The 142,262-nt window shown below is 36.8% G+C and overlaps 13 protein-coding genes and 1 long non-coding RNA gene across 20 annotated transcripts; 6 read left to right on the top strand and 8 right to left on the bottom strand.

The window, feature by feature from the left end:
* The first annotated feature begins 34,392 nt into the window (after positions 1–34,392).
* Positions 34,393–40,605, top strand: LOC110738383. 2 transcript variants are annotated; one of them, XM_021918764.1, is made up of 8 exons: positions 34,393–34,680; positions 36,028–36,315; positions 36,742–36,801; positions 36,909–37,118; positions 38,619–38,716; positions 38,809–38,906; positions 39,743–39,867; positions 39,962–40,605. In XM_021918764.1, exons 1-8 carry the CDS (start codon positions 34,480–34,482, stop codon positions 40,097–40,099), a joined length of 1,218 nt encoding a protein of 405 aa, XP_021774456.1. In that variant the 5' UTR covers positions 34,393–34,479; the 3' UTR covers positions 40,100–40,605. The 2 variants fall into 2 exon arrangements, with proteins under 2 accessions (XP_021774456.1, XP_021774457.1); XM_021918765.1 differs by having other exon boundaries at positions 34,394–34,680; positions 36,031–36,315.
* A 527-nt stretch (positions 40,606–41,132) lies between these two features.
* Positions 41,133–47,640, bottom strand: LOC110738382 (phosphatidylinositol 4-phosphate 5-kinase 6-like). The gene is made up of 8 exons (XM_021918763.1): positions 44,787–47,640; positions 44,384–44,551; positions 43,716–43,881; positions 43,236–43,352; positions 42,952–43,145; positions 42,649–42,752; positions 42,226–42,310; positions 41,133–42,108 (listed from the first exon to the last, which is right to left on the bottom strand). The coding sequence occupies exons 1-8, from the start codon at positions 45,905–45,907 to the stop codon at positions 41,820–41,822; spliced, it is 2,244 nt and encodes a 747-aa protein (XP_021774455.1). The 5' UTR covers positions 45,908–47,640; the 3' UTR covers positions 41,133–41,819.
* A 1,471-nt stretch (positions 47,641–49,111) lies between these two features.
* LOC110738380 (NAD(P)H:quinone oxidoreductase-like) lies at positions 49,112–51,650 on the top strand. Its single transcript, XM_021918762.1, has 3 exons — positions 49,112–49,568; positions 49,688–49,882; positions 50,672–51,650. Exons 1-3 carry the CDS (start codon positions 49,472–49,474, stop codon positions 50,974–50,976), a joined length of 597 nt encoding a protein of 198 aa, XP_021774454.1. The 5' UTR covers positions 49,112–49,471; the 3' UTR covers positions 50,977–51,650.
* A 19-nt stretch (positions 51,651–51,669) lies between these two features.
* Positions 51,670–55,375, bottom strand: LOC110738379. Of its 2 annotated transcripts, XM_021918760.1 has the most exons (3): positions 55,137–55,375; positions 53,341–54,733; positions 51,670–53,242 (listed from the first exon to the last, which is right to left on the bottom strand). In XM_021918760.1, exon 3 carries the CDS (start codon positions 52,633–52,635, stop codon positions 51,823–51,825), a length of 813 nt encoding a protein of 270 aa, XP_021774452.1. In that variant the 5' UTR covers positions 52,636–53,242; positions 53,341–54,733; positions 55,137–55,375; the 3' UTR covers positions 51,670–51,822. The 2 variants fall into 2 exon arrangements, with proteins under 2 accessions (XP_021774452.1, XP_021774453.1); XM_021918761.1 differs by having other exon boundaries at positions 51,670–54,733.
* Positions 55,376–56,402: 1,027 nt separating this feature from the next.
* LOC110738378 (NADPH:quinone oxidoreductase) lies at positions 56,403–61,263 on the top strand. The gene is made up of 3 exons (XM_021918759.1): positions 56,403–56,603; positions 56,695–56,886; positions 60,717–61,263. Exons 1-3 carry the CDS (start codon positions 56,504–56,506, stop codon positions 61,019–61,021), a joined length of 597 nt encoding a protein of 198 aa, XP_021774451.1. The 5' UTR covers positions 56,403–56,503; the 3' UTR covers positions 61,022–61,263.
* Positions 61,264–61,629: 366 nt separating this feature from the next.
* Positions 61,630–68,178, top strand: LOC110738377 (hydroxyproline O-arabinosyltransferase 3-like). Of its 2 annotated transcripts, none has more exons than XM_021918757.1 (9): positions 61,630–62,007; positions 62,399–63,055; positions 65,213–65,280; positions 65,352–65,553; positions 65,749–65,846; positions 65,940–66,009; positions 66,155–66,226; positions 66,431–66,544; positions 67,580–68,178. In XM_021918757.1, the coding sequence occupies exons 2-9, from the start codon at positions 62,636–62,638 to the stop codon at positions 67,724–67,726; spliced, it is 1,191 nt and encodes a 396-aa protein (XP_021774449.1). In that variant the 5' UTR covers positions 61,630–62,007; positions 62,399–62,635; the 3' UTR covers positions 67,727–68,178. The 2 variants fall into 2 exon arrangements, with proteins under 2 accessions (XP_021774449.1, XP_021774450.1); XM_021918758.1 differs by having other exon boundaries at positions 61,633–62,007; positions 67,552–68,178.
* Positions 68,179–72,915: 4,737 nt separating this feature from the next.
* Positions 72,916–78,844, bottom strand: LOC110738376. The gene is made up of 3 exons (XR_002514605.1): positions 78,622–78,844; positions 73,504–73,612; positions 72,916–73,109 (listed from the first exon to the last, which is right to left on the bottom strand). It is a non-coding gene; the product is annotated as an uncharacterized LOC110738376 (long non-coding RNA).
* A 7,825-nt stretch (positions 78,845–86,669) lies between these two features.
* LOC110738375 (aspartyl protease AED3-like) lies at positions 86,670–91,535 on the top strand. Its single transcript, XM_021918756.1, has 3 exons — positions 86,670–87,412; positions 88,813–89,287; positions 90,777–91,535. The coding sequence occupies exons 1-3, from the start codon at positions 86,930–86,932 to the stop codon at positions 91,130–91,132; spliced, it is 1,314 nt and encodes a 437-aa protein (XP_021774448.1). The 5' UTR covers positions 86,670–86,929; the 3' UTR covers positions 91,133–91,535.
* Positions 91,092–95,072, bottom strand: LOC110738374. 2 transcript variants are annotated; one of them, XM_021918754.1, is made up of 3 exons: positions 93,365–95,072; positions 92,970–93,087; positions 91,092–91,185 (listed from the first exon to the last, which is right to left on the bottom strand). In XM_021918754.1, the coding sequence occupies exon 1, from the start codon at positions 94,968–94,970 to the stop codon at positions 93,435–93,437; it is 1,536 nt and encodes a 511-aa protein (XP_021774446.1). In that variant the 5' UTR covers positions 94,971–95,072; the 3' UTR covers positions 91,092–91,185; positions 92,970–93,087; positions 93,365–93,434. The 2 variants fall into 2 exon arrangements, with proteins under 2 accessions (XP_021774446.1, XP_021774445.1); XM_021918753.1 differs by lacking the exon at positions 91,092–91,185 and having other exon boundaries at positions 92,590–93,087.
* Positions 95,073–96,678: 1,606 nt separating this feature from the next.
* On the bottom strand, positions 96,679–103,129 carry LOC110738373 (putative disease resistance protein At3g14460). Of its 2 annotated transcripts, none has more exons than XM_021918751.1 (3): positions 100,218–100,333; positions 98,780–100,123; positions 96,679–98,700 (listed from the first exon to the last, which is right to left on the bottom strand). In XM_021918751.1, exon 3 carries the CDS (start codon positions 98,696–98,698, stop codon positions 96,761–96,763), a length of 1,938 nt encoding a protein of 645 aa, XP_021774443.1. In that variant the 5' UTR covers positions 98,699–98,700; positions 98,780–100,123; positions 100,218–100,333; the 3' UTR covers positions 96,679–96,760. The 2 variants fall into 2 exon arrangements, with proteins under 2 accessions (XP_021774443.1, XP_021774444.1); XM_021918752.1 differs by lacking the exon at positions 96,679–98,700 and adding an exon at positions 101,461–103,129 and having other exon boundaries at positions 99,681–100,123; positions 100,218–100,338.
* A 5,117-nt stretch (positions 103,130–108,246) lies between these two features.
* On the bottom strand, positions 108,247–116,508 carry LOC110738370 (probable ADP-ribosylation factor GTPase-activating protein AGD11). 2 transcript variants are annotated; one of them, XM_021918749.1, is made up of 10 exons: positions 115,758–116,508; positions 115,493–115,620; positions 114,050–114,406; positions 113,183–113,273; positions 112,828–112,903; positions 111,966–112,129; positions 110,321–110,588; positions 109,380–109,496; positions 109,189–109,284; positions 108,247–108,873 (listed from the first exon to the last, which is right to left on the bottom strand). In XM_021918749.1, the coding sequence occupies exons 2-10, from the start codon at positions 115,587–115,589 to the stop codon at positions 108,592–108,594; spliced, it is 1,548 nt and encodes a 515-aa protein (XP_021774441.1). In that variant the 5' UTR covers positions 115,590–115,620; positions 115,758–116,508; the 3' UTR covers positions 108,247–108,591. The 2 variants fall into 2 exon arrangements, with proteins under 2 accessions (XP_021774441.1, XP_021774442.1); XM_021918750.1 differs by lacking the exon at positions 115,758–116,508 and having other exon boundaries at positions 115,493–115,717.
* A 5,792-nt stretch (positions 116,509–122,300) lies between these two features.
* Positions 122,301–126,446, top strand: LOC110738368 (uridine 5'-monophosphate synthase-like). The gene is made up of 7 exons (XM_021918747.1): positions 122,301–122,912; positions 123,391–123,730; positions 124,533–124,616; positions 125,043–125,125; positions 125,220–125,307; positions 125,397–125,651; positions 125,992–126,446. The coding sequence occupies exons 1-7, from the start codon at positions 122,443–122,445 to the stop codon at positions 126,118–126,120; spliced, it is 1,449 nt and encodes a 482-aa protein (XP_021774439.1). The 5' UTR covers positions 122,301–122,442; the 3' UTR covers positions 126,121–126,446.
* A 1,908-nt stretch (positions 126,447–128,354) lies between these two features.
* LOC110738369 (E3 ubiquitin-protein ligase SINAT5-like) lies at positions 128,355–133,081 on the bottom strand. Its single transcript, XM_021918748.1, has 5 exons — positions 132,614–133,081; positions 131,715–131,791; positions 131,076–131,305; positions 129,578–129,964; positions 128,355–128,930 (listed from the first exon to the last, which is right to left on the bottom strand). The coding sequence occupies exons 3-5, from the start codon at positions 131,283–131,285 to the stop codon at positions 128,610–128,612; spliced, it is 918 nt and encodes a 305-aa protein (XP_021774440.1). The 5' UTR covers positions 131,286–131,305; positions 131,715–131,791; positions 132,614–133,081; the 3' UTR covers positions 128,355–128,609.
* A 7,188-nt stretch (positions 133,082–140,269) lies between these two features.
* On the bottom strand, positions 140,270–141,004 carry LOC110738313 (protein MAIN-LIKE 1-like). Its single transcript, XM_021918677.1, has one exon. It carries the CDS (start codon positions 141,002–141,004, stop codon positions 140,270–140,272), a length of 735 nt encoding a protein of 244 aa, XP_021774369.1.
* Positions 141,005–142,262: the final 1,258 nt, after the last annotated feature.

The following is a 142,262-nucleotide window of genomic DNA, read 5'->3' as shown; positions in this document are numbered from 1 at the left end:
CCTAACTTTAGTTCTACAGAGTTTAATAAATGCCAAGTTTGTGTAGAAGCTAAACACCCAAAGAAACCTTTTAATAAAACTGTTGATAGGTCTTCTTCTTTACTAGAGTTAATTCATACAGACTTAGGCGACTTTAAGAAAAGTGTTCCGGGGAGGGAAACACTACTATATCACTTTTGTTGATGATTTTTCCCGTTTTACCAAGGTTTATTTGTTAAGCACCAAAGATGAGGCCGAAGGTAAATTTTTAATTTATAAAGCTGAAGTTGAAAATCAGTTAGACCTTAGAATAAAAAGGGTCAGATCAGACCGAGGAGGGGAATATGATGGAAATCTCCTTAAGAAATTTTCTGAAGAAAATGGGATTATTCATGAAACCTCGGCCCCCTATACCCCTGAACAAAATGGAATAACTGAAAGGAAAAACAGGACCTTAAAGGAAATGATGAATGCTATGCTAATAAGTTCTGATATGCCTACTAACATGTGGGGGGAAGCTCTTCTTTCTGCTTGTCATGTTTTAAACCGTGTTCCTCATAAAAAACTAGACAAGACTCCTTATGAATTATGGAAAGGTTACAAACCTAACCTTAATTTTCTCAAAGTGTGGGGGTGTCTCGGGAAAATCGGTTTGCCTGATTTTCAAAAGTCTAAAATTGGTCCTAAAGCTGTTAATGGTATTTTTATTGGTTATGCTTCTAACAGTGCTGCTTACAGGTTAATTCTTAAAGATGGTTCTGGATTTGGACCTATAAGGGAATCCAGAGATGTTGAGTTTTTTGAACATATTTTTCCTATGAAAATGCATGATTATCCATCTTTACCTGTTGCATCATCTTCTAACATTACAACATGACTTTGCATCTTCTAGTAAACCTGTGGAACTTAGAAAGAGTAAGAGAGCTAGGGTTGAGAAAAGCTTTAGTCTTGACTTTGTTACAACCTTTCTAGCTGAACAAGTTATTATAGATGAGCAATTTGTAAATGTTTTTGTGCTAGAAGATGACCCTAGAACCTACAAAGAGGCCATGAGTTCCATTTATTCTAGTTTTTGGTTAGAGGCCATAAATAGTGAAATAGAATCCATTATGAGCAATAACACTTGGATCTTGACTGACCTTCCTAGGGGATCTAAGCCTTTAAGTAGCAAGTGGGTGTTTAAAAAGAAACTAAAGCCCGATGGTTCAATAGACAAATACAAAGCAAGACTAGTAGTTTGTGGAAACCACCAAAAGAAGGGGCTAGATTTCTTTGATACTTACTCTCCTATTACTAAAGTTGCCACCATTAGAGTACTTATAGATCTTGCTTCTATTCATAATCTTGTTATGCATCAAATGGATGTAAAAACTGCTTATCTTAATGGTGATTTGCAAGAAGAAATATATATGAGGCAACCTGAAGGATGTGTAGTACCAGGACAGGAAAGCAAGGTATGCAGCTTGTTAGATCATTATATGTTCTAAAACAGGCACCAAAATAGTGGTATGAAAAGTTTAATCAAACCATTATCTCTAATGGCTTTCAGGTAAATGATTCTGATGCGTGTGTTTATTCAAAATCTGATGAGTATGGTTGTGTTATAATATGTCTTTATGTGGATGATATGCTTATCTTTGGATCCAATATAGATATAGTTAATACAACAAAAACTTTTCTAAGCTCCTGTTTTGATATGAAAGATTTAAGAGAAGCTGATGTAATACTTGGCATAAAAATTACTAGGACTTCATATGGGTTGTGTCTAAATCAATCACACTACATTGAGAAAATTTTAAAGAAATTTAATCAATTTGAGTGTTCACCTGTTAAAACCCCATATGATCCTAGTATACATTTGAAAAAGAACAGAGGTAACAGTGTTTCTCAAGAAGAATATGCCAAGATTATCGGAAGTGTTATGTTTTTAATGAACTATACGAGGCTTGATATAGCATATGCTGTTAGTAGATTGAGTAGATACACCCATAATCCTAATCGTGAACACTAGGGGTGCTTTGATTAGATTATTGAAATATTTGAAAGGAACAATCAATTGGGGTCTACATTACCAAAGGACACCTCGTGTCTTAGAAGGGTACTGCGACGCCAATTGGGTGTCCGATAATGATGAAATTCAATCTACTAGTGGATAGTCTTTACTCTTGGAAGTGGTGCTATATCATGGAAATCTTCTAAGCAAACTTGAATTGCTAAATCTACAATGGAATATGAGTTTATTGCTTTAGAACTTGCAGGACAAGAAGCTGAGTGGCTAAGAGGGCTGCTTGCAGACATTCCATTGTGGGGGAAGCCTACTCCGTCAGTCTCCATGCACTGTGACTCTCAAGCAGCCATAGGTGCTGCAAAGAACCAATCCTACAATGGGAAGAGGAGACACATTCGCTTGAGACATAGAATAGTTAGAGATTTGATCAGAAATAATGTGATATCACTTGAGTTTGTAAAATCTGAGAGGAATATTGCAGATCCTCTCACCAAATGCCTTTGTAGAAAAATGGTGCTGGAAATTAAACAGCTCAAGGAATGGGTTTAAAGCCTATTGAGGAGTGATTTGTGATGGATACCCAACTTAGTTTTTTCTAAGTTCAAAAGGGTCAAACTAAGTCACAAATAACTCGTGTTACATACTACTACCATTCCTAATTAATAAAGTGTTGTAGTATTTCTTTTAATTTTGATTTAAGGATGAGCCTTAGCTCTTAATAAGTTCATAGCCTTTAAGGTGGTTTGTGATGAGACAAACTTGATGAAATTACCTATGTGAATGTGGGGAATTTGTCCTACCCCTATGAGGTCATTTAGGCTTGTGATCTCTAGAGCATTCATGAAAACCCAGGATATTGTGATGGACAAATCTTTTGTTATTTGCGAGAGCTTAATTTATTTTGAGATACAGTCAAGTGTGCAAGTGTATTCATACAAACCCCATTTGAGGTTCAAGGTTTTTCCACCTTAAATGAATGTAGGATATACTTGTAAACACTGGTTGTCAATTCAATTCCACAAGACATTGATACTTGAGAGACTTACATCTCCAATGCCAAATTGTCATCCTGCACTCATGTCATATCCTTTTCTTTTGAATCATGTGGGGGATTGTTGGAAATATTGTTGTTTCCTTGGTTGCTTCAAAATAAAATAGCAAAGTCCCACATTGGTGAGGTAAAGAGGTTTTACCTCCTTTATATATCTCAACACTCTTGTTTATACTTGAGTAACTTGTGTGGGCTAGATATGGGTATACCCTCGCGCACCGCCGCCGCCGCCCGGCCCGGTTCGTGTTCATGACACGTGCGCGGGTGTGGGTGTGGGTGTGGCGCGTATTTTACACATGATTCTAAATTTTTTAGCAAACGATCACAATATCATCGTCGATATTGTAACCGTTATTACGAAGATTCGGTCAAAAATATAATCCATAATTGTCTCCTTGATTTACTCCATCAAACCTTTACCTTTGACTGAATATTAAAACGTTCCCATTGATTACTCCATCAGACCGTTATCTTTGGAACGTTCCCATGGATTACGTCCTCCATTCGGTTTAAATTTTCGGCCCTTTCATTTTATCGAGGACACAGTTCGGGTGAAGTCGTGTAACCGAAAAAGCCTCATTGATATTATTTCTCTCTCTACAAAAATTCAAACACGTTTCTGGCATTGTATTTTTTGAGTTCTCAATTCATCCTTACGAAGTACACAGTTCGGGTGAAGTCGTGTAACCCTGGGGGTCGATTGTCGTGAGTCTGTGTGTACGAGTGCAGGGAAAATTCGACTTTAGAGCAGTGATTTTTGTCACGCCACGACAATATTCTTCGGTTTTTGAGATAAGTTTATTTCGTAATTAGCCTTATATTACAACATAGATAAGTTCAAATAAGTTCAGTTAAGTTAAGATAAGTTCAAATAAGTTCAGTTAAGTTAAGATAAGTTCATTAAGTTCAGTTAAGTAAAAATCAGGTGAATATAAATACCGTTATATGTAACTTTCTAACAATGTATTAGGTTGCAAACATTGATCCTTTGAACAACATTAGGACAGCAATGAAAGGATTTTACCAATGTGAGAAAGATCATGGATTCTATTTGAATCCCTCACACTCAATGATGCACTTGATGCCTAAGGCGGCTCATTTGTTTGTCTTGACTTTTCTGTCGATCTCCTATGATTTAGAGCATATCGCAGGGGCCTAGTCAACATACCTAATAATTTGAGCTGTTTTGATAAGCTACTTCTCAGAGGTGTTTTTCGAGAGTCTGTGGTGGATGTTTATGGAAAGTATACAACTGCGAGATTCACCCTCTAGCACATGCATGCTGCATCATGCCGTATCCAGTGGCGGATTCAGAATTCGGATTAAGCGGGTTCAAGAAAGTCAAAGTCAAATTAAATTAAAAAGTCAAATAATTAATTGGTATAGATCTATGGTAAAAAATTATTAAAAACTACTTATTACAACAATACTTAATCAATTTTCTAAAATTCAACAACTACTATTGTTTTTTTTTTTCTTACAAAACTCACCTTAATCGGTAGATTGTTAACTCATGTATTGAAAATCTACAATTAGAAATTAAAAGGTAAAATAAATCAATCAAATTAAAATCAAGAGTACTTCGTATCATATAAGGGGGAATTGAAATGGTTAGATAAAGTCATAAAAATGCTAATGAGAAAAATTGTGTCAGATTGTGTATTTATTGATTTGATGTAGAGGGTTAAATTTATGAAAAACTAGAGACATATATGAATTATTTTATTACTCCTAGTTTCCTAAGGTTTTTTTATTTTTAGAAAAAATTACTTTAAATAATTCAACATTTTCCCCATTCTCTAAAAATAAACCAACCTTTGGATTATTTCAAAATATCCAACCTTTATAACCCATCTTCCTATATCAACACAACAGGTTACAAACCCGGTATAACTGGTTGCCTTGCCTACGTGTCATTTTCTTTCTCCATGAAAACCTCCTTCATCTTTCACTACCACCTCCTTCACTAACACCTTACCTCCATGACCACTTACCCACCAACAACATCACTACAACCCAAAATAACTGCCATAAAACCGGCCCCTAACCCACCTCCATTTCCATCTCCCCCACCACAAACCCAGCCAAAATCCCCACGCACCTTCATTTTCGTCACCCTCGAACGCTTTAACCACCAGCAACACCAAAATCAGCGACCGCGTACTCCCTTTAGCCACTACCCCACTACAAACTACTACACCCACCCACCAAAACCACGAACCCCAAACCATCCATGGCCACCATTAAAACAACCACCATGCCACCTTCTCTTGTGTACTCTCTGCTCACTCTCTCCCACTCTCCTTTTTTTTTTTTTTAATTCGAAGCTAATTATTCAAGTACTTAGAAATGTTGTATGTAATTATGCATTTTTTTTTATTGAATTAATCCATTAATTTTAATTTGTTGAATTTGGATCTTTCAAAATTATTTTTCACCTGATTTTGAATTAATGTTTGTTTGGTTGAATTCAGAATTAATTTGTGGTGATGAGGAGTGGGGGAAAGTAGTTCTAGTAATGGCTATGGTGGTTCGTTGTGGCAGTATTTTAGAGGTGGTGGGCTATTGTTGTGGGTGTTGTTGACGTTAGTGGTGCTCGGTGGTATTCTCGTGGGTTGTGGTGCTGCAAATTTGCGTGGGGGATGTTGTTGTATGTAGTTTGGTGTTGGGGTGGTGGTTTGGTCATGGGGGTGGAGCTTTGTGTGGTGGTAATGGAGGAAGATGGTGGAATGGAGGAGAAATAAAGGGATGGCCGGTTGTTTAGGTAACTGTTCATTTGGGTTCATTATGGGAAGAAGGGGTATAAAGGTTGGATTATTCTGGAATAATCCAAAGATTGGTTTATTTTGGGAGAATGGGGCAAAAATTGGATTATTTAAAGTAATTTTTCCTTATTTTTATCATTTGTGGGCTTTGACAGTTTACACAACTTTTAATCAATTAACCAGTACTTTTCCTTTTGTTTTTTGTTTGATATGCGGTGTATACTCTGAATAGTGGGTTCAATCTCCAAAATAATTAGTTATTTTTTTCTTCACCAATAACAAATTGACACTTGCACAATTTTTTTTTTAGAAATTCAAGTGGGGTCAATTGACCTCCACTCTACTAATTGAACCAGCCAATGATTGCAGTCAATCATTCGTGGAAATCACCAGTCAAAGGTATGAATTATGTGATTCTTTATGTGTTATGCTTATAAATCCTGATTATGTGCAAACGAATATGATTCGTGAAATTATGTAAAATAGTATCTAGGTTCCTATAGTGGTATCAGTTAGCCTCTTGCATTTATGCATATTGATCATAGTTATTTGATGACCACAATTTTAATTCAACTAAGAGAGAGAATAATTTAATTATGGGTCAATTATTATTTTCAATGGTGATTTAACATATAGAATCGTTAAATATGATTTAATTTGCTCAAATTTTTGCCTAAAATTGGACCGAAAATAGCCCTAGTTGGTTCGAAAATTTCGACCTCCCAAACCCTAGTTTCGAAAAATTCAAAACCCTAAACCCCTAAATTCAATTTTGGTGTTTCTGTTTTATTAATTCGAATGTTTGATATTTCATGAATGTAATTAAATTGATTTTAGGTATAACTTATATGAATTTTGCACAATCTATAATTTAATTTAAGAGTTAAATTAAATTGAAATTGCATGAAGAACCCTAATTTTAAAATTGAAATGAGAATTTAATTTTAATTGGGTGAATTAGCATAAAATTTTTGTTTTAATTCATCAATAACCATATTATTTTTTACAAATGTTGTTAATTAAATTAAATTGGAAACAAAAAAAAATACAAGTAATATTTTGTGGTTGATTTTGTACGTAGACCCCAGTTTTAACCAAAAGACAAATACATCATTAGCATGTGAGTAACTTTTGCACATCCGATGTACAGTACTTTGGGGTGACTTTTATCAAATTTAGGGTCACTTTTACAATTTTTTGGGTAACTTTTATCAATAAAGCATAGATACTTCGTAACTTTTATTTATGTCAAGGTAACTTTTATTTATATTAGGATAACTTTTGCTCCGTTTAGAGTAATTTTATAACGGATGTACAATATTTATTATACATTCGATTTATTTAAAAGTTTGTCTTAGCATGTACTCATAGTTCTTCATCAGCACATGAGATCAAATCTCGTCTATATTTAAAAGACTTAGAGCTATATGTTGCGTATTGTGTACTCCTTGTATCACAGATTTTTTTTCCAAAGTAAGCCTAGTTACAAAACTATTTTGTAAAGTAGAGTCGTGGCCAAAATATTTACCAAACTAAGCTTCAGAGGTAAAACGCTGACCAAACAAAGTGTGAAATGCTGACTCAGTCACCGTTTCTTGGGTATTATGTTCCAGACATCGAATTCGCAAGTTGCTTCATTCTCACTTCACTCAAATTCTCTCACTCTCACACACACACTCTCTCTCACTATCAGTAGAAGACCCATACACTTTCACACTCAACCACCGCACTCAACGCTGCCGTTGCCGCTGGTCGTCGTTGCTGCTACCGCAAGTCGCTGTTGTTTCTGCCCCTCTCTCTCTCTCTCACTCACTCGATTTTGTGGTAAACCCTAAATTCATATTAGTGTAATGTTGATAATTGCTCTTAATTGTGGTTAATTGTTGTAAATTGTATCAAATTGTTGCTAATTATTAATGAAAATGTGGTACATTGTAGATATTATTGATGGTAATGTGGTACATTGTTGATGAAATTCTTGATGGTAATGTGGTACATTTATGTGAAATTTAAGGGCATTATGTTTATAATATTAGTGTGGTTTAAAATGTGATAATTTATCTATAGATTATTGGTGAACAACTAATATGGCTCTTGTCAACTTTTTTTTTACCTCACTCTAGATTTCAATTATCCTAAAATGTGTTTTGGTTGTTATGTAGAATATGGCTGCACAAAATGTAGTTTTGTTATGTCGGTGGGGAGGTGAAATTCTGTTTGTTGGACCAAATGTCGTGTACAATGGAGGAAATATGGAACCACTAACACTTGAACCGGACAAGACTTTCAATGATGTGATGAACGAGGTTCATAGTACTATTGCTTCAAACCCAATGAATGTTCAACTGAACATTAAAATGAGGTTTGAGACTGCCAATAGGGTTCAAGTGTTACCTGTTTCTACGGATAAACATTTGAAAACTTTGAGCAGCGTCGTTGCAATGAAGGGTGTTCCCACTGAGATATATGTAGAAATGGTGCCTACATGTACCCAACAAAGTACTCATCCAGACAAACAAGCTACATATATTTTCGGTTACAACACAGAGTCCTTGCAAATGCCTTCACACGACATTCCAACAAATGAATATGGGATGGGATCTTTGAGTAGAATGCTGCACGGCGATCAATTTCACATGCCGTTTAGTTCTCATATAGCTTCAACTATGCAAGATGTTGTTCAAGCATCACCGTCTCAACCTATGCTAAATCATCTTGAAAATCTTGAAAATATTGTGAATAACGAATTGTCTGTGTATGATGTGTATGCGGAAACAAATGATAAGGCCAAGAGCGGAGAGGAGGAAGATAGACTTGACAACATGGATGTTAAACCTGCACACATGGAAGTTGGTGAGGCCATGGTTAGAACTCCCATACCTTGGTTCAGTCAGATAAACGAGAACTATGAAGTTGATCAGTATTGGGCCGAATCGCGTAGCCATACAATGTTTGATCCCGGGGGAGAATTTGAGAAGGGCATGGTTTTTGAAAGTAAGAAAATGCTTCAAAAAATGGTGAAGATGTATTCTATACAGAGGAATCAATTCTATACCACAGTGACCTCGAATAAGAATGTCCTTCATCTGCGGTGCAAGAAGAATTGTGGTTGGTCGCTACGGGGCACTAAAACAAGTGAGCACTCGCGTGGTTTTACCCTAGTCACATACAAAGGCCCACACCGGGAGAACTTTGTCACTGGAGTACTATCTACTAATCACCCACACTTGGATTCGTCCATAATATGTGAGTATGTGAAGTCCTTTGTGCAGAAAGATCCGTGCTTGAAAGTTGAATTCATACAGGATCTCATCTCCAAGCAATTTTATTTCGAAGTTTCGTATCGAAGAGCATGGTATGCCAAGGAGAAAGCTATTGCTGAAATACATGGGGGTTGGGAGAGTTCTTACGGCAGACTTCCGCACTTCATGCAAGCACTCCAATAGTCAAACTCGAGAACCGTTGTTGTATGGAAACACAAAGCTCTGGTGGACGGTTTTTACTACAGCAACATGGAAGTGTTTGGACGAGTGTTTTGGGCCTTCGGCCCTTGTATTGATGGGTTTTAAACATTGTATGCCTGTTATATGTATCGATGGGACGTACTTATACGGGAAGTATAAAGGAACACTGTTGGTTGCTACGAGTGTGGATTGATAACTTGTTATTTGGCATGATTTTAGGGTACTTTTGAACCTTGTTTTCGTTATTAATCGACATCAAAGTTCATTTTTTATCCTATTTTTATGCAAATTTTGTACCATCCATGCTTCACCGGTTGTTTGTGTTTTTGATGTAATGTAGCTATTTTTAGCACTATGGACATGATCAAGCATGAGTGAGAAAGGATAAGGGCAAGCTTGGTTGATAGAGCCATGGAGGAAGAAGGAGGAATGCCTTAAAGGGAAATGAAAAGCTTTTGGAGAACCTTGAAAGGTCGTTTGCATAAGCATCAACTTCAACCAACCATAACATTTTATCTTATCAACCTTTTGAAGCGATTCAAATTGGAGATTAAAGTTCGTCTCAAGAGCTTTCCAACGACTGGTCACAAGTCCATTTCCGACAAGAAACGTAGAAGTTACAGCTTCCCAAAGTTAAGCAGTCTAGGCAGGGCATCCTGCACGGACGTGCAAGATGATAGCACGTCCGTGCAAGTATGCACGTTCGTGCCAAAAGCTGCACGTCCGTGCAGACCTTGGCAGAAGCTTCTGCCTCCATTTTGGCCCTCATGCACATCCGTGCCAAACTTGGCACGGCCGTGCTTAGCCTTGCACGTCCGTGCAGACCTGCAGTCGAACTCCTTCCTTGTTTTCTCCGTCCTTTTTATTTGGGGGTCATATAAATACCCCTTTAGAGCTCATTTGTATAGGGATGCAATTTTTTTTAGAGCTTTCCTCTTAGTTTGTAGTCTTAGAACATTAAATTCTCAAATCATTAGTTAGTTCTCAATTATTAGCTTGGAATTATTCAAATTCTATCATTGAAAAAGACAAAATCCACCATTGTTGCTCACCTTGAAGCTTCATAGTAACCACTTCTTACTCATCTTTTCTACTTCTCTTTACTTTGTTGTTAATTATTTTCTAGTTCTTGCATGTTTTGGATTGTTAATTAGCTTAATCCTTAGTTTGAATTTGTTCATGAATTGCTTGAAATCTTTAATTGCTTTAACCCCCATGGATTGTGAGTAGTCTAAATTCTAGGGTTTGGGCAAAACCCTCAATGTAGTCACTAATTACTTGTTGCATGTGCTAATTTGGTTGTTGTGGGATGTTAATTAGTTGAGCTTAAGTGGTTTAATTGCTTAGTTCTTGTATATGGCCATTGCTAGAACTATTTATCCAAGCTTTCTCAACGAAGGATCGAGAGATGAACTTGAGTTAGCTCCCTTATGCTTGATTGACCCGAAATGCCATGAGAATAGGGATTACCGGTCAAGGGAATGTTTATGTCATCGTGATTATGCTTTAACACTTGTTTTATGCTATGTAACCACGAGAGTAGGTTGTATTCATGATTCAAGTAATCCCTCTAGCTTGAGAGAGTAGTTGGGTGCTTTAGATGACTTCCCCTAATTTATCCCATTAATTTACCTTGATTGTTGCATGCTAATTGTGATTTGTGATGAAGTTGAGTGGTATAACCCAAGCCCTAGATTCCTCTAAATATTGTTAACCTCCTCTTAGCTTAGTTGAATTGTGTTAGAAGAAGTTACTCAAAACCAACCCAATTTAGAATTCGTTTAGCTTATTTAAACGGTAGTACTCGGTGGTTGATTCAACGCCTCCCTTGGGTTCGACCCTTTCTTACCCTTACTATTGTTAGTGAGACCAAGATAGGAATTATTATCTTTGGTAGGCTCGACGACGGCTTATCATGGATGCAAGCTTCCAAGTATTTCCGCCAGCATTTGCGTTGGTTGAACACTTCCAGTTGGTCTTGGTTTCTTGGCTGCATTCAGGTTCATGTCACGCAACGACATGGCCTCTGTGTTATATCTGATCGACATTGTTTCGGGGTTTTCTGATGTCCTGCGGGAGAGTTACAATTCCGAGACTGGAACCGGACGCCTGTACCTGCAAAACAAATGGATGCTCCGGATGATTGGAGATCCGCCTCCAACGGTCAAGTTATTACTTGATTAAGGAGTAATTAATGCGGAAAATAAGGTAATTTAGTCTCTCTATGTGAGAGCGTTTAATGTGTGTAATCCCGTTTAATGAGGATTAATGAAGGTATTTATAACCTTGGGAAGCGTGCCACTCTCTAGGTTTAGGTTAAACCTAGGGCTGACTAGGCCTCCAACAAGGATTGGGCCTTGTTGGCTGATTTTCCCATGTGTCATGGGAAGGACACGTGTCGCGTCGCAGCTGGTCCATGGTGGACGAATATATGGTTGACACATGGCAGGCTCCTATTGGCCCATGTGGCGGAACCTGATTGGTCCACTTGTCAGATGGTGATTGGTGGATAAAAATCCCCTAATCATTTGCCCCTCACAGGTGGCACATGACTGGTCACGTGTTACCTGTGACAGGTGTCGGACCGTAACAGGCGATGGCCTGCTATAGGTGTCACTTGGTGAAAGGCCGAGAGATTTTCCCGCCCAAAATTTTGAATTTGGGAGTGACCCTTCGCCTTCTCATTTTGCCTATATAAGGGTGTGTTGACTTCAGTCTTTTTCACACTTGAGAACTTTTGAAGAGAACATTCGGACCCTTGAACTTGCTCTGACATTCCGGACACTTTCTGCCTACCGCCTGCTCTGACAAACCGGCTACTCAGAATTTTCAGAACTTCGTTAACTTCACTCGTTCAGGTAACCGTCGGTTCTCTCACTCTTTTAACTTTTCTTAGATTTTTCCTTTTTGAAATGGCACCACGGAAGCACACGACACGACCTAGGTTAGTGATCAGCCGGTCACCGGGGACGGCTGAATCAAGGACTAGGAGTGCCGCCTGCCCTTTTCCGAACCAATCTTTGCCCTTTATACAAAGTCCGACTGTCTCTGTGTCTATGCAGAACATAATGGCCAGAACAAAAAGAACTGTTAGGATCACAAACTCAGACGGCTCCTCCTACCAATTGCCGATTAGTGAGACATCTGACCAGGCGCCAGATGCTGAAGTGAACCAAGGCGGCTTGACCGCCGACAGCTCTAAGGGAGGGGTCAAGGTGGTCCCTTCCCATTTTACAGTTGACATGTCTACATTTTCTCCCATTCCTATTGAAGGAGAGGAGGCGGGCCCCTCTGGGAGAGGAGAGGAGTCGTCCTCTTCGGACTCTTCAGAGGACGAGTCCGAGTCTAGTTCTTCTGGTTATGCTTCTCTAGACACAGAAGAGAAAAACAACCGCCTACAAGAGGCGAGGCTTTCTCACGCAGTTGAGAAGGGGGACAATTGGGCGGAGCCGTCCGCCTCCTATAGAGAGCAAAATACCCCTTACTACTGTACTGTCCCAAAAGGCCGGATCAAGGCCATGCAAGAGAAAGTGGGGAGCTTTATTGCGAACCACACAATGGGCCCCGACTTTTTAGTTTTTGTGCCAGACCCGGAGGACACAGTCGTCTGGCTGGCTGGTACTAGTTATGATAGCGCCTGCTTTGGCTGCTACGAGGCGGCCATCAGGGCTGGGCTGCGCTTCCCACTACATCCGGCTGTTCAGCGGATCTTGGATGGGTATGAGTTGGGGTTATGGCAGTTAGCCCCAAACTCCTGGTTCAACGTTCTCGGCTATGTGGTCGGGTGAGAACTGCACGGGGTGGAGCCAAACTTCGAGGCTTTCGCCCACATGAACTACCTCAGCCGGACCCCTAAGGCAGGCGGTACCGGCTGGTATCAATTGACGAGCCACCGTGGCTACCTCATGACAAGAGGTAAAGAAAACAAGTGGAAGGATTGGAGAAGCACCTTCCTCATCATTGAGAGTTCAGACACGGAGCTGAACCAGCGCTTCAACAGATGGAACAGGGACCCGCTTCTTCTTGCAGGCGGTCGCAGCATGCCGCCTGTTCCCTCAAAAGCTAAGAAAGAGATCCTGGATAAAGGACTCTTTAAAGTAGAGGCGAGGGTCGACTCTACTACAGGGGTGCGAGAGCAAGTACCCCTGCACTGCGTCCTGAGCTTCAAATGGCTCTATGACGAGTACTTTTTGGCCTCCTGTGGCGTCAGCAGTCGGTGCCCAAGAGGTAGCCGGCCTGTCGAATACTCTCTTTTGCTATGCATTACTATTATGACTTTTTATTAACTTTGGTATTTGTTCTTGCAGCGCGCCATGAGCAAGATTACCGCCTCAAAAACTACGGCTGCTATGTTGCGTGCTTCTATCATGCAACAGTCCTCTGCCGACTCCCCTAACAAGGAGGCGCCCTTGGTGAGTTCCTAGCCTTTCACCCTTTCCCTTTTTTTGAAGTTGGGTTTATACAGATACTGACCGAGTGCTCTCTCTTCCTTCTTTTTTTTTTATTTTTTTTTAGCAGGGCACACCAAGAACTTCCTCCTCCCAACAGCCGGACTCCAAGACCCGGAGGACGACTGTTGCGAGCTCTCCTGGCACTGCCAGGAAAAATGCGGCGGGTGAGAAACAGTCGTCCACTCCTTCTCAAACTCTGAACAGGCCGCCTAGAAGTATGGAACTGTCCGTATGCATTCGGACTTACTTCCTTTTTACTATATCTAACATGCTTGTATATGCTTGATGCAGCTGGCCCTCAGGAACCGGACCTGGTCGAGGTGGCCAAGTCCATGATCAAAGCCGTCCCTCCGGCTGAGAGAGAGGCGGTCAGGGGTGTCGGCACCCTTGACCTAGACGGAATTGCAGGGCTCCTTGCTGAGGTACACTTAGCATATTTTTGTGATAAGGCAATGTTTCCTTTTACTCAGTCCCTGCTCCGAGTGAACGGCCTCCGTAAGCTGCTTGATAGGAAGAAAAAAGAGGTAAAGGCTGCTAAAGCTATGGCCGCCTCTGACTGTGATAAGGCAATGTTTCAAATTGCCCAAAATGAGATTTTGACAACTGATATTCTTTATTATCAGGCGCGGGCTACTTCTGCTATCCGGACTCAGTTGGAGGCGGCCCAGAAGAGGAACAATGAGCTGGAGGCGACCATCAACAATCTCAAGGCCGAGCTGAAACCTCTTCGCCAAAAAATGTCCTCATACGACACCTTGGAGAAATCCTTGGAGAGCGTTAAGGAGGGCTTGGCGACTCAGGAGAAGAGCCTGACTAAGGAGCTCTCGGCAAAGGCCGAGCAGGAAAAGAAGGAGCTGGTCCGAGAGATGATGGAAGACTCGGCTCAAATCCAGCGCCTGACCTGGGGCCGCCTCTTCCCCAACGCCGACTTTGCCTCATGGGAAAAAACGTACCGCCAGTGTTCCGAGAAATATAATCAAGAGATCCTGGCGGTTGCTGAGGACGAGGCATTAGAGGATGAGGATCCGATAGAAGTCATTGTGCCGATTGGGGTGGGTGCATCGAAAAAGGATGCAGCTGAGGCCGAGTCAAGCAAGAAGAAGGCTGACCAGGCGACAGCTGCTATTATTGAAGATCTGCCCCCATCTTAAGCTTGTCTTCTTTTTCTTCGGCCTGCGTGCCGTTTGTTTTTCCTTACCCGGCCAGGGGGCCGGGGTTCTGAATACTTTGTCGGTCTTAAGGGCCGGCTTCTTTTTGTATCTTTACTCGGCCAAGGGGTCGGGGCTTTGAATATTTATGCCGGTCTTTATAGCCGGCTGTTAATATAACTTAGGCGACCATTATTTCAGGTCGCCTTTTTTTTGCCAAAAGTGTTTCGAATTTGTGCTTTTATTTTGCAAAGTATCGAAACTCATGATATTCAGTTGCACACCATATCGACTGTTTTTCATGGCCGATAGTTGTAGACAGGTAAAATGTGGACACACTGCCTATACCCCTGGACGACTGGTCGTCTATTTCCAGGCTAGGCGATCAATCGGCCATTTATCCAACTGTCTGACTCATTTTGAAGACTGGATCCCCTTTAGGCAGGCGGTCCCGTCATTTTTAGTATTAACCAAGTAGGAAGGTGGTTTCCTAGTTGCCATGGTTTTAAGCGAGAGAAACTAGGCGGTCTAGGCCGGCTAGTCCCTGCTGTGTTAACTTAGTAAGAACAGGCGATATATGAACACCTTTTAGTTTCATACCAAGTTTTAAGTAGTGACTAAGTAAGCCTGATTGTTACTTAGTCGCCGAATGACTGAGTAGTAGAGGTTTCAAGCGGTGGGTACCGATTGTTCCCCTTTATTTGCCAATGCTTGTTGGCTATTAACTCATAAGGTATCGACTGTTCTTATCCCAAGTAGTTCAGTCGGTTAATTGACACGGATGGTTACTGCAAACAATTGTTGGACCTGATTAGTCGGTTAAGTGAGAGGTATCCTTGTCTGAGAAGCGGCTATGTGGTTGTCTTGGTTAGACAGTCGTATAGGTTCCGTGTAATGATTTTATAGAACAATGTTCCACCCAAAAGGGAGCTGCTCTCTGCGACGAATTTCATCCGGATGGATGCCGCCGGACGCCTGCTATGATGTTGGGACAGGTCGAATTAGTTTAATATTTGGATCAGTTGGCCTGGCGCCTGGTCTGATCATTTCGGCCATGAGCCTTTGATAGTTCTTGGTGAACTGTGTTATGGGAGAGTAGCCGGTTGTATGGAACAAGTGGCATGCCCCTCTTAAGTAAAAATAAAAAATGGAGAGTAGTCGACTGTTTGTCAGTAGGCATGCCCCTCTTAGTACAAAATTGATGAAACAGCAAACTTTTATTAAGTAGCTCTCGGCTATTTACATAATTCAAAAATAATACTTCTTTAAATTATCTACATTCCAGGTTCGAGGCAACGGTTGGCCGTCTGGTATTTCCAGACGGTAGGTACCGTCCCTGACCTCTTCATAAATTTGGTAGGGTCCTTCCCAGTTGGGAGTTAATTTGCCAGACTTATTAGCCCTACCGACTGCTTCCATTTTTCTTAGTACAAAGTCCCCCACTTTTAGTGGACGCCTGTGTACTTTTTTGTTGTATGATCTGGTCATTCTCAGGCGGTAAATTTCATGACGCAAGACTGCATTGCCTCTCCTTTCTGGGAGTGAGTCCAAGGCAAGGCACATGGATTCCCAGTTCGCCTCTTCGTCGTATAACATAACTCGAAGAGTCGGCTCGTAGTGCTCAATTGGAAGAACAGCTTCCGCACCATAGGTTAGGAGGAATGGAGTCTCTCCAGTCGCACCTTTTTCAGTCGTTCTAATGGCCCAAAGAACATGTGGTAGTTCATTTGCCCATAGGCCGCCTGCTCGTTCAATCTTCTTCTTAAGACCGTCTAAGATGATTTTATTAAAGGCTTCTACTTGGCCGTTTGCTTGTGGACGGCCGACTGATGCAAAGTAATGTGATATACCTTGGTCACCCAACCAGCTTTTGAGAACAGGCGTCTCAAATTGAGGACCATTATCAAAAACCATAGACATCCCCGAACCGAGTGATGATATTTTTCCAGATGAATGAAATTACATCCTTCGTCTTGATTCCTTTTACACCCTCCGCCTCCACCCATTTAGTGAAGTAGTCGACTGCCATAATTATGTACTTCCTACCGCCTGTTGCAGGCGTATAGGGACCCAGAATATCCATGCCCCACTTAGCAAACGGTAGTGGGCTATGAATGGTAATGAGGTCGGTAGCTGGACGGTGAATTAGCTTGCCAAACTTTTGACACTTGTCACATTTTTTCACCATCTCCATTGCATCTGCTCCCAAAGTAGGCCAAAAGTAGCCCTGCCGCCTTGTCCGTTGGGCAAGCGACCTGCCGTCTATATGGGAAGCGCAATAACTAGAGTGAAGATCGTCTAGTATCTCTCGCCCCTTTTCTGGAGTAACACACTTCAAGTAGGGTTGGAGATACCCTCTTTTGTGAAGTTCTCCCTTTATCATTTCAAAATTGGCTGCTAGTTTTTTCAATGCAGCCGCCTGGTGATGATCATCCGGCAAGGTGTCGTCTGTCAGATATGCCCTGATTGGATCCATCCAGGTTGAACTTCTATCTAGGATTCCAATGGGGTCTTCCTCGATGCTTCTTTTCTCCATTACTTCCCAGAAAACAGTTCGTGGAGTATCACAGGAGGCCGAGGATGCTAATTTTGAAAGAGCATCCGCCTGGTTGTTTTCTGATCTCGGCACTTGAGTCAGATGAAAATCTTCAAGGGATCCAACTGCTTGTCGTACTGCCTATAAATACTTGATCATTGCCGGATGGGTCGCTTCGTATTCACCATTGTACTGACTCACTATCAATTGTGAATCAGAACAGGCGTCTATCTTTCTTGCCCCTGCCACCTTGCACATGCGAATTCCGGCTAGTAGAGCTTCATATTCTGCCTCATTGTTTGAGGCTTGAAAATTAAAACGTAGAGCATACTCGTACCTATCGCCCTCTGGCGACTGACATATGACGCCTGCTCCACAACCATTTGAAGTAGAGCTCCCGTCCATATATACCTTCCAGACTTGGTCTGGAACTTGAGAGTCAGGGGGACGAGTCATTTCAACAATAAAATCAGCAAAGGCTTGCCCCTTCACTTCTTTTCTAGGCTCGAATGTGACTTCGAGACTCTGAATTTCTATGGCCCATTTGATCATCCGGCCTGACGACTCCATGGTGGTCAGTGGCCGCTTGATAGGTTGATCTGTATACACGACGACTGCATGTTCCAAAAAGTATGGCTTCAATTTTTTGACGGCCATGAAGAGTGCGAGTCCAAATTTCTCCACTAACGGATACCTCAACTCGGCATTTTTCAGTACATGACTGACAAAGTAGACCGGAAGCTGGCAGCCGTCTTTTTCAGCAAGAAGGACAGCACTTAAAGCATGATCTAAGACGGCCAGATACATGTAAAGTACTTCTTTAGGCAAAGGACTAACTAGCCTCGGCAAGGAATGTAAATGCACTTTCAATTTTTGGAAGGCCGCCTCAGCATCCGGCCCCCATTCAAACCTTGCCTTCTTCTTAATGGCCTGGAAAAAGTATAGGCATTTGTCGCCTGATCGGCTTAGAAATCTTCCCAAGGCCGCCAGACAACCTGTTAACTTCTGAACCTCTCGGATGGTGCGAGGCAACTGCATGTCGATGACCGCTTGCACTTTCTCAGGGTTCGCCTCTATTCCTCTCTGATTGATAAGGAATCCGAGAAATTTACCAAACTCAACTCCAAATACACATTTCTTGGGATTGAGCATGACATGGTGCCGCCTGAGTGTGGCGAAAGTTTCTCGGAGGTCCGACAGATGATCTATCTGAAGCTTAGACTTAACAATCATATCATCAATGTATTCCTCGACGTTCCTCCCAATCTGATCAAAGAACACAGTATTTATCATTCGCTGGAAGGTGGCCGAGGCATTCTTCAGACCAAACGGCATGACCGTGTAACAGTATAACCCTTGATCAGTGACGAAGGCCGTCTTCTCCTGGCCTTTCTTCCATACAGGAATTTGATGAAAGCCAGAGTAGACGTCCATAAAGCTCATCAAAGCATGGCCGGCTGTTGAGTCAACCAGATTATCAATTTTAGGAAGAGGGTAACTGTCTTTGGGGCAAGCCTTGTTAAGGTCCGTGTAGTCCATAGACATTCGCCAGGTGCCATTCGGCTTTTTAACAAGAACTACATTTGCAACCCAGTCTGGGAAGTAACATTGCCGAATGAACCCTGCATCAAGTAATTTCTTAACTTCGGCGGCTGCCGCCTGACTTCTTTCTTCGCCATGGTTCCGCTTTTTCTGCCTTACCGGCTTCTTTTTCGGATCCACGACCAGCTTGTGTACCGCCAGGTCAGGACTGATGCCTGGCATTTCATGGACTTTGAATGCAAAGATGTCTTTGTATTCTTTCAAAAGTTGATGAAAGTCATCACCCAGAACTCTCAGAGCAGTCGTCCTAACCTTGACTGTTCGGTCAGGGCGCGAGTCGTCTACGATCAGGTCCGTATGCTCACCAGCCGGCTGAGGGCGGAATTCATCTGACCGCTCCTCTGACAATGATTGCTATTTTTTCTCTTTTCTTGCGGCCCCCATCTGGGCAGCCTTTCTTTTCTTGCCGCCTGCTTCTTGAACTGGCGCACTCTCCTTGACATTGTCAAGGTCTGTTTTTCCACCACTTGACCCAGCAGCCATGACAGTGGGCTTGATATCCGAGAGATAGCACTCTCGGGCCATCTTCTGATCTTCCCTTAGGGAGCCGACAGTTCCATCATCCCTCTCAAATTTGAGCAACATAAAAGACGGGATTATAACAACCCTGGAATTATTCAGGGTTGGTCGTCCCAGAATCATGTTGTAGGCCGAGAGTTCCTCAACTACCAGGAACCGGACCACCATGTGTCGACCTTCCCCTTTTTCACCCAGGCGGATGGGTAGATCCACTCGTCCTACTGGGTGGACGACTCCTCATCCAAACCCTACTAGAGGGTGGGATACCGGATGTATGCAATCAGTCTGGTATTTGAGCTTTGACAGACATTTGCTACTGATAAGATCTGAGGAGCTGCCGGTATCTATGAGGATTCGGCCAACTCTCTGGTTGGCCACTTTACATTCAATAACAATAGGGTCGTCATGCGGCCCCCTTACCCCTCCTAAATCTTCTTCAGTGATGACAATTTCAGGAAATGAATATTTAGAGGGTCGTTCTTGGTGAACAGAATTGACGTCTAGCCGCCTGATATTGTCCTTGTTGCCCCTGATAGTGGGACCGCCTTCTGAGAAGCCGCCTGCAATGGTGTAGACGACTGCATCATCTGTATCAGAGCTGTCGACCTGTTGATTCTTTTTGGCTGACTGCTTTTTCGAGGAAATGTTCCCCTTAGATTTCTTGATATAAGAGTCAAGGTCACCTTGCTCAGCCAGGCGGTCCAGATACCGCATGAGACTGATGCATTCGTTGGTTTCATGACCAACATCTTCATGATAATCACAGAATTTTCCTTGGTTCCGATTGCTCGCAGAACCCTTCATGGGGGCCAGCTTCTCAATTGAGATCCGTCCCTTGATTTCTTTCGGGATAGCTTGGCTATCCTTGTTAAACGCATACTCTGGGAGTATGGTTTGAATTCTTTCTTCTTCTTCTGGGCCGGCTGTTTAGATGAATCAGCCGCCCATACCTCTTTTCTCTTCTTCTCATCTCTGTTAGACGACTGCTTCTGTCGCCCTTCTTTCTTGTCAGACCTTCTTCCGTCCGACTGCTTTCCTGTACTACAAAGATCAGTCGCCTGTATATAGGCTTCTGCTTCAATCAAGGCTTCTTGAAGAGTCGCCACCCTCTTTCGAACCAAATCAAATTTGAAGGTCGACCCATCCTTAAGACCTCTGAAAAAGTCAGTATAGGCCACCTCATCCGGTAGCCCTTGAATCTATATCCTCATCAGGTTAAACCGCCTGATGTAAGAACGAAGCCCCTCCTTCTTGCCCTGCTGAATCATCCCTAAATCAAGGGTTGTCTTCTTCGCATGTATATTCATAGCAAAATTGGAGGTGAATAAGTAAGCAAGCGTCCTGAAGTTATTCACGCAACTAGCCGGCAGGTTGCCGAACCATTGTTGTGTGATTCCTTTAAGAGTCGTTGGGAAACACTTGCACCAAGTGGGATCATCCAACCCTTGTAGGTACATCAGGTTGGTGAACGCCATCTAATGGTCTTCTGGGTTAGTAGTGCCGTCATAGGCGCCTACTAACACATTCTTAACTTTTGCCGGCTGAGCGGCCTCAGCAATTTCCTTGGAGAAAGCCGACGGCTTTTCTCCAAGTCTAAGCAACCGTAGCTGTGACAAGCGCACTTTAGGGCGCGCTTTAGAGCATATTTTAGGATGATTTTGGATGTATTTGGGGCCGCTTTGGCCGATTATTACCTTGTTATGCTTACGTTCCCCATATTACGTGCTTCACGGGTTTTCGGTTTGTTTTTGATGTGTTTTCAGGTAATATCAACCGAGTTTAATCGGATCCCGAGCCCTTGATGCGTAACCGAGCTAGCCTTGACCGGAGTCCGAGGAGTTAAGGAAGTTCAAGTGCCGTGCATTGATTACATAGCACAGGCAGCACGACCGTGTTACCATAGGCACACCCGTGCTGGCCTATAAGCAAGAAACCCCAGGCAAGGCAGCACGGTCGTGCAAGCCAATAGCACGGCCGTGTCAGTATCCACGCACCCGCACGGCCGTGCAGGCCATTAGCACGGCCGTGCCAGATGTTGCCCGTGCCCGTGTCAGCTTCAGTATGAGCCCCGTGCTAGAGCATATTCAGCACGGCCGTGTCATTTTTAGCACGGCCGTGCCAGGAAGCTGCACGACCGTGCCATATATAGCACGGCCGTGCCAACTTGAAGAAGAAACCCGGTTTACTTACTGACAAGCTAGCACGGCCGTGCCAAATACAGCATGGCCGTGCTGATCCAGGGTTAACTGCGCGCTTGACTTCTCCGAATTAGAAGACGTATATAAGGCCCGATTTTAAGAGGATTAAAAGACAGTTTTTAGAGATAGTTTTGAGAGCTTTTGTAGAGAGTTATTGGAGAACGTTCTTAGTATTAGAGATTCATTAGTTTTCTTAGAGAATTTCCTAGTGATTTTAGTTTTCTTGGATTGATTTGAAGCAAGATTTGCGAAGGTTCTTTGTATTATTCATTGACGACGGATATCAAAGTTCTGAACTTTTCCATTGATTCGCATCAATACAATTGGTATTATTCATTCTTGTTTATTAATCAAGCTTTATTATTCCTTAATCAGAATTCATGTTTATATCTATTATGCTTTTGGAATTCATTATTGCTTTGATTATGAATATGTGTGAGTAGTCTCCTAGCTAGGGTTTCGGGATGAAACCCAGCCTAGGTAATCTATGTAATTGAGGATTGATTTTGATAAACGGATTGTGATTAAATTGATTATATGCGATTGCATGTTAATTCATTATAATAGGAGTAGCTAACCTAGAATCTTGAATTTGATTGCATGATATCCTTGATTTGAACAAGAGATTGTGAATTGAGTATTTCATTATTGAATGTGGTTTGATTATGTATCGAGTAATGTTAAGTGCATGAGAAATCCAAGCTTAGTATTGCCCGTTGTCTTCCTATCACATGATATTGATCAGACATATAGTCTTTGCATATCCCGTTTGTCTCTGTGATTCCTTGTTGCGTAGTTACCGATGGTTTGGTGAATTCCCGTTCTCCCTAGTGTCTTAGTTTATTGATTTATTCCATCTTATTAGTAGTATTTTAGAACACCATTTTCCATTGATTTCGAACTAGCTTAGGTTTAAGATTGATTTGCAATTACTCTCGTTCCTCGTGGACCGAACCTTTATTTGCCATTGTACTTGGTTATAGGGTGTTCGTATAAGTATTGTTTGATTGAGAGTTAGATTGTAGCGACCGATTTAACCCCTGTCAAAATGGCGCCGTTGCCGGGGATTGGTGTTTGTTAATTGCTTTTTGATTTCTTGAGTCTAGTTCATCGTAAAAATCACAAAAAGATTTTTCCCTTTTGGCTACACTTGTAGCCCTGCTATTTAATTGGTTTGGTTAGTGTGTATGCGCAGGTCTAAACAGAGAGAATTAATACCCTTCGATCCAGAAATCGAAAGAACTTTGAAGAGCAATCGTAAATCTCGATTGACGTCATCAAACTCTCAAGGAAAGGAACACAACACACAACAGGTTCCAATGGCAGACATACCGCGCCAACCCAATCGGCCAGCACCACGACCCCTTAAGGAGTTGGGAACTCCTGGGGCGTATAGAGCTTCAAGTGGGATTGCTCCACCCACTACTGAGGCCAATGATTTCGAGATCCGGCCGGCTATGATCACCCTCATCGAGAGAAGGCAGTTTAGTGGTGCCAAGCATGAGAGCCCTTTGGCTCATTTGAACGAATTTGAGAAGTACTGCAATACCATCAAGGTTAATGGGGTGAATCAAGAGTTCGTGAGATTGAAGCTTTTCCCCTTTTCACTTATTGGGAGAGCTCTCAAATGGTTAGAAAAGGAGGTGAAGCCGAACTCCCTACACACTTGGGATGATGTCACGACAGCATTCTTGGGAAGATTTTACTCCCAAAAGAAGACGGCCGATGCTAGAGCTTTGATCTAGGGATTTAGGCAAAGGAGTGGGGAGTCAGTCTACGAAGCCTGGGAAAGGTACAAGGAGTATCAAAGAGAGTGCCCACACCACGGAATCCCAACATATCAAGTTTTACAGATTTTCTATGGAGGATTGAGTCCTCAAGGGAAGACCAGTTTGGATGCGGGAGCAGGTGGCCCCATTATGAACAAAACCGAAGAAGAAGTCATTGATATCATAGAAGATGTGGTACGACACCACATGGATTGGCAAGATGGAGAGCGAGAGGCCATGAGCAAGAGTGGAGGAGCGGTCTATTCGGTAGACCATCTTAATGCAATCGGGAATTTGACATCGCAAATTGTAAATCTAGGTAAGGAAATGTCAATTATCAAAGAGAAGCTCAACGATCCACCGCATCAAAATCTTCCATCCTATTCTAAGGGAGAAGGTATGCACTCTAACTCTAATAATATGCCTGCTGGATGTATATTCTGTGAAAACTGTGGGTCTTATGACCATGATACCTCTGCCTGTAACGTAGACTCCCAATTTCAATCCAACTATAATGATGGTAATGAGTGTGATAATGAACAAGTCAATGCCTTGTCTTATGATAATAGACCTAGGAATGACAATAACAGATATTTACCACCTAATCAAAGAGGGAACAATTATAATCAACAAGGTAATAATTCTGACTACCAACAGCAAAACCAGTGGGGAAACAAGAACCAAAGGGACCGAAATCCCCAAGGGTCCTATAATCAACATGGTAATTTTGGTAATCAGAATAATTACCAACAAAATGCAGGTAATGAAGGTAATCAAGGGCAATACAATCAGAACATGAATGCCAATAACAGGGGAAATTGGAATAACAATGGTAACAAGAACAACTTCCAAAATCAAAATCCCCAACAGTCTAATGCGCGTGGCTCCCGAGCCTCTAATGACAACTACAATGCTCAAGGACCATCGCAAAGGACTAGTTTGGAGGAGATGATGGAAGCACAGACCAAAATGTTCAACACTTTCATGGCCACCAGTGACAAAAAGTTTAATGAAGTGATGACACATAATAAAATGCTTGAAACCCAGATTTCTCAGTTGGCTAGTGCTATAAAGGATGGGGTTGGAGTGTCAAAACTCCCACCTCAAGGTATTGACCCTAAAAACTCTGTAAATGCTATCACCACTAGGAGTGGAAAGACATTGAGGGGGAGCGATGAAGTAGTACCCCCTAGGAGTCAATCTGTGACTACACCTACCACTGATACTGTTATAGAGAGTGAGGAGGAGAGGACCGGAGAGAATGATAAAACTGTAGAGGTCTTAAATGAAAAGAAAGTAACACAAGTCAAAGAGCCCAATCTATTGCAAAAACTTCCTTACCCCCATAAGTTTGTGAGACATAAGTTGGATGTTCAATTCGGTAAGTTTTTAGATACTTTGAAGCAAATTCACCTTTCCATACCATTCACCGACGCTATAAAACAAATGCCTAACTATGCTAGGTTTTTGAAAGATATTTTGAGTGGCAGGAGGAATTGTGATGGGGTGGAAACTGTTAACCTCACCGCGAATTGTAGTGCAATCATTATGAACAAGATGCCTCCCAAATTGGGAGACCCAGGTAATTTCTCAATCCCTTGTGCTATTAATAAAATGAAAATTGATAATGCATTATGTGATCTTGGGGCTAGTGTTAGTCTTATGCCATATTCAGTATATCAAAGATTAGGGGTAGGAGAACTTCTTCCTACCAACATTACCCTACAGTTAGCTGATCGTTCGATCAAATTTCCTAAGGGTAAGGTAGAAGATGTTCCCCTACGAGTTGGGAAATTTGTGATACCTGTGGATTTTGTAGTTTTGGAAATGGATGAAGATAATCATATACCTATTATTCTTGGGCGACCTTTCCTAGCTACCTCTGGTGCTCTCATTGATGTGAAGAGTGCCAAGATTTCTTTAAAGGTAGGAGAGGAGGTCCTTGAATTTGATCTGAACAAAAGCATGCAATATCCTTTGTCTACTTCCGAAAACTGCATGATGATTGACACTATTGATTCGATTGTCTCTAGTATGCATACACTATTGCTTTCTACTAACCATGATCTTGAGCCAAGTGATACCGATGAGAGCATGTACATAGAGGAGCAAATGCTAGAGGAAGATGATGGTGATAACGGTTTCAAGGAAATTACAACCATGTATGCACTTGCTGAGGCCACCACAAAAGAGGTAAACGAGGCCCCTAAAATAGAATTGAAACCTCTACCATTACATCTAAGGTACGAATTTCTTGGCCCTGATTCAACTTATCCTGTCATTGTGAATTCTTCTTTAGATGCGGATCAAACTCGGAAGTTGTGTGATGTATTGAGAGAGCATCAAAGTGCCATAGGTTATACTATTGATAACCTCAAGGGTATTAGCCCCGCTATATGTATGCATCACATAACTCTCGAGGATGGTGCGAGGCCTTCTATTGAGAGGCAGAGGAAACTCAATCCTCAAATGGGGGAGGTGGTGAAGAAAGAGATCACCAAACTTCTTGATGCAGGTATCATCTTCCCCATTTCAAGCTCTAGATGGGTTTCCCCTGTGCATGTTGTCCCTAAGAAGGGGGGAATGACTGTAGTTGAGAATGAGAATGGTGAGCTTATCTCCACTGCAATGGCAAGTATTGATTATGGGTAACCTGTAATCCATGTGTTGCGTCAAGCTAATGACGTTAAAGAAGCGCTTCCGGGAGGCAACCCCAGACCCAGTCAATGAGGTACTTTTCTCTTTCCCTTTTTGCCTTCTAGGTAGTCTCTCGATGCCTGACATTGAGGACAATGTTTATACTAGCTTGGGGGGGGGTGAATGGTTTCCTTGTTGATTTTCCCTTGTTTTTCTTCATATTCCTATAAAAAAATAAAAAAAAAACGAGTTTCTTTTGGTTTCTTTTTTGGTTTGTTTCTATCTAACCTGTGCAGATATGAAGACTCATGGAGGTAGCATTAGGAGCTTCGCCGCATCTCATGTTGTCTTAGTGTGTTTTCAAGAAGCATTTGGTGAAATCTTTCCCTTTTTCCTTTAGTTTTTTTTTTGTTTTTGTGTGCAATATAGGAAAAGCTTCTGTTATGAGAATGTGTAGTCTAGTTTATATGATTTGCCTCATAGTCTTTTCCTATATTTTTGGATCGTGATAAACTTGTCTAATTGCATAAACTTTTGGAATAATGCTCATATTTGGATTCGAAACGTGAATGAATGTGTGTGGAATATCTATTTCTACTTAAGCCAGTAATGAATGCACAGTTTGAGTCTATTGTTGATCAATGTAGACGAGTCTAGGCGAAGGTAGTTGGTTAGAACACTTTTGTCATGTGAAACTCTATGCCTTTGGGCTGTGGTAAGATGGAGTCGCTTCCCATTTGTGGATTTGATCCCCTTAATTGGTAGTTGCTTTGTTTTTTAGATCCCGTGAGGTTTATTTGTTCTAGCCTTCATCATTCTTGTTGAGTGGCATATTTGGATCCTTGATTACGCATTTTTCGATCTTTGTGTTGACTAGTAGCTCCCGAGACCGACTTGACACTTTTAAGGGAGGAAGAGGGCACCTTTTTCATTTTTCTTATTTTGTTCCTTTTGTTTTGTTACAAATTAATTTTCTTTTTACATCATCTTACTTGCTAACCATGTTGAGCCTTTAATTCCATTCTTGGTTACCCATGTTACAAACCCGATGGCCGATGTTTTACCAACCCTTAGTTGTGAAGCGTTTACCTCGCAAGGTTTGTTTGAGCTTATTGTGTATAAATCAAGAATAATGATCGATAGTTGGTTTGAGCAAGTTTGAAAGTGAGCTTAATTGTAAAGATGTAATATGAAAATTTGTTTTTTAAAAAGAAAAAGGAAAAGAAAATCAAAATAAAAAAATAAAAAAAAAAGGAGAAAAGCCGTCCGAATTGTGAAAAAAGGCAAGGACACATAAATAAAGTTTTGAAGTTTGAAAGAGGTCATTTGAGTGTGTATTATATGGATAATTCGGGATGTGTAAGAATGTGAATCAATGAGATTGTGGAAAGTGAATTACATCTTTTGAACTATTGTTTTTGAGAATTGTGATTCTTGCGCTTCATTTAGGAATTAACCCCACTTTTTAAAATTGTTTTCACCTACCTTACCCATTGCCAATACATTACAACCCTTTTAAGACCCTTAGACTTTAGAGGTGTTCGGTTCTCAAACGGTGGAGGGAGATACCTTTCAACCCTATGGAAAGATTATGCGTAATCGAGATGTCGGGATACCTTTGTTATTTCCTCAAAATATCACTTTTTCCGGTTCCTTCGAGGAATCACAAGGGGCCAATTAGGGTGGTGATTTGAAGCAAAAGGGGAGGACGTGGCCGGTTTGGTTGGGTTTAGAGGGAAGCATGACTTCTTTGTTCTCTATGCTTGGAATAGGTTTTGTTTGCATTTTGATCAACAATACCTTGGATTGTGTGTCTCGTTGCTTGTTTGAGTGAGTTTTCATTCCGTGCATGGTTGTTCTAAGTAGGATCCATTGACTTCATTCCGTGCTAAATTGGATTTATATGTAATGGCAATAGTTTATTTGATCATGTGTGTGTGTGTATCCCTTGGTTTTTGCTCGAGGACTAGCAAAAGTGTAGCTTGGGGGGTTTTGACAAGCGCACTTTAGGGCGCGCTTTAGAGCATATTTTAGGATGATTTTGGATGTATTTGGGGCCGCTTTGGCCGATTATTACCTTGTTATGCTTACGTTCCCCATATTACGTGCTTCACGGGTTTTCGGTTTGTTTTTGATGTGTTTTCAGGTAATATCAACCGAGTTTAATCGGATCCCGAGCCCTTGATGCGTAACCGAGCTAGCCTTGACCGGAGTCCGAGGAGTTAAGGAAGTTCAAGTGCCGTGCATTGATTACATAGCACAGGCAGCACGACCATGTTACCATAGGCACACCCGTGCTGGCCTATAAGCAAGCAACCCCAGGCAAGGCAGCACGGCCGTGCAAGCCAATAGCACGGCCGTGTCAGTATCCACGCACCCGCACGGCCGTGCAGGCCATTAGCACGGCCGTGCCAGATGTTGCCCGTGCCCGTGTCAGCTTCAGTATGAGCCCCGTGCTAGAGCATATTCAGCACGGCCGTGTCATTTTTAGCACAGCCGTGCCAGGAAGCTGCACGGCCGTGCCATATATAGCACGGTCGTGCCAACTTGAAGAAGAAACCCGGTTTACTTACTGACAAGCTAGCACGGCCGTGCCAAATACAGCACGGCCGTGCTGATCCAGGGTTAACTGCGCGCTTGACTTCTCCGAATTAGAAGACGTATATAAGGCCCGATTTTAAGAGGATTAAAAGACAGTTTTTAGAGATAGTTTTGAGAGCTTTTGTAGAGAGTTATTGGAGAACGTTCTTAGTATTAGAGATTCATTAGTTTTCTTAGAGAATTTCCTAGTGATTTTAGTTTTCTTGGATTGATTTGAAGCAAGATTTGCGAAGGTTCTTTGTATTATTCATTGACGACGGATATCAAAGTTCTGAACTTTTCCATTGATTCGCATCAATACAATTGGTATTATTCATTCTTGTTTATTAATCAAGCTTTATTATTCCTTAATCAGAATTCATGTTTATATCTATTATGCTTTTGGAATTCATTATTGCTTTGATTATGAATATGTGTGAGTAGTCTCCTAGCTAGGGTTTCGGGATGAAACCCAGCCTAGGTAATCTATGTAATTGAGGATTGATTTTGATAAACGGATTGTGATTAAATTGATTATATGCGATTGCATGTTAATTCATTATAATAGGAGTAGCTAACCTAGAATCTTGAATTTGATTGCATGATATCCTTGATTTGAACAAGAGATTGTGAATTGAGTATTTCATTATTGAATGTGGTTTGATTATGTATCGAGTAATGTTAAGTGCATGAGAAATCCAAGCTTAGTATTGCCCGTTGTCTTCCTATCACATGATATTGATCAGACATATAGTCTTTGCATATCCCGTTTGTCTCTGTGATTCCTTGTTGCGTAGTTACCGATGGTTTGGTGAATTCCCGTTCTCCCTAGTGTCTTAGTTTATTGATTTATTCCATCTTATTAGTAGTATTTTAGAACACCATTTTCCATTGATTTCGAACTAGCTTAGGTTTAAGATTGATTTGCAATTACTCTCGTTCCTCGTGGACCGAACCTTTATTTGCCATTGTACTTGGTTATAGGGTGTTCGTATAAGTATTGTTTGATTGAGAGTTAGATTGTAGCGACCGATTTAACCCCTGTCAAGCTGCCAGTCCAAAGGTTGGACAGTTTTTGCCGTATGTCCTCCAAACGGAGGAGGCTGCCAAAAGTATTGTTGTTGCGGTACAAATGGTAAGTTTGGTACCGCCTGGTCACTATGAAAATCAGACCGACGGGAGGTACCGCCTGTCTGACTCTCATGGTTTGACTGAGTATACCTCATAGAGGTATTACGCAGACTATCTTTAAAATCGGAAGTAGAGGCCGACTCTGACAGTCAGTCGTTCTTCTTCTGCTCTAGCAATAGCCGAGCGTCAGTGTATGTTTTCTTCGACCCATTCGCCTGTATATGACGAACGGGCTTCCGCTTTCCTGGATTAGGAAAGCGGTACTTTGCGAAATCAAGTACAAGCGGCTCCCACTTCCTAGAGTTAGGATGAGGGGTCGCCTCTCGTCCTTGAACAGGCTTCTTCTTCTCTGAAGAGGAAGGCTTCTTAGCCAACTGCTCCTTGGCCAGAGAAGGCGTCCTTTTGTTGATCAGTTCTTGGATCTCTCCCTTGAAGCCCCTCATGAAGGTCATGAGTTCGTTCCTTGTAATGGGAGCAGACCCGTCAGCCGGCTGCTGCTGAACAGGCGGGGCGCCGACTGGATTACTGATTCCAGTTTGTGGATCTTCCCGTTCTCTCCTCTCGGTATGACGGGTGCGCCGGGCCCTTAGGGTCCCGTCTGAAGCTGTATGTGCTTCAACTTCAAACTCTTCTTCGGTATCATGATCCGACTGAACTTGAGGGTCGTCCAGGGAACGCCTCTCTTCAGGAGTCGATACAGACGTGGATGCCATCTCAAAAGTACTCTCCCCACAAACGGCGCCAAAATGTTTCGGGGTTTTCTGATGTCCTACGGGAGAGTTACAATTCCAAGACTGGAACCGGACGCCTGTACCTGCAAAACAAACGGATGCTCCGGATGATTGGAGATCCGCCTCCAACGGTCAAGTTAGTACTTGATTAAGGAGTAATTAATGCGGAAAATAAGGTAATTTAGTCTCTCTAGGTGAGAGTGTTTAATGTGCGTAATCCCGTTTAATGAGGATTAATAAAGGTATTTATAACCTTGGGAAGCGTGCCACTCTCTAGGTTAAGGTTAAACCTAGGGCTGACTGGGCCTCCAACAAGGATTGGGCCTTGTTGGCTGATTTTCCCATGTGTCATGGGAAGGACACGTGTCGCGTCGCAGCTGGTCCATGGTGGACGAATATATGGTTGACACGTGGCAGGCTTCTATTGGCCCATGTGGCGGAACCTGATTGGTCCACTTGTTAGATGGTGATTGGTGGATAAAAATCCCCTAATCAGACATGATGTGATCATTGCAGCAATTAATGATCCTAAAGTTGGATTTAACGAGCTGCGAGCCTATCACGGGTTTTGTGTTCGCCACATGGCTTCTAATTTGAAGACTCGCGTGCGAAGCAACGACATGAGAGATATGTTCAATGCTACTACGTACCAAAGGCAAGAAAGCAAACTGCAAGCTGATCTGAGTTCGATCGGTCATCCATGTATCAAGACCATAGAGTATATTGTCCAAGTGTCGTTTCCTATGTGGTCTTTGTTTCACGACGCTGGTCGCAGATATGGGATATGTACTACAAACTTCTCTGAAACACTTAACAAAGTGTTGAAGTAAGCTCGATTTCTACCGATCATGTCCCTTGTCGAGTTACTTTCCACAGAGTTAACAGGTATTTCACTTTAAGAAGGGAATCTTCTGAGGCTAGGTCTGAACAGGGACTAGCGTACCCCCCCCCCCCAAGGTCACTGCCAATGTGAAGAAGAACACCGCAAAAGCAAGATACCCCAGAGTGGATGCGTATAACTGTCGACTACATATATATCAAGTTACAACCAAAAGGGGAGAGCGAATTGGTAGAAAAGGAGGTCATAAACATACTATTAACTTTCAGTTGAGAACGTGTACATGAAACAAACCACGGATATTCCACCTCCCATGTTCTCATGTTCTAGCAGTTTGTGCGAAGTATTCAATATCAGAGCAGCCATGGGTGGACCGTGTGCTGCAATCGGAAGCCTATACGAACACATATGTACCACAGTTCTGGCATGTCCCTTGTGAGACGACCTAGGTAGAGTTCAGCGACCCTAAACTCATTTCGAACGGCAGCATGGTACGAGGAAAAGGTCGACCAAAGTCAAAGCGCATACGCAATGAAATGGATGAGACTATCCGCCCCCAAGCAAATGCAGCCGCTGTCACCAGCAGGGTCACAACCTATTTACTGTCTGTGCACTAACCTATTTACCGGTATTACTTTTGATGTGTTATTGCAAGTGACATGGGATTCGTATGTAGCTGACTTAGTTGATGCCATGCCTGCACATCTGCTGGATCATCAGGCAGAGTGGCGTGCCAAGACCCCCATCATCTGTTTCGAGGTTGTGGAGAGTCACCTACCCGACCGAGTCATGTGACAGTTTGGACTACGCCAGCTTGTCCCCCGACAGTGTGACACTAGTATTCGCCTGCACGACATTGACCGTCGGGGAAAGGGGGAGACAAACTGGTTAGTGGAGCATAGGCTTTACATTGACCTATGGCAACGACGGTTGGAGTTCATCGTCGCCGGTGATCCGATGCAAGGCGTTATGGATCCTCACGATCCATCCATGGTCTGGTACAGGCAGATTACACGGCGTTTCATCAACCCCAGCTACACGCCACCATCCACGCATTACCATCCAGCCTTTGACGTCATTAGCGGATATGTGAGTTTAGTTAATTTACTTTTTTTCATCCATTTTTAAATTTCTATATCATACAACTGACTGATCGATGATTACTGCAGGTGACAGATATGGTGGCAATGGTTGATGCACTATCAGGCACCCTTGCAGACGGACCCACCAGAGCCTAGGTCGAGCGGGTGCGAGATATGGGCGTGGCTACCTTGCAAAGATATGGTCACAACTATCTCGTCCCCCCGCGGGACAGTCATGGAGGCCACTCCATCCATTCACAGTTCGAGGCCGACCAGAGTAGCGGTGGAGGTGATCCTACGTCACCCATAGTCGCAGAGGATTACCTCATCCACAGTTCTGCGCCCACACCTACTCAGGAGGACCCGTCGTCCAGCCAGCAGACTCCGCCACCCCCCCTCCCCCGAGACCCATTTACCACCATTACTCATTACAAGCAACGTCATGTTAGACAGAGGGACGACAGACATGATAGAGAATCGTTACCTCGAATAGACGAGTCTGGATAGTATTATCTTATTTATTTGCTATAATCGGATTTTATAGTCTGTTGTATACAACACTTACATTATTAACATAATAAATGTTTTTTTGAATGAATTTATGTGTGGTTTGAAGTTTAATTTCCTTGTTTGTCCAAATCGGATTTATGTCAGTCAAAATAGATCATTCTAGGCCGATATATATCAAACACAAAACATTTGGGCTCTATAATGAGAAACGGGGTAGAAGCGAAGGCCAGTCGTGGTTAATGTGGTGGTTCATGGTGGTTGTAGTGCTGTTGGGGTGGTTTGAAGTGGCTAAGGGTGAAAAGTGGCGGGAGGTGGTGGTTGGTGGTGGTCAATGGTGGGGAGGTTGTCGGGGATCGTGAATGACGGTGGGGATGGTGGTTGAGGTAGGGGTTGGGGTTGGTGGTGGGGGTGGTGTTGGAGGGTGATGGCGGAGGGCGGTGGCTGAATGAGTGGTGGAGGGTGGTGGCTGAATGAGGGTTAAGGGCTGAATTTGGAGTGAGGAGGCTGCTGGTTGTTGGCTGCTGCAGCCAAGCAGGAAAAACGCTGTCCCAGGCGACATTTTATGTTCTGAATAAAAACGCTGCTTCAGTCAGCTTTTTTGTGTATTTGAATTTTTTTTTTAATTTAACATTTTAAATATCAGAAATTACAAAATTAAAAAAAAAAAAAAACAAGTCAACATGTGAAACGCTGTCCCAAACAGCGTTTTACAAATTGATTTTTTTTTTAAAAAGACCAGAGTATAAAACGCTATCCGAGACAGCGTTTTACCTTGGAAGCTTAGTTTAGTAAATAGTTTGGGCACGCGTCTACTTTACAAAATAGTTTTGTAATTAGGCTCACTTTGGTAAATCGTCCTTGTATCACGGAGCAAATAAAAGAGAACTGAGGGAGTACTTCCTACACTTAAATATCTTGAAAATCATGACTTAAGTGATGATAAAATAAATCTAATATATATATACTCCCTCCGTTAACGATTAATTGCAACACTCCTTTTATCACGCATTTTAAGGGAGATATTATACTAGGTAAACGGATAAATTAAATCACAAAATTTTACCACCGATAAGAAGAAAGGGATAAGTTGCTACGGTTAAAATTTCATAGCTTAATTAATTCGTTTACCTAATTTAATCAACTCATCGAAAAGCGTGATAAAAGGAGTGTTGCAATTAATCGTTAACGAAGGGAGTATAAATAAAGTAGGCAGTTTTGGAGAGCATTTGGAGCGCCGCGTAAAAAATGGAGAACATTCGGAGCGCCACGTAAGAAATATACTTATTTCGACCAATAAGAAAAATATGTATATTATTTTTGAATTAAAAAATTATGTCGTCACCTGGATAAAAGTAACGAATTAGATTTGATATATCTAAAAAAAATCTATCTATTGAAATCAATGAATCCACTTTGATGTGTAGCAGTAATTAGCTTCAAACATTCGCTGACCTTGCTTGCGCCTTGCAGAATAGCAGCCATGGATTGTACTTCTTCTCCTTGGATTTCTGGAACCTTCACTCTCTCTCCTCCTAGACTCCCTCAACTTCACTCTTCTTCATCTTCTTCTTCATCTTCTGGCTTTCGATTATTCTGCCGCTCTCAATTCTCTGCAAAAGACCTCAAATTCGTCCTCCATCATGCTCTTCATTCTTCCGGAACTGACATCTCTCATGCTCAGGTATCTCTCTTGTTCATTTCCTTAATTACTTCGTAAATTTCATTTTGATTTGTTGCATTTTTGTTTTGGATTGAAAATTGGTGAAATTTTTGGATGAATTTCAGTTTTTTGATGATTGATTATTGGAGATGTTATTAATTACTATTAATTATATGAACAGGCGATATGATCATATGATTAACTAATGGAATGTTTGTATGATCACAATTATCTTCTTCGTTCTGAAAACAGGTTTATCTGATTTAATTTTGTTTTTAATTTTGTTTGTATTGATTTATATTTCTGGTTTGTTGATTTTTGATCATTGAACTCTAGTTGTTAGTCAGGATTATTATACTGTATAAGTGTTGCGGGCCGCTAAAAGTGTTACATTAGCCAGCTTTAAAATGCGGATAGGTGGATATATGGAAGCATACAATTGACTTAGGATGTGGTCTTGTTTAGGTTGGATGGAAACGGAAATAGAAACAAATGCGAGCATTAATACCATATGGAGTATGGACAAATTTCATAAATTTGAAGCAAACGCATTCAACATAGGCATGATATGTTCTTTGAATATGCTCTCTCCATCGCAAATTAATTACTATGGAGTAACTTTTATTGACCAGAACATCTTTAATTTACTTTATAATTATTAAAATTATAAAACCATTGTATTTTGAAATGTTGAAACAAATTTTACAGGATCTCATATGGTAATATTTGGTATTGAAAAAATGTAGTCAAAGTTCATTTGAATTGAGTGAGGTTCAAAATAAACATATTACAAAAAATCAATTTGTGAATTGTGACACTCTTATCATCAAATAGGATACTAGTTAAAAAAATTTGATTCTAAATCACAACTTTTCATCAAAGCATTACCATACAATAACCATTTTGAGGTGTATGGACGTCTATTAGGTGTGTTGGTATCGGATACATGCTAAATATGGGACACAACTTCTTTTTAAATTTCTCATCTCTCATCAATGCGTGCAATAATTATACTATACAATAGGTGGGTAGCAATTTCAAAAATTGAATCATGCCGAAAGATGTTTCATATATTACTTGATTATTTTCAGTTTTGTTAGGTGTCCTAAGTGTTCTATCATTCTAGGAATGTGCAGTTTATTTGGAAGTTGTATTTCTTAAGGAGGGCCAAACCTATTTATGAATGCAGAAATTCTTATATCTGTAAGAAGTTCCAATAATTCTCATATCAAAATTATTTTACTTTGCCAACAAGCAATTTGTGTTGAGTAGCTCGTGTGTGATTTTCAATGTAGTACTCTATTACGGCTGTTTTCTTACTGATTTGTTCCTCATGAAATTTCTGTTGATTGGTGCATTGTGTTTAAGCAGGTTGCAAGGGATGGCTTTAATTCACAGATTCGGAATTTATCTGAGATTGAGAGAGAAACTAGCATTTGTATTAATAGATGTGTTGACCTGGGTAAAACAGCTCTATATATTGCTGCAGAAGATGACTCCCTCATGTCTCACTCATCTGTACCTCTTCCAGTTGATGCTTTTGTGGAGAGATTGGATAACCTTTCTACAAGCTATTGTCCTCATTATCGTTCTTCGCTATCTTCATCACCAGAGGATCTCTTGGATAGTTTAGAGAGGTACCTGTACATCACAAAGGTATATTTCTGCATTGACTTTCAGATCATGTAGAATCATTGGACATATCATAATTATCAACAATGCCTAAGTGTGGATAGTTATAGAATGTGTAAATGAATAATAAAACATAGTGATTTATCACATCATTTGAGATGATGTGTGTTCCTCAAAAGTAGTCTCTTTGCTAGTGCTGATGGTTACTGGTACTGGTATGGTGGCATTTGTGGTGACCTCCCTAGGCATTGAGATATAAGTCATAGGACTCACACTATGTGGTGATTGTGGTAGATGTATATAGCCAGATAAGTTTGTCCAACTTTTATTAGTGATGCACTGTAGTTTAATCAGAAGCTTTTATTTTGTTCTTTTTTTTTTTTAAAAAAAAAATACTTGCTGCTGTTGTTGCTAATTTTTTTTTTAAACTAACCTGAGCTTTCTTGATAGGGTTTTCGGAGAACCACTGCAGGTTCTAACCCTTCAACAAAAGACTATTATCTTCACTCGGTATGGCATGATGACTTTTTTTACGTAGTATTTTTTTTTACATTTTAACTCCTTCACATTACTGTTAAGGTGAGCTTCTAGATGTTTTGTTGCTAACTTGCAAACAGGTTCTAGCACAGCGTTGTGGATCTGTTGCTATCCTATCTCTGATTTATTCAGAGGTCCTCAAAATGCTCCAACTTTGGGGTGTAATTGATTTTGATGTTGAAATTTATCACCCACATGATTTCTCAAGTCTCCCTAGAGCCTATAATAAGAAGAAAGGCAAAGAATCTGATCAAAAACACATAATGACATCAGAATCCTTGTTGGTGGAGGTAAGCTTTGTTGGCATCACATTTTGAGTTCTGATCCTTCTTGTTGCTGATAATACATGTGTGTAATTTGTGGTTAGCAACTAGCTATTATACCTGTTTGTCACTTTTGAGTATAATGTTGGCACATTTGCAGATGTGCTGCTCAGCCAAGCATTTTGTAGTAGCATAGGTCAATTGCATGCTAACTTATACTCCCTCCATCCCATTATATAGTGCTCATTTCCATTTTCATTGTCAAAGTTTAAAAATTTTGACCAAAAAATTCTCATTAATGTAACAAAAAAATATAGGCATGCATGTGAGATGTTGTTAGATTCGTCTCAATGTATAGCTTTACAATATCAACTTTTTATAATTTTTGTTAATATGTAATTTAAGATATTGATGGTCAAAGGTGCGTCTTGAAGACTGTGGAAAATAAAATAGGCACTATATTTTGGGACAGAGGGATTGTAATGATTACGTATTGTTAGAGTCAATTCAGTTTCTTGAGCAGTTATGCATATGATATGGACGAGTAAAGTCAAATGTGTTCAGTGAACCATTGTCTCCTGTATCTTCAGTTAAGCTCCTCCTAGGGCAAGCTTTTGGATTGGAGGTACTGAATTAAGGAAATAACTGAACACAAAATGAAGAGAATGGAGATGGGTACAGGTGAATAGCTGATGGTAGATGAGACATTATATTAGGTAGGTACTGAATTTTGGGGATACTCATCATTACTATACCTGCCTATCACCACCTTCAGTCCTTCACCATTCTTCCTCTTTTCTATTTTGCCTCCTATTACCCCCTAATTCATTACCTCCAATCCAATCATCACTAAGTGACCGAGAACTGTAAAGTAATTTAGAGAAGGATTAAATTGAGAAGTTGAGACTTAAAGAGAAAAGTTCAGAAAATATTCTTGAAAAGAAGTTGTAGTATATGGCAGTTTGGAGAAGAATTAGCCAATTGTTTGATAAAGATTTTTGCTGGCAGTTATATGAATGATAAATCTATGTACTTCTTGAAATAGTGAAACACTATCCATTTGGGTTTCGGAATTTATGAAACATATTTTATTAGTTTGTAGTTTTTTTTTTTTTTTTTTTTTTTTTTTTTTTTTTTTTCCCTTCAAAATCTATCTATGTACTCATCACATGGACTTCTGATCTCATATTAATATCTCTTCTCTCTTCGCATAGATCTCCTTGATACACGTGCCAGATTATTATGCGGCACTTTTTTTGGTTACAAAGGAGATAATATAAGAAATGTGTAAGGTGGAATAATGAGTGGATCATTGATATTGGACTAAGGAGGAGATTGGTGACTTGAGAGTTAGATTAGGGGTGTTGTGCTTCATTTTAGTTGGATCTGTTTCTTGATTCTTGGTTTCCTTGTGTTAAAATTGAGGAATGATCCGTGGGATAAAGAATAAAATATTGCAAGTAATTGAAGTTTGTCTTAGAGAACTGTGGAACTGCTTAGTTAGCATATTTGTTGTGCTTGTTGCAGATCTTGAGAGATTTGAAGAATACTTATTGGCCATTTCAGCAGAATCAAACAGAGAGTTTGTTTATAAGGGCAGCAATTGCTGCTAATTGCGTAAACAGGTTGAGGCTAACGGTCAATTATGAACTTCTCCTGCTGTGATGTCTATTTGATATTTTCTGAGTTAATGAAAATTTCATTTTGCTAATATCAGTGGCTTTGAACATGCATCTGCAAAGGCTGCCCAACATAGGCTAGATCGTGGAGTTTGGACTAGTGTGCTTTTTGGGGACATGAGGCGTGCATTATCTGGTATGCCATGCACATAGAAGCTATTAGAATGTTTTATAAACATGTCACTCATTTACACTCAGTGTTCAATCCCCAATTTTGATTTAATGATTTAATTGTTTTGATTTTTGAGAATCTGACGAAACTTTGGTTTCAACTACCTTAATTATGTCAAAAATCTTTGATAATTACCACCACCATTGACCTTATCTTAGCCACCGCGACCACTGGTCTTCAGCATTATTTGCCTCCCACCCTTTACTGGCATAGTCGTCCTTTCCTCACCTCACTCAATACCCACGGCTTCCCTAGTCCTCACCTCTTACTCCCCTTTAAGTCCTTACAAATTTACTACTCTGATTTCCCCTCTTCTTAGTTCTTACTTCACCTTAATTATTTTGTTTCATCTTTTGGCCCTTGATAGTTTAAGTAATGTGGCCCATTGTCAAACTTTTTGAATTTCTTCTTATTATTGATGTGAAATATAGCCAATTCAGTGGCATTAGTAAAAAGAAACTAACAGATGCAAAATATTCTTGTTTTGAAGTATATGTATCAACGTGCAAAACATGATTTAGTTGCCAACTTTCCATAAACTCTACGGAATCTGACAATAAAGTGGTGAAAAGTTCATGATCATAACTTTTAAAATATATACTCACGGACTTGGAATATGAAGGCATAATGATATAAAAATATAGTACACACTGACAACATATATTTCTATCCATATTTTTTCTCACTGGTTATAGATTGCAAGTATTGTGCTTTTGTTTTGATTCAATAATTCTTTTCTTATTTATGATAATTGAAGCATAATGCAACTAACACCTTCCCCCCATGCTTGGGGCTTTCAGCGTGTGAACGTCTAATTCTCTTAGAAGCCAATGCTGAGGAGTTGAGAGACTATGCTGTTCTTCTGTACCACTGTAGCTACTATGAGGAGGCATTGCAGTACCTGAAGTTCTACAACGAAGTAAAGGTACTATTTTACCTAATATGCGTTTTCAAAAGTTTAACCGATGTATCTTTCTGCATGCAATAATTAGTAAACATGTGATTCTTCCATCATGCAGCAAAAATCAGGTTCACTGAACCCAGCTGAAGATGATGCTGTTGAAAAGCTCATTGTTCGACTTAACCTCATTATGATGGAAGAAGGGTGGAAGAGACCCTCAGCAAGTTTCTTTCGTAACAATTCCGAGCCATGGTAGCTTATCTGATACCGATTTTATTCCTCTGATCAATCAAATAGCTAATTTCAGACAGCCACTTGGAAATCAAGACTACAAAATACTTGGTGAATGAATTTGTTGAGTCTTAAAGTGGCAACGAGCTTCAACTTCTATGGGAGATGGGAAAAAATTTGCACTAACTGGAGCTTAAACATAGAAGGTAAATCTGAGCTTGTCTTGATGAATGTATCTGGACTGATTCATCTGTCGCATTTTGTTGGCTGTTGAGAGTATTCTGCTTCTTTGTAAATGTATGCATATGTTTACCCGGGGTGGAGGTTGATAATTGTATAAAGTAGGCACTGTTTGTTATTCTCATTTTACATTTTTCACATGCAATGTATATACCATCATATCAACACCTCCCATATAATATGTACATAACACTTGTGCCTTGTATTTTCCCCTTAACATGACATTTGTATAGTATTTGGAACTCTTGAAAGATTGATAACTACTAACTAGCATTCTGATGCCATTGTTTCTCATGCTATCTGGTTTCAGACTTTCAGTTTTTATAAAAACTCATTTTATACATAAGGTAGTTTTGCTTATGTGTGGAAGCTTTGTTCTCATATTCATGACTACTAGTCCGTGCGCCCTTTTCCCCTTAAAGAAATTTCAACTACGTTATTAAGGAAATGGAAAACATCACTGGCCTAGTTGTTTTCTGTCTTTTCTTCTTTCTTCTCTGTATGTGGATCTCAATCTTTCACCATCAGAATTCTGTCGAGGATTCAACTTTTTCTGGCCATTCATCTTTATTTTATTACAATATTGTTTAGTGGCTCAATATTTTTATATACACTTTTAGTACTAGTACTAGTATACTAGTATGTTGTTTTGGTTGATTTCAATGATTCTGTCACAAATCTTCAGTGAGAATTTTTATACTTTAAGAAAAATGGTAAAGGTAGACCTGAGGTATTTTTATAAGAACGTAATAGTTGAATTATTAAACAATAAAAATCACGTTTCTTTTAATTATTCCTAGATTTGAAGGTGGGGCAGGATTATGTGAAACTTATAGGTTGTGTTTGTCGTTTTGGTGTTTTAGGTGTTTTGAACACCTTGTATTGTTCTTTACTGTTTTGGTTGATTGGATGCGTGATTTTGCCATGAATTCATTTTCCATGTAATGGGAGAGCATTATGATAAGATTAGCAGTCATATGGCAAATTCGACTTAGAATGTGCTCCTAATTATATCTAACCACAAAATACAAGCTATAACCACAAAGAAAACTGTAAGAATATCGTTTCCCTGTTAGATAAATTATACTACCAAAAAGTTTACCTCAATGAATTCTGTACAATTACCAACTAGTAAATTTGACCCCCAAGTTCTTCATTTTTCTGGGACCAAAAGAAAAAATAAAATGAAATTTTGAGTTGTAAGAAGAATCAGCCTAACCAATCTGTTTATCTTTCGAGTTTTAGGAGATGTAATTTACAGTTAAATAATCTTTGAGGAGCAGCTTCTATTTTTCCTTTTTTTTTGGTTAAATCTATACCTTTTTTTCACTAAAACAATTTGTCATGGGAATGAGTCCTAAAGTGTTGTTCTTGCCGAATGCTGCCTGGCTGCCTGCTCTGATTGCCAGAATTGCCTGCTTAAATTCTGATACAATGAAAATCCTGGCTGTAAAACGAGCATCTGGCTGAAAACTGAAATTTTGTGGAATGAATGTTGATCTCCATTACCCATCTTCTGCAAATACCTTGTAAATGAAATCTCGGAAACGTTTTGAGTACTGCCTAGGATCAACAGCAGAAATAGAAGTGGAATCATATTGGAAAGCCTTATATGCATGCTCTAGCTTTTTGCTGATATCGTAGTCTTGTAGAATGTCAATTATTCCAAAGAAGATGATAACATCATAGCACTCTCCTGTTGGTTCTACTACCTGAAATTCACCATCTTCTGATTTTCGTATTGTCAATTCTGCTCGTGCTGGCATGTTGATCCCTAATCGAATCGATGCCCACCTGCAAGAAAAACACCAATACCAAATTGAATGTGAACTAGTATAAAGCAGTAAATCAATAAATTTCTCAACAATTGAGAAGATCTAAAACATTATACAACATTGGATAAGAGCTTACTGGTTAGGATCAAAAACTAGTTTATCTGTTTCGTTTACTTTAGAAAGCCGAGGCGCTATCAGGTCACTATTACTTTCTCCTTTTCCTGCATCAAAAAAGTTTTACACATACTTAAACTTCTTAATAACCTTATGGCAAAGAACCGAAAGAAGCCAAAGATCTGAATCTAGATATAAATGTTATAAAAATAAAAATAAAAAAACATTCCCTTGATGCAACATTATCATCTATCCAAAACCCCTGTTCATGTATGTTCCTCCTCCCAGGCTAGTGGATTTCTCTTAGAACATATCCAATTTACAATTCTTATCTTTGTAAGAATTGTATGAAATTATGAAAACAAAATTTATAAATGGGAAAATAACTATATTAGTGACAAGAAAAGAAAGAAATAGAATCATAGGATTGTATCTAAAATTTCACCTTCTGAAGTTTTTGCACAAGAATCTCGAAAGTGTAAACCAACTAAAAGACTATAATCCATAATCCTCTCCTGCTCGAGGAAGTCGCAGTCCCTGTCTACTTGCCTGCATAAAGAAATTTCCAAAATTATTCAAAGATTATTAAGAAAACACAAAGGAAATATCATAATACAATAATACATGCAACTTTTTAGACTAAGTTCTCTTTAGGCATATTGAAGCATTAAAATTTACAAGAAGTCAAAAAGTTTTGACTAATCAACTGTTTCTGGTTTCAGCAAAAAGAAAACAAATTAATAATCACCTGCAGAACTCTTGGAACCAAAACCTCTGTAATCGGAAGATATAATTAAGATCTAAATCTTTGAGGGTGGTGGTTGGGTCAATTTCTGACTCGGGTTTATCTGTTGTACGCCCATGCGAAGAGCCTTTCAAATCAAACCGCCGGTGAATGGCATAGTCAGTACAAAAGAGGTTTCCCATTATAACAAATCGAACCTGTTCCATCAATTGCAAAACTATGAGTAGAAATAGCAGATAGTACATAAGATTTACTGAAAGTACAGTCTGTGGCTTATTCAGTCTCACTTTCTTCTGTGTTGCTCCTGTCAACTTCACACAGTGAAGACCATAAAACCTGGTTACTAAAGTGTCTTCAAAAGTGCGAACATGGTTATAATAAGCTCGAAGCATCCTAAGGAGCACCTGCATAAGGGTCAAAATATGTTAAAGTAGGCCTTTTAATCTATTTGCACAAATAGAAACACCACTTAGCATGGTGACCACTAGCGCATGTGAGACATGTAGGGCACATGAAGGTAGTGTATGCTATGCACATACCGGCAGAGGAGCACCATTGATTGTGCTCCTGCCTCCCGGTTGCACGATATAAGAATGGCTTATCAGTGAAAACATTGTCAGCTAATTGAGTAAGCAGCCTAAAATACACGCTAGGTAGATAGAAAAATGTTTTAGCTTTTTACGAATTATGCATCATATCGGGCTATTTGAGAGTAACAAATTAGATTAACAGATAAAATTTAACTAATGTGAAGCAGAGAAACTCACTTTTACTTCGGATTTCTTCATCGTCTTAATCATATACTTGTCATCGTGGGTTAAGTAAAAGAAGCTTCCACTTTTTCCCGGAGATGAAAGCTCCCGAAGGGCATCATTGCCACAAATTGATAACATATAGTCAGCTGCATCCACTTTGAACAGTGTCCTTAGGGTCCTGAGCAGAAATATGATCAGAACTTAAGATTACGATTGATTAATAATTTAAAAGTCATTCGTTTAAAATTATCACTTGTTAGTGACATTTAAATTTCCTCCCAAGTACAAACCAATAAAGCAGAAAAGTTGTTTTGCAGATGATAAAAACTTCTACAGATGAGTAGGAACTCCTCAATACAAAAATTATTCAGCTAAGGCTCCTAGAGGTTCCCATGTTACTCATTGGCCTTGCCAGCCAGTCGGCCACCCATCATGCCCCTGACAACCTTTGCAAGACATGGCCAAACACGACCTCGTCCTACTTGGGAGGCTCCTTCTGGGTCATGCCTCAAGAGGGCCAAGCACCTGGCTTGCATAGTTGCATGGTTTGGTACGTATTTACATTCTACATGCTTTGATTGAATCAATACAAGCTATAAAAATCCTCAAAGATGCTTTCATTGCTTTGTATACCAGAAAAGATACTGAAGAATCCAAAGTACCTACATTACAAGGCTAACCTGAAAACCAAAGGACAGTAATCCTTCCATTTGAAATCACAAGATGGATGGGGAGGAGTGTGCTTGGAACCTTCTGGTGGGAATTTCGTCCAAACTTTTTCCTTGGGATCAAAAGCCGAAGACTTCAGGTCACGCTTTATTGGTGGCCCAGGTCTTCCCACAGAATGTCTGCACAAAGATACCCAAGGCTGTTAGCTAATGATCAACTAGCGAACACTATGTTTTCACCTGTAACTGCAGTCTGCATACAACAGATATTCTCGACTCTGTAACAATCTGCAGTACAGAGGTATGTGTTCTTACACAGCAACTAAATCAAAATAGATCACTGAGAAGCAAAGTAGGGTATGAACAGATATATATTTATTGACAGAAGCTTGAAAAAAAAAAAAACTGTACTAACCTTATTCCTAGCTGCAAGCTGAGCATCAACTCATAATTTTTATGCCCCCTACAGATAGTCTCGCCTTGCTTCTTGATTGTCTTAGGGAGTAGAATAGGTCGAAAGTTCCGTGGCATGGAATTTTCCAAACGCTCTCCAGTTCTCCTATTCAAACCATTAGGAGAACTATCTTGATCATATTCCCAACCTGCTTTCGAGGCCCTACTATCAACCAACTTCCTCGTTGTCTTTCCATTGAAACTAGGCCAGTTGACTACCTTCTGTGATGGAAACATGGTAATCTCCTCTCCTGGGTAAATCTTGCATTCATTCATATCAACATTAAACAAATCTTGAGGATCCCATTCACCTTCTCCAGTATCGGATGCATTACTTGCCGCGTAATAGGTGACACTTTGCTCACTAGGTTCAATACTCCAAACACCAACATAACAACTTCCATTTTCCCATTTGTAAGTACCTTCCCCCTTAGGATACCCTTCCTCCCAACACCCTTCAAAAACATTCCCATTAGCAAAATTTAAAGTACCATTACCATGAAAAACTCCATTTTTCCATTGACCTACATAACAATTCCCATTCACCCATTGATATTTCCCTTGACCTTCTTGCATTCCCTTTATCCATTCCCCTTCATAGTAATCTCCATTTGCAAAGTGTTCGGAACCTTTCCCGTGTTTCGTATTCATTGACCAAAATCCTTTGTATGAATTCTCATTTGCACTAGTATAAGTTCCTATTCCATCCATATAACCTCTTTTGAATTCCCCTTCATAGGTTGCTCCTGAAGGCCAAGTGAACCTACCCTTACCCATTGCTTTACCTTTTTGCCATTCTCCTACATACATACAACCATCATTCCACAAATACTTTCCATTACCATGGGGGAGGTTATCAATCCACTGCCCTGTATAGAAATCCCCATTGGTGAACACCGTCTCAGCTCGGTACGCCTCCCCGGGCCCGGCTCTTGACCCGGGTCCTGTGGCGGCGAGGTCTTCGTCGTCCACGTGGGCAACAGACATTGATGCAAAGATGCTGTTGGTTTTTGTTCTTCTTGCTGCTACTGCGGTTGATTTCTTTACCTTGAACTTGAAGATACCAGCAAAATCTTTGCTCATTATCTTCCTTTTTCCTCTTCCTACCTAATCTCAGCTCATTCCTTAATCCCCTGTTTTCTCTTCTCCCTTTCCATCATCTAATCTCCATCCTTCATTAAATAATTTCCTCAAAAAAATTCTAAGAAAAAATAAAACTGCAATCTTTTTTCCCCTTCTTTTTGCCTCTTAATCATAACAACTCACATTGTCTCAAAGATTGAAACTTTGACATACCCACATAACTGAATCATCAAAATATTCAAAAAAGATTGGAACTTTGATATAAATTAATGATTTTAAGACATGGGGTTGAATATTCTGGTGTGAAAAATGCAATATGATGTTTGTTGTCAAAAAAAAATGTGAAAAAATGGAGCCAATGGCCGGCTCTGTATTTTCTATGTCTATTTTTGTGGGATTTTTTTAATTTATTTTTACTTATTAATTATTTTATTTAATTTATTTTACTCTTCTCTCTCTCTCCTATCCTCTGATAATTTCTGTGTTTGGACCAAAGGATTGAACAAAACCCATCTAAATGTCTCCGAAATCTGCTCCTAAAACTGCTAACATACCAAACAGTTGGAAGAGATGTTTGCATGTAAGAAATTTAATGGTGCCAGTTGTAGACTTTGCTGTGCATTTCCCATTTTTAGTCTTCCAAATCCTCAATCCTTTATGACTATTTGGCATCATTTTATTTCATTTTTTGTTACATATTATCCCTCCTAATTTTAACATAATTCTTCAATTAATTTTTTGTATTATTCCTGTTTTCACCTACATTTTGACCTGCATTTTAAGTCATCTTGGTTTGATTAACTGCTCTTTATGACTCCATTGTGTTGGACGGATGACGTTATTATAACTTAAATATTTGGATGTACCTATAACATGATAAATAAGCGCATCTAAAATTGTCTTACTCGCTGATCTTTTTCTACTAAAAACTCATTTAGCATTATGAGTTAAAGAGCGATAAAAATAGCTTTGAATGTACCGTACCTACTTTTAGGTACATGGCATCTGGGTGTATCAGCTTACAAATTACAACTATGCTTTCAAGACTTGTTCATGATCAAGATATATTGTACTTTAGAATACGGCCTGCATGATATATAGAGGTTGTTTGAGGTCAACGCATAATTTATAAATATATTTTGGCTATAAACATATTATTTTAACAGTTTAAGAGATTTTATAATATTATACTAACCCAAATTATTGTACAGTGAATCAGTGATATGGTGTTGCATTTTATGTCGTTGTCTTTGATCTCAATGAACCAAAAATATAAATAAATCATTCTTCTCGAATTGTTGGTTTTAGATTTATATATACTCCAACAGCTTGAGTCCCATACAATACAATTTTTCCAAACTTTATAAATACCATGATTTGTTGGTTTGACAATTTTTATTGAAAAAAATGTTTTTCAATGATATAAAATAGCTTAATTCATTTGTGTAGGCAATATAGCAATTGATTTGTTTGTATTAATTAAACTTTTAAAGATGGTTATGGGTTGTACTTAGTGTCAGGCTTGCGTTCCTTGGTAGGATCAACCCATCGCTAAGCCCACTTGTTACTAACATCTGCATTTGAATCAAAACTTGAAACCAAAATATGTATCCAAATTATTGAATTGAAGGTTTATTGAATCTACACATAATCCAATTTCTAAATAGGTTTTACTAAATTGTACCTCATCTTTTTTTTAAAAAAAAAAACTTAAAACACTTTTGTTTTCACATTTGTCAATACATAAAATATTTTATTAAGCATGTGTAAAAATCATAAAAATTAATTTAATTTTTTAAAAAAATGTACGTATTAAGACGAATCTAACAAAATCTCATATGACTACGTTTTACTTTAATCATAAATCACGGAACGTAACTGAAATAGATTATTTTAAATAGAACTATTAAGAAAAAGAGAGAGTAACAATAATTGTTTTTGTTATTATATGGAGTGTTACCAATAGTATTAGTAATATGGTAATTGTAATGTTTGTAGTTTTATTATAATCATCCTTACAAGTTACAATTTAGTTAGTTTGTAAAATAAGCTTTATGATCTTATCACAATTTTTTATTTAATCTAATATGATATAAATGTATTACTTCATACAATTTTATGTTTGATGAGATCTAAACTTATTTGATGTATCTAATCTTATACTCCATATGAAGTTATATTTCTACTCTATAATATGATTTGATCTAAACTTTGTTTTTTATAATATAATCTGAAACTAGTAATTGGGCTCGGGTGATGCCGTGGGTCATTACATTTTTCTTGTTATTAAATTTGTTATATATATATTAATATTTTGTATCATAAAATAACATAAAATATCACATATCTTGGCGGTGAGACGTTTAGTTCTAAAATTAGAGGTTGCATGTGTGGAGAACTTTTTTTTTTTTTTTTTTTAATATAAGTGCATGACATGCAATGAGAAACATATGAAAGGGAGAACCATGTGGCGTTGAGAGGGTGACATAGAGTAATAAGATGTTGAGTAATTGATGTGGCATAATGAAGGAGTATACGTGACACATAGACTTTCTTAAAAACGCATTTATATGCTACATTCACTGCCCCTTAATTTTTGCTCCACTTTTCTTTTTGGATTGTCCTTTTTATTTTGCTCCATACTATATACTTCCTTCGTTTTAGTGATATTGCAATAACTACACTTTTGCACTATTCATCATGCTTTTTTGACCACAAATTATGATTAATACGTAAAGTAAAATATAGTCATCTGAGGTCTTGTTAAATTCGTCTCGTTTTCACAATATCAACTTTTTATAATTTTTACTCTTATATAATTATAGACATTTAACATATAAAATGTGCTTTGGGATGCGTAATTTCATCCTTATTGCAATATTTGTGGAACAGAGGAAGTATATAACCATTATTATTCTATTACACGCAATATTTTGAACCCACCATTATTATCTCTCATTAAATTTATACAATACTCCATATAAAATTAATAAGGTGAACGACGCCTATGGGGCAAAATATATGGATTTTTTATATACACGTGCACCATGCGTCCATCTAATACCCCTGTGCATTGTGCATCCAACTAACCCAATACTAGTTTTTGCTCTTCATTTGATGATTAAATAAAAAAAAAACAATCATTTACTCCAAAAATAAGGATATAATACTCATGATTACATTATACATTCGGGTGTATATAATAATATCTCACAAAAATAAGAAACATGGGAGTAATTTATATGAAAGTTCAAGAAATAATAATATTAATAATAAATAATAAATAAAGAAAAAGAAAAAGAGCACCACAAATTGAAAAGCCACATCATCGCATAGGTCAGCAAAATAGAAAAGGATCCTCGGACTTTATCTGACCATTGGATTGACAATCATATTGGCCAATTAAATTTGGTTACGACATTTAATTCTAATATTTCCCTCCCTTATATAAAGCCATGTGACACACCATGAATCTACACAATAAGATGTACGACTTCAACTTGAACAAAGAATAACCTATCAAATAAATCAGTACCTAAAGAAAAAAAAAACAGTAGAGAGAAAATGGGAAGTGAAATGGAAGAGAAATCAGTGATTAAGGTCGTTGCTCTTTGTGGCTCTCTTCGTAAAGCTTCTGCCAATCGGGGCATCATCCGTGCAGGTATAATGTTTTTTTATTGCGCTATATAATATATTTATTCGTTCCTTTTTGTTCTTTCTATTTGAAATCTTAGACGACGAAAGTATATTGAATATGATGTTATTGTGATGATTTTACAGCAATGAAGATGTGCTCAGAGTCAGCAATACAAGGAATGGAAATGGAAGAAATAGACATATCGAAATTGCCAATGTTGAATGTTGACCTTGAGGTGAATGGCACTTACCCACCATTGGTTGAAGAGTTTAGAAGCAAGATTCGTGAAGCTGATGCTGTGTTTTTTGCTACTCCTGATTATAATTACTCTGTCACACGTAAGTATTATTTCTTTCACTTTCTTATTTAACTTGATGTTTCAAGTGTTTTTGGCTTAGTTTATGCTTTGCGAATGTTAAGCTAGATTATTTGGTAGATAGTAAATCGATCCTATATTATCACTTTGTATTAACTAATTAACTATACCGGTTAATTGAACTTAGATTGTGTATTAATATTAATTAGCTAGACTGCAAGTGATTTGCTTACAATTAGAATAGTCAATAACTGACCCAATTCGAAATCACCTAAATTGACTAACCAAATAGAAAATTTTCAAGATTCGAGCCACTCAACTTAGACATGACCCAACACTCCCCACTCAACCCAATCATGTCATCTAATTTGAAGTTGTAGTACTACGCAGTAAATTGTTTTGTAAAGAACCAAGTAAGATCCTTGATCCAAACAAAATGACTCATCAACCAAATATGAAGTTAATCAAACCAAACCAAACTCAATCCAAATAACTTATTTAATGCATAAACATGACCAAGTTTATTTTGCCTTTTTTCTTATTTTTGGGGAAATTTCCTGTTTTTCATAGTGAGAAATGTCATAAAGGTATTTTCGTGAATAAATCAACAAACTTTTTCATTATTGTGAGCTCCACAATTGAATAAAGTTGAATAAAGTTGTTGGTTTATTTACAAAAATGTCATGTAAGAAACAAATTTTTGTCCATCAATGAATGTATTTATGCATTATACTTCACTAAACGAATACGAGTACAAATTTATAATTATAGTAAAGTAACTAATTTATGTTCAACCTTTGTATTCTACCAGCAATTATTAAAAATGCACTAGATTGGGCATCAAGACCACCAAACGCTTGGGCGGACAAGCCAGCAGCAGTAGCCAGTATACAAGCCAGTAGCAGAAGTGGGCAATATCATCTTCGCCAAATCGGAGTTTTCCTTGACATTCATTTCATCAACAAGCCTGAATTCTTTGTGAATTCTGTTTTACCTCCTAAGAAATTTGATGATAATGGTGACTTGATTGATGAAGATCTCAGGCAAAGGTTGCTGGAAATGCTCCTTGCATTGAAGGCATTTACACTCCGCCTTATCAAAGGCAAATCTCAATAGCGTTTTAGAAGATTTCAAATGGGTCGTTCTGATCAAGTTTAGTTCAATTCGGCTTGAGTTAGAGATTGTTTGAAGATAACCAAGTTTACTTTCAGTTACCTTATTATGGTTAATGAATCAGTATCGATCTAATTCTGCTTAATTAAGATTGTTGGCATGCTGCTTGGGCTGGAATGAAGCTGCTTCTTTGCTGGTTATGAGCTGGGTCAGGGCTGTGTTGCTGCTATGGGGTTCTGGGTGGTGCTGATGGTTGGCAGGAAGCTGCTGCTGTCTGCTGCTGGCTTGCAGGTTGCTGGAGCTTTAGCTGCTGTTGGTCTGGCCTGCTGCTGCTGCCCATCTCTTTGCTTTGATGGTGTTTTGCTAAGTTTTTTTTTTTTGATGTCTCTTGCCATTCTGGCTTTGTATGGGTTTTTTTTGTCCTAGCCCCCTAGGGAACCCTTCCTAGAAGGTGGCCTTGGGTGAGACTAGGGAAGCCCGGTTTTGGTTAGTAGCTTCGGTCTCCCATGGTCTGTTCCTGGAAGGTGGCTTGGGTTCCGTTGCTACTAGGTGTTTGTGTTGCCTTTAGTCTGTTGGTATTTTTGGTGTTTTGGCCAAAGGGCTTTGTTATATTTCTTCGTGCTACTGCTTCTTTGGGCAGTAACCCCTTTTTTGGAAATAATATTTACTATTTACCAAAAAAAAAAAAAAAAAAAAACGTGATAATTGGATCGTTTAGTACAGTCAATTTTTACAGGTGAAGTAATTTCATGTTATATTTATTGTTGTAATTGTTGAATTTGCAAGAATAATTATCTTACTTATTTTACATGTTTCAATTAAATGTCACTTTTATTTTAAACAATATTTTTAACATTTACAATCAACAATAATCAAGTACATAACTATCACCTTCTTAAAAACCTTCTTCGCTGCAAGTCCTTTATTCCTTGAACCCTTTGGCCTTCCATGACCCTTCTTCATAGGGACTGTGTCTGGAACTGCAGCTTCACAATCCCCATTTAAACCGCCATCATCTGAGTGTGGAATTTCCTTAGAGGGAGTACAGTTTTTCACGGTTGAGTTGGTCCATTCAGCAACATCCTCTGGTTGACTACAAGGGAGAGTTTGCTTCTTCCCATTTCGCTTCTTAAACCCAACTTTAGCTCCTTTAGCTTTATTCCTCAAACCCTTTGGCCTTCCGCAACCCTTCTTCTTAGGCACCGGGTTTTTAACTGCAGCATTGCATTGCTCATTTAAACCAGTCTCTTTATGTGGATTATCCTTTGAAGGAGAAGCCTTTTTCACAGATGAGTTGTTGCAGTTATTATCTGAACTCAAGTCAATTGTTTCAGCACCATCTCCAGGATTAGTACATGGGATAGTTTGGTCTAGCTTCCGCTTACTACACTTGTGAACCTCGGTTTTAAGGTTCTCAAGACAATTCAACACCATTCCCACTGTCGGATCATCGACCATTGCAACCTCTTCACAAATGGGCTTAAACACGTTCATGAGGATATTATGCCTTTTCACCTCCAACGTCTTGTTGGGATCATGGTAAAAAACCTTCACGCATGTATCCTTCCTCATTATGTCCTTACGCCACCGGTTTAAGATGTAACATTGAGGGATGTTCGCAACATGATTCAAGTCAAGAATCCTAATCGACTGTCGACACATACCACTTTTGTTTCCGGGTTGTACGTCGCTGAATAAAACCTTCGCCGATCAGCCAACACTTCTTCACTTTTGCCTTCGGGAACAACCCAAACCCGGTCTTCCAGCACATATTGTATTAGATTATTTGATATTATGTTCTCATCCCGAGGATAACAGTACATAATTCGCCCACATACATTTTGTTTGCACCTCTTGGAACTTGGTGTCGGTGTACAGTTTCTAGAAAAGCTTTCCACCGCGAAATCACTCACAACCCTTCTGATGTACTTTGAACATTTTGCATCGGCTTCTATCTCAGCTCGAACCCGCTTCTCCATAGCCTTAGAATACTTCAGAGGAAATTCATGCAATTTTGTATGTCGATTGACAAATCCATCGAAAAAACTATTAATACTCTCAAATTGTTAGGTTGTCTTCATGCCGGCCCAATTGCATTCTTTCATGAAAGCCGAAACCCACATATGTCGTTCCTTATATAGGCTAATAAGCCACTCATTTTTTTTCCAGCTTATACATGCCAACTAGGGCACACCACCGACTCTCAAACTCTTGGATTGTAAAGCTCTTTTAGACAATGGCCTTCAACTTGCTCTTGAATTCTTGGTATCTATCAAATAAATGCATTGGTTAAAATTATTGAAAACATCACATCACTAACAACATATTACTTAACAGGTACCACCAATGGAAACAAAAGTTCCTAACCTGTCACATTTACAAGTTTTTCAGGAATCTTTCTCATTATGTGCCAAATGCACCATCGGTGTCGTGTATTAGGCATGACCTCCTCTAGTGGCCTACGCTTGGAAGCAGCTTGATCTGTGAGGATTGCTTTAGGTGCTACATAATTCATACACTCCAACCACTGCCTAAACACCCACCTATAGGTTTCACTATCCTCGTGGGATACCAAAGCACAACCTAGCAGAAGTGACTGCCCATGGTGATTAACACCCACAAAGTTGACAAATGGAAGATCATACTCATTTGTCAAATACGTTGTATCAAAGCACACAACACATCTTTTAACCTTCCACCCACAACACATCTTTTAACCTTCCATCCTTATCCAAACGTTGTAAATGGAAAAAAATTTGATTCCCTGCTTGCATTTGTTGAAAGTATGCTATCATTGCGGTTGAATCACCTCCTGCCATTTTTAACCTTTTGCTCTTATACACCTTATGCTGTAGATCTTTAACGGTAAATGACCACGTATCACACCCATCAATCTCGGTGCCAAGGCAGCCATGAATTTGGGACACAAGAACACCTTCATAAAAAAAATTCAACAACTTCCTCCTAACTATTGATGTAAAGCTCTTCATTCAATACTCTTTCACAAGCTTCACATCCTCAAGATTTGGTGTATGCCTTGAATTTTCTAACTCAACTCTCCTTATTACCCATTACCCAGCACAATAAACCCTAGCTTTACATTCACACTTCTTAGAATGTCTTTTACTGCGACTCAATTCATCCTCGCTCACCACACCACCTACTACACCTCCTAAACCACTCATCCCCATCTCCTTTGCCCTTTTCTTGGCTTCCCTTTGTGCCCTCATATCAGATCTCTCATAACACTCACACCTCCATGTTGTAGAAATCTGATTTTCCCTTTTTTCTTGGAAAGCATCCCCTGTACCCTACTAACACCAAAACCCTATTGCTCAGCATACTCTTAGTAATATGCTTCGACGTCTTGCCAACTCTTAAAGATCATGCCAATCTTAGGTGCTTCAACATAACTCACTACACTCACACGATTATTAGCCACAAAAGTTTGTACTGTATCAACAGTTTTTATTGGGGATAAACAACGCACTACTTGGTCATTTACTAGAGTGAGATTACCAACAACAAAGGGTACAATTACACCAGTTTTATCTTCACAAGGAGGTTCGACACCAGCCTCTATCTCATGCTCTATCTCATCCTCTATCTCAAATATCTCCTCCATACACCTTACCCCACTACCCTTGTCTTGCATCCCAATAGAAGCAGGCGGAGAGACCTGACAATCCGCCATCTTCTAATTAAGATTTTAATTTAGGTCTATATACCACCAACTTCACGCCAAAACAACCCAGCAAATCTGCACATAACAAAATCAATGCAGGCACAGTTAAAATTACGCTTCCATAACAAGAACAACTTCCTATTTTTTGAATTTTTGTGTAGCTTAATTATCTGCTTCACACTAATGCACTAGCTCTCCCGTTTTATACAAGTAGAACTGGATGGTAATAATCAAGGTACACAAACAACAACGTATTTTAAACATCAACCGTGGCTATAGATTTAGCGATGAACAGACAACATTAATAAATTCCCATCCATACAATTAAGACCACAATTTCCACACCCGATCTTTTCGTACATAGAAAATATAAGGCAGATCAAACAAGATTACAAAAACGTTCACACAATCAACAATAATGAGGATCTACATACAACATCAGCATAATTGAAACGAAATTTGGAACAGATTATCTTACCTGACTAGAGTGCACGGACAATCACCACCTCTTCACGCTATTCCCCAATTCCCATCGATTTGTACTTCGAGAGGGTTGTCATTGATCTTCCTACTGCTTCCCTAGCAATGTAATCCGAGCTCCGACTAAGTAAACCTAACAAAATGGAAGACCAAGTATTATTATATTTCATTTAACTGTCGGGTAACGGCGAGTAGATAGCCTCAAAACTCCGTCAATGAACAGAGTTTTGAAATACGTCAATAAAATTAAGGACACTGCGAGCATGTCCAACGTCCTAACCACTTCACATCTAACGTGTACATTTTCCTGTTTGCAGTATTTACCAAATTACCACAAGATGAACGAAACATGTTCATCATAAAGATGAATGGGGGTAGCCTCTTATTTATTTATTGAACAAAAAGGAAAAAAAAAAAACGTAAAAGTGCTTCAATTCTGTAAGATGTAGGAAGTGCTTCTCGGTTCTCACATTACTATGCCTTTTTACGGTGAAGTGTCAATTAGGGTCACTAGATCGGGCTAGTTAGGTTTAGTCAGGTCAAGGCTAGTTCGGGTCTGATATATGCTACTCTGTAATTAGTAAATCACAAAACCCATACAAGTCTGAATTGGTTCACTTTCGAGTTAGGACTATTAGATCGATTGGGTAAATTTTATTTCACAATCATACGTAGGGATGCCAGTGGGGCAGGTCAAATAGGAGACCCGCTCCATCCCCGTCCCAACGGGCGGGGATGAGTCTTGGTTTGGCGGATGATGGGGATAAAAACCATACCCGCCATAGGTGATGGGGCGGGGGTGGATTTTAGGTTGTACCCGCCCCATTCCCACATCCATACATTTTTAAAAACAAAATTATATACTTTTATACTATTTTATAAAAAAAATTATGTAAAATAATAGTAAATATAATACTTTGTAATACACTTATATTATAAACAAAAAAAAGTATGTAATATTAACAATAATTTTTTTCCTTTTGCAATCTCTATTAATTATGAAAGATTGTGTATTTGGGAGGTGGGGATTAGGTGAGGGTGGATATCCAATTGGGGGTTAGGGCGGGGATGATTTTGGAATTGTACCCGTCGGGGTGGGGATGAGAATGAATTTTAGACCCACCGCGGGGATAGGGATGGGATGGGAATGGGTATGAAAATTTTAGATGAGGATGGGGTTGGGAAGGCCAAAATTCGCCCCGTCTCGCCCCATTAACATCCCTAGTATTCATACGGTGATACAGCCGACAGAGTATATGTATACCAGATGTCCAGATTACATAGGGCGTCGGTCCAAGTGCCTAACTAATCTCTCCAGTCTCCACTACTAAAGCAAACAAACAAATTTTTGATAATCTCATAAAAATGGAGGCGGCAGCAGCAGCAGTGAAACCAGTAATCAATGTCGCCGCCATTTGCGGGTCCCTTCGTAAAGCTTCCTACAACAGAGGCCTCCTCCGAGCAGGTACTCTCTCTTTCTCTCTCCTCCTCAGTCAAATTCTAAAACCCACAAATTCTAATGCTGTTAAATTATTTTCAATTTTGAATGAATTCAGCAATGAAGATAAGTTCAGAATCAATACAAACAATGAAAATCAATCACATCGATATTTCGCCATTGCCGATGATTAACACTGATCTCGAGGTCGACGGTACTTATCCTCCCGTCGTTGATGCATTTCGCCAGAAAATTCTCGAAGCTGATTGTGTTCTCTTCGCTTCTCCTGAGTATAATTACTCTGTCTCTCGTATGATATCTTTTCTCTCTTTTTTTTTTTTTTTTTTTTTAAATTCGTTTTGATAATTATTGCAATTTTACCATTTTTTTTTTCTTTTGTGTTATATCATTAATTGGTGCTTGATTATCCTGTAGTAGTGTAGATTGTTTGGCAAAATTTCGGTTTGTTAATTTGTAAGAATATATGTTAATATTTTGTTTTTAATTTTTTTTTTTGCTAAATTGCAAGTGTGGGACAATTTTATTTTACTTGCATTTCGAAATAAAAGAAAAACTTATGCTACTGTTGGAGAAATTTGTATTGCATCAAATTTTATTAGATGGTAATGTCAATGACCTTTGTTAAAAGTCTGGGAAGGTGGTACTAGAATCCAAGATCTAGGATCGAATCGTGTGATCGTGTCTATACTATTGCCTGAATTGCACATAATTGTTTTCCAAAATGATTGTTATTTTTATGTGAATTTGATTTTTTTTTTTTTTGGTTAGTTTCATAAAACATGCTTTTGGGAATGAAATTGTATATTCTAGTTATGGTCTAATGTAGACCTGGCATGCTTCAAAAAAAAAAAAAAATTGTAGACCTGGCAAATGGATCATTTCGGGTCAGGTATGGGTCGGGTCGGGTCAAGTTCGGGTCAAAAAGTTATTGGGTCAAGTCGGGTTGGGTCATTTCGGGTTTCGGGTTGACTGATGATCGGGTCGGGTCGGGTATCGGGTCAACACTTCGGGTCGGGTCAATTTTCGGGTGCAAATTTCCGGTCAACTTCGAGTCGGGTCATATTCGGGTCGATGTATTGGGTTAAATTCAACTCTGTATATATATTTATTTATTTATTGACGAGAAACTCACTATATTTATTAAGGCTACTTTTTTTTTGGAATATAGTAATTGTTAGACTTTATTGACCTTTTTTGGTGTTTAGATTGAGTATCAATTTCAGGATCTCTTGAAACTAAGAGGGATTTTATTAATGTTATTTTCTATTTCGGTTTGATGAGGTCAAATCGTTAGCTTTAATAGATTATGGTCATTTCAGGTATAAGGTAATCTTAGTTCGGGTCACTTTAGGTTTCGAGTCTATTTGAGTCAATTAATTCAAGTTAAAGGTCGGCTCACTTTGGGTATCAGGTTGGGTCAAGTTCGGGTCACTTCGGGTCTCGGGTCAACTTCGGGTCGGGTCATTTCGGGTCGGGTTGTTTCGGGGTCAAGGTTGGTTCAATTCCACTTCGGGTCGGGTATGGGTCGGGTCGGGTAGATTTCGGGTTTCATATCACTATTTTCGGGTCGATTTCGGGTCATGGGTCGGGTCATTCGGGTCGGGTCATCAGGTCTGGGTCAGGATTGCCAGGTCTAGTCTAATGCAGTGTTGCTTTGGAATTTCTTTAGTTGATTGGTGATCAATTAATGTAATTTGTAATGCTTTTTTTTTTTTTTTTTTTTTTTTTTTTTGTATCAATAATACCAATACAAGTGCATAAAGTTGCCTGGTCTTTTAAGGTTTTTTTTTTTTTTTTTCCAATTGGTTTAGGAATATCAGCATTATTTAATCAGCTGGTGGCAAGGTCTATTGTGACGCACTGATGCTTACTTTCTCCCAATGATTTTGGATTATACGTGTCACTTTCGCTTTGCTGTTTTAATTTCCCGAATCCTTTATTTAGTCCAGTTTACCATTTCAAGCGACAACAGCCAATGGGTTAAGATAATAGTCCAATAATTAGAAATCTAAACTTTGATTATTCTTGATAGTGGTCAAGTTTGTTAAGTTGTCCATTCAGTAAGTGCAAAAAGTTTGGGGATTATTAGTGATGCCATAAGATTATGAATATATTATCTAGTGAAGTACGGAGTATAAGTTTGGATCGAGATATTTGAGTTAGAATTCAACACTCCACTACTGATTCTTTTAACAAAATGAAATGCATGTTAACTTGTCGGCGGCTTATGCTTTGACAACACAGTAATCTGATATTTAGGATTTTTAAATATTTGTGCTACAACGTGTGAGCTCTAGTTCTCTTGCTTTTCTTGGTCAGCAAGTACTTTATTACTCCGTATAAGATTTCATCTTTTAAATAATAATACACTAGAATACGTAAAATGTGACTATAATATTGTGACTTCTTTCAAAATAAAAAAAAAATACTCAGTACTATAGTGACTTGGGAAAGTAAAAATGAGTAGTAGTACATCATTGATTAATTATGCCTCGTCATTTGGTGTTTCCAAAAAAATGTACCCTGTATGTAATAGAGGATGGAGTACCTGAACTTATGTAGGTCAGTAGGTGTCACCATGATAAAGAGCTTATTTGTGTCCTGTATATGATCCAATTGTCTTTTGCTCTGCTCTGCAAATTGCAAAATTGAACACCCTTATTTCTGCAGATGGGTAATTGCTTTACCAGTTAGAGGTCTTAGACAGCCTAGGATACATTTGGAATAGCCTTTTATACTAAGCATTAAAGAATGGCTAAATTCTTTGGGCATCTTGGTCATGTAACATGATTTTAGGTACTGGAAAATTCTTTCTGCAAGTTGTTTGGGGTAAAAGCGTTGCTAGCTAAATGTAATTCCTCAAGATTTTCCGAGAGTCCCAATTCAGAAGGGAATGTGCCATTTAACAAATTAGAATTCAAATATAAGGTGATCAACCCTTTAAGTTGATCTAATGAAGATGGGATGTCACCAGTGAAGCTGTTAGCAGTAAGGTCAAGGTGTTGGCGAATTGGAGGAAGCTCATCTATGTTAACTGGCAATTTTCCAACCAAGATTAGGGAAAGGTCTGAAGTTAGAAGCTTGGTGCAATTGTTTAGAATTGTGGGGAAGTTACCTTGTATATTATTATTTCCAAGATCAAGGAGAGTGAGATTCTTGAGATCACAAATGGACGATGGGATTGTACCTTCGATTTATTGGCTATTGAGGGAGATTCCGGTGACTGTAACACCACCAGTACAATTGATTCTAGGCCATTGACAAAAGTGGGTGGTGGAATTCCGTGACATTGGTGGTTGATTGCTCCATTGGTGTTTGATTTGAAATAGGATTTCTTCATACAAATGGTACATGTACATGACCTCTAAGTTTATTTCTTCATACAAATGGTACATGTACTGTGGTATCTGACCAAGCACTCCACCACACTATAGAAGTTTCTAGTTTTTTTGCCCTTTTGGCAGAGTTGTTGAAACTTTATTTGCTAGTGTTAATAAGCATATAATTAACTTCCATGCCAGTTCTTTCATGGTTGAACAAATTAATATCTGTAGAGCTTTTAAGTAATAAATTCATACTTCTTTTGTCCTGTGATAGATGCCCAACTGATGCCGTAAAACTTCCCAAAACAAAGTCATAGCTTTTTGTATATAGAGGCATCTTGCTCTAAGTTCCATCCTTGACTCAAATATTCCTTCTGGGTGAGATTCTTGTTTTGTCATCATTATTTAGTGGATTACACTTTCCAACCTTCTCTATGCATAATTATGTCAACTACATGAACTACCCACATCTTTTATCCATCCCAGTATCCCATCTATGAATATTTTTTCACAAGGGACAAAGGGAAGGGATTAAAGTATCTAATCCCGCTCCCCTTCCCTCTCCAACACCTCCAGATTCCAGAACATAAAAAGAATAAATGGCCAAGCTCTAATCAACTGGCAGGCTATCATCATCTTGCTGAATTTCTCCCTGCTCTACTGCTAATTACTTGGAATTAATCGATAATCTTTGAATCCTGGTTTTGGGTCTTTTGGCCAGCTCTGTCCTAATGTCACTCCAATTTTCTCTTGGACTCTTGGTTGATGCTGAATTTTTGCTGTATTATGTTGTCAGCTCCTTTGAAGAATGCAATAGATTGGGCATCTAGGCCACCAAATGTTTGGGCGGATAAGGCTGCTGCAATCATAAGTACCGGAGGAGGCTTTGGTGGGGGCCGAGCCCAGTATCATCTACGGCAAATTGGAGTTTATCTTGATCTTCATTTCATCAACAAGCCAGAATTTTTCTTGAATGCATTCCAATCTCCTGCCAAGTTTGACAGTGAGGGTAACTTAATTGATGCAGATGCTGAAAAAAGGATAAAGGAAGTTCTTTTAGCACTGCAAGCATTCACATTACGGTTCAAAGGCAAATGCTGAACATCAATTGCAATATATCTATTCATATAAAGTACTTGTATATGACTGAATTCATTTGAAAGGTATTGTGATGAACTGATGATATGTTTTAATATGAGAATGAAACTAATTATTTGATGCACTTATGAGTGCCTACGCCTATCTAGTTTTTCCTTTTAGTAGTTCTAGATTAGATAATACTCATAATACTTTGTATTAATAATTGTTTTCTACTCCCAGAAGCATAATTATGCTTGTGTATAGTTTTTGAATGTATAGGTTAATCTTTTTAAACATACATACAATTTTAGAATATGTAGAGGTAAGCTAGCTTAGATTACATGCATGTAAGAATAATACAAAGATTTTTTAAATTAATTAACGACTTTTATAATCAAACACTAATAAAATCAATTGTCACATACGTATGTCTCACATTTTTTTTTTTTATTCATAATGATAATAAGATTAATATATACTCCTCTTTTTTTTTTTTTTAAGTGTTATAACAATTAAAAAATGGAAATGACCGCATTTGATTTTTTTTTCTTTGTGCAAATGGTCGCATTTGATAAGTGTAACATTACTTTTTATGAATATTAGACTATATAAATACTTTGTACCCTATTGTATTTGTAAAAAGGATAAGTTTATTAATGATCAGAATACTTCCAAAACAGGAAGGTAAAGAGTTGACTTGATTAATTGCCCCTCTACCGAACCCCTCAATAAATCAAAGCAAAAACACTTCTTCCAACACAATCTTCCAAAATTAAATTTGAAAAAAAATATAATACATATAAAATAAAAGACTTGTTCATTGTCTGAAAAAGAGAGAAACTTGCACTCTTTAAACTAGAATCATCATAATCATAATCATAAAACTGCAACTTCCTTATAAAAATCAAAACTTTCCCACAATTTTCTCCATCTTTCTCATAATACCCTGATCCGAATAATCCACATTCGGATCTCTTTCTCTCTCTCATTTGCCGTTGCACATCCAGGTCAGTGATTACATGTAACGCACTTTCTTCCATTTTTTTAATTACTTCACTTGTACGTTTTCATGCACTTATTTAGATCATTTGATCTTATCTTTTTATTGTTTCATAGTACAGTTACTACTACTTATTCTTGTTTCTCTGTCATTAATTTTATTTTTATTTCTTACATTACATTTTTCAACTCCAATCCCTTTCATTGATTATTTCTTTAATTTAATTTAATTTCATCAATTTGTTGTTTTTTTAGACTTTTAATTCTTATATGGGGTTCAGTCAAATTTTGAATTTTTGATTGAATTGGTCTATTTATTTTGTTTGGTTTTGAATTGTAATGTACCCATAATCTGAATTTTGTTTCATAATGTGTTTTGGTGATGTATTTTTGATGCAGATGGATTATTGTAGCTTGAATTGAAGTGGGTATAGTGTAATTGTTTTAGTGTTGTGTAATATTAAGTTTATTGTTAATTTCGCGGTCGAATTATAGCCTGAAGTGGGATCATTGAGGAATGTGCTGTTTTTGTTCAATTTGGGTTAAATTGGTTGAATAAGGTGAATGATGAAGTGGGTTGTTTGACTTTTGAGTGTTTGAGGTTGTTGGAAATAGGACTTTGTGTGTTAATTGATTATGATTGAGAGGAAGAACATGGGACGAGCTTCGCCATTATTGTTGATTCTTTTGGCTCTTGGATTTTTCTTTGCAACATATAATTTAATTACTATGGTGATCCATAATAGAAGATTAAGTTCGTGGGTTCGGAATGAACAAGGAAATGATATGTTAATTGACCCTATAACTGAAATTCCCGAGCATTTGAAGAGACCTAAAGGAGGTAGAGAACCTTTTCATGTAGCTTTGACTGCAACGGATGCGCCTTATAGTAAATGGCAATGTCGAATTATGTACTACTGGTATAAGAAGCAGAAGGAGTTGTCTGGATCTGATTTCGGAGGATTTACCAGAATTCTGCATTCTGGAAGATCTGATGAGTTGATGGATGAGATCCCAACTTTCGTCGTTGATCCTCTTCCTGCTGGTTTGGATCGGGTTAGTGTTTGTCTTGTACTTTCTTTTTGCTTTTGTTCTCTTGTTACTAATTTCCACTAGGTGGTGTCTAAACTAACTTTTGTAGTATACTCTGTATCATTTATGTCTTGGCTAGTTGGTTCTGTAATTCTTTGCTTCTTCCTTCCTTAAAGCAAATTTGCTTCTTTTGCACATCTTTTGGTTACTTGTAAGCTTTTTCCCAAAATGATGCTGTTATTATATTGGTAAAGATTATACAGTTTCACTGTCAGAGAACATGATAGGATATTTTAAATTCTGGAGGAGAGAATGTGAATGAAGATCACAAATGAATTAACTGTACCATTCAAAAAAAAAAAAAAAATGAATTAACTGTAAATGTTAGAATTTTTGAACTAAATTTTTTTCCCTCCCTTTTTGTGAAAGGACTCAGAGATTTCCAACTTTTTGTTTCCAGGAACTTTGTACACTAGGAGAGTCTAATTCTGCTAATGACGCTTTTGTAATCAGTTTGTAATTTGGTTGCTATTATGTATTGTATGGCAATTCTTTTTGGTCTTGCCTTGGTGTGAATTTATTGCAGTTCTTTTCACTGTACTGAGGTAGTTAATTTTTGGTCTGTGTTGTGACTTGTGACTGTTCTCTATGTTTTTTTCTTTTTTTTTTTTTTTGCCATGATATAGTGTGGAAAATCAAATTTTCCTTGAGTGATCTCATCAATTAGTCATATATGCTCCTATGTCTGCATTATGTTGTCGCTGGCCAAAGGATGTATATATTTTTATTAATCAAGCCTTTTTTTTTTTTTTTTTTTTTTTTTTGACTTAATACAGAACCTTGAATTGCATAATTATGAGCTTGATTGCTTAAAGGGAGGAGCAGAGAATTTGTGACATGCATTTATCTACAATTGAATTTTGATGCTTATCAATTTTTCATTTAAAGGTTTCTTCACTACAGATATTTACACTTATGATAGTTTTTTCTCTGATTACCTGAAGGAAATCCCTATAATGGCTGTGATGTGTTGGAGGATGAGAAACAGGCTGTATTCAAAGATTGTACTTTGTTAGTTTTATAGGCTATTGTTTGGATTTTAAAGGCTATACAAATGAGATCTAGGTTTATAGATGATTAAATGATGAGTAAGGATTTAACTTGAATGAGCAAACATTGAGATTAAATGATATAAAAGTATTTAATTTGGACAGTTGTACGAGCTTGAGCAAGTGAAAATCAGAGAAAATTTAGAAGGTTCAGAATTATGAGAGAAACTTCTAGTTTTTTCATTTTACAATCCAATTATAAGTTTCATAAAAATAATACGTCATATACCCTTTTATACTCCAAACTCTTAACAGAAGAAAATAAATTATTTTGGTTCACACTATTCTTGAATAACATTTTTTTTTCACACCAAGTTGAATGAGGAAGCTTACTTCTGCTCTAAGAGCTTAAAAGCCTTGACGCTTTGAGTGCTACGTCAATTCACACTTCAGCTTTTTAAAACTAGCAATGATTCTAGTTCAATACTGTGACCTGTACTGTGCCTGGTACTTAATTTGTGTGTTCCTGCATCAAGATGAAATTTTTTGAATGAGAAATGGTTGTCTTTTTATATATATGGATATATATTTATTTGTGGGGTGGGGTGGGGGGGGGGGATAAAGGAGGGAGGAGAAGGGAGGAGGGTGTATAGAGAAGAGAGGGTCAATTTTCAGCTTATTAATGCTTTTGTTGTAAGAGACTTTTACCTGTAGTTAAATGTATACAAGAGTTCATTTTCCAGTTTCTTGTTTGTTACATGGTCCAGTTTCACTCTTGCTCTTAAGAAGTTGCTTAATGCGCTGTTTAGGAAAGTGGACAAAATTTTTTGCTTTCTCGTGTATGGATTCAAGGAACTGTTTGGAACCAAGGAAATACTCCGTCTCAATCTTCAATTTTAAATATAGCCAATATCCAGAGTCTGAATAGCTGTTTTGGAAGCTGTATTTGATTAGTGAAATTTACTATACTTTTCCACTTCAAAGGCTGCATAAACATCTTGAACTTTTGAGGTCACTATTTGTCGAATTTGATGTGTTAATGGTTAGCTTTATTCATTCGCCCCCCCCCCCCCCCCTCTTTTCCTGCATATAAAGTGAGTTAATCTAATACATCTCTGCACATCCTTTTCAGGGTTATATTGTGCTGAACAGACCGTGGGCTTTTGTTCAGTGGCTAGTAAAGGCTCCGATTAAAGAGGAGTAAGTTCTGATCCTCCAGTTATTTGAATTTATAATACATTATATTGAGCACAAAGTATTCTACCTTGCAGGTATGTATTGATGGCTGAGCCTGATCATATATTTTTGAGGCCTTTGCCTAATTTAGCACTTGGAGGACTTCCAGCTGCCTTCCCCTTTTTCTACATTAAGCCTGCTGACCATGAAAAGATTGTAAGGAAGTTTTATCCATTGGAAAATGGCCCTGTCACAAATGTTGATCCTATCGGAAATTCTCCTGTAATAATTAAAAAGGTAGGGTTTGCTTTAAATGTATTTTGTAATAGACCTAACACCTAACTATGTGTTTATCCATTACTTATGAAAAAAGCCATTAATATGAATCTAGAATATTCTAGTTTTCCTTTCTTGTGTTCTTCGTAAGTTTTGTGTTTCTAGTTTTTTTATTTTTGAAGAAAATTAAACATGTATGTTGAATGGTTTATCCAGGAGATACTAGCGAAGATTGCACCTACATGGATGAATGTTTCTTTGAAGATGAAAGAAGATCCGGAGACTGATAAAACTTTTGGATGGGTGCTAGAAATGTAAGATGCTTCTCTCTACAACAGAATTATTTTTTGTTCCTGACTATCTTTGTTTTAATCAGTTCTGACTAAAAATTTCTATTTTGTGCACAGGTATGCATACGCTATTGCATCTGCACTACATGGGGTGAAGCATATCCTCCAAAAAGACTTTATGCTCCAGGTATGTCATTTTGTTGGAAAATATCTCATCATTACTTCCCCGCCTTGGCTCCCCTTCCTCTTTTTTTCTTTCTTTCAACATCATTCGTGATGAAATTTGTTTCTGCTAAAACTCTCTAATATGCAATATGCATATATTCTTTCAGCCTCCATGGGATCTATCGACTAAAGACAAGTATATTCTTCACTATACTTATGGATGTGACTACAACATGAAGGTAGTTTACTCTTTTTATTACCCCAGATTATTTGTATTGATTTTCATGTCTTAACCTGTAAACCCTGTTTTCCTTTCCCATGGCTGTTAATTCATTCTTGAAGAAAATATTATTGTACTTTTTTGACTTAAAATTTAGCCTTCTGCTGGCTGCATTATGATTGCCAAACTTTAGACAATAATTGCTTCATGCTCTCCATGTTAGGGCGAGCTTACATATGGAAAAATTGGTGAGTGGAGATTTGATAAAAGGTCATACTTGCGTGGACCACCGCCTAAAAACCTACCCATGCCCCCTCCAGGAGTTCCTGAAAGTGTGGTAAGTTAAACTTTTCTTTTTCTGGAGAATGTCTTGTGTTTTCAGTTTGGGTTGGATTGTGCTTCTTGGTTTTAGTCTTATAGTATTGTAAATGTCTTGTACTTGATGATATGGCTATATAACTTGATCATAACCATCAAGGCTTAGCTGCTGGTAAAAGATTTGAAGTGGTCAGAAAGCTTCAATTTCAAACTGAGTCAAGTGTTTCAGTCCATATAGAGTTATCCAAAATTAAAAATTTATATAAGGACATGATCAGATATTACTGATTCCAAGGGGCAGCAGTTGAAGCATTGAGCTTAGATGCTAGAGGTGAACTATAATTTGTGGAAATGTGTCATTCTCATTGAGACATTTTTTAATGGTGTCTGAGTTCATCCTCTCCATCAAATGTTGTGTAATTGCTACGTTGCTCTGATTTACTTAGTATTTTATCCTCCTGTCTTTTCTATTTTTAAATTTTTAACTTCGTATTATATTTTTGTGGTGGTTGGGGGGGGGGGGGGTGAGGGGCTGTCAGGGAATTGGTCAAAATACAGGTAAATTGTAGATATCTGGCTTCTTAATTCCCAATTTTTCTACTCTTGATAATTTGGTTGTAGCATTTACTATTTATGCTGATTAATTGGGCGAAACAATATTATACTTCGTATTAGGGACACAATAGCTAATTTAGAGATGGCATGTCCTGTGTCCATCTTGTTGTCTTCTGTTCTCTTGGACTGATGCAATCTAGTCACATTGGATTTTCTGTACTAAGTATTTTTGTCAGCATTTGTATCTTACATCTTTTGTTCTCCAATCAAACATGTGGTTTGGTAGTATATATATTGTATATATAGTTAGATCAGCTGAGTTTTGAAAAGGAAATCTTATGGTTTGCACTCAAAAAGCATAAGTCTCTTGTAACTAGTTGATGATTTCAAACATCAAAGTGCAATACTGATATCTATGATAATGCATTTCTCTAATTTTAGGCACTTTATATACTACGTATTAATTGACAGGTCACCCTTGTTTCTATGGTGAATGAAGCTACTGCCAACATTCCGAACTGGGATAAAAAGTCGACACATGGTATCTGAGTGTCGAAATGACTTCCTAGAGTTCTATTGCACCCATGGAGCAACAATTTTATTGATGAACAGATTGAACACAGACCTTAGATTCTCAGATATATAATTATCATCGACCTTGACAGCTTGTAATCTCAAGCACAACAATGCTACGCACGCCAGGCAATGTAAGAATGTGCCGAGATTACCAGTTGATGAGTTCAAATTTGGAGCCGAATCTCTAACGTGACCATATTCTGCTGCTGCAAGCCTGCAGCAATACTAAACATTCAAACTGTACTTTCCTTTTTATTCATTATTATTTGAGTGAACGGGAAGGGGGGAGGGGGTTGTGTGGGGAGCTAACTTTAGTTTAGTTATTTGATTATTTTTTCCTTACTTAGCTGAGCAATTTTGCTTGTAACACAAAATAGGCTTAAAAGAGTGATATTTTGTAGTTTTCCACTACTACTGCTGTAATAGAAATTGTGAACTACAGAACTATTGATAGTACTGAACACAAACATTCATGAAAGATTCTGACAAGTTGCAAATTTATGTGATGAAGGTTGTGCAGTAGTTCATTTTCGTTTTCATTTTTGGCGGTTATGGCATGTGTAATGCTCCACGGTACTTTGTAATCCGTACATTCTCCGTACATTGGTTATGTTAAGAATTGTATAGAATAGTTGTGCCCTCCAATGGTTAGATTAGCATATTGGGTATCTGTATCTTATGAAACATAAATAACTTCCGTTATTATTTGCAACAAAGGGGTATTATTTCATATGTGAGATTTTAAAAATTTCTTTTGTTGCAAATAATAAGAAACGGAGTTAGTACTTTTAGATGTAGATACTATTGATGATGCCATGGAGCGAAAGGGTAGATGATGATGTAAATTTGATAGATTTGGTGATAAACAGCAAATACAAGAAAGTGGTGATCCCAAGACTAAAAGGAGTGGGACGTGGTCCAAGAAGGTGGTGATCCAAAAGATGATTTATCATAAATTCATGATATACTGACTTATGTATTGTGGTCTGTAAGTATAGAGAGTTACTAAAGCCCAAATATAAACTTATAACAGCCCAAAATAATTTATCATTTGAGTTTACTAAATAAGAAGTAACAAACTTTAATGACCCATGACAAGACTCACCCTGACCCATCAGACCGAACCCAAGCCCACCCGACTCACCCTAGTGGCCATCTCTACCTTTATCTAGCCGCCCATTTACTACACCCTATGTTATCACTTATCAGATAGAATCAGAAATCAAAGAAAGAAACAGAAATAATTATCTTCATTGATATATTTGTGTAAGCTTCGTTTTCAAGCTAAAGGAAGAAGAATAACTGTTTTTAGAGAGAGAAAAAGTGTTTGGCAAAAATGAATTCATTAAATAATTAAAGAAGATGAGCTTATATAGCTCTGCTTTTATTACAGCTCAACTAACTACTTTGAGCATTAAAACAAAATATCCTAACCACCTAGCTAATGTGGCATTAGTTGTTGTGAAGCATGCTGAGTCAGCTTCTAGGATATAATTCACATCCGCCCTCAAACTTGGGATGGTGTAAACATGCCAAGTTTGGTCTTCAAAGCTTCAAACTGTGGTGAAGGCAGTATCTTGGTCATTATGTCAGCTAACTGAGATGAAGTAGGCAGATAAGTAAGTTGCAGAAACCCTTCCATCACTTTATCCCGAGTAAAGTGACAATCAGTGTCAATATGCTTGGTCCTCTCATGAAACATTGGGTTTCTAGCAATGTGAAGTGCTAACATATATAATATCACAATGTAGCTGAACAGGTGTGAGATCCTTAACACCCATTTCATCCAATATTCTGACTAACCATGTAATTTCAGAAGCTATAGAAGCCATTGCCTTGTACTCGGCTTCAGAGGAAGATTTAGACACTGTTGAATGCTTTTTAGATTTCCAACTGATTGGTGAATCTCCTAGCATCATCACATAGCTTGTTATTGATCTTCTAGAGTCAGCACATGCAGCCTAATTTGAATTAGAGTATGCCTGTACTTTAAATTCAAGCTCCCCTTGAATAAAATGCCCTGACCAGCAGTTGCAGCAAGATATTGAAGAGTATTTGTCAAGGCTTTAAAAAGAAAAGACCTAGGAGTCTACATAAATTGGCTGAGAGAATGAATTGTAAAAGCCAAATCAGGTCTAGTGTGGGTTTAAAAATTCAACTTTCCAACAATAGCTAGACCTGTAGTAAGAAGGATCGATCATCAAGCAAATCTCCATCATCAGATTGTAACTTCAAAGATAGAGGCAAAGGTGTCACAGCAGGCTTGGAAACAGAAATGTCACTTTCATTAAGAAGCTCTCTAGTAAATTTTGCTTGAGACATAGTAATTCCTCTACTGTCATATCCAACTTCCATTCCCAAGAAGTAATTCAAGACACCCAAGTCTTTGATGGTGAAAGTGGTGTGCAAATGAGACTTCAAAGAGTTGATCAGCTGCAAATCATCGCCAGTGATGACTATATCATCAATATAAACAGCAAGAATAATGATCTTTGATGTGGCAGATTATTTAATAACTAGAGAAAAATCATTTTTAGATTGTTGAAAACCCAAAAACTGTAATTCAGACACAAGCTTCTCAAACCATTGTCTACTAGCTTGTTTGAGACCATCAAAGACTTTCTTAATCTGCAAACCTTATTACTAGGATTTGGAATCCCTTCAGGCATTCTCATGTATACTTTTTCATGCAAATCACCATGCAAGAAAGCATTATTGTCATCTAATTGAAAAACACTCCACCTCATATGAACAACAAGAGCAATGATGCACCTGACTAAAGCCATTTTGATTACAGGTGAGAAGGTTTCTTCAATGTCAATTCCATACTTCTGGTTGAACCCTTTTGCCACTAATCTTTCCTTGAATCTCTCAATTGTATCATCCTTCTTGAGTTTAATCTTAAAAACCCATTTACAACCTATAGGTTTCTTTCCTAAAGGAAGATCAATTAGCTCCCAAGTTCTGTTTTTCTCAAGTGCTTGTATTTCTTTCTCCATAGCAACTTCCCAATTCTTATCACCAGCAGCCTCTTTATAAGACAAAGGTTCTTTCAGAGATCCAACTTTAGTAATAAAAGTCTTGTGTTCTGAAGAAAAAGAAGAATATGACACTAAATTGCACCAGTGTCCTGTTCCCAGGGAAGCAGCCCCACAAATATACTTATCCAAGTAATCAGGTGGCCTTTTAGGCCTAATAGACTGCCTAACAGGTGGTTGAACCACCCTTGAAACATCAACAAAAGTATTTTCACAATATACTAGAATCTTCAACAGTATTACCATGATCAGTATTTTCACTCAGGACTGAAATTTCTTGAGCAGAACCAAAAGAATCTGATGTTTCTCTAAAAACATCTGGAACATCAAAATCAATAACAGCTGCAAAAGGTGTATGAGCAGGAAGAAAGATGCTGTAGGAGTAGCATGTGGAGTATCAGAAACATGAAATGGAAAATGTTTCTCATGGAACACAACATCCCTTGACACAACAATCTTCTTGGTTTCCAAATTTAGAACCTTGTAACCTTTTTTGTGTAGGTGAGTACCCAACTAAAACAAAAGCATCAGCTCTTGGCTCCAACTTAGACCTATTTTGCTTAGTTGTTGAAACATAGCACAAACATCCAAATACTCTCAATTGCCTATTATCAAGTCTATGTCCATATAGCTTCTCAAAAGGAGTCATATTACATAAACTACTAGAAGGCATTATGTTGATTAAGTAGGCTGCACACTGAATACATTCACCCTATTAAGACATAGGCAACTTTAAACTACTCCATTTTAACTGAAAAATAAAAGCCTTACCAACCTCTAACAAGTGCTTGCGTTTCCTTTCAACTACTCCATTTTGCTGTGGAGTGTCACTGCAGCTTGTTAGATGCATAATGTCCTTTGACTTATACACAACAAGAATTCTTCCTTCACATAGCTCTTTAGCATTGTCATTTCTTATTATCTTTACAGAAGCACTAAATTAATTTTCAATAAAGATAACAAAATTGAAAGAATATCAATAGAATCAGTTTTGGACCTCATCATATGAATCGAAACAGACCTTGTGTAATCATCAATAATGGTCAAGAAAATATTACACTTATTATGAGTAATGGACTGAAAAAGACCCCAGACATCAACATGGAGTAATTCAAAAGGAGCAACAGTCTTAATACTACTGTGTGGGAAGGGTTTTCTATGTTGTCTAGCAGCTAGGACAAATATTGCAAATAACATCTCAACCACTTTACTGCAATCTACACTATTTTGGACTAAATTTAGTTGAGTAAAAGGTAAGTGACCCAACCTGAGATGAAGCAATTTATTAGCTTGCTCTACATTATTCAAACAAAGATTAGCAGACCTTGTACTAGAAATTTCTTCAACTTCTGATCCCAAGTTGCATTCTGCAAAGTATAAGCCACTGCCTACTTTACCAAGAACAAGTGGTGGGGTAATAGCTTGTTGATCCTAAACAACACAGTTATCAGAAGTGAACCTCACAGTACACTTGCCATCTTGACGCAACTTATGAACATAGATGATATTGAACTGGAAGCTTGGAACAAACAAAACATTCTTTAGAACTATGCTGTCATCCAACCTGACTGTCCCAATATGAGAAACTTTATTAACTCTTGTGCCATCAGGGATAGTGATGAAATTATTCAAATCATGAACTTCCACAAAAGAATCAAACAAATCCAAATTATGGCACATATGATTAGAAGCCCCACTATCAACTATCTACCTATAAGCAGAAGACAGAAGGCAATAATTACCTGCTAAAAATGCATTGCTATCACCACTACTCATATGTTCTTCCTTCTGCTTACACTAGTAGAAAATATGAAATGTGCACCGGTTCAAAACCCCCCATTCGCACCGGTTTTGAACCGGTTTAGATTTGAGGGATGCCAAAAAAAAAGAAAATTAGCACCGGTTCAAAACCGGTGGCAATTCTTAGTTTTAGCACTGGTTAACCGGTGCTAAGTAATATTTTTGGCACCGGTTAACCAGTGCTAAAAAGCACTGCCACGTTTTTTTTTTTGGTATTTAATAGCAATTGTCATCGGTTCGGTTCAAAACCGTTGCCCTTAATGCCCCAAAAAAATTAAAAAAAAAAAACAATTGGCACCGGTTTGGTGCCAAAACCAGTGCCCTTAATGCCCCAAAAAAATAAAAATTAATATTTTTTGTTTTTTTTTTGCATTTTGCATTTTTTACACTTAAAATTAATATATAAACACTAACATATATATAAAGTTACATATTTTCATTAAAAAAAAGGCTGTAATATTACAATTTTGGTACAGCAATTGAGTACTCTCAGAACTTGAAACGTTCTTGATGAATATGACTTCATTTACATCAAATGACAGGGCATAACCCAATTTGTACAAGGATTCTTCATTGTCTTCAATTCCTTGGTCTTGATAGAATGTGCTCAGACTTCTGGCAGTGAGAGAAAATGCAAACATGTTAATTTCGAGTAGATGTCAAACAACATATAAATGAAACTAATTCAAGCATACTGGAATAGAGATAGTATGTTTGGAGTAAGGTAATAATATGCTTTGTATTAGGGAATGGCAACAAAAAAATTAGTGTAATGGTATGAAACTAATGACAGTGGCCAAATTTGCAAGTTTATAACCATTTAAACCCCCTATTTGTACATAATTAGTCTTTCCATCTAAAAAACTAAAAAAAAAAAAAAAAAAAAAAAAAAAAAAAAAAAACCTAAATTTAGTATCAGGCTACAACAAGAAAGGTATTTGAATGTTTCAAACTTTCAATGGAACTTTTTGTAATCGTAAACAAAGTGAATATGATAAATCCAACTAACCTGCTCAGTGTATGGCAAATACTTCCCATCAAAAGTAACCACAACCCTGTCCTTTCCATCAACGCCTTTGACCTTATTGACCGAGTAATAGAAATCTATGGCTGACATGCTAAACAAGCAAACAAAATTTAATATTTTCAATATGGAAGACAAGCATGGAATAACCGGTGGAAATTCTTAGTTTTAAACCGGTTAACCGATGCGAATTACTATTTTTGGCACCGGCTAACCGGTGCTCAAAAACACTGCAACGCTTTTTTTTTGTGGTATGGTTCTCCGGTACAAAACCGACATGTTCAAACACCTTCACATAGTACTCTTGTATGATTCAGAATTATACAAGTAAACTAGACTTATCATAACCAAAATAATTCATTTGCTCAATTAGAGAAAAACTAAGTAAATGAAAAAGAGTTCAAGCAACTTATTTGCATGAATTTGAGAGTGTACAACATTCATTCCAGAAATTCAAATTTGAACACTTGAGAGAAATTAAACACTCAAAAAATTCAATAAGATATTTCCTTTAGAATAGAGCACACTTATCTCTCAAACTAAGTGCTGAAACACCAAGAAGAATTCCTTTTCATATTACTTCCCAAGGAGATAATCTATTACAAACAACAAGATTATTACTTTCCAATCCTCAATTTACATATCCCTCATAAGCAATAACAATAATTCACTCTTGCATAAACACCCTTCAAAATCAAATCATCCTAATAAAACGTTATTCAGGGTGACTAGCTCCAGCCCAGATGTCCCTATGCATCATTAATAATAAACCCATAAATCAGTTCACAAATCTGCCCAAAAGTCTCAACAAATTAAACATAAAATGTATTGATTGGAATCAATAGGTAATGATTATCATTTGGGTGTAATATCTCATATATTAGACTTTCATCATAGACAAATGGATAGGAGAAAAAAAAAGGGGGGGAGGCCATTTAAGAGTCTCAGTTCCCCCATAACTATCACTGACAACCCACCTTTTTCCATGACTACCAATTCTGCCTAAAGACTACAATCCCAGAACACAAATGGTTCATGGGAGGTCAATGGCAAATATTATTCATCACTTCACCAGAATTTGGGCTTTCTCAAGCAAAGGTTTCATCATTGACAACAGGGACAAACATATCGATAGTCAATGGGGTAAAACGGAGACAAACATATGGACAAATATTGGGGTGAAACGGGGATTGGTTTGTTATATTGGGGTCAGTTAAAAAGGGACATAGTCAAGGAGTATATTCCAAGAAACATTAATCAAGGGACATAATCAAGGAACATATTCCAAGCAACATTAAACAGTGGACATAATTAAGGGACAATTCCAAATAACATTAATCAAGGGACATTAAAAAGGGACATAATCCAAGAAACTCAGGCACATATCACAGACACACCAAAATCAATAGCAACAACAACATATCACAATCATACATCCCCTGGCCAGCAACAAATCACAGTTGCTGGCAACCATTTATCAACAAGCAACACACAATCCTTCATCGTAGGCAACAATAAATCAGATATTTCATCAACAACATCAAGGGACATAATCCAATAAATTCAAGGGACGATATATAAAAGGGCAATCAAGTTATCTAATCAAAGGAGCACCCTAATTTCTGCTTCATCCATGAAGCATTCAAATTAGAGTTATCTACAATTAGGATGGGACAAACATCTTTGAAATTCAAAGAATGTTTGCATTTAAAGGGACAATTCATCAACCACTTGGATCAAAATCAAAAGAAAAATCCATAATTAAGGCCAAAACCGAAATGAATTCATAAAAAAAAGCCAAACCCGAAACTAATTCATATATGTTATGAGTAAAGTTAATTCAAAAATTCGCAAAATTCATCATCATTCCTCAACAAAAACCAAATTCATTAAAAAAAACCAACAACAATAATCCATCAACAATAACCAGCAACAATAATCCAGCCTGCCAGCAACGTATGCTGGTATACAACATGAATCGTTCATGCGCCACTTAAACATGCTTCTAAGTATAGAATTAACATAAATTTAGAAAACTTAAATAACAGAGAGGTTATGGTTTTAGAAATCTACCAACAAATGTCAGCAAGCAAGTTCATTTCGAATAGGGAGACTCAATTGGAGCATTTTTCAGGACCTTTTGTGAACTGGGGTTAGTAGAACCTGTGGTGCATTTCACTGACCCACAGGCACTAGAGCTACATTATGGGTTCTGGGTATTCTTTGGTGGTTCAGTTACAACCTCGGAAACGAACCCTGGTGAACTGAGATCTTGGTTTTAGTCATCATTCCTCAACAAAAACCTCACTTCATTCATCAACAGAAAACGTAAATTTTAACAACATTCATCAACAAAAACCGCATATTTCATCAAAATAAAGGAATAATTCATGAATCTACTTGATTAAAGGAGAGAGAAATGTCGAGTTTTTAAGAACGATACCCACAAACCTTGACGATACCCAAATTTCCATCACTAAGAAAATTAAATAAACATTTACAGCCAACAAAAACCCTAGAAATTGAAAAATAAATCAAATTAACAATCAGAAAAAGGAAAGTATATACATACCAATAACCAAGAGCAGAAACCAGACCAACTTTCTGACTGAGAAGGAGAAGGAGAGCGGCATTGCTTGTGGCGCAGTTATAGAGAAGGAGATCGAAGGAGAGAGAAAAGGAAAGGGAAAGTGGCGATGGCTAAGGGATCTGGCCTGCGGTGGCTTCGAGATCTGGCCGGCGGTGGTACGGTTTTGATTGCATTAACATTAACATAGTAGGTGGCCGGCGGTGGAGAAGGAGATCGAAGGAGAGAGAAAAGGAAAGGGAAAGAGATCGAGGAAAGAGAAACAAAGAAGACATAAAGAGAAACAAAGAAGATAAAAGGGCAAGATTTTTTTTTTAACATTAACATTCGCACTGGTTCGAACCGGTGCGATTAACTCATTTTCGCACCAGTTTGGATTGAACCGGTGCGATTACTCTCTCCCACAATCCCGCCTATTTTTTTTCGCACCACTTTTTAAAAACCAGTGTGCATTTTGCGGTGTTCATTTGATTTTTTCTACTAGTGTTACTGAGAAAACTTTTAAACTAATTGTATTCTTTCATAGTTTTACTAGCATTTACTGCCTTTAATTCTTCCTCAGCTGCCACTTCAATAGAATCATCTCCAGATTTCACATCAGCATGAAGGATTTATGTCTTCGTCAAGTGCAATTACTAGATATATAAATGGATCAAATTATGGAGATAATTAAGTTCATTCTTTTGGGTCGTCGTATTATCATAGCTAGAGGTACTTACGATCTTTGGGCTAGTAAAATAGCCTAAAACCCAATTAAACGGATCATATAAGGTCACACAAAGGGCCTAAATTGCGCATAAGAGGAAGATGCCTATGATGGACCTTCCCTCTAGGTGGCCGACCATATGGAGGATTTTAGGTGGATTGGGGTTGCTTCCTAGTCTAGTTAAAATATGATTATAAATAGACTAGGTATCTAGGGTTGAACATAACATTCAGTGATCATTAGATCAAACCCTAATTAGAAAACACAAGCCAACCCCTTCCAACTCTCTCTCACTCTCGTCCATCCTCCGATCCTTGGTGTGCGCCGGTGGTGTATGCACGGTGGTGGTGGTTCGTGTGGTGGTCGGTTGTCCGCAAAGGTGGTGATCGTGGTTTTCCTCCTTCACTCAACCAATATAGTTTTAGTGGACGGCTCATTCGAATCCCGTGGACTAAGTAGAGGAGTCACGCTTGGGGCTCTATTCTCTCCCTGATTTGCTGATCGAATAGCTACGTGGAAATCACGCTTCAAAGGTATAATTATGTGATTCTTGTGTGTCATGCATGTGATCCTGATTTAGGTGCGTTTGAATTTGGTTCATGAAATTCCGCTTATAGTATCTAAAAGTCCTACACAGCATAATTTGCAAATTTCCCGTTACCTTGATTAATTTAAGACTGTGGATTATTCTTAAACCCAGGGGGAAAACCATTCAACTGAGAACACCTTTCCTTACTGTGCCCTGTCATCTTACAATGATCACATAAATAGTTGATTGTTCTTTTAAAACCTGGATTCTTATTAAAACCAGAACTCTGATGGAAACCACCTCTTTTATATGAACTATTTCCTCTTTAAGGCTGATTGTGTTGTCTTCTATTATTAAACGTTCTTGCAACAAAAGCTACTGGTTCAATAGCCTTTTGAGACAAATTACTCAGTTCCTTATGCCTTTCTTCCTGCAATATCATTCTGTATGCTGGTGCCAAGGTTGGCAGACTTGGCATCATCAGTATATTTGATCTCAAATTAGCATAGTTGTTTGTCAACTTCATCAATAATACCATTAACCTCTTATCTTGCTGGATCATAGCATATTTCTGAGCTAGATTACAGCTACAATTATTACACACACAAGTTGGCAAAGGACAAAGATTATCCAATTCATCCCACAATTTCTTGAGGTTGTTATAATACTCAGAAATTGATGAATTGCCCTGTGATGCATTTGTCAAATCCTGCTGTAAAGAATACAACTGAGCAGAAGAAGCATGCCAAAACCTCTCTTATCTAAGTCCAACCATATTTCTCTTGCTGTATCCACAAAGAGAATATTGCCAGCAATTTGAGGATCTAAGACTGCAATAATAATCCACCTTATGATCATACTGTTACACCTATTCCAAGCTCTCAAAGTAACTGCATCATCAACAGAGGGTTTTGGTAAACTACCATCTACAAACCCTATTTTATTCTTAGCAGTTAGACCAATTACCATTGATCTCTTCCAATTTCCATAGCCAGATCCATCAAAAACATTAGACACCAATTTCATTCCAGTAAAATCAAATGGATGCAAGTAATAAGGACTAGTGGTATCCTAATTTGGATCAATTGCCCTTTCTGAATTTGCACTACCCATTTTCAAATTTAATCAAAGAATAAACCCAGAAAAATTCGAATAATACCCAGAAAACGAACAAGATTCACCTAACTAAATTCTCAACACAATAAGCTCAAACTGTACATAAATCTGCTCAAATATTCAACAAACTGAAACAATCAAACCAAGAATTGCGGAAGAACTTACAACAATCTATCGGAACCAGAAATCAGCTCAACAAGATCAGCTCAAACTTCTACACGAATCTTTGAACTCTCCTGCTCTGATACCATGTTATCAGACAAAATTAAAAATCAAAGAAAGAAATAGAAAGAATTATCTTCATTGATATATTTGTGTAAGCTTCGATTACAAGCTAAAGGAAGAAGAAGAACTGTTTTTAGAGAGAGAATAAGTGTTTGGCAGAAATGAATTCATTAAATGATTAAAGAAGTAAAGATGAGCTTATATAGCTCTGCTTTTATTGCAGCTCAACTAACTACTTTGAAACATTAAAACAAAATATCCTAACCACCTAGCTGACGTGGCATAAGTTGTTATGAAGCATGGTGAGTCAGCTTCTAGGATATAACTCACACCCTAGCCCTTTTTTTTTTTTTTGTGTGTGTGTGTGTTTATAAGGGCAAATAATGTAAGCGGGATTTAATCTTAATTCCCCACCCATCAAAACTTTAACCGACAAAGGGGCGAAGGGGGTGTTTGATTAGGAGTAAAAAGAGTTGTTTCACCATTTTAAAAACTCTTTGGGGTGTTGGTAATGAGCTTTTAGAAAGAGGTTAAGGTTTTTTTTTTTTTTTTTTTTTTTTTTTTTTTTTTTTTTTTTTGCACTACATCAACTAATAACTAATATTTATACACCAAAAATTTTTAAAAGCCAAAAGATTATTGCCAAACAGGGTGAAAAACTTAAAAATGAATCGGGTATATACAAAATTTATCTATAGTAATTTAATATAAATAAAAATTACCTCGATGTGAATAAAAATAACATATGTTTTATTGATATAATAGTTCTCTTTAAACACACACGTAGTTTTATTGATATAAGGTTAAATGGTTAATTCATAATTTGATGCTACTAACTCAAGAACTGACTTATATGATAAAGATATTTCGAATACAATGTGTCCTATTAGGCTATTATTAAAGGTATTAGTGAAATAAAAAATTTGAAAAGAATGTTACTTCGTATATGAAGTTTGCCATTGCCGACGAGTTCACGTGGTAGCATGCTTTCGTTACTTTAAGGCCAATGGCTAGCAAACGATTATAGAGAAACAAAACAGCAAAGATAGATGTTTTTGACTGCTATTTAATTAAAGAGTGTTCTTCATTTTTGTTTCTTTTCGCTAATAAGTATGAATTACAGCTATATTAATGTATTAATTGGAATTTATAAAAGCAAAAAAAAAAATAAAAAAATAAAAAAATAAAAATTGGACAAACGTACCATACCCTTAACTTTTTAATTAAAGTAAAATAGTAAATAAATTAATATTGAAGGTCACCAAAAGTAGATCTGTTTTCTTTTATATATACCACTTTTTAATCTCTCTCCTTGGCTTTTTTTAATCATGTTTTTGCTTGCTTTTGAAAAGTGATTATTGAAAAACGTATCTGCTAATATTTAACTGGCGGATAAATCATTATACTCCCTCTGTTCTAAAATACTGACTCTACTTTCCATTTTCGTTTTTGAATACTTGATTCATTTTCTTATTTAGAAAAATTTTGCAATATTTAACTCATATCTCTTACGTATTGGACCCAACATAAATCGTATTTTATTAATTTCATATTTTCTCTCCTCTAATTCTCTCAACTACTTTTGCTTTTTACAATATAATTTTTATTCTTGCACCTACTGCACTACCTCCATATTTTAATATTTTCTCCAATTTCGCCTAAAATTCCGCACATAAAAAAATAGAACAAGTATTTAAAAATGGAGGGAGTATTTCATAATGAGAGTGATGTGTCTCTAAGTTAGATACTTTTGATTAATATATAACTTTAATTTTATATCTTGATTGCATTATGTTCTGATAAGTGATCATTGAATGTACAAATATATATACTAATGTTATTTTTTAATCCTTTTTATATATACAACTTGATTTCTACGCTTATGGCGGCTGATTTAGGTACGTTAAAAACAAATTGACTTACAAAAAAAAAAATGAATGAAAAAAAATATTACCCATAAGTATTCGTTAAAAAAAAAAAATATTACCCATAAGTATAAAAGTTGATATTATAAATAAATATATATATTGAGATGGAATATATAATATTTATGTTTTTCCTTATGTATGAATAATGCTTAAATACAAGTAAAATATATGGAATAAAAGAACTTAATTGAATGGAGTATAATCAAAATAAAATGATTAGGAAGTACAGTTCAATATAATTATGCTTTTCCAAGAGATCAAACCACGAATTCATCGTGTGTTTCAAGACCCAGCACCATGCTGGACTTATTGGCTTGAAATTTTTATATATTTTCAACTTAAAAGGTCGTAAATTTTATCAAATCCACACTTTAATGGACCTAATCCCAATTAAAAACATATAACACAGTTCAAAATGATACAATCTTGATATTTATATGTCGATATAATGCAACTCTATAGGTAAATGCATGCATTTTTATTGTTTAGTTCATAAAAACTACGTACATGTGGGTTATTTTCTTAACAGGATGTACATCGATAGGAAACCGTAGGAAAATAAGGTGTCTTACTATTGATGAGAATGAACCCCGATCTTGAAGCAACTCAAAATCTTGAAACAACTCAAAAAATAGAAGTGCTGAGCACACGTACACTGCTCCCCACCTTCTTCTTCATGTTGAGTAGTCAATTTACATTTTAGAAGGCTTAGAATTGAAAAAACTGAAAACGTTAATTTTTAATCCAATTAAAATTAGAGAGCAAAAGCAAGTGGAGTAGAAATTATAACAAATGATATATGACCTACCAATATAAAATATAGTCAAAGTGGAAGCAAAAAGCATATATTCAGTGATAGAAATGCGGTTTCCATAAGAAGCACAATACAAGTATAGTGTAACATGATCATTACCAATCTTATGATGACCAAATTTTAAAGGGGCCTATCAAGCAAGCTAAGCTTTGCCTCAGTTGATAAGAGAGTTCGTTGTCATATATCTTGGAGATTTAAGGCTCGAATTTTATCAAGTGAGGTAATTGGAGGTATATGAGATGAAACTCCTTTACCTTATCTCATGCTTTAATTTCAAGTGTTTGACTCAAAAAATTTAGACTAAAGATCTTAAGAGTTGAGGTAAGATCAATAAGGCTGGCCATTTCGGATATTCGATCCGATCCGATCCAAAATTTCGGATATTCGAAAATTTTGAATTGGGAAAATTACGATCCGAAGCCGATCCGAAAAAACCGGATATTTGATTTTCGGATGTCCGAAATTTCAGATCGGATCACCAGATATCCCATCCATATACTAATATTGAAATTTTACTATTTATTCTCTCGTTATATTTAAAAAATAGAAAAATGAAATTTGAAGGGCCTAGAGCTAGCTAAGGATTCCTTTAATTTGTAAGGCATGCTCCTACCGACAACAATTGTCATCAAACTTCTTCTCATTTCTTTCCCCTTATAATCATAACGTTTACTATACATTATACATCTTGTGACCCATATCGATCATTTGTGGGCATACCCCTATTAGTAGGGCAGTCTTCTTTTACAAAAATAAATGTATCTTCTTACATCTTAGTGCTAGATTATGCACTATTTTTATAGAGTTGTGAAAAATACTTTCTTCGTCTGAGATTTAATTTGTTGTCACAATGCAACTTTGAGTAGTCACGTTATTAAAAATCAATAATCACATTATTGATAAGATAACTCACATGCATAGTTGGTTTGATCAGTTTGATTATTAATAATGTGATTACTAATTTCAGATGAATAGAGTAGTGAACTGATCATAAATAGTAAAATCTAAATCTTGATGATCTACTTATAATTCAAATATGTAACCGATGCAAATCTTAGGCACGATCTTAGTGATTGTATGATCTTAGGATCCCACCTAGGAAAAAATCAACTAATTTTAAGTGGTACTCCTTAGTCTTTAGGATCTTAATAAAATTATACAATGTTGCGATTCATTAATTTGATCCAACAACTATGGTAGGATCTTAATATCACAAATTATTATGAAAAAATTTCATTACAAGTGGGGAAAAAGGCCTGGTAGAGATTCTATTGTCTAGAAGAAGTAGCAACAAACCAAGTAAGTGCCTTTGTTTTTATGGGCCAAAAGCTAGCACCAAAGGCAAAGTGATAAGATGGATATATTATTAACATTAATATTTGAAGTGAAATTCACACTTTCATAAAGTTAATAAATGATAATGATGTCTAATTATTAGGGAATATCTTGGACCATTTGTCTGCATTATAGAGCACCACTGGTTTCCACAACCAAGATTATTTACCTTTACTATGTAATAGTTATATCATCATTAATTAGCTTGATATGATTCCACTAAATATAAAACATTATAAATTATTTCTAAAACTATTTGATATATAGATTTACAAGTTTGCATCTCTTAAAACTAGTCCACATTGTATTAATATGCATGGTTAACAATGAGCTATTGTCATTTAGTTTATTCTAAATTAAACAAAACACAAAGTAGGTTAAGTTTAACAAATTTTACATTCAGTTCAATGCGAATAAGTTAAATTTGCCAAATAAATAACGGAACATAAAGTTATACACAAATAGATTTACAATACAATTTAAGTAATTAAGTGACATATACATAACAAATGGAGAAATGAGAGAGTGGAGGCCTAGTAACGAAGTTTAAGTAAGGTTATACCTTAAAATCAATCGTTTACGTGAAAGCATGGCATGGCTCATCACTAGTAGTAGTAGCTAGAGTTCACATCAAGTCCACTCTGTCTTTCAATTATGAATACAAATTATCCCACTTTTTTTTAAACGTACGGAAGAATGAGTTTTGTCGACACAAATTCAATTACAAATATTTCAGTAAAATGATCTCAAATTACAATTTGTTAGCAAATTGAGTAAGAGGAGATGAAGACCCACGCACTAACAAAATCATACCAAGTTTCATCTTAAAATCAATTAGTACTTAGTGGAACAACCTACTTTGTTTAAATCGTATGATTTTTTTTTTTTCGAAATTAAATGTAAGGGCGTTGATTAATGTTCATATACACACTAGTACAATAATGTCTACTTTGGGCTAAGTCTGTATGGTTCTGTTTTTGGGCTCCTTCCCAAAAAGCCTTGTACTAGTGTATTGAGTATCAATATATAAATAGCTCCTTCCCTAGCTATTTCTTCCATGTGGGACTTGGGATGAAATTCCCAACATTCCTTCCCTTAATCCAAGGATCACATCACCACCTGTTACTCGCAACCTTTTCAGTACCGCTGATGCACTATGAGTTACAGGGCAACCCCACCGGCTACAGGACTTCCCTTGGTCCCACAAGCTTGAACATCATCAAGAGAACTTTCGACACAAAGGGCACAAATCAACAACTTCAAGAATGCATGAGGAATACCCCCCATACTCCACGGAAACCATCCGCCTCGGACCGAACCGCCCGACTTTGATACCATTTGTAAGGTCACCGATTCATGCTCATACACACACTAGTATAATATTGTCCGCTTTGGGCCAAGTCCACACGGTTTTGTTTTTGGACTCCTTCTCAAAAGGCCTTGTACTAGTGTATTGAGCATCACTATATATATAGCTCCTCCCCTTGATATTTCTTCCAAGTGGGACTTCAGATGAAATTCCCAATATTAAACACTTATAAGACAGTAATTAAGACTTTTAAGTTGCCAATCACATTGTAAACCATATTATTAGTGATTAATTAGTATTTAGTGAAACAATATTCTGTCCAGTTCAGAACAATGCACTATCAATTTCACGAGATGCGTTAGAACTTAGAAGGGCAGAAAAAGAGTCATTTTCTATTGTTTTAGTAATTTACGTAGATCACATGACACATTTGTCTGCTTATGAAAATTGATAGAATGTTGCATTTTTGGATCATATAGTTATATTATTAGATTATAGAGAATGTTAACGTACTTAAGTACGATTTTGCTAATTAAAACAGTATATATTTAGAGATGTTTTGGGCTCACTAGTCTTAATCCTTAATTAATTTAAAATTAGTTAACAAACAATAATACATAATATTAAATCATACTAGCCAACCTGAATTTGTCTAGATTTTATCAATTCCTGGCATCTAATCGCATTTCGATGATAACATCTCTTATGTAATTTAGGAAATATTATACCTAAATTTTACTGTATTAATCACGGATAGAAGTACAACCAAATACAACACTCTTAACTTAAAGTCCATATGCTTAATCTGACCCAAGAGATCGGTTTTTCTAAAACTATTATAAATTAATATGAAATATTTTGTATTATCAGTGCGTTTTCTGTGCGGTTGGTCACATCGTGTGGTCGCTTGCAAAAAATACGAAATACCCCCTTAAACACTAATAAACATAACCCCCATTATAAATCCCTACAATACTAATAGAGTAACTCGTATTATACTGATAAAGTAATCCCTACAATACTAACAGTGTAACCCCTAACGAAGTAACCCCTAATGAAGTAACCCCTTTAATCCTCACAGAGTAACCTTAATATAAAGTTCATAATTTGTTACGGCAACTCCCTCGAATCTACCATGTTTTCCCTCCAAGCTTTTTCAAATTTGCACTAAGTATTTCAATAAAAATAAAAATATAAAAAATTTCATGTTTTATATGTTCCATTTCATAAAGATATTGCAACAAATTATCTTACATACCTTACAAAGTACAATATGGAGTATTTACATTATACGAAGTACTTTATTAGATTATTGTACTCGTATTAGTGCATGAGATATGAGAGGCAACCCACTAAATGAGCCTTATGAGATTCAATCCTTGAATTGCAATGATCAGAGGTGAAACGTGATACCATTATTCCACCACCTAAATCTCATAGTTTTGTGATATATATGTTGATGAGATTGCAAAATTATTGAAAGTATTTTCCATACCATTTCTAGATTTTGTATTTCGGTGTATTCGGCCGCAGTGCCCAAGCAATTATACGACGTGCTTAACCGCATAGTTTTGCGCCCATGCTACAAATTTGTTGGAGCTATTGTAAAAGATCAGCGTATAACCAGAAATTACAATTAGACAGTCACATCTAAATAAATCAGGGACAAAATTTGGTAAAAAAACAGGGGAAGGTGATAAGAAAATTCTTTGTTGTTTTACAAACTCTCAAAGACTGAAAGTAATGCCATGTCAGCTGTATCACTGTATGTGTGTAGTTGCACAAGATTACAAGACACTAAAGATTATTGTGCTACTAACATGGACACATGGTGCAAATGTGCAACCGATGAATTTAGCCAAAAACTTTGATCTATCAAAACCAAAAGGCAATCCAAATATATACTTCCTCCATTGCATAAATATTGCAATGTATATATTTTTTACAAATTTCATTTTTATTATAACGTTTATATTTTTTACAAATTTCATTTTTATTATAACGTTTTCTTATCTACATATACTTGCTCAATGATGCGGGCTTACTTCGATATTTCTAATCTTCTTAAAATTAATACATTCCCTATATGTTGTAATATTTGTGGAACGGAGAAGTTAAGCTTATTAAGTGGTTATTATTTTCTCTTCTCAAGCTTTTTCAATGTCTGACAAATCTTAAATTCATTATGTACATAGTTTATACGAAATCTTAACATTATCCTCTATTATACGTAGTTAATATGAAGTAACTAAGTTTAAGGTGGTTATTATTTCTTCTCATGCATTTTCAATGTCCAACAATACATAACATACATTTTCGTTCGCACGAAATCTTAACATAGTTCTTCACGTGTGTAGTTTACTCTTAATTAATTCGTTATCATTGTTAACTTTTAATACGAAATAGAGACAGAATTGAACTCAAAAGCAACTTACCAATCCAAAAACTTCACTTTCATCTCATTATTAAGTTACTAACATTGCATGGAATGTTTATTTATTTTGACTGAAAGAGTACGTATTTTTACAATAAAGGAAGGTGACACATGATGAAGTCGCCCATAGACAACACCTTTAATTCTTTATATAATACGGAGTAACATACAACGTACAAATTAGAATTTGGACATACTCTTGCAACTATGACTAAAAGTATGAGCATAGAAAATGGAATACAGACTGTTATCACACACTACACAACACCCACTTCACACACTACACAACACCCACTTCACACACTCTCACTTAAGTCACTCACTCACTTCCATCCCACATTACATCACTATATATACTCTTTAACTCTCAACCCCTCTTTTATCATCTTACATCAAACAAAGCTAGCAAAAACACATAGCTCGCAACCATGAAACACCTCCACTTCACACCCCTCTTCTTCCTCCTTCTCCAACTCCTCTCCCTCACTCGACTCGGCCTCGGCCAACTCGATCACTCATGTAACCTCCCAGAAGACAAGGGGTCAACCCTAAAGGTCTTCCATGTATCAAGCCCATGCTCACCCTTTAAACCCAAGAAAATGTCATGGGAAGAAAGTGTGATCCAAACTTTTATTGAGGACAAGGCTCGGTTACAATACTTGTCGAGCCTCGTGGCACGGAAGTCGATCGCTCCCGTGGCGTGGGCTCGACAGCTGATCCAGAGCCCAACCTACATTGTAAGGGTGAAGGTTGGGACTCCTGCTCAGACATTTCTTATGGCATTTGATACAAGTAATGATGGTTCTTGGTTGCCTTGTAGTGGTTGCACTAATTGTGGTTCTTCCCTTTTTTCTACCGAAAAATCCACTTCTTTTAAAGGCGTTGCTTGTGGCACATCTCAGTGTCAACAGGTACTTTCTCTTCTTCTTTTCCGTCATATTGATTTAAATGCTTACGACATCTGCTTTAGCCAGATAGACACTAAACTTTTCAAGAGTTGACTTAAACAATAGACATACAAGAAGATGACTAAAAGTAATAATATGAATAACTAATTAAAATTAAATATTAATTATACCGATTAAATTATATTTAATTTTATCATGTATTCTTAAAGATAGAAAATGTATTAGATGGATAGTTATTGCAACAATGCATATATTATTGTCGACCTTTATAGATTTTCTGTTAGTTTTATGACGAACTTATCTTAATTTGAGGTCAGGATTAGTTGTTGAAATAATGGCACAATTTAGGCAAAACGTAACAAACATATCGTGTGTTAAATACCTATCGTTTAATTTTTAAATGTTTGGCTACATTTTATTATCAGTCATTTATCAAGGAATTATATTAGAATATAAAACTTTATCATTCATTGAACAACTTTTTAATATTTTCTTGATTTTGGTATCATTAACAGTAATATGATTTCGATATTACTTTTACTTACCACACTTAGAAATTAGGCTTGATATTATTTTGGGAAGTCATTTATAAATGTACCATTTGTGGTATACTCCAAATACTTTAAAAAGGTAGAAGACATTTATGAAATTGAATATACCATCATGATTAGAAATTGTGAATAAAAAAGTTGTAAATCTAGTTGCTCTTTTTATGTTGGATAAAAGTATCACTTTGTACATAATAAGATAGTGAAAGGCAAAGTAACTTTCATAATTATTAGGTATGGATGTCATAATATTAATCTAAACTAGCCACACCCCTAAAAAAAACAAAATTTGCTATTTGGGTTTAGCTTTTGACCTTTAGTACGCTAATTGTAGTGATTTATTTGAATTTCAAATAAATATTCATATGATTAGCGGGGAGTTAAAATAAAAAAATAATTAAAAAAAAAAAGTTTTGTAAAATATTCTTGAATAGTATAGAATTAAGTGAGAGCTCAATGTTAGATCTCTCACCTTCCTACTATGATTACGTACCTAGCCTCATTGTCCACCTGTTGTGGTTCGAATATTATGTGGATGTTTTCTTTTATAAGTCTAATTGATTGAGGTTTCTACTGTGTATAATGAGACCATTATATATGCCAAGATAAAAGATAAAAAAAATGTAATTTCAGTACTATAATTATGCATTTCTTACAAGGCAAATAAGCAATATGTTACATCACATTTTGTACTTGACTAATACTCATAATTCACTATAAGAGAAATAATACGAAGTACGTACATCAATACTTTTGTGGTATCTATTCTTTGTGCAAGAATTGAAGTATTAATAATGTTCCATGTCAATTGCACTACTTGTACAAAATTTTAACTATGTTTTACTTGTTCTTCAGGTAACAAACCCCGTCTGTGTCCAAAACTTGTGCACCTACAACCAGACCTATGGCGGTTCCACCCTAGCGGCCACTCTTGCACAAGACACCATCGCCCTAGCCCGGGACCCTATCCCAGGCTATGTCTTTGGTTGCATCCAAAAGACAACCGGGGCGTCGGTCCCACCACAAGGACTATTGGGCCTTGGACGAGGCCCATTGTCACTCCTTTCTCAAACCCAAAACCTTTACCAATCCACATTTTCCTACTGCTTGCCCAGCTTTAGGTCATCCAATTTCTCTGGATCCATGAAACTCGGCCCCGTAGCCCAGCCTAAAAAAATCCATTACACACCATTGCTTAAGAACCCAAAGAGGCCTTCCCTTTACTATGTTAACTTGAAAGCAATCAAAGTAGGGAGTAAAACCGTTGCCATTCCACCCGAAGCTTTGGCCTTCAACCCAAACAACGGCGCTGGCACCGTTATTGATTCCGGTAAGTAAACTAACTATTTAACACTAAGCATAACAAATATATACTACCTCCGCTTCATATTTTGTCGCCACTTTGGGATATTATTTATGAGATATAAAATATTCCAAAGTTGTAAAAAATATAAAATGGGGGTAGTATTATATTTGCTTTTCAATAGATGTATTATTTTGACTTTTTACATTATTTCAACATTAATTAGGAACAGGAATAGTAAATTTTAGTACACGACAATTTGTCAACCATCAATAACGGTCAAAATTCGTAGGAAGAATGGTAAAGAATACAGAATACTATGTTCATTACCGTATTAATGAAACTCCATCTCCAAACACGTGCTTTTCTTTGTTACATTGTAACGGGGTCGTAATCAAAACTAATACCGGGGTGTAGGCACCACATAACAGTGCTTGCATCACCCTTTGGAAAAAAAAACAGTTTCTTCCTTCCATGTCCTACAAATTAAAATTATGGTGCAGCTGCTGCCACTATCAGTAAAGTGGAAAACAGAAGCACACCCGTGAAAGGCATCATCCTTAGATGCTTGTACTGTAACGCTAATATCTAGATCTCTTAGTCTCTCACTTCAATTCTTCTCAATTTTAGTGCATAGTCATCCCCAAATTTACTTAAGGCCAAAATATTTTGCAGGAACACCACCATTTTATTCACAAAAGTTACTTGTCTTTGTGACCACACCAAATGTTTATTTTGTCAACCACACTTATCCATGCCCATGTTCAGTGCATGTAAATAATGAGATTATGGGTCCTAATTTTTTTTACTTGTTATGACGATTTCCGCTATTTTACTACCTTCTTATTACTACATTATTTGCAACAATTAGACAATTTATACTCACACTTTATGTCGAATTGTTTCAATTAAATTATAACGGAAGTAGTATTTCATTTGCTATAGGAAATTTTCAGCCTCAAGTAATTCGAGTCATTAAAGATTCTAATAATACCTTATTGCTCGTTAGTATTAAATTAATAAATTGTGTTTGATTGGTAAAGAATTTATTATCAAAATACTTTTTAAAAAAAAACCTGATTAGAATTCAGGCTTTGATTAGTACTGATTGACTTCAATTCTTTTTTGTACCAATAAGATGAATACCTACGAAATTAAATTATTACATGGAAGTTTTTAGCCTCAAGTATTTAAAGTGTTAAAAGATTCTAATAAATTTTTTTAGTGCTAAATTGTGATTAGAGTCTTTTATAACGTATGACTTTAAGTACTTGAGGCTAAGAAATTACCCGTAATAATTTGATTTGATTATATATTTACTAAACTTTTTACTATTAAGTACATAACCCTTAGAAAATAACAAGTGAAATATTGTTAGATTCTTCGATGTGTACTTTTTATTAAATATAAAAAATTATACTCATTATGAAAATAAAGATATTTATAAACAAACAAAAATCTAATATCAAGCTTTATAATTCCATGCTCAATTATATTCTACCATAATATTTTTCAGGCACGGTGTACACCCGGCTAGCCCTACCAGCCTACACTGCAGTGCGGGACGAGTTCAGGCGTCGAATGGGGAAGGCAGTGGTAACATCCCTAGGCGGGTTCGACACGTGCTACAGCGTACCAATAACCATACCATCCATAACCTTTGTTTTTGATGGCATGGACTTGACATTGGACCAAGACAACTTCCTACTCCGTAGTACCTCCACCAGCATCGCATGCCTCGCAATGGCGGCCGCCCCAGAGAACCCCAATTCCGCCCTCAATATCATTGCCAACATGCAGCAACAGAACCACAGGGTCGTCTATGATGTCCCTAACAATAGGATTGGCATTTCACGTGAAACTTGTACTTAGAATTTTTAAATTTTTTTTTAAGGAAGTTGGGAGTGTTGAAGCTTGTTCATTCCCTGAGAAAAAACATAATGTATTAGTGTAAGTGTTGTTATAAATTATGTCCTGGACGTAATCCATTTTCACTAAGGTAGTCCATGACTTGAAAGGTGACGATTTCGTTAGTTACAAAAATGGGGGACAAATTTACAAAATAGTACTGAAACAAGCAGAGGAATGCAAAACATCAAAATGAAGGGGATTTGTTTTATCACTACTTTTGTGTTTTGCTCTTGTCACGGGTTCTTGATCGTCTGAAGATAATAGTATGTGTCTCTGCTATAATTTGTCATTGTTTAAACGCGTTAGCAAGCTTAATCGTCTCATTTTACCAAGCTAATTTCAAAAATTATTGGGTCGTCCAAAACCATCACGTTGCCTATGGCAGATAGGCGGATATACTACCCTGTTAACAGTTATTTGCAACATTTACCAAAAAAGATTCTAACTATTATTTGCAACAAACTTATTTCTTTCCTATTTTAGTAACTTTTTCTATCAAAATGACAAAAATACCCTCATTTAAAAATTATTAACACATAAAACTACACATAATTACAAATCATTATAACTCTAATCTAAATTAATTATGTAAGTCTTTCCCATCCTAATAATTAGATTAATCTCAATTCATCTCCCCAATTATCTTTCTCTCTCCTCCTTCATCTCTAATTTCCTTTTCTTCATCTCTCATCAAATTCCAAACCTTTGTTAAAGGGGGTTCCAGATCTGGTTGTTTAATTTGTCGGAGGTTTGCTTGTATTTGTGGTTGGATTTGATGGTTTGTGGGTAGGTTAGCAGGTTTGTGGGGGTGCATCGTGGGTGAGTTTGTTGGATTTGGGCCGGGGTAGGGTTTACCGGTTTCGTGGGGGTTGGTTTTGGTGGTAGTCAAAAGGTTTCGGTGGTTCGTGTTGGATTTGGTGGTTTGTGGGTGGATTTGAAGGGTTCATCGGTGGTTCGTGGTTGAATTTAATTGGTGGTTTGTGGATGGGTTTGAAGGGTTCGTTGGTGGTTCATGGTTGGATTTGGTGGTTTGTGGGTCGGTTTGAAGGGTTCGTGGTTGGATTTGGTGGTTTGTGGGTGGGTTTGAAGGGTTTGTGGTTGGATTTGGTGGTTTGTGGGTGGGTTTGAAGGGTTCGTCGGTGGTTTTGCTTGATTCGTCGTTGGATTCCGGTGATTTTGGGTTGTGGGTTTCAGTGGCTTTGGTGGTTCCTTTGGTTTTTGGTGGTTTTGGGTTTTGTGGTTCTGGGTTTCGGTGGTTATGATTTTTTTCTTTTAATTGTTTTTTTTTAGTAGGATTAATACTTAAGCATTTGGCCTTATTTTTCAGTAATCATGCTTAATAAATTTTGCCTAGGAGTACGCACAGACCCCCTTTGTTGCAAATAAATGTTAACGGAGGTAGTATAATTTATCTCCACTTGGTCAAATTTCACATCATCTCAAATTCCTAATCGTTTGTAAATACATATTTTAGATATATAACATAATATAGGGCTGGCAATCCCTGACCCAACCCGGAGTTACTTAGGAAAACCCGAACCCGACCTAACCCGAACAACCCAAATTCGACCCAATTTGACCCAAATTTCATAATTCGTAATAACATTAAGTTTTACACATTTGTTTTTTTTTATAATTTCTAAGCATAACCCAAAATCGACCCAAAATTTGACCCGAACCCGACCTGCTTACCCGAATTATCACCCCTAATATAACAAGCAATTCATTATACAAAAAGAGAGCTTAAAGCAACAAGCATAATTATTTTACAAATGCTAAGCATTAAATTAAAACATACATGATAGTTTAGAAGCTAGACAAATGCAAAGTCTTGCTTATAGCTAGTCTTTATTCTTAGTATATCATACTCCGTATGATTTTATATTGTCCAAGCTGATTTCTCTACTTGGTAAACCCTGCAATTGTCATTTCGTGGACAAATTAATCAATGAACGTTTATACATCAATATCAAAATAATTCAACACATAGAAGATCAACGTTACTAGTATTACACTCGGGTGCTAGGCTGCTAGCACATCTATCTTATACTCGAGTGTACGTGCACTAAGGCAGTGTGTGCATCGCGCTTGTGTCACATATCACACGTGACACGTAAAGACAAATTATACTCCTATAGGAGTAATCAAATTAAGATCATCAACATTTCAAGTTTTTAGAAGAATTTTTTTTACCTCTGATAATGTCCTTGGTAATCTGAACCCTGCTTTCTTGATCACCTTTGCTATCATATTCGGCTATTCGCTACCCTTTTCTACCAAACATGATCTTGGCCGCGAACTTCTTAGCACTGATATTACTTGAATATTCTTCCTTGTTGCAATTGGCAGAGAATCCTAAACTTAACTCTTTTTTTACCGCGTAGTTAGAGCTAGAACTAGACATGGATTGGGCCGTGCTCCCATATTGGCCCGAGCCAGCAAATGCTTGAGCAGCATAGCCCATAGCCTGGTTTTGGCTTGCATAGGTATTGGGCTTTCCAGCCCAACTACCTCCATGTCCACCACTAACATTATGGGATGGATACTTGGTTAGTATCTCATCCATAATGTCATTAACACCCTCATCGACGTTGTGATCATAGTCGCCATATGGGGTGTGGGCCGAGTGGTTCAGTTGGTTTGGCCCAAATCTGTTGATGGACTTATCAGCCCATCCGTGTTGCTCGCGCTCTCCATACATGGTGTTGTTGGAGCTACTAAAGTGATTTGGCCCAGTGTATTTGGTGGGTGAGTTAGCATAACCATGGTCCACTTTCCCCGCCGCGTAGCTTGAGTGATGAGGTTGGGTTGGACTAGAGAACTTATCTGGTGAGTTAGTCCAACCACGACGACTTGTGTTCCCACCCATGTAATCCTGGTTATGTGTTGCAAGGCCAGAGTGATGAGCTTGGGTTGGGCTAGAGAACTTCCTTGGTGAGTTGGACCAACCTTGATCCATATTACCCATCAAATTCCCCTCGTTATGCATTTCCATGTTGGCCTGATGATTTTGGGTTGGACTAGAGAACTTATTTGGTGAATTGGCCCAACCACGACCCATTTCTCCAGTCATATGGTTCTCATTATGGAGCGAACTATCATCATGATGGATTTGGTTTGAGTTTGAGAATCTATTGGGCGGATAAGCCCAAACTTCATCATCATTCTCTATCATATGCTCATTTTTATGCATTCCAAGACCCGATTGATTACTTCGAGTGAATTTCGTGGGGGAGTTATCCCAACCAATACCCGTTTTCCCCACCGTACGATCCTCGCTATGCATTGCTAGGCCCGAGTGTTGATCATGGGTTGGGCCAGAGAATTTTGGGGTCGAGTTACCCCAACCCTGATCCATATTCCCCATCATATGCTCTTCTTTATGTGCCATACGGCCCGATTGATTTGTTTTGATTGGGCTCAAGTATTTTGGACCGGAAATTGCGGTGTTCTTATTAGCGTAACCACCTTCGAATCCGCCGTCACCATAATTGTAAGCCTTTTGCTCTCCTCCCTGGTACATGGATTGCCCTTGGTGGTATTGGGCTGGGCTAGAGTATTGATTGGGCTTTTTGGACCAACCATACTCCATTTCTCCCATGCCCACTTGACCCTCATGCATCGTCATATTCCCCATCACATTATGGTCTTCTTGGACATGAATTGATGGGCTTGGGAGAACGGTTCGGGCATGGGCATAGTAGTTGCTGGGCTTCTCGATGGATTGGCTTATATGTTCTTGGTACTCATATTTAGAGAAGTTTGTTTGGTTGGAATAGCTAGGCTTGTATAATTTCATTGATGACTTAAACAAATTATTAGAAAAAAACTATTTGTAAGGTAAGAAATTTGGGTTAGAAATGGAGTGGATGAGTTATAGCATACATAGTTCTAGTCCCTTTATATAAGGTGAACCAAGAGATAATCTTTTTTTTTTTTTTTTTTTTTTTTTGAACGGAACCAAGAGATAATCTAATAATTCTTTTGGTGGGAAAAAAAAGTTGGATTCTTGCTCCACTTGTATCATAATTCATTTTTTCAATTGGTTTTGGAAATAAATTGTTTGAAAATTCCTTTAAAGTGCATTCCATAGGCATTTATTCCATATGTTTAGTCCATTTATTTTTTGGATTTTGAAATATGCTCCCTTATCCTTAGATTACCGTGCTCTTACACAAATTTGATGAACAAAGAGGTAATGAAAGACACCACATCACATAAGATATGAAGAAAGAGAGTGAGTTTTATTTTATTTTCCTCTGAACATATTTAGTTGATACATTCTAACAGATTAAAAAAAAGAAGAAGAAAAAAAAAATTTAATTGAATTGTTATTTTATTGTGTAGCATGTAGTAGTGAATTATTATTACTATTTTTTTATCATAGCTAGTGGGTGGTACAATTTTTTCTATTATATTTAATGAATGCTGGGTAAAATGTGGGGTAAAAAAAATTACGAATTAAAATGATGAATTCCATATCATATTGGAAAAAAAATGTCTATTAAATAAGGACGCGTTTATTAAAAAGTGTCATATCATATTGAAAAAAAAATGTCTATTAAATAAGGACGCGTTTATTAAAAAGTGTCAAATAAATAGGAATGAAAAGTTTATAGATCTCAATTTTAAATATGAGTCTAAAGACTTTAACCAAGTATGATTGATAGTAGTGATTCTTGCGTCTAATCGGTTTAGTAAGTTTGATGGGATGTATCATGTATTCATATGAAAATGCTAAGCTTAACCATTATAGTAATCAAAGGTAGTAGGTAATGGCCACATTTGACTACTTTTAGTCTTTTGAAAATAAAAATGATGGTCAGGAATTTAAATTTTCCACATTTAGTGGTACTAGAATCTTACCCATATTATCAACATAGAATCATACTTTAGTGTTTATTCGATTATCGTACTATATATACACATTTTAATAGGCATCTAGATATTCAAGATTCCAAATGGAATGGTGTTGAGTGGTAGTTGGCTCCAATCCTTTTATTTGGCAAATACTATAACCGAAAGTTTAAATTCCACCACCTAATTTTATGCTAGTATATGTTTCTAAGCAACTTTAAGCTTGAAGAATAGTATACATACTGCATAAAAAAGTACTGCAGATGCCAAAATGATCATTTCTGAAGGAATCATATAGTATCAATTGAGATATCACACTAGATTATATATACTTTTTAGATACCCATACTCTTCTAGTATTTCTTCCTCTGATGCTTTTTTTAGAAAATCCGTCACTCGGTATCAAATCAATTAAGCCCAAAATATAGTAGATAATAACTACACAAGTAAGCAGTTTTACTTCACAGTTGCTTTCACTGCAGGAAAACTGAAGAAAGACTGGAGTCCGGAGGCCGGACGTCATATATTGTTTCATAGACTGGAATTTACATTCTGTTCATTCTAGAAATGCAGTACTCTGAAATCAAGAAAATAAAGTGAAATAAAAGACTTGAATAATAGACAAAGTAGGAAAGACACTGAAAAACACATTGAAAAAAAGTGCATAGTTGGGATGTATGATAGTCATATATTCACATGGTATCACCTTATCATTACAGGGACTGCAAAAGACTAGCAAAAACGGAGATGAGTAATGCACGATAGAGTGTGACGAAGAGGATCCCTATCCATTCGACGTTTCAGCACAGGACACTGAACAACCCATAATTCTTTAAGTTCAGGAGGAAGACAATTATCAACAAAACATTCAAGTTTTGGACATCCCCTAACATAGAGGGAAGTGAGATTTAGAATACTTAAGCAAGATACTGATTTCATATTAATGAAACCACTGATGGCTAATCCGGTCAATGATGAGGGCAGACGAATATCCTCATTTGGGAAGGAGTATATTGAATTTGAAGAGCACCCAATATCGGATATTGAGAGCTTTTCAAGAGAATTAAGGTTGTGCAACTCCCATTTTTGCATTGGTTGTTCAATGTTGAGTCCATCCATGTAGAGAGAAAGCAAGTTCATGGGTAGACCGCCTTTTGGAAAGTAGTGGATTTTTGGACAGTTTGTAAGAGTCAGGTCTTGGAGGGAAGTGAAGTTATGCATTTGATTTGGGAAGGACTCTAGGTTTCGACAAACTGATATCAGAAGATTTCGTAGGCCAGGGAGAACAAGATCTTCCGGAAATGAGATGAGATAGGGACATTCACTTATTGTTAACTTGGTGAGGTTAGCAAGTTTTGATGGACTCAAACCTTCTTCAAATAGTGAAAGATCAGAAGAAGAAATATTTCCTCTTTCTGTTAATCCTAAAGTGGGAAAAGAACTATGAGCTTCAAGGGTTTTGAGGCGATCTTTACTCAGCAATGTTAACAGAGATTGGCAATTGACAACCTCCAGAACCTCCAGAGTAAGTTTTTCATCATAAGAAGAATATGATTCCCTGAATTCCACGAACTGTAGTTTCTGGCAACTAGAGATAACTAATTGCCGAAGGGTCAAAGGTAGCTGATCAACCTTGACAAGGGATGAACAATCATCTATTATCAACGTTTGGAGTCGAGGGAGGCTTGGAAGAGAGTCATACAGTTGCTTGCAACGTTGTATCTCAAGTGTGTGTAGCAAAGGGAGACATGAAGGTAAAGATTGCTGTAGAGATGAACAATCCTTGATTGAAAGCTCTTGAAGGCAAGAGAATCCCCTGTTATCAGCTGATGACTGTAACCAACTCTCCCAAGAAGTCATAGACTTAAACCTCAGAGTTCTTAATGTCGGAAATGGATTTGAACAGCTAACACCATGAAAATCATAACCTACAACTTTAAGACCTCGCATTTCTTGAACCTCAAGCTCCTTCAATGATGGCAGCTTCCCTAGTGGTGGTAAAGATTCACATCTCTCACAACCTACTAGCTTTATAATAACCATCTTAGTAAAAGAAGGGTCTCCCAACCATCTTGGGAACGCCACACCCTTGTAGTTCCGCAAAGTTAACACTTTGATAGATTTGTGAGGCTCCAACTGATCAAGCACATCTATTCTAGTGTTGTCATCAACCCCGTTAATAAAGTTTCCCCAATCCCATACCATCTCTAGCTCATGAAGACCTGATTTCTGATGCAGCCTTGCTTCTCTTGCGTCATTGGAGCTTAACACATTTTCTAAGCCAGTTATAGTTAGCTTTCCCCTAAGATGATTCAAATTCTTCAAATCTCTTATAATGGGTGCATTTGCTCCTATGATAAAATTGTTCAATGTTTGCAGGTTCGTCAGATTCCCAATCCCCAACGGCATCTCACGAACAGAGGTGCCATCAATATCCACATGGCGAAGGTTGATTAAGCATCTCATATTTTCCAACAGCTTTTGAAGTTTGTCACAACCTTTCAACAGCAGAGTTTGGAGATTAACAAGGTTGCTTAAGGAATCAGGCAATTCTTCAATATTATTGTATGAGAGATTGAGAAGCCGTAAGAGCTTAAGATCGCCTATGGATTCTGGAAATATTGTAAATTCCATGTGAGGTAGCAGTAGCACCCTCATGCATTGAAACATTCCTATAAGATCAAGTACTCGATTTGAAGAACCAGAAAATACATGCTTGTCAAAATGAGCAAAAGTACGAAAGTGGCTGACCTTTAAGGAAAACATATCATCGCATCTGTCAGGCTCATCTAGTTTAGCGAAGGATATATGTCGAGCTCTACAAGAGGCCTTCGACCAATCTTTATTAACTGAACAATCCTTTATTGCTAAGCATAATTTACCTGCAACCTCTCGAGCCAAATCACTTTGTAGGCTGTGCATTTTGAAATATTCTGATCCCTTTATGCTCGGTTCAAAAAATGATCTTGATACTAGATCATGAAAATAATCATGGCCTATGTCTTCCATTTGCTTGTTTCCTCCAGTTTCGGGTTTACTAAAATGCGGTTCGGGTCGGTTTTCGGTTTTTAATCGGTTCGGTTCTCATTCGGATCGGTTGAATCGGTTCGGTTTGGTTTTTGACAGTACTACTAATAATTGGTCCTTTGTGAGTACACCCATTTAGAATTTGGTCACTTTACAACTATCTACTACCGTTAATCCTGCTATCAATAATTCATTTCCCACCAATCCCAGACAAAGATAAACCAATCATTTCATTTACAATCACTAGATTTTGCTAAATCATAAACAAAATAAAAATCAAATTTTGCTAGTAGCCAATCAAGGATGGCCATTGGCGAGGTCTGCATTTCTGCAAGTGTTGTTTGAGAAGCTGTTGTCAACCGGAGGAAGCCAATTCTTGAAGATGGTTGGTGGAGTTGATCTGCCGAAAACAATCAAGAAATGGAAGATACAACTTACTAGGAGTAGGCTGGAAGCTCTGCTGGAAGATGCTGAGCTGCAGCAGTTTCACAGTAAGCCTGTCAAGTTATGGCTCAATTCTCCAAGATTTAGCTTATAACATTGAAGATATCTTTGACCATTTTGCAATCGAAGTTCAACGTTACGAGTTGAAAAAGGCGGAGGAAGATCAAGTTAATGCAGTAGATGATCATTCTCACCATGGGATTCTATACAGTAGTTAATACAAGTCATACAACAATCCTAACAATCAATGGAACTTCACTCAAGCAATAAACATTAAGTGACTTCGACGAATTTGACCATTTCAAGCTAATTATACATGCTTTTTTTTATTTTTCAAGCTAGTTATAATTACATGACTGGATATAGGGAGTACCCAAAAGACATTTTGCTTGATAGACTTGAAAGTGAAACTGCTTTGAGACACTATAATATGGAGTAAGATGCTATGAGCAGTCAAATTACAACATGTGTGCTGTAAATTTAATGGTATAAGTTTTATTCATTGTAGTTCCTCCACAAAAAACTCACCAACTTTAAGGGTGGCACACAGTCAGGAATTGACAGCATCAGCTTTTCATTCCAGACTGGATTCAGGTTGTTCTTTATAACACGATTCTTCACTGACTGCAAGGAGAGTCATCAAGACCTAGTTTAATATAAAAGCAAGAGCCAGAAATATACCGGAGAGCTTATAAAGTCACAAGGGGAAGATTCTTACTTGTTGTCCCAAACAGAGGATGGATGACTTATGGATCACTAGATACCATATCTCGGATAGCAAGATTCGTGCCTCTGACCACATTTACTTTAATCAGTCCAACAAATTCAGTCATACTTGGCTGCAATAAGAAAGTACAAGCTCGGTTACAGTGGACTATAGTTTCTAATGAATTAAAGGGTTGAATGTAAAAGATTGTTGTTTTTAAGATGAAAAACATTCACGAAAATAATGTTGAAAATAAATTTATGAATAAAAAAATGAAAAAGAAATTGTTATCCATTATGTTTCATGAAATATAAAGACATACAATCAAATCACAGTTTTTAAAACTTTTCTGCTCATCCTTTCTTTTTGAGCTATGGCAGCTACAACGAACACATGCCCAATTCCCGTAATGCGAAGGCTGCTCACTTGTTTATGTATTTCTTATCTAGTGATAACACCAGATTCTTGCTTGATGAAATTTGATAGGTTGATTCTTGCATCATTCAATTACTCATCTCTAGTGCCTGAGCAAGGTAATGGAAGATATGGCTGTGAACTGCGCCTACCAATCTGTTTGGGAATTTAAGCAGTTTCATGGATATAGAAGGAAAGTTTACTGGTCATCACACCCTATGTTTTATGGTAATGCAATTTTATGCTCCATTATTGATCAGCCAAAATATAAGTTATCCGCAAACATTCATCAATTAATTCTTACATTAATCTACTGTATTTTGTAGTGCAACTGAAACTACCCAATCATTATTACAAAATGTAAACCTCTGTTGCATTTATAGATTTTTATGTGGTCAACTTTTCCCTAATCCATAAACAAGTTTTATCCAACACACTTAGCTATGTCTCTTTAGTTAGATATATATGCTCATCCCATTTTTTCCCGTAAAATCCTTCATAAAATAATTTAGTCCACCAATCTTTCTTTATTTCTTCTTAATTAGGGGGTTGCATTGCATTTATAAAGATTACAAGCAATCAAATGCGATTATAAAGCACAAAGCATTTTTAAGAATATTTACAGAGGTTTGGATGCCTTACAAAGCATATAAGATCTAATCTAGTCATCCACATAAACAAAGTTGACATGTCAAAGAAGCATACCATTTACCAAAGCACTTAAAACATTAAAAAGGAGAGATGAAATCAAAAGAAAGCTCTGAGGCATTTGATAATTACTAACAATTTAACAAGAAACCAAATGTACATCAATATCTAAGGAAAGGATCTTAGAATTTACCATATTTTGTTTAAGTCATTGTCTTCTCCAAAGCCAAAGGCAGTTTCTTATTCTCGTTCTGCTGTCACAACATGAATTCATCAAACTGCTTAGCTCTTTTTTGCATGTCCTTAATGATCTCATCTGTGGCAGCATAAATTTGGTTAGGCAAATATACTTCCAAATAATCAAACCATTCTGCTAGAGTCATCTTTTCCAGGTCGGGCACATTAATGGCCTCAAGATCTTTGCTTCTATCATAACACTTGACCTCTGACTCTTTAACAATCTCTTCGATATCTGATTCCTCCACTCCTCCATCATTCAGCACTACATCACTCTCTACTCCATTACAAACCCTTTCTTCAGCTTGAGAACCGCCATCCAGATTGCCATCAGCTTCCTCCGCACAATGCTGCTCTCCCACACATTGATCACCTCCATCCTGATCAAGAACCACCCCCTCCGAAAACTGTGCATTTGTCTTATCATCCATCTGTTTTTCGCAAGGTTGGTGCCTGGAATTCACCGCCTGTTCCGGCAATTCCTTCCCCAACACCTCATGATTCACTTTCTCTTCCAAAACAACATCTTGAGCAGCTTCCATTCTCCGATCATCCAACGTTGCATCACTCTCTACGCCACATTGACCATTTTCCTGCTGAGTATCTGCAGCATTCTCTCCTTTCAAAGACGGCGCACCTCCCTCTTGTTCAGAAAGCTCCAGCTTTGTATTATCATCCATCCAATTTTCACAAGGAACTTCCTTTTCTAATGCCTCTGGAAAAGCATCTGGGACATCATCTAAACTCCTAATACTATGCTTCTTTATCCTCCCACGCCCACGACCACAACCACGACCACCACCACCACCACCTCGTGTGTGTTTGCAATCACCCATATCGAAACCCTTGTCTTCCACAAGTTCCTCCACCACAGAAAAGGGTGGTATTACACCGTCAGCATTCTTGGCACGCCTAGTCCTCTTGGGCAGCATAACTTGTTCTAAACCCAGAAATTCAACCTCTCCTCTCTTTGAGCTCCTAGTATTCCTCTTACTCATAACCCCACAATCATGTTCATCCTCTTTCTTCGCATCAACCTTCAAATCCCCGATTTCCAACTTGGAACCCTTAATACTTCCCAAATCAATGGCAGCTTTTCTTTTTCTAGTAATTCTACTATTGTTGGTTTCCTCCTCAATTGGGACAATTTCAACCCTAATTGAGGTAAGCTCGCCAAATTTAATCTCATCCCCATTACGAATTTCAAAAGGGGAAAGGGGTTTAAGTTGAGAGGAGTTCAAGATAGTACCATTTGAAGAATCGAGGTCTTTGATTTCCCATATTCCAGATTCTTTGTTGAATTCGATGATGAGATGTTTGGAGGAAATTCCTGGATCTTTGATGGTAAGATTGTTGCCTTTTACGACTCGCCCAATTCGAACTTTAGAGTTGAATTCTAGGGTTTCACCTTGTCGAGGACCCTGCTGCATTAGCAGCTTCAGAGTTGATGATTTCGAGGACGCCATTGTTGGGAAAGTGGAGATAGAATTCAAATTAGAAGAATGAGTAATAATGGAGTTGGGTAGCAATTTCAAAAAAGTACTGAAAACTGAAAATACTGGAGTTGATGGCGCTATTAGGAATTTTAAACTTAATACTCGTACCCAAGTTCGACCCATTTTACATTTGTGCGGTCTCATTTTACATTTGTGTAATTGTGTGGTCTCATTTTGGCAGTGGAATTTTAAACTTATACTCGTACTCTAATAAGTTCTACTTACACCAAACCAATGGTTGCCACAACCATTGTGGTTATTACTTATTTTTAGGGGTGAAACAAATTTGGGCTAAAATCAAGCCGAATCGAAAACCGAACCGAATAAGAAATATGGTTCGATTTTTTTTCTAAAGTGGTTCGGTTTGGTTTTGAAAAATTAAAAATTTCGGTTTTCGGTTTGAGAAAGTGAAAACCCGAAATTTTGAAACCGAAATTTATATGGTTTGGTTTGGTTTGGTTTGGTTTCAGAAGTAAAGTGGTGCAGTTTGGTTTATAAAATCCAAAAACCGAATTAGATTGGTTAGGTTTCGGTTTGTGCTATAAACCAAACCGAAAACCAAACTTTCACCCCTACTTATTTTACTACTTCCGTTAATTAATATGTGCAACAAAGGGGTATTATTTGTGAGACATAAAATATTCTTTTATTGCACATAATAATTAACGGAGTTAGTATTAATTTCTCAATTTTTCACCTCACTTATAATCACTCTTATATCCATTTAATAATCAATGTATCACAATACTAACCACAAATTTGTGGTTATATATTTTCTCTATCCTACTTTTACCCAACCTCACCACACAATTTCTCTCTTAAATCCTATCAAATATAACTAATGCACTTGGTAATAATCAATCAAAACTAATAATTATACATTAACATACATTAATTAGGTTTTAAAAAAACATACATTAATTAGATAAAATTACTTATATTTAAATATAATGCAATTTGATATTTAATTAGTAAGTAATTAATCGTTAATGAAGAAATAAACAATAATTGTAACTTTACTAATTTCCATAAAAATAAAAATAATACATATTCTAACAAATGACAACAGTCATTGAAAGATAACAATTGTGATTAAGTACAAACATAATAATTTAATGCTACGATTACACATCCATTAACGCATATTATTTTGCCTACGATTAACACCGAATTTGAGCCACATATGTTCCACTAAGTCTTTCTTCAAGAATTTATGCATAGCTTCATCACGAACACGAGCTCTATTAGACATGTAATTTTCCAAACTTGTAATACGATTGTTGCTATTTTGGAACTAAAAAGGCTCTTCATTATTTCCATTACTTGAAATGTAGCTTGATCATATTCATTTGGATCGTAATACGTTTATATGTATCTCTTTCATCCTCAACGATTATATTGTGCATAATGATACACGCTATCATTCTTTTTCCTAACATTGATACGTCACGAGCTAATGCAGGATTCCGTATTATTGCAAAACGAGCTTGTAGTACTCCAAGATCACGCTCAATATCCTTTCATGTAGCTTCTTGTACTTTGGCAAAAAGACCATTTTTCATTTTGTGGTAGTGAAATTGTAGGAATGAATGCAGCCCATTTAGGATATATACCACCAGTGAGATAATGGTACACGCTATCATTACGACTACCTGGTGTCCTGAAAAAACCATGTCAGATCCAAAGATCATATGATGCCACGGCTTCCAAGATTAACATGGGTTTACCTGGTCTTCTAGAAAACATACCTTGTAATCGAAGTGGACAATTTTTCCACCGCCAATGTATGCAATCAATAGAATCTAACATGCCTGGAAATCATCGACGTTCACCAATTTTTAGTAGTCTTACCAGATCTTCTTCATTGGGCTTTCTGAGGTATTCATCACTAAAGTAAGAGACAATTCCTTCCACAAAATATTGTAGGGAATCTCTTGCAAGAGATGCACTAATTCGAATGTAGTCATCCACGGAATCAGCAGAGGTGCCATAAGCTATGAAAGCAGCTGTGCATTTTTGCAATGCAGGTCAGGGGCACCAAATTTTCCTGTAGCATCTTGCATTGTCTTTGCTGAAAGAAGGGATGACGTTCTTCTAGAGTTTGATTTATACGGAGAAAGATATGTTTGTTCATGCGAAATCTCCGATGAAATAACTGTGGAAGGTCAGCAAAGTGGTCATTTTATAAACGATTGTGTCCATCCTTACGATCCCTTTAAACGGGGATCCTTGGTTCCCTTGGAACTTGATTTAACATTCGATACACTTCAATTGGATTGGACATAAGAACTTCATCCATCAATCGATCAACGAGATGATTGGCTTGCCTTCGTCTTTCATATTGTTGGGTTTGGCTATTTTCTGAATTGGAAGAGGAATTAGAAGAGTTGGAGCTTTTGTCAAATGACAAGTTTTTAAAACCAAGGTATATGATAATGGAAGGTAGAGTTTTTTTAGAAGAAAAAATGGATGGTTGATTAAGTGAAATGCATCTCATCCATCTTATAGACCAAATGTTTATAGTATCGAGTCATCTTTATTGTCTTATGTGATAAATTTTAAGTCTTGCATACATTGATTCAGAAAGTAGTTGATGATTTTTCAGTAATGTACATGCATACATTTGTATTTTCATTATCGCCTTAGCATTGTTATGTACATCAAAGTTTAGTAATGTTACTATTACCTTTTCAGTGTTAAGTACAACAGTGTATGAGTATTTTTCACTATTAATTTTTCAGTGTTAAGTACATCAGTGTCTAGTATTTTATTTGTTTTTCAGTGTTGGGTACATCAATGCTTTTTCAGTGTAATGTAAATCAATGTACATCTTTTGTAGTGGTATATCAAACCGAATTGATAGGTTTAGTTAGATCAATAATAATTGTTTGTTAATACATATAGAGTTTAATGTATTATTTCAAAAACAAGCCTTGGTGGGATATGCCTGTTCCTCAGAGATGCTCCTAGGTGCTTAAAAAGATCTTGAAATGCATGAGTGTAATTGATAATATTGGTAATTGGGGCAGTGTAGTTCAAGGGAGTAAGCTCAAGATAAAGAAAGTGTATAAGGTCATTATGACTCAAGCTCCTAAGGTTCCTTGGAGGAGAATCATCTGTAACAACATGGCTTCTCCTAAAAGCCTGTTTATTACCTAGCTTGCTGTCAGAAACAGGCTAATGACTAAAGACAGGCTTCAAAAATGGAGTGTGCAGTGTGATCCTGTCTGTTTTTTGTGCAATCAAAGCTTAAAAACTGTTCAACATCTGTTTTTTGATTGTGCTTACAATAGATATGTTTGGTCTCAAGTTTTGAGGTTGTTTGGAGATCAGAGAGCTATTGGTGATTTTGATGTTGAAATGGAGTGGATCCTGAAAGAATGTAGGAAGACTAGAGCTAAAAACCGGTTGATGGCTATGTGCTTTGCTGAATCAGTCTACCACATTTGGCTACAAAGAAATGCTGTAATTTTTACAGGAACCTTGAAGCCTACTGATGTTGTGTTCAGGGATATCATATTCTCAGTTGCTTGTAGATGCTCTAGCAGTGATAGACAGTTGCTAATTTTGTAATTTTGGTGTTGTTTTGGTGTTGTTCCTATTGTTTAGGCTTGTTGTCTCTCTCTGGTTTGCCCTCCTTGTGAACCCTTCCTAGAAGGTGGCACTAGGCTGGACTTTCCAGGTCTGGTTTTTTTTTTTTGGGGGGGGGGTGCGGCGCTTCTTTGGAACCCTTCCTAGAAGGTGGCCTAGGGGCTCTCTCCCTAATTGGGGTTGTTTGGCTCTTTGGAGTCTTGTGGTGGTTTGGAGTCTTTGTTGTTTTGTTTTCATGCTTTCTAGTTGATTTCAACTTAACTACACTTGTAAGTTGTAGTCCTCTTCGTTCTTTGGTAATAAAATCCTTATTTACCCAAAAAAAAAACAAATAATTTAATGTACTAAATAATATTATTAAGTGTATAATACGATTTTAAGACGGGACATGTAATTAACTTACTTTTAATTAATAAAGACATTACAATACAACATTCATTAATATCCTAAATCAACAATACTTTAAAAATTGCCAAACTAAAAACCAGACCTTTGTACATAAAACAAAAAATTAGAAATTTAGCAAGATTAGAAAATTGTTAAAAATTTGTATCTAATTTGAGTTGAGATCAATTAGAAGGTTAGAATAGTAAGGTTGAAGATTTGGATTATTTTGAGGTTGTGATGAGTTTTGAGATTTTGTGGGGTTTTTTTTCTATTGGATTTTGGAATGTTCATCTCTATACAATTTGATTTACAAGAGAGTAATATTCAATTTCATAAAAATTGTTTCAAAATACCTCAATATTGAGCTCATTTTATAGAGGAAAATAAAATAGAGCACTTGGTACTTTTTTTTTTAGAATTGTATTTTAAAAATTATGGCCGTTACAAAATTACAACGGCTCACACCCTTCATCTGCCACGTCACAAAGGACAAATATATAAAGCAAAAAGTGGGTATTAGTTTAATCTATAACCAAATGTTGTAACTGGTTATTGGTGTAACCTGGTTAGTGATTACTAGTTTTATTCCGCAAAATTTTCCCTCTCATTTTTTTTAATTATTTTTCCACTTTCTCTCTCTCAATAACCAAGCATTGTGGTGAACAGCTGGTCGGCTGGGTCTGCTCTTACTTTGCATATGCATAATTTTCAATGAATTTTTTTTACCATGAATATCTTTAGTTATATATGAGTGAAAATAATAAATAAATTGATAGTTAGAAAATTTATAATAAGGAGAATCTGATAAGATCCCACATGCTAATTTTTCAATTGTATATGTCATAAAATGTGCTACAAATTAATTTATTTTGACCACATGATTAGTAAGTGAGTCGGACTTTCATAAACGAGGGCAATACATAATGTATTTAATCATCATCTAATTAAAGTTACAAGCTTTTCAAGTTTAAATATTTGCAATGTTGAATCAAGAAGTGTGGATAATTTTGCACCAAAAAAAAAAAGTGTGGATATTTCGTATAATTATATATTTGGATCAAACTAGAACTTATTCTTATAATTTATGGGATGTATGACAAATTCAAGATCAGCTAAACCACAAGCTTCTTGTTTTTAATAAGTTTGCCAATTAGTTCAGTCAACCAAAACCTTTAAAACTAGTCCATGTCTGGTTTAGAAATTTTTGTGTATTGAGTAGCCTTAGTGCTTCAGTGCTGCTGCATTAGAATGTAACAGAGAGATAAGATCATAAGATTCTAGCTGAGTTTCAATTTTAAATGAATGTACACTTCATGGTTACTATTACATCAATGTTTGTAGCTTCTAAACAACAATGTTATATACTTAATAACAAAGACAAAAAGTAAAGAGGGATTTACATTTCTTTTCTGGTAAGCTCAAAGCTAACTATCCTGTACAGAAAAAATACAACACAAGCTTCTACACATGCATTTAAGGGGTTTAAATGACCCCGTTTTCCCCCCATCAACTTTTTCCCGGGGGGGGTTGGTTGTTGGTTAAACCTATTCTTCCGTAAACAAAATCCTAACAAACAGTGTGGATTCATCACAAGTCTACTTCAAGATCCCCTACTATTGAGAGAGTGGAACACATTCGAGCTCAAGGTCTAGGACTCCTCTTTCTACATTCTGCAGTTTGATAGACAATTGCTGCTTTATTTGCCCATCTACAAGGGAGATAATGCTGTCATTTAGAAGGGTGTTATCTTCGCTTGCAACCCATGTCCCAAGCTGGGTTGCTCCATTTTGTGTTGACTTCTCCAAATCCCTCGCAGCAGAGACCAAGGGTTGGATGTCAATTTCAGCTTGGCCCATAAAATCATCCGTGGTGAAGGTGTCCTTGTCATACACAAGCTGCAAATTTACACTAGGGCCTAAGTTTTTGAAAGTAGAAGAACCAAGGGAAAAACACAAAGATTAAATAATTGCTGTGGAAAAAAAAAGGTTCAACTTTATGAGAGTGCAACAATGGGTGAACATTTATTCTATCAACGCAATATGCATTCAAACTCAAAAAAGAAATTGGATCCTTGAAGGTGAAACTGCGTAGAGATAATATACTCCGTAACACAGAGTAAGATGCTATGAGCAGACAAGTTACAGTATCTGTGCTGTAAGTTTTCGTACTTTAAGTTTTGATCATTGTAGTTCCTCAACAAAAAAACTCACCAACTTTAAGGGTGGCAAACAGTCAGGAATTGACAGCATCAGCTTTTCATTCCAGACTGGATTCAGGTTGTTCTTTATAATACGAGTCTTCACTGACTGCAAGGAGAGTCATCAAGACCAAGTTTAATATAAAAGCAAGAGCCAGAAATATACCAGGAGAGCTCACAAAGTCACAAGAGGAAGATTCTTACTTGTTGTCCCAGACAGAGGATGACATATGGATCACTAGATACCATATCTCGGATAGCAAGGTTCGTGCCTCTGACCACATTTACTTTAATCAGTCCAACAAATTCAGTCATACCTGGCTGCAATAAGAAAAATCAAATACAAGAAAATAGACTGCTCTTTAGGACCCAATAAGTAAAATTAAAGCATGCATTGGCGGACCTGGCCTTGTGCATGGTGAGTCAAATGACTCACCAGGCCCAAACAAAATTTCTAAGTTTTTTTTTTTTTAATAAAAAAAAAAAAAAAAAATTATTTTCTTTTGTTGATTTTGTTGTTGTTTGTTTGGTAAACTTTGAACCTTTTGTTAATGTTGTTGGGATTTTGGTGAAATTTGAACCTTTTTGACCATGTGAATTGTAGTCAGTGTTTATTTAGGGTGTTTATTGATGTCAATTATGTCTGTCAAATTGTCAATACACCATTGGCTTTGGTAGATTTATATGGGGTTTTGCATATGTGCTGATTTGATTGGCGATTCGGACGATTGCTTATGATATAGTCGACCCACCCTAATGATATAGTCAATTATGTCTGTCAAATTGTCAATACACCCCAATGCTTGTAAAGATTTTAATCTTGTCAATTATTAGAGAGCTAAGCTTGTCATGTTGTCAAATTTTTTTTTACATATTTGGTTATCGATTGTGACTCACCAGTCGGAAACTCCTGGGTCCGCCACTGAAAACATGGGTCATGACATGAAATGTAATGACAGACGAAAGAACAAGCTCGGTAACAGAGGACTAAAAACCCAAAGTTTCTAATAAATTAAAGGGTTGAAAGTAGAAGAATTGTTATTTCTAAGATGAAAAATATTCATGAAAATAATGCTGAAAATAGATTTATGAAGTAAAAAGAAAATAAAATTGTACTCCATATATTGCATGAAATATAGACTTACCATCAAATCACAGTTTTTAGAACTTTTGTGCTCGTCTTTTCTTTTCGAGCTATGGCGGCTACCACGGAACGCATGCCCAATTCCTGTAATGCGAAGGCTACTTACTTGTTTCTCTATGTGTTTCTTATCGAGTGATAACATTAGATTCTTGCTTGATGAAGTTCGATAGGCTGACGGACTTCTATAGGTTGATGAACATGTAGGACGTGGATATGGACACATCAGACATTCATCTGAATTTATAAACTGTTGTAGCTCATACTTCCTCCTAAACAAGCCCAAAAATAAAATTTAAGAAAAAAAATAGCGTGCCAAATTTCTGCATGTAGAAAAAGCATTACGAGTAGAGCTATCAAAAGCTAACCCGACCCGAAAAATTTACCCGAACCCGAATCGACCTGTTTGAACCCGAAAAAATGGTGATCCGACCTAAAACCAACCCTAGACTCGAATTAACCCGAGTATTTGAGACCCGAACCCGAACATGAACCGAACCTAACCTGTAAATTATTGACCTGAACCAAACCCGACTCGAACCCGAGAATGACCCTAACTCCTTTTAAACTGTTAAAACCCGAATTAAACCGACCTATTATTCACCCAACCCGAATGTAACCCGAACTAAACTCGACCAAACCCGATAAGATGTATGACCCGACGTGATCTGACTCAAGCATGACCCGAAGTTCAATTATAGGCTATAGTTTCCTAGTATATTGCCGTATATATTGTTATATAGTCAAAGGAGATAATTAGGTTGATAATTATCTGCATATAGTTAGCTAGAGTTTAGCCTATGATGATTGACGAAGGCATGTACATTGTATACATGCGGTTATTCTCTTAATGATAAGCAAGGAAAATTTTCCCTCAATCTTTCATTAAGAGCCAGATTATATTATAACCGCATAGGCTTGTCTATTATCATTCTAAAATCAATTATAGCCATAGATCGATGTAGTCTTTTTGGGTCTAATTCTAATAATAACTTAGAATATTATTTGCTCTCCCTCAATTTGCTTGACTATTTTACATAATTTTTTTCTAATCATTTTGACCTTGCTCGATTTGGAAGAGATACCTAAGAATCAAGATCGAATCATTTTTACTAGCTAAATAATAATTAGAACAAATAATAACTTAGGTTAATGCCTTGAAATTTATTGGCTTAGTGAACGTCAATACATGAACTGTTAACAAACCGTCCCGAAAAATGTACCCGAACCCGATATGACGCTGAAATCAACCCGAGACCCAAATTAGCCCAATATTTAAGACCCGAACCCAAATATGACCCGACTTGGAAATGACCCAACCCGCAAATTATTGACTTGAACCGAACCCGACTCGAACCCAAGAATGACCCTAACTCCTTTTAACCCATTAAAACCTGAATTAAACCCGACCTATTATTCACCCGACCCGAATGTAACCCTGTTATTGACCCGACCTAAACCTGACCCAAACCCGATAAGATGTATGACCCGACGTGACCTGACTCAAGCATGACCCAAACCGAACCCGACCCGCATCGGTTACGACATTAACCCGAATTGACCCGACCCGAGTTGACCTTACCCACACTAACCCGGCCCGTTTACCCGAATTAACAGCTCTAATTACGAGGCATAGGACTGTACAATACCTGATAAAATCAGAGCGCTCCTCTATAGCAGAATCTGGTTTTGGTTTCAATATGTTTCCAGGTATGCAGGCTTCATACTTTTTGTTGGCTACTATATTTCCTCCCATTTCTTCTAGGGCATCTACTTGGTCCTCTGTCCAATCATCAAGCTTCACTGATAAAACCTGTAATACAGACATTCTTCATCACGATCCCCTCTTCAAAAAAAGATGTTGATATTCCTAAATTATGCTATAATTATTACAATAGGAGCTGATGTTGTGAGGTAAGTCAGATATTGTGCAGTAACAAGCTTCCCCAATAGCAAGATGTGACTTCTCGAGGCATCAGCTATTTTGCCTCTTTTATTTTCATAGTTATTCAGATTAATAATCGTCTATCTTTAAGGTAGTACATTATGGAAAAAGCAATGAAATTTGTCGAGAATTTACATGTTCCCTGGAAAAGCCCCATGAAAATATGAAAAACACCTCCATTAGCAACACTTACCCTTTTTCTGTTCAATTTTGTTGGCTCAAATCACTATTAAAAAATGTGGATACATACAGCTCTAATCACTAAGCACAATCCTCTCAAGTGTATTTTTACCTTCAAAAGCATATCACTGAAATTTTTCACAACTATATAGAAAAGTAAGCAAAAGGAAAAGGCACAAATTAGTAAAGCACACTCCTAGTTGTGACATACAGTTCTCATCAACTTCACAAATATTATGTAGGTTCAATGTTTCCTGCCTATCAAGAAAATTGTATACAGTTCAGCTCTTGAAAATAACCACCTTATTGGGTAATCCATATGAATATGCAGTATATCCAATTATGAAATTATGTTATATGGTATATATAAATATTTTGTACCATACCTGTGTTATATGTACTCCAAGGCTTCTGTGAATACCAGAGCACTTGATACAGATGAATACGCCAACACCCATAGACCTGAAAATCACAGCACAACACAAATCATTTCATATACCCGTTGCTTTCTAATGTTTACATATGCTTTTACTTCATGTCTTCATTTCAGCAAAGTAAATCGAGAGTACCTCTCATGTCAGAGATAAAACTAACTACCTGACAAAAGAGCTAAAACAATATACATGAATAATCTATTAGCTTTATATCAAAAGCTTAACCAAAGATTTTATTTTAATATGTAAATGGAACACTACCAACTATCTAACAATGGGAACAAAATGTTCATTTACAATTACTTACACCCATTTTGGTTCTGGGGTGCCACAGTCTGCACATTCTCTATTTCCACAGTGAGATAGCAGTAGCTCTAGCTTCTTTTGAGGGCCTGAAGCTGCAAAACAATGTAAGATTTATAGATGAGAATAACATGCAAAATAAAAGATGTGTTCTTTCTTAATGGAAATTTTAGGGGAAATTGTTGATATTCAGTATCTTTTCAATGAGTCATTACAATGATGCAAGTTCCAATTTGGAAAACGGAATCTAGGATATCCAGCTTGTAGATTCTCATTAAATATTTCCTGTTTAATGCATAGACAAAAGTTTGTTATTTTATAATTAACTATATGATTGACTACCTTAGATTTGTTCTGGGACACTTCAAGTGGAAAATGAGGCAGGGTTAGTGCTTTATCAGCATTTAGTGCACTTATTTTGACTTTGTAGCACATCCGATCATCCTAAGATGTTTCAAAAGTGTATGATTTGTTTCTTTAAATTTAGCAAGAAATACACTACTATAATTTAACAATCTAGATGTTTAATTGAAAGAGGAATCTCTAAGTTAAAGGATGCTGCGAGACAAGATATGTGCAACAATCATTTAGATCTCAGCAAGAAATTATTTCAGCAAAATTAGCTGGAAGTTTACGGTGAATGATCATACTCAAGATGCAAATGGCATAAACAAACATGCCAAGCAACTTTAAATGTTAATTGTTAAAAACAATTATAATCTTTCCCATGACAATTACTTCAAGAACTAGCAAATGAGAATTTAAATGCGAACAATGACAGTATATTGTTTCAACAAGGTGAACCAAGTTAAGAAACTAACGTAGTAGCATCATATAGAGAAATTGATTTTCAGCATAAATTTTAAAGTACCATGCTTTTCTCTTTTTGATTTGTTGCTTTTACAATGTTTATCTGTTGGTGCTTTTCCAGAGTGTTGATTTTCAGAAAATTGCTTGTCTGCCTGCTCGTTTTCTGATTGTATTCTTTCTGTCTGCTCTTGATCTGATTGTAGTCTTTCTGTCTGCTCTTGATCTGATTGTAGATTTTCTACCTGTTCTTGGTTTGATTCTCTTCTTTCTTTCTTTTTTGGTTTTGACTGTTTTCTGTCTGTATGCGGTTGTTCTAATTGCATTTCTTCTGCATGTTCTTGTTCTAATTGTAGTCTTTCTGCCTGTTCTTGTTCTGCCTGTAGTCTTTCTGCCTGTAAAAGTTCGTAAAGAGAGGTACCTGTATGCATCATTAGAATAAGCCTTGAGTGCACTAACATCTTACAGCTAAAGAACACTACCACAAAAAAAAAAAAAAAAACTAAGTTTCCATCAATCATCATGGTAAATTGCAGCCACTTAATGGTAGTAGAATTATTTGACAGATGACCGAGTGATAAAAATTTCCAGGCAAATTGTATGCAAGAACTTGTAATTCAAAGAGCTGACTAGCTGTTTGACTTATGTTCAATGGGAAAATAGCAAGTTCCTGAGAATACAACAATCCCACAACACTTATGGCATAAGTGGGTAAATGCGGCCATCACCACCTCCCCCCAACAAAAAAAAAGGAACTAAACACCAATCTCATGCAGGTCTAAATCACACAGCAATGGTAGTCAAGCTAGGATCAATATCGTTACTTCTACAAAACTATAGATCAGCAGAAGTCAGAAGTTTTAGTACTGCAACATGTACAAAAAAATAAAGGTGGTTTAACCCCAAAGAATTACGGCGAAAGTATATCCAAGACTGGATTCAAATAAAAGAATAGCAACAAATCCACCAAAAGGTAACCAAAGACAAAGAAATGACTTTAATTTTGCTAACAAATTACAAAAAGCAAACATGTACAATATCAAGAACATGATTCTGAACCTAAGTTTCAAAAATTTATTACCTCCATTATACTAAAATACATGATTAAACAATTTGTCCTTCATTGTTTATCCTATTTAGCAAACATAACTACCTTACATAAACAAAAAAAAAAATACGGCGTTTGAAATTCCTCAGAATCTGAATTTCACTTAACTTTGGTATTATACAAAAGTTAGGCCACCACAATGTAATAATGCAGCACCTTAATGCTAAAAAAATATAGATAACGAGAAATTTCAAGTTTCTCGACACGAATACATGTAACCATAATGCTAAAAATTGCACGCAAATTCTTATAAAAGACGGTATGATAGCTTATAGATAATAAAAGGGGACAATATAAAATTGATCTACCATAATGTAAATTGTTAGTACCAAAAAAAAAAAAAAAAAAAAAAAAAAAAAAAAAAAGAGAAAAAAAAACCGAAAATTTACGAGAAATTACCTCGAACATGAGTTATTGTATCTACATTTTCTTGTTGTGTCCTCATCTCTAGCCTCACTTGACCACAAAACGAAATCATGAAAATTTGTTTAGCCATTAAAAAACCGCCATTTTTAAGGCTCCTTAATCTGCATATTTAGATAATTAAAAAAAAAAATTAAAAAAAAAAAATCATTCCAAAAAAAAATACCCAGAATCAAATTATCAAAAAACAACAAATATTGCAATTACCCACATAATAAAAACCAAAGAAAATTACACTTACAATATGAATTCGTAAAATTAATGCAATTTTTTCAGAAAAATCAAGAATTTTGTATGGAATTGTAGCAATGTAATGAAGATTAAGAGAATGCATGGAGAAAGAAAAAAATTTGTAGCAAAGATATGGGAATCTAGGTAGATGAATTGGGTAATCTGTTGTTAGGCTTTTTTGCTGGATTTTAATATTTAGGAATTTTTATGAGCAATAATTTGATTTTTAATTGTTGGTGGAATATTTCTTTATGAGTATTTAATTTTCAACTAACAGGGGAAAACCATTAACCACTACTATAAGGCAAAGGAATTTTGCTGGAATTTGAGGTTACGTTTTTAGACATTTTTAAAAATCAATTAGTAATAAAAAGTTAATTAAAGTTATTAAAACAAAAGAGGACTTGAAGAGAAATTTTACATTTACTTTTATTTTTTGATGATTTTAATTGGAGGATTTTGTTTGTTCTGCTTTTGGATAATTGTACTATATTTGTTCCCTAGCCTCTCGTCCTCTCCCTCATGGCGCGTGTCTAACTTATGCCGTTTGCCAAATATTTGTTTTATACTCCCTCCGTCTCATAATATAATTCCTACTATGTTTTTTTCACAGTATTTAAGAAATGGGAGGAGAAGTGAAAAAAGTACATTAAAAATGGAAAAAAGCTAGACAAAAGTTAGATAAAAGTACAAAGCAAGTGGATAATTTAAGGAGAAAAAAGTGAAAAGTACAATTATAGACAAAAATTAGAGAGAGAAAGTGGGAAAAAGTACAATGCAAGTGGATAATTTAAGGGTAAATTAGAAAGTTCAATTAATAAAGTAAAAAAAAATGAGGGTATAATGGTTTTTATATACTATCCAAAAATAGAAACAGGAACAACATTTTGGGTTTCTAAAATAGGAAAATAGGAACTATATTATGGGACGGAGGGAGTATTACCTCTGTTTATTTGGTTGACACGTTTTGATTTAGCGTTATTCACACACTTCCTTTGACCGAGTTATGTGATTCATACAAATAAAAAAATATAGTCAGATAAAATTTTATTAGATTCGTCAGGATATATATTCTCAAATTATCAGCTTTTCATAATTTTTGCTTATCGGTAAAAATATTAATGGTTAAATTTGTGCATTGATAGAGGTGACTAAAGAAACGTATCAACTAAAACGAAACGGAGAAAGTACTTTACACTACTTCAATAAAAATCGTTGGCTAGGTAATGTTTTCGGGTCTTCGCATGTAAAAAAAAATGGGTTAGAAAAAAAATGCACTAGGTTTCATTGTGCTCATCTTTTTTCATTTATTTTAGGAAAAAAGAAAAGTAATGCTGTTGCATATAAACATTTAATGTACATCCTTTTTAGTACTCCCTCCATCCCTTAATTAGAAGTCTAGTTTCCTTTTTAAGAATTTCAAAATAAGATGTCTATTTCCTTTTATAGTAAGTGATTTTTTACCAAATTATCCTTATTCTCCAAATTTATTCCCCAAATTGACTCCAAATTAGTGTGATGTGGACTATTTTATTTACTTTTACTTTTGGCATTTAATGGTTGTCCAAAAATATTTTATTCTCTCTCCTCGTCATTCCCCCATTTGAACAATTGCAATCCATGTGCAGCATATTAAATGAATTTGATTGGTCCTTTTATTTTTCATAAACAAATGCCATTGGTCCTTTTTTTTCTTAACGGATTGCTGACATGTGCAAGCATTTAATTTCATTCTGTTTTGTTTTATTCAAAGACAGCAATAAATGTCTTTTTATTCCCTTTGTACTTTTCAATCATGGGTTTTAAGGATACTCCGAGTTCCTTAATTCCAGAGTAATTTTAGAAGTAGCTAGGCATCTAATTAAGGGACGGAGGGAGTAGTAAGTTGGGAATTTATCGACAATTCACGAGTAAATCGGTGTAATAATTGTTTATTTATTGTTTATTCTTTCCACTTTTAGCTTCTTATATGCAGTTCTAAGGGATTATAAGGGCTGCATATATCTTTTTCCAAAAAAAAAAAGCCTTGATTTTTTAAGTATACCATACTTCTTTTTTAAAAGTTGCATATTATTCTCTCATATTTAAGTACATTAATAGCTTGTGCATAGAGTTTTATGCAAGTGAAATTAAGTAGATTTGTTAATGTGTAGCCGTGTAGGTATGGAAATTGGAAAAATTCAGTAGACATAATTAATGATATGCTATTTTTGTAACTTTGAAATTACTCATCATTATTGTAGATCCATACATGATCGCTCTTTTATCAAAAGAAAAAAAAAAAAATCAATGATCATATAAATACAAGATAGTAGGTTAATGTGTTGAAACAAGGAAATTGTATAGATTAGTTGGTGAGCTATTTGCTTTCCAAAGGGGAGGTTGAGTTAAAAAACACCTTTTTTTTTTTTTTTTTTAAGGGAAAGTTAAAAAAAAACACATTCTTACATACGTGCGAGGTGGTAAATGAATTAATGGTCTGTTTGGTATTGAACATTTCATTTGAAATGATGGGTTTAGCCTAATTCATATGTTTGGGAATACCAAGTATTTTCATTTGGATTTGATTCAAATTCTAGCCTTTACCATTTTATGTTTAGCCCATAGGATTTGAAATCCATTCCCAGAGGTAGTCATTTCAAATCCAAAATTTGCTCTCCCCAACTCTCTCTCTTCCTCTCAGTCACCATTAAAGGCTTAAGCAAGCTTAACTTTACACTCCTTCATTTCCTCCTTGAAACCTGTATGCCATTTTATTATCTTTATCATTTTTCTTCGCAATTTGATTAATTTAGATAAATGAGAAATTGAGACGTTCAATCATTTGTATTTCTTTTCTTTTTTATTTTTTTATTTTATTTTTTTTAACGAATTCGATCTTAATTAACGGTATCTTCGCCCAATTGCTATGAATCGGTAATGAAGGGTTTATTTCATGCATATTTAAACAATTATAAGGTTTTTTTTTTTTTTTTGAATCATCATTAGCAATTTAATTTAGAGTTGCAGGTTTGCTCTGGATCTTTTGCATGGACGATTGAGTAGTGTTGCGACAACATTATTGATTACCCATATAATTTGAATTTCTATACTTAAAATTCTTATGTTTCCCAAACAAAAATTTAGAATTTAAAATCCATCATTTTAATTCCAGAAATTCAATTCAGTTATTTGAAATGAATTCCTTGTTTCCAAACACAACCTAAAGGTTTTTGTACGTAAGAGGCAACTCATGTCATCACACTTGCAAATTCAAACTTACAACCAAACAAAATTAGGAAAATTCATAAAGATTAGTTATCTTTTTCATATCTTGTGATGTGAAACTTCCCATATTTTTTTTTTGTTAGCTTAATGGATTTGGAGAAGGCTTTTTCATGTACATAAGAAAAATAAATACACTTTAAAAACTTTTACTAAAGTAACAGTTTAAGCACATTTGACAAATCGTATAAAGATTTTTATTTCTAAAACAAATGTCTATTTAGTAAATAAAAGTTCGAAAAAAAATTGGGTGAGTCGTACTCACGGTGAGTCCAATATATCTGACATTAATAATCTAATATCTAACATTCATAATATCTGACATTAGATTATTAATATCAGATATATTGGACTCACGGTGAGTCTGGTCTCACGCAAAAGTTTCTCATAAAGGTTATTCTTTAACTTTATTTGCAGTTAATATCCTGACTTTCCACCTTTAATCCACTTTCATTTCAAAACTGTTTATCAATCAAGCCGTGAGTTGGACTCGCTACTCTGTATATTTGAATTCACCAAGTATGTAGCTTAATTATTCTACAACAATTTGCAAGCTACCATTTGTTCTGCAGTCCCATGATTAGCATGTAATTAGGCATTTAACCCTTATTGCTAGCAATTCTTTATTTTCCAACATTATTGGGATTGCATCGCCCAAAATTGTATATAGGCGCGTGAGGTATCCTCGTGGTTTTGATGCAATCTAGGCGGTAATCTAGAAAAGTGGTGTGTTTGCAAGTCAATGAAATAAACTTTCGTACCCACAAAAATGATTAAAACTTATTTAAATACAACATTAACAATAATATAAGAAAATTGCTACTTAAGCAATAAAAACTAAGACGAATTATTTGATAGTCTAATGCAAGAGGAGAGGCATTAGTGTTGGTTTGCCACTCCTCTGCCACTTACCTTACTGTCAACTTATCAAGTCACGTCCACGCCAACCGTCCAAAATATCAAGATCACACAAAGTACGACTCAGCTTCCTTTAATTTCAATAGTTAGGTATGCACAAGTGCACAAATAAGGTTTAGGGTGGAAATGAAAGTGAGATTTTATACTACTTGTATTAATTGTAGTCGATAGGATATAAAGGGTAATATTGGGGTTCAACCATCAATTTAACTTTTTAGTTGAGTTGATCTTAACATAATTTTAAGAGTCAGTATATGACTACTGGATAAGGATTCTTATCAACCCACGAATTTGGAAAAGAGGCAAAATAATCAATTAAAGAATATGAAATCTGACTTCACTTAAACAAAATAAGGAAAAGAGTTAAGTAGGGAAAGATGCATGGTCAAAGATACCAAATAATATTTAACAAAATCCCAACTCATTGATCAAGGATTTGATTGAACAAATCAAGGACTCAACTGAATCAATTAAAGACCTTAAAATCAATCAACACTGCAGAATCAAGCAAAACTATTTCAGGAAATGAATTTTTTTATTAGCGGAAACATAATTGCGTAATGGTCCAAACCGAGTATTGACAGTATGAACTCAATTGCCCTTCTGAGCTCGTCAACTTCCCTTCTAAGGTTGGACCCTGTGATGACGCGTGATGAATGTTTACTTGGGTGACAAGCACAATCACGTCCCTTTATTTGAAGAGCAAATCAAGGAGATATCAAATCAACTAAATCAATGTTTCCTAATTGATGTAGATGTCAATCAACAATAAAGGTTCTTCAACATCTACATGTATTTGATTTACTTTAGTACAAGTTAATATAATTAGCTCCACTTTTCTTTTTCGACAGTATGTTATTACTTGATCCATTTTTTTTATTAACAATATTTTACTATTTTTCTCCCCATTAGAGGTTCTCTCATACTTCCTCCGTTATTTTAATATTGCACCATAAGAGTTAGACACAAAACTTTTAGTAGTGGGAAAAAGGAGGAGAGAGAAAGGTAAATGTACAAAATTACCCATGTGATTGTGAACATAAACTAAATAATCAAGTGTTTAAAGGTAAGGGTATATATGGTATATGTAGTGTGAACACAAATATTTTCTTTCCTAAAATGGATATGGTGTAATATTTGTGAAACATTCTTAAAAGGCAATTGGTGCAATATTTAAGAAACAGATGAAGTATTATATTTTAATATTTTTCATATTCTCTCTCTTCCCCACTTATACTCACTTTTGCTTTTTTTTAGATTTTTTATTCTTCAACTAACCTCACTTCCATCATCAAATAATACTTTTTATTATCCCTGCTAAAACTCCGTGTCCGGAGAAATGGGACAAGTAATTAGATATGAAGGGCGTAGTATTGGAAGTCTTTGAATTTAGCGAAAATTAATCCAAAATGCAGCCAAGCCATGGTCTAGCCGTGGTGTTTGTTGTCTTGATGATTACTCTGAGTCTAGAGGAAGTTAGCCACAACCAACCCACAACGGCCGAGGGCTACAAGTGCAACTAGCCAAAAGGCTCTCCTTGCTGCTATTTTTGATGCCCATGAGGACACATCTCGAGCTTGGGTAGCATAACATAAAAAGCCCACGGTGAATTTGACAAATTTGACACTACCACGCTTGTCCTTGACTTCATTGCTCAATAGTCAATACACATACAAATGCTTAGCTTGTTATAAAACTCTTGCATCAAAATTATCAATGTATCCGTTGTTTGGTAAATTAATAACACATCTAATTCGACTCGCCTTGCCAAGCCTAGCTTTTATGCAAAAGTAATAATCTTTCAAAGAAAGAAGAATATGAGGAGAGCAACATCGATATATTAAGAATAATCACTCTATAATGGCTAAAGCTTTGGAGGGAGCACAACAAATAACACACAAAAATAGCACATAAAAGTGAATGATTAACACGCCATCACTAGCTAAACAACTAATATAACAATAAACTTTCCTTTAGCTAGAAGAAGCTCTAGTAGATTTCAATTTTGAAAACACCTACCTCATAGGACTTGTGAACTTTGATAAATCTCAAACAAGAATTAAGAACATTTATTCGTATGTAATTTTTTTTTCTTTTTAAAGGTAAGAAGAAAGACCCTAACTATACCTCAACCTAAAGGTTTTTTTAGTTCAATATTTATAGGTCAGATGTTTTGAGAGTGAGGGGGAAGGATAAGGGATCCCCGCCCTTAAAGTGTCTTTAATGGGAATTAAACCCCCAACCTTATTTATTCGAATGTGATTGATTGCATATACAGATTATTATTTAATACAATACACTCGTTATATACGGGTCCTCTTAAACCAATTAAAAACCATTTTGCCTTTTAGACTTTTAGTGGATTAGTACACTCCCTAGCCCTCGTCTACTTTCCGTATCATCTCCTTTCAGCCGCACTTCCCCACTTAAAACGAACATATTCACATTCACTTTCACTCCATTTCTCACTCCGCCATTTCTCCCCTTTCCTCTGCTCAACTCCACCACCATCAATGGCGGCAAATTCCTCATCAATGGAGTCCCTAATCCTCAAACTTCACGAAATTTCAGCCGTCAAATTCGGCAACTTCAAACTCAAATCCGGCATAACTTCCCCAGTTTACATTGACCTTCGCTTAATCGTATCATACCCTTCACTCCTCTCTCAAATCTCCCAAACCCTAATCTCCGCCGTCGCCGCCTCCTCTCCTCCGGCCACATTCGATGTCATCTGCGGCGTTCCTTACACTGCGCTTCCCATCGCCACCGTCGTCTCCGTCTCTAATGATATCCCCATGCTTATGCGCCGGAAAGAGGTTAAGGCTTATGGTACTGGTAAACTTATTGAAGGGGTTTTTCAGGCTTCGCAAACTTGCCTCATTATTGAAGACCTTGTGACTAGTGGTGCTTCTGTTCTTGAGACTGCTGCTCCTTTGAGAGATTCTGGTCTCGTTGTCACTGACGCTGTTGTTTTGATTGATAGGTGAGCGCCTTTTATTTCAATATATGGTACACTCGGGTGTATAATAGAACTTAACGTTGTCGGCATAGATAAATTTTAACTTGTTGTACAGCTTGTATGGTACAGCCGAGTATATAATAGGGATTGATATACCTTAATGCTAATTACATTCCCAATTTTAATGCATAGGTGAGCGATTTAGTATCGATTTTCACTTATGGTACGCTTGGGCGTATAATAGAAGTTACGTAGTCCACATATCACTTCAACTTTTGTATGTGTAACACCCGGATGTATAATGGAAATTACCGGGTCATGTATAGTGATTGACCTTAAAGCTGATTCGATTTCCAATGTTTATTGATTTTTACTGGATTGATTTGATTAGTATTTATGTGAAGTGATGATAAAATTTGAAATTAATACTATGTTTTATTAAATTTGAGAACATTTTGTTAATGGCTGATGTAGATGGATATTGGTAACTTTGCTTTTGCAGGGAACAGGGTGGAAGAGAAAATTTGGCCGAAAACGGGATAAGATTGCATTCATTGTTGAAGCTGAGTGAGATGGTTGGAGTTTTGAGGAGGTTGGGTAAGGTAGAGGAAGAAACGGAGAAGATGGTGTTGAAGTTCTTGGAGGAGAATAAGAAGGTATCCGTGCCAAGTGTGGTGAAGGAGAAGGTTGGAGGATCGAAGATGGGTTACGAGGAAAGGGCTAAGTTAGCTAAGAATGAGACTGGTAGGAAATTGTTTGAGATTATGGTAAAGAAGGAGACCAATTTGTGCTTGGCCGCTGATGTTGGTACAGCTGCTGAGTTACTTGACCTGGCTGATAAGGTGATTATTTCTTGTTATTACATACATTAAACTTTAGAGCTAGCACCCTAGTTTCTTCTCATTGGACGGTATGATAAACATCTTTTTTGGTGGCAGATAAATTTATCCTCTCTTCTTGGTCCTTAGCAGTTCAAACTTATAAAGATTTTCTGTTGTAGAACTCTGATGAAAGTGCTGAACCGTTTCATATTGGTTTCCCTCCTTGCAAAAAACTTAACATGTCATGATTTTTCTAATCTAACTTGAATAACTTAGCTGAAATATCCTAGTGGAAACAGGCTATTTTACTTGGACTTGTCATATTGCCACCACTCGGAAATTTGATGCAAAGTTTCATTATTTTGGTTCAAATTGAAGTGTCACTGTGTCAAATGTCCATGCATATGTTCTTGAATTTAATTTTGGAGTTGAAGCAACATAGGGCAAGGGCAACATTGTTCTTTGGAAGGTTGGACCTAAGTGTGACATTGAGTTAGTTTTGTATATTAACATGAAGCCGTATCCTATTTAGGACATGCATACATGATGCTTACCTCCAAAACTTTCTAAGGTTTACTCAAGTCAGTGGAGATGCTGGTCCTTCTTATAGTACTTGTGTATGGTGGTTGTATCATTAAATCATTAGCAAATGTCAACTATACTTCATGCATTTCCCGATATGCTTGTCTTGCATTCCTTCTATTTTTCAAGACTTAATGGTGCTGATTTCTTCCTAGTATGCAATGTCAAAGGCCATGCTCTGAATCATTTTTCTGTAATTACATTTTGATTTGGCTTAACCTGTTTGCACACTTTGTTGCAGGTTGGACCAGAAATCTGTTTGTTGAAGACTCATGTTGATATATTGCCTGATTTCACCCCAGACTTTGGTTCAAAACTTCGATCGGTATGTTATGATCATATCTTTATCCTTCATCTTAATTTGCCGCCCCCAACCCCCAACAAACCCCTTTCTACAGATTTGCTGCCATATACTTTGGATAAATCAATCGGCTTACTCTGCTGTCAACTACTTATGTGACTTTGTTGGTGTGAACCACATTTCTTTGGGCAGCATGTCTGTGCATATAGACCTCTAGATTCTTGTAGTCTGACATATTGAAGCTTTTGGTGCTTCTGTTGATAAAGAGACAACCTGCTTTTATTTTATTTTATTTATTTTTAATTTGCTTTGGTTACATCTCCAAGATTCTCCAATGCTGGTTTCCATATTTCTAGTGCTAAATTTTTTCAAAGATATATTTTGAATTCTGTGTGTCATTATATGTTTCTTAAGCAACTGTATTGTCACATTGGCAACTGAACTTGACAGATTGCAGACAAGCACAACTTCCTTATTTTTGAGGATCGCAAATTTGCTGACATTGGCAACACCGTAACTATGCAGTATGAAGGGTAAGAGATCATATTTTGTTCATTTTTCTCTATCTCACAGTGTTTATCATCTTGTCGCTCGACTCTGCTGAGCTTACCACTTTGCTTGTTTCAGAGGTGTCTACCGCATCTTGGATTGGGCTGACATAATTAATGCTCACATCATCTCAGGCCCTGGGATTGTGGATGGTCTTAAATTGAAGGTATGCTTTACAGATTAATTCATTTAAAACATTCAGCTTTTCTGAATTGATAAACATTTGTCAATAATCATTTCCCTGCTGAATTTCAGGGTTTACCTCGTGGTAGGGGCCTTTTGCTGTTGGCTGAAATGAGCTCTGCTGGTAATCTTGCAACAGGAGATTACACAGCGGCAGCTGCAAAGATTGCCGAGGATCACTCAGATTTTGTCATAGGTTTCATCTCGGTTAATCCGGCATCTTGGAAATGTGGACCTTTGAATCCATCCCTAATTCATGCTACACCTGGAGTTCAAATGGTTTCTGGTGGTGATGCTCTTGGCCAACAGTACAACACTCCACACTCAGTATGATTCTTTCTTGTTACTCCATATTTCTGGGAACAGAATACAGATAGTTCAAATACCATCAGAAATGCTAAACTGTTACTCCAATATATACTTCTGATATATAGTTGTAGGACCCAGGTTGATGTACCTGTTCAAAGTCATTTAAGTAGTATTGATTCACTAAATTAGTTATAGAATTCGATATGGGTAAAATAATTCAGGTCATACTGATTTTAAAAGTACATGCAAATTTAGATGCTGAAAGCAGGACTATTCTTGCTAAATGGAAATCTATGCATGTTGCATACCGTTTACCAAGCTGCTTTATATTTGAATTAAATTGGCTACACTATTGCAGGTTATCTATGACAGAGGCAGTGACATGATAATTGTTGGTCGTGGAATCATTAAAGCAGCAAATCCTGGAGAGGCTGCTCGTGAATACCGAGTCCAAGGTTGGAATGCATATTTGGCGAAATGTACATAAATCAAACAAGTCTGCTTGGACTTTCTCAGTTTTGCATTGTGATGGCCTGACTTTTCCAATAACCTGTAACTTTGTTCAAGGGAAGACCTGAATAGATTACACCGATGATTCAACTATAGGGTTCAAATGTATTCTAGCTAGGGCCGTTAGGCTTTTGATCTGGCTTGATTTATTGTATTCTCTTTGTATTTTAGAATGATGGTATTGAGCCATTATTCTTGAGTGCTACATAATGCCTTGGACAAATTGCGCCCAACATATCTCTATATTTGAGTTTGCAAAAAAGTAAAAGTTTAATAATCCAGGCTACTGCAGTTTTATCTCAATTGATGGGTAAAATATAGCTATGTTGATCCATCTGTAAAAAAAATTAGGGTAAGAAACTACTCCGTGATTATGCAGATTGGATGCCTTGTTGTAATTAGAGGGCAATTTGAGTATATGGGTCCTGTTCGTGCTCATAGAATTCACAAAATCTATCAAACATCATGTAAAATGTTCGTGTTCAGGTTAGTTTCGTGTTTTTCTCATCTCAAACTTGTGTCTTGCAGTAACTTTGTACTTTGCATTCATGTCAGTTTTGGTTGTGTTGTCACGAAAAGGTCAAGTTTTTTATGGACTTGATTACAAGGATGCATTTCTATAGACCCAGACAATAAAGCACTTAGAGCATCCACAATCTTTAAGATAAATGTTTTCAAAGTGACTCTCCTCATTTATGCTTGTGCAATGTGGTAAATAAAAGCAATGTAATGAGAATAATAAGAGTGTAAAGACGACGGGAAATGAGGTGGAGGAAGGAGGAAAGGAAAGAGATAAATGGGCTTGCTTAGCCATGCAAATGCTTAGTATTGGTGCCATGGAAAGGTATGTTTTGAAATATCACATTCACATATATACAAGTAATACGGAGTACACATTTAACTAACTATCCCATATAAAGTACCCCATTATTTTTTAGTTGATATATTTACTTGTCACATGGAGTCTTGTTAGAATTGTTATATGTAAATTTTTATTATCGACTTTTTATATACTTTTTTTTTTTTTTTTTTTTTTTTTTTTTTTGTTTTATTAGAAATATTAATCATTGAACTTGTGCGCAAATAAATGTGATAAAAGACATTTATCAACTTAAAAATAACAGAGGAAGTATAATGGTTAAAAGACTAGTTGTCAAAGATGACTAAGACAAGTCAAATTAAAATTTAAATTTTACTTTATAGTCACACAACTATTGAGTGTTGGAAATTTTTAGGAATACAGGAGCTGTATTGCTTATGAAATTTGGCATTTTATGTTTTAACACTAGTAAATGAATGTTTCCCCTGCAGCTGCCTTGCCCAATCCGGCTATCCTAGATGTAATGAATCACTGATTCAAGTGCCAAAGCACCCCTGCATTAATTCGTCTGTTGCCCATTGTTTAATATGCTATTTCAGTGATCCCTAACATAAATAATTAGTGCAACATGCAAGTAGGCAATTTGGCATGTTGCTTGGAAGTTAAAGCTTGGAACCAATGAGTCGTGCAACTCAAATCTTTGGCATTGCAACCGTTGCTTTGGTACAACGTATTAAAAAGTTGTACGTACCAACAAAGTTTCATGTATAACAAACGCACTCGTTTTACAGTGGCAAATGCCCTGCAACACAATCGTCTTACAGTGGCAAATACCCTACTTGCCTGTTTCATGTATTTGTGTAACAGACGCACTCGTCTATCACAGGAATGGGGGGATGAGGAACTAACCATCCCTCCATCTCCTAGATCCTCAACCATTTTTGTACTCATTTAGTGTACTCATTTATAGAATAACCTGCTCGTTATCCGGAAAAAAATAGTGGTTAACAACCGCCATGTACCATAGTTGTTTAAAGATTTGTGAAAACAAAGAACAATCATAAATTAGCATTTTCACAAAGATTGGCAAACCTGTTAAATAAAATTTATATGTAAGCAGGATGGGCATAGTGCAAATTATACTCCAACTTTCTTCAACCATCAGGTCCATCACCATTGCTAATATTGTATGGAGTACCTGCTAGGAGCAAAGGAATAAAACTACTATAGTAGTCCCCAAATCATTTTAGTACTAAGGCTTAATTGTTGTTGTAGTCTCAACTGACATAGACTGCAAATCAATAAAATATCTTGGCTTTCTCGCATCAATGTTCATCTTCTAAAAACCTTAGCTTAACAATAAGGCCATCCCTAAAGTAGGAACTATCCTGTGACCTGCCAAATATGTTTTTCATGTCGATCCACACACAAAAATGAAGCATATTTGACATTTTGCCAAAAAAAAGATAAGGATTCAACACTTTTCACATGAACAACATAACATTGTCTCAGTCATGTATTTGATGCATAAGCCAGCAAAGAGAGTTTGCCATTTTACACACACGAAAATACACGAACAGAAGACTTTCCTAGTGATACTACAAGGAGAAGCTAATTCTAACGGAAGACTTTCAAGAAAACTTAAGTCACTGTTCTTTCCAAATCCTACCAGTTACCCTCAGTTTTAATTCCTTCCTATCACCGCCTGAAAAGAAAAGAGCCATATTTCTCTGGATAATGAGGCCATCAAAGCTGTCACGAACCTTGCGATGGCTATCCCTGATGCTCCTTGGCACTCCTTGCCAGCACAACTTTCTTCCATTTCCTCCTACCTCAAGGCTGTAGTTATAGTTCTTTGCCTCATTGTCATCCCCCATGAATCGTAAGAAGGCTATGTAGACAGGAGCCATACCAAGCTGGAATGCTTCAAAATGAAGGCAAAAGTACTGTCCAAAGCAACTGAAGACCTGAAGTGCAAAAATAGGATAGAAAATATTAACACAAATACATGATCAAGCTATCAATATTATTATTTAAAGTCATATGAATTCTAAGCTCTCCAAACCATGCATCACATCCTAAACAATCCTTTCAGTATTCAAATTGTCAACTCTCACTTGCAAAGTAATCTACTCCGTATTAATATCTGCAACATATTGAGGGCAATTACCTTTTATGGCCTAAATCATTCTCTCTTACTCAAGTCATATGTCGTCAATTGTTTTATGACTTAAAAATATTAAACTTCTAATCTCAACTTCTCACTTTATGGTGGTTGTTAACTCACGGAAGCATTGATATATTAACCCAAAAGGAAAACCCTGTGATTGTAAGATACTAACTTTTGCAAAAACATAGGTATATTCTAGTTGTGATTCAATTAAAAGTTGCATATTAAAAAACCAGTGGATGAATACAATATGCTATTGATCACATCCACATAGCTTAGGGTGTGTTGTCCTCAACAAATTTTGACTTATTTCCAACAAATTAAGTTCAGATAGACAGTTCAGACAATTTAAGTTAAGATATGTTTGAAAAAACAGAGTGAGCAAATTATTTTATTCAGTATTTTAAATTTTAAATGGATGTACGCAATCTGGAAAATGCTTACCGTAAGCATCCAAGTAGCATTTTCGACCTCATGGGGATTTGACTTCACGTAGCGGTGGTTGAATGTACTGCCACTGTGCATGTCAACTTTATGATCCTCCTTAAGGTGGGCCACCAGGTAAGGGATATCACCAATGACAGTGCATTCTGATCCAGCATAAGGACAGCTATAGGGTCTAAAGGAACATTGGGGCTCATGCTTCAGCTTGCTATAGTAAGGATATATGCCCACACATCCGTAACTTTGATATTTACATGGAAGTTCAAGGGATGCAGCCACCTTCTCCAGGGCAAGGCATCTAATATTACCAAGTTCATGTCTGCAAGTTGGGCACCGGTTGTGTACCCTGGGCTTGCAATTAGCACATATTGTGTGGCCATTTGAGCACTGCGTCAATGACAAAGGATACAATAATCAGAAAATTGCACAAACATATAAACCATGAAAGAGTCGTGCTCAGAATTTAACAACCACCAGCCCCTTCCCCCCGCCCCCCCCCCCCCCTCCCTCCCTCTCATTATAGCTAGTAAGAGACCACTATTCATTCCAAAAAAAAAAACTGGAGTAGAGAGTAAGGGACTATGAACCAAGAGAGAGTTAGAAGGAGAAAGTAGAAATCAAGGAGAGCTTACATTTGAAAAAAAGGAAAAAAAAAAAAAACTGAGCAAGGGGCCAGGCAGAGATGGAGCACAGTGATCTAGAATCTTTATAAACCAAATCACCATAGTTCGCATTCAACACTTTCGTTTTTCGTTAAACGACATTCTAGGCTTCTGATTGAACTACTAGCATAAGTACATGAATACTCTTTAGTGCAAACCCAACGAAATGGGCTGCCTTTTAATTAATTTCCGAGAACTCAATGACGCAATTGGAGCAAGTTGTAATGGAAAAGAGTGAAAGATTCATCTCATTCTTGTAATGGAAGTGAGTGCACCAGAAAATAGAAAAGTTGCCCTTAACATGAGTGAAATCTAATTATTTTAGCTTTAGTCATTTTCTAAGAAAGTTATTCTTTACCCAACCAAAATCAGATTAATCTAAAGTAGTTTCAAATATCTGCTTAAGACTATTTAATTTCTAAGCTGTTCATTTTCTGTGTAGGCTTTTGATAGCCACTACAGCAAATTATGAAATTCGACAGCATAAAAGCAAGAAGGGACTACCTTTGTTTTCAAAATTCTTTAAGAAGATGAGTGAAAAACTTGTTTACAAATCCTTAATACAGCAATAGACTAATACTCAACATATATCTTTTAAAATCCCAGATTAGCTTTCAACACGAGCATATCAATCATGACATATATATCTCAGTCAACGATTTCATCGCCTATTCCCTCGCCTCCGACCCAAACTTTCTGAACCATATTTAATTAAGACAGAGGCAGCAGGGAGAGCACTACATGGAAAATCCAAGTGCAAGAGTTTAAAATTTTCAACCAACTCAGGATATTCTGGTACTTTAGCATCACATAAGAAGCACTAGAGGCAGCCTCACCTGGTGGATTGGAGGGTACATGGCAGTTAGGCACACTGGGCACTCCAGCAGCTCATAAACACTGCTAGACACAATTGGATTTGGTTTAATAGTACTTTGTGCAGTATCCATCACATTTTCTACAACATCAATCATATCTTCAGTCGAGGGAGGGTCGATAACTTCAGGCTTCCCCCTCACATCATCAAGATATGGACTTCCAGTAGCCATATTGTTGGCCAAATAGCTATCTGAAATCAAAACAGAATGTTATCATCAATTCCTTTTCAGTAAAACAATGTGTAAATACTCTTTGCAAATCATCAACTCCTTTTCAGTAAAATATGTAGTATCAGGAAATATAAGTTCTAATAAGCTAAGTTTGGGGCTTATATTTCACAAAGATAAGTGTACCGAAACTCAATTCACAAATATGATAAGCTCTAATAAGTTAAGTACAAGGCTAAAAAGTTCTTAAATCAAGTGAAGAGATTTTTTTGATGGAGGAAAACACCCTATTATTGACATCTAAAACCAAGGTACAAACACATTGACATAACCTATACATAGCATTCAAGGCCTTCATCTAGTTTAGTTCTATCCGAAATCATAAAAAAGCAATTTAATATGTTAGTGCAAACAAGGATGAGGATTACATACCAACAAATTTCCACTCCGTTCAAAACCGCTACCAGCTTTTCTCTCTTCAAATGTGTTGACTGATTTTGATCCCTTGTCTACAAATAGACAAAGCAAAAAAATGTTCAACAATTAAGGTAACAGTAAAACCCATGATTTTTTTTTTTGTTTTGTTTCATCAAGTGCAAACATCAGTCAAAATGAAGGACCTAAATATCAAGCTTTTTCAAAATATACATCACAACTATAAAATCCTAAATAAAGACAAGCATATATAGATTCTTATGCACATAAAAGCGCATACTTCAAAATGCCTAGTTATACAAGTAAATCAGACAATCATCCAGCTATAATTAGACTATGCTAGGAAGTAAAAACCACGGAAATAGAAATCGTATTAATCGCAATAATTATTTTTTTTCTTTTTTTTTTTATCTACAATAAACAGATATTCAAACAAACTATTTGTTCACAATTACAAATAAAATATAAGGTTAATTCTCAATTATTTTATAGTACGTAAATATTATATTTTCAAAAGATATAAAGTTCGAAAATTCATAAATACAGAAAAGAATAAAAAAACTTTACAAAAAATCTACGCCATAAAATGAAAAACATAAAACAATCTAACTTTTAAAATAATGAATAAATTAAGGACCACAGATTAATTTGAGAAACAAAAACCTCTAATAAAATTGCATATCACATTTAAAAAGAAATTATCACAAACAAAAACTCAAACCCAACAATTGATCAGTTATATTACTACTCAGAAAAACCCAACAATTAAAAATCAGAAATTTGATCATCAAACCCCAAATCATCATCACAATAAAACCCACAAACAAACAATCAAACAAAAAGAATTAAATAAAAAAAATAAACAAACAAATAAAAAAATAAAGAAACAAAATTACCTTGAAATGAGGAAAACAGGAATTCAAAATTTGAAATTCAAAACCCCATGAAATAACAAAGAAGAATAAAACCCTAGAAAGATGGAGGACGGTAGAAATTGGAGGCCCTCAACTCAAACACGAACAAAAATTGAATTGAATTATAAAAAGTGGGGAATTTGTAGTTTCAGAAGAATTAATTATTAAATTTGTTTTTTGTTTGGCCGTCTGAAAATGGGAATAAAATGGGAGACGACTAATAAATGAATAAAGAGTAAGAGTAATAAATATAAATATTTATTACAATATTATTATTATTATTATTATTACCAACAATAAAAAAAGAAATTTAGCAAGGCCTGCAATTTAGTTAGGAGGGCAAGTTATTGGAAAGATATTTGAAAATAAAGAGAGTAAGAAAAATTTGGAAAAAGAGAAGAGAGAGCGTATGTTTTGTGTAATGTGTCAAGTTGATGGGTTTTTGGGGTTGACAGACTTTTTATTGAGTAAATACAAAAAGAACTGGAGTAGTCAAGAATTGTGGGGTCCTTTCCTTTGGTTCAAATGCGAGTATATAGTGAGGGACTGAGAGCATCTTTATTGGTGAACCCAAATAAATGGTTTATGGGTCACTATCACCATTTTTCTCTACATCAACCCAACAAACCATTTACAATATTCATTCTTAACAATGAACACTAAACAATGGTTCATCATCAATACTCCCTACCCCACCTTATTTTATTTTTGTAAATATAATCTTTTTTGTTTCATAATTATAATTTATTAACCCGATGTCAATGTAATTAATTGACGTATTTAATATTTTAATCGTGATTACTAATTAAGAAATTATCGCATTTTTTTATCAGCTTTTTAAAAAACTAATTCTTGTGATTAATATTTTTTAAACAACAACGCAACTAATTTTAATTAACAAAAAAAAAAAGAGGTACAAATCGTGATTACAGTTCTACAACTATAATCTAGTACATTTTATTTAAAAAAAAAAAACAACTACACATCGTTTTGTAAGATGTCCTTAGGGATAACCATTTGTTGTAAACCTAGTTGCCTAAGTTTTCGTTGTTACCAAATTTATTCCATATATGTTCGACCAAGTCGTTTTTTAGCTGCAAATGAGTCTGTTGATCCTCAATCTCTGTTCTACGAGACAAGTATAAGCCGATATCCACAATACGATCAGTACGGTACTCGGTAGTGTCCTCATTAGCGTTGCCTCCAGCATTCATAAACTCATTGGTATTAACGTTATTTTGATACGTCTCTCGTTCATCTTCAACGATCATATTATGTATTATGATGCAGGCGAGCATGATATTGTGGAGTATGTCGGTATCCCACACCAAAGACGGCTTTTTAATAATGGCAAAACGAGCTTGAAGGATCATATTTTGACCCAAATTTTTTTTCTTCTTTCTATTTGTTTTGGGGTTGGTATTAGCATCCATAATTATAATTTATATTTGGAAAAAATAAAAATTTAATAATAATAATAATAACGACAATAATAATAAAAATAATAATAATAACGATAATAATAATAAAGGAAATAATAATAATAACGATAATAATAATAAAAATGATAATAATAACGATGATGATAATAATAATAATAATAATAATAATAATAATAATAATAATAATAATAATAATAATAATAATAATAATAATATTGGTAATTATAGAGGGGATTTTTGAAGAGAAAAATATAGTAGAAAGAAATGGATTTTCAAAGTTGAAGAAAGTATAGCAATATGGGTGTCTATTTATAGAGGGGGAAAAAATAGAGCCTTTGGTAATTTTTTTTTTTTATTTGTGTTTTGTAAAATATATCCGTTGCAAAATTACAACGGATTTATTTAAAACACTGACACGTGTCAAGCAGCGGCTGGGCCAAGTGGCGCGCTCCCAACCGCTGCTTTCTATTTTTTTTCCTGAAAAAAAAATAAAAATGGGTGGGGCCCACAATCCATAAATTCGTCCAAATGCTTGCAGCAGCAATCAATCCCACAACCATTCACTATGAACAATTATAGAGATCACCATTAAGCCACCCATTCACTTGTTCACTCATTGTGAACTATTTTTTTGTTCACCCTTAAGGCTGCCCTGAGGAAGGATCATCCAAATTGTTTGTTCATCTAACACCTACCCTCATCATGATGTAAAATTTGAATTTATGACGAGTTACGGCTAAGAATATAGATGACGTCTTGATTTAGGCTCGTTTGATTTGATATAAAACATTTTTAATGAAAAAAAACTTAGTTTTTATGGAAAATAATGTTAAAGAAAAACTACGATTGCAAATTAATTTTCTATTGATTGGTTCCTTACAAGAAAAGTTATAGAGAAATGACATATAAGATTGGATACAAATTCTTAAATGGACTTGGTTCACACTAATTTATTGTGGACCGCTAACATTAGAGAAAGTATGGTTGTTTTATTAATAAAAAAAAGGGGTCACTATAATTAAAACAAAGGTCACTATATTGAAATAAAAATTTATTTTGGTAATATATATGCCTAAGTGGTTATTTTTGTAATGAAATATTTTATATACTGATCAATATGAATAATAAAGGCCACTATGTTAAAATTAAGGTAATAGCGTCATATTTCAAGTTCACAATATTATTAAACGTTGTAGTAGTTTTAATAAAGGTTACTAGGTTAAAAATAAGGTTACTATGTTAAAAATAATGGTCACTATGTTCAATATAATGTTAGTTGCGTGTGTATAGACCTCGGGTCTACAATAATATTATTGTGGACCAGGTCCACGCAAGTCTTTTTGAAGATTGGAAATGTGAGCATGGATGATAGGAAAGTAAAAAAGAGGTAAGGAGGAAGAAGGAAAATGCCTTCTCTTGTTTAGAAAGGAAAATGTTTTCTACCATTGGAAAAATTGTTTTCCTCCCCTTTACAAATCAAACAAAGGAAATTGAGAATAAATAGAAATATCATTTTCCATGAAAGCATTTCACATTCCCGTTTGGTTTGATATAAAATGTTATCATGAAAAATGATTTTTCAATTATTTTCCATTGTTTGGTTTGTGAAGGGGTGGAAAATACTTTTCCAAATGGTGGAAAATTGCATTTATAACGGTGGAAAACATTTTCTTTAACAAAATAAGGGAAGTCACATTTTTTTGTCTTTTCCTAATCTCCTTTTTACTTTCCTCTCATCTATTCCCACATTTCCACTCCTATTTTTAATCTCTCTTTGACTATTCTTGTAAGAACCAAACAAAACAAAATTATCTTACAAGTGTGGTTTTCCTTGAAAATATATTTTCCACGAAAACTAATTTTTCATTGAAAATGTTTTACATCAAACCAAACGTGGAACATCGAATATTTGTGTATGATGTGTTATAGGTTCGAATTTCCTTTCCTACTTGTAATTTGTGTTGCCCTTATGCCTCATTTACACATTTTTTTTTTTAAAAAAAGGAGTTTGCTCTCGATGTTTGCGTTAAATTTTAATAGGACATTTTGATGATTTATAATGGATTTTCATTATGGCGAAAAAGTGAACTGCTATTCGACGCTCCCATTTAAATGTGAAATTACCGTTTTACCCTTGTGTTAATTTGACCTATATAAGGCTCCACCACTTCGTCACATAGTATACCGAGCAGTTTAATATTATTCCTGAGGTCTTTGAGCCGAGCAAATTGCCTTTAAAAAATCCCGAGCCCACCTCCAAAAGTATTAAATTTTTATAAAAAAAAAATTATCAAGGTTTAGCGACCGGTTTTTGGCGATGAACGACGACGACGACGATCGTAGTCGGAGGCATCTTCGGAAGATTATGTAAGTCGGAATTTTTTTTTTTTTTTGGAAAAGGTACTTCCGCCCAAAATTTCCGGAAGATCCACGGAGGATCCGCCTAAAATTTCCGGATCCTCCATGGAAGATCCGGAAATTTCAGGCGGATGAAGTACCTTTTCCAAAAAAAGTTTTTTTTTATAATTTTTTTTTATGTTATTGATTAATATTATTATTTTTATTATTATGATTATTATTTTTTTGTTTTGATTATTATGATTATTATTATTATTATTATGATTATTATTATTATTATTATTATTATTATTATTATTATTATTATTATTATTATTATTATTATTATTATTATTATTATGATGATGATGATGATTATTATTATGATTATGATTATGATTATGAGTTGTGTTGTTGTTATTATTCGTTTTTTTTGTTAGTACTAGTTTATGTAATTGTTATTAATATTGTTATTATTGTTATTAGTTATTTTTGTAAGTATTAGTTTATGTTAATGAGTTAATACTAGTCAATGTTAGTGTTAGTTTATGTTAGGTAATATTGTCATATTAGTTAATGTTAGTGTTAGTTGATGTTAGTTAATATTAGTTGATGTTAGTTAAAATGATGCAACTGGGACCCATAACCATCCAAAGATTGTGTATCAGGAGGGGCATCGTAAAATTAGTGGGTTGAGCCCAGATGCGAAGAAGGTTGTGCGTGACATGACGAAGTCTAAGGTTGCACCGCGTAACATCATGGCGACTATTGCCGAGCAATTTCCTGATGATCATCCAAACATCAGACACATCTACAACTGCCGGAATGACTTGAGAACGGAGATGTCTGATGGAAGAGGAGTAGTTCAGCAATTTCTACATTTGGCGAGACATAGTCAGTATCTGTATTGGGTCATGTCTGATGATGTAGGCGTTTTACAACATGCCTTTATGGTGCACCCAGTCACGGTAGACATACTACGGACGTACCCATATGTGATCAGTGTGGATTCCACTTACAAGACCAATCGATACGGGATGTCGTTCTTTGAGATAGTAGGGGTGACATTGACAAATCAGAATTTCCTCGTCGGTTACGTGTTCATGCGCAACGAGTGCACGATAAGCTATCGATGGGTTCTGCAGAGACTGAGAGACTTAATTGGGTATGATAGGGAACCGTCGGTTTTTTTGACAGACCGTGAGCTTGGGCTATGTGCGGAATTAAGAGAAGTGTTTCCAGGGACCCCGCACTTACTTTGTCGATGGCACATTAACAAATATGTGGAGGCTCGAGTCACTGATATGTTCAAAAACAAGAAGATCGGTGCGAGTTTCAAAAACGGGAAATGGAAACGTATCATGGATGCTGCAACCGAGGAGGATTATAATGCTGCTGTACAAACAATGAAAGATCAGTGGGCAAGTTATCTAGCAGTGATACAATATGTAGAGAGAACGTGGCTTTGTCATAAAACCAAGTTTGTGACATTTTGGACAAACCAAGTTCTGCAATTTGGCAATACTAGCACTTGTAGAGTAGAGAGCCAACATTCGGCCGTGAAGATGTGGTTTGAATCTTCGACAGGTTTGTTGTTTGGACTTTGCTGTAGTTATTGATTAATATTAATATTATAATTATTATTTTTTTTGTTATGATTATTATGAATATTATTATTATTTTTGTTATGATTATTATGAATATTATTATTATTATTGTTATTATTATTATTATTATTATGATTATTGTTGTTGTTGTTGTTATTATTGTTATTATTATGATTATCACTCCCGACGGTTTTTTCGTAATGTGCAGGTTCTTTGGATATCGTATGGGCCCGAGTTCATTGCCATATTGGTAATCAGATCATCGCCATTCGTAATGGTTTGGAGGCGTCTAGGTCGAAGATTGGTCAGAAGTACCGACAATTGTCACTGTCTCATATTCACGGCAAGGTGTCTCAGCATTGTTTGAAGGTTCTCGACGACGAGATAAAACGGATGATGGAGATGAGTTATCAGGTGTATGAGCGATGTGGATGTGCAATGCGTGTGACCCACGGTTTGCCGTGTGCTTGCCAGATACATGATTCTTTAGCTGCCGAGACAGGCTTGTATACCAGGCAAATTCACCCGTTCTGGTAGACCTTGGTAATCGGTGATGGTGATGATGTACCGGTGTTCGGTAATGACTCGTCCGAGGACGCCACACATTTTCGTTCTCTGGTGGACGAGGTAATCGGCAGTGATCCTGCTGTTCTTCGAAATGTATCTAGCATCATTGAGGAGGGGCTGCATCCGGATCATTCAAACCTTGGAGATCCTGCTATAAACCACAACGTTCGGGGTCGACGAAGGAACAATGACGCAAGACGTGATCCTTGTTATTTCGAACATGTCAACCGTCGAAACACTCAACGTGGTCCGCAGCAAACAGGTAAGATTGGCTATTTTGATTTTTACGTATTTCATCATTTACTGTACTAATAGCTGAACTCTAATTTCGTGCAGAAGATCCATGTGACATCAGCCAAAGCCGGTATCGACACTTGCTTCCAAGACCGATATTGCCTTACGTCACAGGATGGAAGGATGTCATTGGCGATGGTAACTGCGGCTTTCGTTGTGTGGCCGACTTCTTCTTCGATGACCAAGGGCAATGGTATGACGCTCGAGAAACAATAGCTAACGAGGTCCTCGGTTATCCAGTCCTGTACGAAAGGATTTACGGGCTTGGAAGGCTTGGGATGAATGTGGAGCGTATTCGATGGGACGGTGGGGCGGTTGATTCCCGTCATTGGATGGTTGCAATTCAAGATTTATTTCCTATTGCTTCTTGGTTCAATGCAATGGTTATTATTCTTGGCGTAGGCCAAGTACCAACCTGCTACTACCCATGCCTCATGATCTTGCCGTTGCGGGCACGAAGGACGGTCACGGCACCTGCCCGAGAGTTTGTGATTGCTACAGTTAGGGGCTCACAATTTTTCCGTATTGATCTTGCACCAGATTCACCACTTCCCCCGATTGCAGGTTGGTGGACCGAGCACCACGAGCCAAGTGTTGACGGTTGGGATCAGCGTTATGTAGTTAGACGGAACATGTGGGATGTGTTAATTAGATAGCAAACTCATTTATGTACATTCATTTATTGTGAACAGTTGTAGATATATAGTATGTAGATCATGAAACGTAATTAAACAAAGTATGAACCAAAAATTAAAAAGGGAACAGTTGTCCAATTCTTCAAGTACATGCCGAACATAAAGTAAATTAACGAAGTGCGTACAAGTACTGTAAAACAATCACTATCAGCTAATATAAAACTAAAAGACAAGCACTTCACAACCCTATCATCGCCTTCCAATCAGCTATCAACTGCTCAGTCATTTCCCTTGTTTCATGCGACTGGGTGGGATACTCATCCAGTGATCTTCGGTGAATTTCCAAGGACCGACCCATCCACTGCAAGTAAGTGAAGTAACAGAACAACATATTAGTTGCAGAAATTACAAAACAACGTATTTATAGTATGATAAAAGACAACTACTTACATAGTCCGTGTTAGTCCTCTCAGGAAGTCTGCTACTCCCATCTGATGACCCACCAGGAGAAAGACGTGGATGAGAAAATCGGTACAGCCACTGCATGTAACCGGGAGCGACCGTAGGACCTCCACCACCGAGTCTGGTGAGGGCACCTAAAACAATACTGAAAGACGAGCCAGGGACAAACCGAGTCCACATCACAGATGTCATCTCGGTCGGAAAGTCAACCTGATACATCTTCAAGTTTGTCGGTCTCTTGGCCTTCTCAGGCCTGATAATGGTCTACGGAATGTCCTGTACGTATCCAAGCTGTCAGACCACTCGATTAGGCATGTATGGCTCAATGATGCTCCGGTACTGGATGCATCCAATAAATAGAGTGGCTGGCACGTGTCGAGCGGGATCAACTCCGTAAGGTAGCCAATTAACCTCATTTTCAGTTAGTTGATCCAATCTAGCACGAAAAGCGAGGAGGCGCTCCATGCTCTTGTTCGGGCATCCCGATACCACATCCCAAGCAGACGCACGAGGAATACTAAGCTCCCTCGTCAAGGTACCCTGCTGAGGCCAGAAGCACGGGAAGTACTCGTAGATCCACGCTTGTAGAAGCGTGAGACAACCAGCGATTGAATCGGCATCTTTTCTTGATGTCGTACCCAACTGGCGATACGGGTATGCTAGAGCAGCTGAACCCCAAGAGTACTCATTTATCGGAAGATCATCAACAACAAGCTCGTTGAGGAAGGACGGATGAGTACGGTTACCACTCTTGTCCAAAAACAGACATCCACCCAGCACTAACCACATGTACGCACGGTAATGGACACTGAAGGGCCTCTGCGCCTCCAAGGTCGAGTCCATAATCCTATCGGTCAGCACCCCACTACCTTGCCAAATGGTCTTCGTACCGCACTTCTCGTTCAGCTCTTCCGCAGTCATGTCCAGGGTTACCTGGCATGTGTCCTGTATGACGTCCATGCTAGGAGTAGTGGAAACCATGGAACCATCAACACGAAGCCCAAGAATGTGGTACACATCATGCAACATGATCGTGATCTCCCCAAATGGCATATGAAAGGTGTTCGTATCTGGCTTCCATCTCTCAACAAACACAGAAATCAACGGCTAGTCAAAACGCCTAAGCATGATCCCCGGTAAGTGAGACAGACCACTACCGTCAATCAACTCCAGATGCTCTGTGCAAGACGACCTTGCCAGGTAACCAATGCAAAACACAACTGTGTCGTGCTTAAAAAGCGCAAAACATTACGCTCCTGCCCGCCCTAGATATAAGCAGCCACGTGACCAACGAAACTGGGGATCACAGTACCATCCTCGGGACCACCTGACATCGGCTGCTGTACAACCCATGTCTCTGCTGAGCTGGTGGAAGGCTGACTCGCTTGACTGCTACTCACAAATCTCCCTTGCTGACCCCTATGCACCGTATGATAATCCCGAGGGTCGTACTCTTCATCTCGATCAGCCTGACTTGCCCGCTTATCATCATCATCGTCAGAAGTCGACACTTGGCCCGACGAGTACATGGGGGGGCTCCCTTGCGACTGATGCTCCCCCGACCAATTACCAGCAGACCCATATTGCTGCTCATGATGATACGGTGCCCCCGTATTTACCGAATGACCTGACTCCCTCCTAATAGACGCATTCAAACGTCTTAATACTGCATGACGAGGACCCGGACCCTCAATCTACATTAAATAAGTACAAAATCAAATATCAGTACTAATTACAAATATAACTATGATATTAAAGCTGAACAACTAATATTCAAATTCAAAACAATAAACAATATTACAATAACAACATTATTAATAACAACAAAAATAATGATGGTAATAATACTAATAACAACAATAATAAAAATATTCCCAACAACGATAATAATAATAACAACAATAATTATAATAATAGTAATATTGCTGCTAATATTAAAAATCCTAAAACTAATAACATTACTAATAATAATAATTTTAATCGGTTATTTACAGAATAATGATCACGAAAAAAAATATGTTCAACACGGAAAAAAATAACATAACATTAATCATGAACAAAAAAAAACATCATTCGGAATAATTTTAATCGGTTATTTAAACAATATTAATCACGAAAAAATAAATATATGTTAAGCACGAAAAAAAAACATTAATCATCAGAAAAAAAACAAATCGGCATAATTTTAATTGGTTATTTAATGAATATTAATCTCGAAACAAAAAAATATTAAGCATGAAAAAAAAAACCATTTATCATGAGAAAAAAAAACAAAAATCGGAATATT

The sequence above is a fragment of the Chenopodium quinoa genome, unplaced genomic scaffold (assembly GCF_001683475.1).
Source record: "Chenopodium quinoa cultivar QQ74 unplaced genomic scaffold, ASM168347v1, whole genome shotgun sequence".
NCBI classification, from domain to species: domain Eukaryota; kingdom Viridiplantae; phylum Streptophyta; class Magnoliopsida; order Caryophyllales; family Amaranthaceae; genus Chenopodium; species Chenopodium quinoa.
This window is presented reverse-complemented; position numbering and strand designations above follow the sequence as displayed.

What these genes read in the sequence shown, in the direction of transcription:
- LOC110738369 (XM_021918748.1), bottom strand. Translation starts at nt 131,285, where the DNA reads ATGGCTACTGGAAGTCCATATCTTGATGATGTGAGGGGGAAGCCTGAA. An exon ending in TGTACCCTCCAATCCACCAG is followed by an intron (nt 129,965 to 131,075) that starts GTGAGGCTGCCT and finishes TCATTGACGCAG; the next exon opens with TGCTCAAATGGCCACACAAT. An exon ending in ATGCTACTTGGATGCTTACG is followed by an intron (nt 128,931 to 129,577) that starts GTAAGCATTTTC and finishes TTTGCACTTCAG; the next exon opens with GTCTTCAGTTGCTTTGGACA.
- LOC110738373 (XM_021918751.1), bottom strand. Translation starts at nt 98,698, where the DNA reads ATGTTTCAATGCATGAGGGTGCTACTGCTACCTCACATGGAATTTACA.
- LOC110738383 (XM_021918764.1), top strand. Translation starts at nt 34,480, where the DNA reads ATGGATTGTACTTCTTCTCCTTGGATTTCTGGAACCTTCACTCTCTCT. An exon ending in GGTACCTGTACATCACAAAG is followed by an intron (nt 36,316 to 36,741) that starts GTATATTTCTGC and finishes CTTTCTTGATAG; the next exon opens with GGTTTTCGGAGAACCACTGC. An exon ending in CAGAATCCTTGTTGGTGGAG is followed by an intron (nt 37,119 to 38,618) that starts GTAAGCTTTGTT and finishes TGCTTGTTGCAG; the next exon opens with ATCTTGAGAGATTTGAAGAA.
- LOC110738377 (XM_021918757.1), top strand. Translation starts at nt 62,636, where the DNA reads ATGATTGAGAGGAAGAACATGGGACGAGCTTCGCCATTATTGTTGATT. An exon ending in TTCCTGCTGGTTTGGATCGG is followed by an intron (nt 63,056 to 65,212) that starts GTTAGTGTTTGT and finishes CATCCTTTTCAG; the next exon opens with GGTTATATTGTGCTGAACAG. An exon ending in TTTGGATGGGTGCTAGAAAT is followed by an intron (nt 65,847 to 65,939) that starts GTAAGATGCTTC and finishes TTTTGTGCACAG; the next exon opens with GTATGCATACGCTATTGCAT.
- LOC110738370 (XM_021918749.1), bottom strand. Translation starts at nt 115,589, where the DNA reads ATGGCTAAACAAATTTTCATGATTTCGTTTTGTGGTCAAGTGAGGCTA. An exon ending in TACAATAACTCATGTTCGAG is followed by an intron (nt 114,407 to 115,492) that starts GTAATTTCTCGT and finishes TGATGCATACAG; the next exon opens with GTACCTCTCTTTACGAACTT. An exon ending in CTAAAAACTGTGATTTGATG is followed by an intron (nt 109,497 to 110,320) that starts GTAAGTCTATAT and finishes TTCTTATTGCAG; the next exon opens with CCAGGTATGACTGAATTTGT.
- LOC110738382 (XM_021918763.1), bottom strand. Translation starts at nt 45,907, where the DNA reads ATGAGCAAAGATTTTGCTGGTATCTTCAAGTTCAAGGTAAAGAAATCA. An exon ending in CAGGAGCAACACAGAAGAAA is followed by an intron (nt 43,146 to 43,235) that starts GTGAGACTGAAT and finishes TTGATGGAACAG; the next exon opens with GTTCGATTTGTTATAATGGG. An exon ending in CTAGTTTTTGATCCTAACCA is followed by an intron (nt 42,109 to 42,225) that starts GTAAGCTCTTAT and finishes TTTTTCTTGCAG; the next exon opens with GTGGGCATCGATTCGATTAG.
- LOC110738313 (XM_021918677.1), bottom strand. Translation starts at nt 141,004, where the DNA reads ATGTTGCATGATGTGTACCACATTCTTGGGCTTCGTGTTGATGGTTCC.
- LOC110738375 (XM_021918756.1), top strand. Translation starts at nt 86,930, where the DNA reads ATGAAACACCTCCACTTCACACCCCTCTTCTTCCTCCTTCTCCAACTC. An exon ending in GCACATCTCAGTGTCAACAG is followed by an intron (nt 87,413 to 88,812) that starts GTACTTTCTCTT and finishes CTTGTTCTTCAG; the next exon opens with GTAACAAACCCCGTCTGTGT. An exon ending in TGGCACCGTTATTGATTCCG is followed by an intron (nt 89,288 to 90,776) that starts GTAAGTAAACTA and finishes AATATTTTTCAG; the next exon opens with GCACGGTGTACACCCGGCTA.
- LOC110738380 (XM_021918762.1), top strand. Translation starts at nt 49,472, where the DNA reads ATGGGAAGTGAAATGGAAGAGAAATCAGTGATTAAGGTCGTTGCTCTT. An exon ending in TCGGGGCATCATCCGTGCAG is followed by an intron (nt 49,569 to 49,687) that starts GTATAATGTTTT and finishes ATGATTTTACAG; the next exon opens with CAATGAAGATGTGCTCAGAG. An exon ending in TTATAATTACTCTGTCACAC is followed by an intron (nt 49,883 to 50,671) that starts GTAAGTATTATT and finishes GTATTCTACCAG; the next exon opens with CAATTATTAAAAATGCACTA.
- LOC110738378 (XM_021918759.1), top strand. Translation starts at nt 56,504, where the DNA reads ATGGAGGCGGCAGCAGCAGCAGTGAAACCAGTAATCAATGTCGCCGCC. An exon ending in CAGAGGCCTCCTCCGAGCAG is followed by an intron (nt 56,604 to 56,694) that starts GTACTCTCTCTT and finishes GAATGAATTCAG; the next exon opens with CAATGAAGATAAGTTCAGAA. An exon ending in GTATAATTACTCTGTCTCTC is followed by an intron (nt 56,887 to 60,716) that starts GTATGATATCTT and finishes TTATGTTGTCAG; the next exon opens with CTCCTTTGAAGAATGCAATA.
- LOC110738368 (XM_021918747.1), top strand. Translation starts at nt 122,443, where the DNA reads ATGGCGGCAAATTCCTCATCAATGGAGTCCCTAATCCTCAAACTTCAC. An exon ending in GCTGTTGTTTTGATTGATAG is followed by an intron (nt 122,913 to 123,390) that starts GTGAGCGCCTTT and finishes TTGCTTTTGCAG; the next exon opens with GGAACAGGGTGGAAGAGAAA. An exon ending in TACTTGACCTGGCTGATAAG is followed by an intron (nt 123,731 to 124,532) that starts GTGATTATTTCT and finishes ACTTTGTTGCAG; the next exon opens with GTTGGACCAGAAATCTGTTT.
- LOC110738379 (XM_021918761.1), bottom strand. Translation starts at nt 52,635, where the DNA reads ATGTGTCGACAGTCGATTAGGATTCTTGACTTGAATCATGTTGCGAAC.
- LOC110738374 (XM_021918754.1), bottom strand. Translation starts at nt 94,970, where the DNA reads ATGAAATTATACAAGCCTAGCTATTCCAACCAAACAAACTTCTCTAAA.